This window comes from Rattus norvegicus, chromosome 17 (assembly GCF_021556685.1).
Source record: "Rattus norvegicus strain SHRSP/BbbUtx chromosome 17, alternate assembly SHRSP_T2T, whole genome shotgun sequence".
NCBI classification, from domain to species: Eukaryota; Metazoa; Chordata; class Mammalia; order Rodentia; family Muridae; genus Rattus; species Rattus norvegicus.
The window spans coordinates 9,490,855-9,600,000 of record NC_141550.1 but is presented as its reverse complement, the minus strand read 5'-3'; the positions used below and the strand labels follow the sequence as shown (position 1 = coordinate 9,600,000).

Here is a 109,146-nt window from a genome sequence, read left to right as displayed (position 1 = left end):
GGAATACTCTGAATTTGAGGATAACCTGGGCTGCATAGTGAGACCCTATCTCCAAAGGAGGCAGTAATTTGGTAAACCAAGACATTTTTTTTCTGACAAGTCTCCCCTAAATTATATATACAACACTTAGTTTCCAAATTAGTCAGAAGAGAGCATACATCCTAGTAATCATTCACGCACTTACCTGCTCATGAGCTCAACGTTTACTCCACACAAGCCAGATTAGCGAGGAACCCTAGGATTTAAACTCCAGTTTCGTGCATTCGGACCTTTCTCTTCCTCGAGTGAAAAACATATCTCTACTCCTCCATCACCAGAAACCAGTCTGTTTGAACTAAGGGCTTCTTGGATTCCCTTATCTGAATCACACATGGTTCAAAAGTGCTCCTTTTGAATGGTATTCTAGGGACCCTTCCTGAGGCTGGGTAGGGCCATCACCACTGAGGACCTCCTTTAGCCATAGGCTATGCCAAGGGTTTGAGATGAGGCCCGAGGGAATTAAAGGAAGTGCTCACCTGGGGGGATTCAGAAGTTATCACCTTCCTCAAGTCTCAGCTCCCAAATAAGACGACCACAGTGATCTTGGACTAAACTCAGAAGTGAAGCTCAGGGCCAAGCTCCACCCTCCTCTTCAGCCACTCAACAGAAATATGCTAATTCATGAACGTGTACTTCCCCACAAATCTACCCCAGAGGAGCCCAGAATGGGCAGGACCACAGTACAAACCAGCAAGATGACCACAGGAAGTTGAAGGCCCAAGTAGGTTAAAGACTCCAAAATATTCTCTCGGCAGTGCTAGGAGCTTAGTTTGTTTAATAAACATGAAGTTTTCAAGTTTTGGGAAAGAAGCAGAGACCAACCTGGAAATATGTGGTTGAAATAGGCAACTTGTCAAAATGTAGTAAGCAGAACTGTGTAAGAGGCAATGTAGGAAGCTTAGAGGAAGACTCTGCAGGAGAGTGGCCAGGGCAAGTCGGTGAAGTCTTTTCACAAAGAAGAGACCATGTATGCAGTGGTGTGTGTGCGTGTGTGTGTGTGTGTGCGTGTGTGTGTGTGTGTGCGTGTGTGTGTGTGTGTGTGTGTGCATGTGTGTGTGTGTGTATGTGTGCGTGTGTGTGTGTGTGCGTGTGTGTGTGTGCGTGTTCATAGATTTGGGTACAGCTCTCAGAACTTACTGAGGATGCCCATAGTTGGGATACATGGCAGAAGAAGTAACACCCAGACCAAGAAGTCTAGACTAAAGAGTGTAAGGCAAGGTGGGGCGAGTGGTTTGCCTGGAGGTCTTCCCTTCTGGAACATGGGGTTCTTTTTTCTTTTTAAGATTTATTTAATTTGGGGTTGGGGATTTAGCTCAGTGGTAGAGCGCTTGCCTAGCAAACGCAAGGCCCTGGGTTCGGTCCCCAGCTCCCAAAAAAAAAAAAAGAAAAAAAAGATTTATTTATTTATTATATGTAAGTACACTGTTACTATCTTCAGACACACCAGAAGAGGACATTGGATCTCATTACAGATGGTAGTGAGCCACCATGTGGCTGGGATTTGAACTCAGGACCTCTGGAAGAGCAGTCAGTGCTCTTAACCACTGAGCCATCTCTCCAGCCCAGAACACGGGGTTCTTAAGCTTCTGTGGAGCAACACTACTGGTCGCTACACTGTTTTTCCATTTAACTATTCTCCTGAAATACAATCTTGGGGAACTAATGTGTGTGTGTGTGTGTGTGTGTGTGTGTGTGTGTGTGTGTGTGTGTGTGTGCGCATGTGCAAGTGCTGTGATTGACCACCCCCAATATACCAACTAAAGAAATAAATTATAATGAAAAACAATGTGCATTGGAAAAGGGACAGAGAAAGGGGTCCAGTGACCTTCAAGATTCTCTGTTCTCTGCAAGGTACTTAGAAGAGTTTTATGTTCAGCAAAGGATTGGGGCAGAGTCACGAGATGCGAAGGTTAGCCATCTTGATCAAGGTGTATGAAATTCCACCCCTCCCTCTCAACTCTTATCCTGTACTGTAGTCTCTCAAGCTCTTCTGTCACCCAAAGGAGGCCAGTCTGCATACCACAGCTGTCATTTGAGAGGGAAGTGTGATCCTGAGAGACTTTGCTGGCCCTGGAATACAGTATGACTGAGGTTTTAGGACATGACTTAACTTTGTGCTTTCAGCCTTGAAGGAAGGGATGGGTCAGAGACAGGCACACTCCTTGAGTAATTAGCACGTCCATGCAGAGCAAGCAGTTGTCAGACACAATGCCTAACGAAGCTGCTTCTAAGTGCCTGTTAGAACTCAGGCAAATTGGTGGGCACATGACGGCTACTTAGCAGTCATGCTATTACCCAGTTAGTGAAGGCTTCCAGGGGACACGGGCGAGCAGAGGTGGCTCCTGTAGCAGCTTTGATGGGATCAGACCTATGAACGTGGCAAGTACAGCTCTACCTGAAGTTTCCTGGATACCAACCAGACCTACAGGTTATGGAAGTCAAGAATGATGTTGGGGAAGGCAAACTGACCATCATCCCAGGCAGCTCCCCAACACAGCACCGTGCTGAGTTTGAGGCCTTAACTTCACTCAGTTGAAGGGAGATGGTGGAACTGAAAGTAAAAGCCTAGTTATGATTCATGATCATGACCACGACAGCCTCTGGTCAGCATGAGGGGGATGTTCCTGGAAGTTATTTTCGAGACTCCTTGTCTGTGATTCTGAAAGTGCTGTTTTCATCTCACCAGGAAGTAGGTTGTCCTGGTTGCAGTCACAGTGTCAGGGACCTTCTAAGGCCAGGGTTTGAGGTCTGTGAACCTTTGGTCCAGCCCTGTCTGTCAAGCAGACATGGGATGGCTACAACCAACAAGGGAAGAGTCAAACCCTGACAAGGCTCCCTCAACATTTCCCAGTGCAGCCTGCAGCCATCCAGAAGGAACTGTGGAATGGGGAGAGCCAAACAGCAAAATTGGGGTATTACTGCTGGCCCAGAAGGCCCTTTGCTCCTCTCAGCCGATAGTGCCCATAGCCAGCTCTCCGATCATCGTCCATACCCTTCCTCACAGCTCTCTCACAGGCACTGCACTGCCTCAGCTGCGTCTCTGTTCCTACTGATTTGTCTACAGTGACCGACTCATACCCCTGGCCTCTCTAACCCTTTCTTTCGTCCATTCCCCTTTCATCAAAGTTCGGTTAGCAACAGTGGGACTCCCCCATCCCCACCCTGACCTCCATAACAAGTGGGCCCAGCTCTGACCCCAGCTGGGAACTAGTCTGCTGTGTTTATTAAAATCATCTATGCTGGGGTTGGGGATTTAGCTCAGTGGTAGAGCGCTTGCCTAGCAAGCACAAGGCCCTGGGTTCGGTCCCCAGCTCCGAAAAAAAGAAAAAAGAAAAAAAAATCATCTATGCTTACCTTACCTGCCCAACTTTGGGCACACCTTATGAGCCTTGGTGCCAGATCCTGGATTCTGATATGGAGGAAGTATCATTTAACTTCTGCTAAACGGAAGTGCCCTCCCTCAACCCCAACAGTCCAGGGCTTTTGAAACAGCAAGAAAGCAATCTGCTTCTGGTGCACATGCTCTCAGCACTCTTCCGGAGTGTCGACCATGTCCCATCTTCCCAAGGGTAATCACCAACCTCCCATCAATTTACAATCTCCCTTTTCCTCTCCCCAACTCCCATTGGCTAAAATCAACCAAGGTCAAAGCTGCCTTGCCTCACAGGCAAGTAGCTTGATCCAAACTCCAATTTCCAGAGTCATCAGCATAGTATCAGACAGGCCTAGGTTCAGACGCAACCCATTTCCCCGACTGATTTATGGAAGGTTTCCATTTGTCTAAGTCTAAGGTTTGGGTGGGTTTTGTTGTTATTACTGTGTATATGGTGTGTGTGTGTGTGTGTGTGTGTGTGTGTGTGGTGGGCTATGTGCCTCAGTGAACATGTGGGGGTCAGAGGACTTTGGGGATTGAACCTAGGTCATCAGGCTTAGGCAGTGAGCACTTGACCTGCTCAACTGTCTTGCTGGCCCTGACTCTGAATTTCCATGTATAAAACATAATTTCTCTGTAGGATCTACTTTAGACCTGTAAACATGACAGACATCAGCCTTGCTGCGTGTTTATTGGATCCCAACCAGCCCTATAGGCAGTAAGACGTGATGCTGGGGAGGGCACAATAGACATCGCCCCCACATGCTCCAGTCAGTTGTTAAGTCTCTCAGCTGTTTCTCTAAATATGGAAAGGATGTGAAAGGTCCAGCTCGTGTCACGCTTGTGATAAGTGCTGCCAGACTCCCTGGGTGACCCGATGTTTATCTTTGTCTTGTTTGAGACTGAGTCTTGCTACAAAGCCCTGGCTGTCCTGGAACTCACCGTGGAGGTCAGACTGACCTTGAACTTATGATACCCACCTACCTCTGCCTCACCACGGCTGGGATTAAAGGTGCGTGCCAACGTGCTCAGATTTTTATCTTTTTAAGTAAACTCCAGATGTCTATTTCCAGGTTGGGCTCCCCAGAATTAGACCCAATCATATACTATATTTCAGAAGGTTCCAAATAGGGCTGGGATGAGGGTGACGAAAGTGAGATAGAATGCTGACTTCGAGTCTCTCACGCATGCCAGTGCTAACCCTGCACTTATATGGACCCAAGAGTTCAGACCTATATATGGTCATGAGGGGATCTGGATATGAGTTAGCAGGAGACAGCCAAGACAGCATACATATTTAAGCTGTTAGGAACTATGGAGACCCAACCCTACAAGAGAATCCCTGAGAACATGGCAGAATGTGTCTCAGTTGTCCTACCCGACATGAAGAAAATGGGTTACTTCTATACTCCAACTCCTATTTTCATTGGCCAAAGGCTACAGCAGAGCACTAGTTCTTGGCCCTTCTAGCTTGTGCCAACGTAAGTCAAGAGACATCATCTTGCAAAGGTACAAGTGTCTGCGATAAAACCCTTTGAGTAGAGTCTATAAGATGGGTGAGAGCCCAGGGGAAGTGGGCCAGGCACAACTTCTGACAGAAGGCTCTTGTAAGGACAAAAGGAACACAACTATGATGATGTTAGACAAAAGTCCTCCTGGGGTTGGGGATTTAGCTCAGTGGTAGAGCGCTTGCCTAGTAAGCGCAAGGCCCTGGGTTCGGTCCCCAGCTCCAAAAAAAAGAAAAAGGAAAAAAAGTCCTCCTCCCAGTTTATAGCAATAGTTCAAGTTCATGGAGCTTTAAAATTCTCCATGATCTAGCAATCTTCAGAACTACCCAGCAGTCCCAGGAGAGCTAAGTGTGTAAGACCCAGGCTTCTTGTGGCTCACTGGTCTTAGGTAATGCCCAGTGTGCTCACGCCTTAGAAATGTCTTGTCTTGCGGCTGTCGGTCATCCCTCCAGCCCTTCCACCCTCACTGCTTCTGACACACAAAGGTCATGTTAGTAAGTCGCTGCCACTACACCTTTGCAGCAAATGTGTTGTCTATAAACATTTGTCAATCCTTAAAATACTAAGTATTTTTTTCTCATCTTACAGACAAGTAAACTAAGAGTGTTGAACCTGTATCAGAAGTAGGTGCAGACATAGCTTGATCTGACAGGATCTTCCCTTAGCTCTTTACTCTTTGTCTAATGCACCTCCTATCAGACTACAGCAAGGAGAGAGAAGACTGCTGTGGTGATTTCAATGTGCTTGGCCCAGGGAGTTGCACTGCTAGGAGGGGCGGCCTTGTTGGAATGGGTGTGGCCTTGTTGGAGGAAGTTTGTCACTGTTCGGATGGGCTTTGAGACCCTCCTCCTGGCCGCCTGGAAGACCGTCTGCTCCTGACTACTTTCAGACGTACAACTCTCAGCTCCTCCAGCGCCATGCCTGCCTGGACACTGCCATGTTCCTACCTTGATGATACTGGACTGAACCTCTGAACCTGTAAGCCAGCCCCAATTAAAGGTTGTCCTTTACAAGAGCTGCCACGGCCATGGTGTCTCTTCACAGCAATGGCAACTCTAACTGAGACAACTGTGTAAACAGGCAGCCCTGAAGGCAGCTGTGGGCATCTGGGGACTTTTCTTTCCGTGAGTCCCACGTAGGCTGAGAATTCCTAGTTTAGTTATTCCACATCTTTAGCCAACGGCCCACATTCTCTACAGCCTGCTCGATTTTAAGCTAATCCACTTTTAGAAGCAGTTCTTTCCCTTGACTACACCATATAGGAACACGAATTATACCATTTATAGAGATCTCCCTCCTAAATGAGCACCTAATGAGATATGAGTGAATTCTACGGATGAATGGATGGATGGATGGATATATACATATATATATGGCACACTTTCCCTTAGAAGGGAAAACAAAACAATGCTGATGTCAGAAAAGTACAACATCTTCCTTAGAAATGGAGAGTCCGTAACTGTGGTCTCACTGCCACGGACAGAGAGGGCTTTTACTTGTTCCTCTTGAGCCGTTTCCTCATCTGAAAGCTGGTTATGATGAGTTTCTATGAGGATCAAATGATAATACATCTATTGGCTGGACTACAGTGATTGATCAAAAATTAAGAAATATTATTTATACGTGTGATACTGGTGTCAACGTGAATCAAGAACAAAATATTACTGTGGTGGGAACAGAGATTTTCCGATTTAACTAGAATCAAGAGTTTGCGTGCTAAGTGCCTTAATGTCTGTACAGGGTCTCCAGTCCAGCGATCTGAACTTCCCAGTGTACACATCTCACTTTACTTTAAAATAAAAGACAGCTTTAGATCTGACAAATCAGAAGCCAGGCATCTGCGTTGTCTACTAATCTACCCTGGTCTAAGGTCCTGCGCTGGCCAACACCAGTCTCTTTCATTAATAATCTATCCTGGTCTAAGGTTCTGCGCTGGCCAACACCAGTCCCTTTCATTAAGCTGCCCAGGAACTGGAGCCAAAGCTGGTTCTTCTGCAGCCTTGCTTGACTGTGCTCTGGGTAATTCTTCTGCCATTTGAGTCTCTCACTTTGGAGTCACCGAGCACTAGGATAATGCACATCACTATACTGCCCAGGAACAGACAACACAGCAGAGAACGGGAACTGCTCTAGCATTACCATCAAAACAGAAATTGCTGCTGTCACATGACCTTTGGCAGCAAAAGAAACAATTCTGGTTTAAATAGATAACTGTGCCTCGGACTCCCACTGGTAACTCTATTTTGAAGGAGAAAAAAAGCACAGACATTAATACAACAGTGTTCACTTAAAAATTCCAGGGGAGGGGTTGGGGATTTAGCTCAGTGGTAGAGCGCTTGCCTAGCAAACACAAGGCCCTGGGTTCGGTCCCCAGCTCCGAAAAAAAAGAAAAAAAAAAATTCCAGGGGAAAAGTGGCAAGTCTCCCTTCTATAAGGTCATAGGCCCTAGCTGCGAATTCTTAGGTCACCGAATGAAAGGGATAACAGTTAGTAGTAGAATTAAATACATTTGGCACAGCCAAAATGATGTCAGGTTCAATGTTCAGAATCGTGCTGTGTAATTTAAATGAATGTGAGTAGTATGTCAAAGATTAGCAATGAAATTCATTCAGGAACACATAGCTTATGAGTGAAAAACTACTCTAAACTGAAATATCCCCACCCCAAAGCTTACAACAGAAATAAAAAGAAACACTTCCATCTATTGAAAAAAGATTTCATACAAAGATAAATATATTTAAATTTTAACTATAAGCAAATTCAAACAGACTGTTGTAAAACAGAATACTATTCACAGTTGTCTGAAGAGATCTTATAAAACATAAAAATCAGGGTGCTGAACAGACGCTGGTGGTGAAAACAACAGGGTCAGAACTCTCACAGCAAACTGGAGACCACAATAATTAATGAACATGACCAATCCAACAACAATCATTCTGGTCATCCTCCAGTCTCAAGAAATTCAAGATTTTCTCCTCCTTCCTCTGCCTGATTTGGTTTGTGACCGGAAAGCAAATTGGCCTTTAAAGTCCACTAAGCAATTTGTAGCTTCTGAAACAGGAACAAAAGACTTGATGGGAGACTCATTTAAGTTGAGCTTTGAGAGCGAACTCTGCCTCTCTCTGCTGCAGCCAGCCTCTTCCACATCTGGTGAGGGCATCCTGGACAGAAAGAAAAAATATATATTGATATATATTCACTATAGTGATACATAGTGAATTCAAGTGATACATATCTCGTTTGTGTGTGTGTGTGTGCGTGTGTGTGCACTCTCTCTATGGATGCTGGGAATTTTTCCTGGGTCCTCTAGAGTAACCAGTGCTCTTAACCACTGAGCCATCTCTCCAGCTTCCAGCCTTTATTTAAATAAACCAGCTCTCAATATGTGGACCCAGAGATCAGTCTCCCTCTGCCTCATGGGTACTAGGATTAAGTTGGCTATTAACCCACTAAGCATCAAGTGTGGGCTGTTACACACTGTAGTGGGCTGGTACACACTGTAGTGGGCTGGTACACACTGTAGTGGGCTGGTACACACTGTAGTGGGCTGTTATACACTGTAGTGGGCTGGTACACACTGTAGTGGGCTGTTATACACTGTAGTGGGCTGGTACACACTGTAGTGGGCTGTTATACACTGTAGTGGGCTGTTACACACTGTAGTGGGCTGTTATACACTGTAGTGGGCTGGTACACACTGTAGTGGGCTGTTACACACTGTAGTGGGCTGTTATACACTGTAGTGGGCTGGTACACACTGTAGTGGGCTGTTATACACTGTAGTGGGCTGGTACACACTGTAGTGGGCTGTTATACACTGTAGTGGGCTGTTACACACTGTAGTGGGCTGTTATACACTGTAGTGGGCTGGTACACACTGTAGTGGGCTGGTACACACTGTAGTGGGCTGTTATACACTGTAGTGGGCTGGTACACACTGTAGTGGGCTGTTATACACTGTAGTGGGCTGTTACACACTGTAGTGGGCTGGTACATACTGTAGTAGGACTTAAACCTAGTACAACTAACTTCTGAAAGGCTCTAGCCATTTAAGTACTACCATCCTGCTTTTACAGATGAGGATACTGAGTAAAGTCATGGACCCTAAAGCCATGGAGACATGGGGAGACGAGTCAAATCCAAATTCCAAACCGCCCCAAACCTGCTAGAATTTGGGTTTGGCTGCAGTGGAAAGGGAAAGAAGTAACACACAGCTCTGCTAATTTTAACATCAGTACAGCTGTCCAAGCGATCCGCAGTCCAGGGTCAGCAGGAGCATTAGGGTCAAGAGCTCCACTACTTCCACAGTGGTCCCTCTTTGTGCAGCTGACGGTCACTGTACGGAGTCCGTCAACAGGGTCCCCTGGCAGAGCTGTGAGGCCGTGCTTCAGTGCACACCTCAGCTTACCTGAAGGCTCCTGCTTCGGAACACTTGGGGGTTCTCTCTACACCTGGAGAGATAACAAAGGTACTAACGTTAGCAGTCAGGGCGTCTCCCGTCTGGCGCCTCCACTTTTCATCAGGTCTATTCAAGTTGCTCAGCCCTCCGATCCTCACCAATGGAATGGAGCATTAGCATCCAACAGCTCAGCTGCAGCTGACCACTCGGGAATGCATCCTCTCTGACTGAATCTACCTCAGCTCTAGACTCAGGCCATAGCGCTGCCAGGAGAGACCTGCTACCTGAGAGATTCACAACCTGGCCATCTAGAGAAGCTGGATGGAGGCTTTTTTTTAAGTCATCACAAGGCAAACAGACTGTTTGTGGAGATGAACTATTACAACCAGACAGTAAGCAAAGGTTCCTGCTCCACTGCATTTGTAAATCTTAACAACAGCAGTGCTAGGAACAACAGTAGCAGAAGCATCGCATCCATCAGAAGCCAGGGGTGCACTAGGTGTTTTCCAGACACAACTCGTAATCTCCAAAGTCACCACTGCCAGTGCTCGTTATGAATCTACGCTAAATTTCCCTACATACTCTAGGCACACAGCGAGGAGTTTTAGAATTCTAACATAGAATTACTTCCTACAATTGCTCGGGAGTGTGAATTAGGACACTGAGCTAAAGGTAACATACGACGACTTACAAACACTCACAGGCAGTAATGTCTGCATGTCTGCTTTCCCACGACTGCTTCTTTAGAAGTCCTGCTTTCTGGCATGTGTTAGTTTTTGCAGTTTGGAACCACTCCCCAGATTAACAGGCAGTCCTGACTCTAGACTTTGTAAAGCATTACATTAAACACAGTAAGACAGGGTATCTCTCCATCTGTCCTTGAAAAGAGACAACCTAGATTCAATCTCAAAGGCTGGCTGACTGGCTCCAAAAATTCTCTCATATATCCCCAACGATGAGCTGAAGGCCAGCAGCTGCTGTCCCACTGGATAGCCTAGACAGACACCCTGAGACCTGGCCTTGGATTCTTCACCTGTGGTCCTGTGCTCAGACTGCTCCAAGAGACTGAGAAGTCGGCCTTGACTATGACCTTTTTCCTGTGATAGAGAAAAACAGACAGAAGGATTACTTCATGGAAAGATTTAAAACACAACTGACTTAGCCCAGATCAAAAATTTCCCAGAAGAGTATGGTGGCACAGCTGGGACAAGCTTAGTCCTTTGCTTTATAATATTTGAGAGTAGATGAGACACACAGCAAGCTGTACTGAAGAGAATACAGCACCATACGAGGAACTCTGCAGGTGTAGTAGTGCACATCTTTAACCACAGAGGGAGGGAGGTGGATCTCGGAGTTCGAGACCAGCCTGGCCTACAGAGGAAGTTCTGGGCCAGTCAAGGCTACACAGGGAGACCCTATAAGAAAGGAAAGAAAGAAAGCAAGCAAGCAGAAAAAAAGAGAAATAGAAAGAAAGAAACTCAAGGATGGTTTCAGCATCAAATCAAATCAGTTCACAAATTACATTAAAGAGCCTCTGGGCTGGAGGGATGGCTCAGTGGTTAAGTGGTTCCAGAGGATTGGAGATCAATTTCCAACACCCACATGGTGGCTCACAACTGACTGTAATTCTGGTCCCAGGGGATCTCAGGTCTCGGCTCTGGCCTTCTAGGACACTCCATTCATGTGCACATATCCTCACACAGACACATTCATACATACACATAACTAAAATTAATAAAAGAAAATCTTAAAAAAAAGAATAGCTTTTGCTCTATGTTAAATTTGAAGAGATTTTTTAAAAGCAAAAACAGACATCAGTTTCCAGGCACCTGCTACAGGCAGCAATGCCGAGATAAACAAACTGGCGCTGCTCTTCCACAGGACCCAGGTTCAAACCCCAGCACCCACACTGTGACTCACTGTTAATTGTCTGTAACTCCTCTTTCAAACTCCGTGGACATTAAGTACACATGTGGTACACAGAGAGATGTACATGTGTGCAAAACAATCATACACATAAAATAAAATTAAAAACAATTTCTTAAAGAGATAAATTGGCTCTTTGACGTATTGGCACTCGCCTATGAAATTCAACTCTAAAATCACCTCATTCAGGGAGCTAAAGAGTCCCTGATTCTCAAATGATTAAGAGTACGTGCTTCTCCTCTCCCAGAGGACACAGGTTTGATTCCCTGCCCCCACACAGCAGCTCACAACCTTCTGAAACCTAATCTAGGGAACGCGACCCTCTCCTCTGACCTCGGTGGTACCAGGCACACACGTGGTCCACAGACACACACGCGAACAGACACTCATGTGCATAAAGTGAAACGTAAGGCATCTGGCTCAGGACGCAGCTCCCTCTGCCATGGTGGGCGTGGTGGAGAATGGTCGGTCTCTGCCCTCTGTGTGAGTGGTTAGAATGCTAAGAGCTCTTGCGCACACTGTAACTGCTTTATCTCAGTCAGGAAACCAAGGCTTGCTCTTCCTCATCTCATCACAAGGCCCAGAAAGCACTTAGATCCATTTTCCCACAGACCAGGAGTCATGCCTTGTAGTTTCTAAAACCCAGAAACAGAAGGGATTCACAAGTTATTTCACAAGGGTTCCCAGCAGTGGGGACATAGATTCCCTACACTTTCTGAAAAGCAATTAGATGTAATATTTCAAAAGATGTTGAAATGTTGGGTTCTACTGCAGGAAATAACTGGCAGCTCAGAATTAACGGTACCCACCCACCCTGGCTTTTAGATTATTGCCATTGTTTCATTTTTATTGTTTTATTGGGGTTATTGTTGTAGCTTCTGTGTTAAGATAGGGTACACTACATAGATCACTGTCTAAAACTCACTATGGACCCAGGACTGGCCTTTGAACTCTCATAGTACCTGAGTGCTGGGACATGGGAACTTGCTATGACAGGCTTTAGACTGTTTAAACAGTCTTTAAATATAGACAAACTGGGAAAAAACCCTAAATGTTTAATAAAAAGATAATGGTTAAGTGACCGTATATATGATAATTAATAATAATAGTTCTTTTTTTCAGGTTGAGGAGCAGGTAATAGATGTGGAGGTGGGACTTACAATTGCCTATGTAGACCAGGATGGCCTCAGGCTTGTGACCCTCATTAGTGGCAGGATTACAGACACACTCAATCACACCCAGCTAACAGTAATGCTTCAGAAGTCTACAATAAACCCAGAGATTTACCCTATCCAGCAGGGCTTCTCATTCCAAATGGGGCCCCTTTTCGCCTGAGAAACCTTTACATGACCTTGGGTATATAGGTGTGTGTGTGTGTGTGTGTGTGTGTGTGTGTGTGTGTGTGTGTATACATATATATGTATATATATATCCAATAAAACAGATCAAATATTTATTGATAAAAAATTATAAGGGGCTGGGGATTTAGCTCAGTGGTAGAGAGCTTACCTAGGAAGCGCAAGGCCCTGGGTTCGGTCCCCAGCTCCGAAAAAAAAAAAACCAAAGAAAAAAAATTATAATAAAAATTTTTGTTTTGTTTTGTTTTTTCGGAGCTGGGGACCGAACCCAGGACCTTGTGCTTGCTAGGCAAGCGCTCTACCACTGAGCCAAATCCCCAACCCCAATAAAAATTATTTTAAAACAATTCTTGGGCTGAAGAGATGGCTCAGTGGTTAAGAGTACTGACTGCTCTTCCAGAGGTCCTGAGTTCAATTCCCAGCAACCACATGGTGGCTCACAACCATCTGTAATGGGATCCGATGCCCTCTTCTGGTGTGTCTGAGGACAGTGACAGTGTACTCATATATAATAAATAAATCTTTTAAAAAAAACAATTCTTTGAAATATATAATTTTCTATTTACTAAAGATAAAAGTAAATGTGCATAATAATGAAATAGATGTGTTTATGGTGTGATTTACTTTTATTATTTTGGTTTTTGAGATAGGGTCTCTTATAACCCAAGTTGACCTTGAACTTGTTATATAGCTGGAAATGATTGAACTCCTGATCCTCCTGCCTCTACCTCCCAAGTGCTAGAACTGTAAGTGTGCAGCACCATGCTCAGTGTTATTTGGTGCAAGGTCTTCATTCATACTGGGCAATCATTCTACCTCTGAAGCCAACTTCCAGCCCATACTTGTTTATTTTTATATACGAATTAAATTCTGCCTGAATATTTGACAGTACAAAATGCAGAACATCTTTCTCAGAGTTGACTGATACTTTTATTTTATTATCAGCACTGCTGAGAACACTGCTTCACATAAATATATATTACAAATTGGCAGGTATATGTTTATGGACATTTCAGAAATTGCTGGAAATTTCTGTCTTAATCCCAAACCAAAATTCACTACTAATACTTTAGGCTACTCACATCAGCAACTCAAGTAGTAATTTTTAAAATCAAACATTCTCACAGAATACAACCAAAAAGATATAGTAATTTGGGGTGAGGATGTCACAAAAGTGACTGCTGTGCAAAACAAAAGACCTGAGTTTGGATCCCAAAACAAATGTGGAAAAGCTGGCCTGATTCCAAGCAGCCATAGCCCTGGCATGAGGGCTGACTGGCTACTGCATCTAGCTGCTCAGTGAGCCCCAGGTTCAGTGAGACTCTGTCTCCAATGTAAGTGGGAGCCTGACATGTGCATAGGGACTTGGATAGGAAGATAATATTAAAAGTTATGCTTTCCGGGGCTGGAGAGATGGCTCAGCGGTTAAGAGCGCCCGACTGCTCTTCCAGAGGTCATGAGTTCAATTCCCAGCAACCACATGGTGGCTCACAACCATCTGTAAAGAGATCTGATGCCCTCTTCTGGTGTATCTGAAGACAGCTACAGTGTACTTATATATAATAAATAAATAAATCTTTAAAAAAAAAAAGTTATGCTTTCCATAATTAAACCATTATGTTTTTATAAAAGGAGAAAACTTTGCATGTAGCGCAAAAAGCACAGCAATTAATAACTGGTGTCGTCTTGATCTGAGGGAGACATTCCAAGCAGTGTCCTTAATCTACAAAAGCCCAAAGTCCAGTGAGAGACCCCAAGGACTAACACCCAAGTCTAACCTTTGGCCTCCATATATAGTGCACAAACATATATGTGCGCGTACACACACACACACACACACACACACACACACACACACACACACACACACTTCACCTAACCTTTACAAGCAAAAAGAAGATAAACAGGAAAGAAGGAAGGAGAGGAGAAAGCCAGAACAGACCTGGAGCTTTTCCTCCAACACTGCATACCTTTGACTTCCTCAGTCGCTGCTTCGGTTTCCCCTCCACAGGTGCACACACTCTTGGTCTCCTCATCCCTTCAGTCCCATTTTCTCTGTCAACATTTGCAAGCTGGAGACAGGTCTCTACATGACACTGATACTCCCCAAGTGGAACCAGGGACTTACACAGATAACACTTCTCCTTCCTGGGTAATCAGAAGATGGGGAGGGGAGAGAGGCAATTTTAAAATTTGCTTTTGCCTCCAGGCTCTTAAAATATTTCAAAATAGCTTTTTTCATCTAAAAAATGTCTGCAGAGGAGACTTGTCAACCAATGCAGATTCACTCAGTGGGATCACCAAAAAGACGAACCCTATGCCAAGGACTGAGTGACGAGCAGTTCTCCCTGGCTTGTTTCCTTGGACCCTGCTGTTGCAGTGGTGAGAAGGTAATGAAGTCAGCTCTTCTCGCTGTCCCAAACAATGCCGATTGCTCCTCAGACATAAGACAGTCTGTCAAACTCTTCTGAAATTAAGTGTAATCATTTTTTCAAAGAGAAGTTAAAATTTTGACAGGAACGGGAGCACTGAATGCATGAGATCAATAACGACAGTTTGCCATAGTGGATGAATTGTTTGATTAGGAAGTCAAGTCTGTCTCTATGCTAACTCCTTAATGCTATAAAGTCACTAAAACATGTAGCTCTGCCAGATGCTTTTGCATATTATATAGTTATTTTCATCTTTTTATAACACAATCATTTGGAGGAAGAAAAGGTTATGTTCTTGATGTATCAATGAGACCAGAGCTGTGGGAGTTGGTGAAGAATGCTTATTAACTACTTTCTCTGCAGTCAGTACCTTTCAACATAATTTCTAAATTAATTCTTCAGCCCCATTAGGAAAGAATTATTCTCCCCAAGGTCCTTACAGCTAATTAATATCAGAACTCACAGCTGATAATTTCATCTTAAACTTTCTGAAACATGTTATCTTAAACTTCCTTTTCTATTACTACTCAGTAACTATGGCAAGAAATTAGCTCTATGGAAGATTTCTCTAAAGGACAGTAAAATAACAGAAGTAACATTTCAAACTACTCAACTGCCTGCAAGAATCCAAGTAAAACTCTACTTACGAGGAAAGGTAGATTAGTATATCTTCAAATTTATCAATTAATGCAAAAAGCGTTATTAATTCTTACTATTAGATTAGTACAGGAGTAGTTTTTTTCTGCACTGTTGGAATTTGTGATTCCATACTGGAATACATTCTTAAATAAACGAGGCCATGCTGTACATCATTTTAATGCACATTTCTCACATTATGTGGGTATTTACTAATGACATATTTGCTGTTAATATTTACTCTACAAAACAGAAATGATATGAAACAAAAGCCAATTTGAGGAGTGTTCTTCTTTGGCAAAATAGGCAGTGAAACAGGCGAGGCAATTGGCAACAGCCACAGAACTGACAATGAGCGTGTAGCACCACAGTGGATAAAGACACTGTGCAAAGGCACAGGAGCCCTGAGGTAAGGAGCCAGGAGCCCTGCCCATGGGAAGGAGCACTCACTGACGCTGATTCTCATTTGATTCAGAAGCTTCCAAAGAGCTCAGTGTGAGCCTTTGCAATCTGTTGGAGCATTTGAAGCCAAAGTGGAAAGGTGAAAAGGGTTGACAGGTAGGTTCATGATTGAACAAGAAAAAAATTTAAAGTTTGAGCTGTCATTCCTCTTACTCTAGAAGATAAACCATTTCTTAGTAAGACTGCGACATGCAAGGAACATCAGTTGTGCATGACTACCAGTGATGACCTGTCCCACGGCTAGACGACGTTCCAAAGACCTTCCCAAAGACAAACTTGTACCAAAACCAGGTCATGGTCACTGTTTGTTGGTCTGCTGTTGGTCTGATCCACTGCGGCTTCTGAATTCAGTGAGGCCATCATGTCTGAGATTTGGGCTCAGCAAATTAAGAAACGCAGCACTGAGAACTGTGATGCCTGTAGCCAGCACTGGTCAACGGGAATTGCCTGAATTCATCATTAGGACACCAGACCACACACTTCCAACTAAAACATCAAAAGTTAAACTAGACTATAAACTTCTGCTTTATTTATTTACTTCACCTCCCACTAATCAACCACCATTTCTTTAAGCATTGTGACAATCTTTTTGGAGGAAAATGTTCTATAAATCAGCAGAATACAGAAATACAGGAGTCAGTGAGCTGGCTCAATGGTAAAAGACGCATGTCACCGAGTCCGATGACCTATACAGTGGAAGAATCAACTCCTACCGTCCGCTGACCTCACACAATAAGGAGTGGGAGGGGAGAAAAGAGACTTTCTAAAAGTTCCTCAAATCCTGAAGCATGAAGTCTAATGCTACAGAAATAAACATTTTTCATCAGCAAAATAATGTACTGACTATAATATTTGCTATGTTGATTAATAAAGTATGTTTGAACCTAGTCATGATTTAGAATTCGTGCTCTAAAACCTTTGGACTAACCCAAAAATGAGTGGCAACAGCAATATAGGAAGACCTGAACATTTAAATTCTAGACAAATTTGCCTTTGTTACTGTTGGCTACATGACTTAGTTACGTATAATTTACATTTTGAAAAAAAAAATGAAAATGAAAAGGGGCTGAGGGCAGAGTTTGGGGTTAACTGCTGCCTAGCACAGACAAGGTCCCAGATTCCAGCCCCAGTACCTGAAGGGATGTGAGGGAGAAGAGAGAAGACAAGCTACGCCACACGGCGGGGCAATGATGAGTGGGGCCAGGCATCAGGGGTCACCACACAACTAATCCTGTCAGCGCCACTACACACATCTCACCAGATGCCGAGTGCAGACAATGAAAGCTAGTGTCTCCACCTGAACAGCTTGTCCAAGAGCACAGAGATGCTGACAAAAACTGCTACAGCAGACAGCATGGGATGGGGGGACAAACACTCTGAGACAGAGGAAGAAGTCTGCTGTGAGAATGTCTCCTAAAGCTCCAGCTATGACACTGATACAATGCAACACCAACAGACGTGCTTAGGAGGAAGGGGATCACAGGGCACCACACCCCTAGACAGAGAACGTCAACCAAGTAATGAGTACTGAGAATTAGCCTCTCCCAGGGATAAGTCCCCTAACTAGTTATCCAACTAGTTATCCTAACCAGTCACCCCAGAAATCACACATACAAGTAACACTGAACATACCTGGCAGGTTGTATTTGTATACATACGTGTGTATGTGTGTTTGTGTGTGTATATGTATGTGTGTGCATACATACATACATAACTATAAAAATCAAAGAAAGGACATAATTTGGAGGAGTAGAAGGGGACATGGGAGGGATTGGAAGGAGGAAGGAGAGGAAGAAAGTATGTAATTATATCTTAATGAAAATAAAGTTTTAATAAAGAATAAAAACTGAAAACAAACATCTCTGCCTAACAACTCACTATTCTGATGTGCTGTTGGGAATGGCTCTGCCTTCAAGAGGCAGCATCCACACCTGAGCTCCTCCTCAGAGTGTGCTCTCTTAGTTAAGCTGCACCACATCCCAGGGAAGTCCTCTAGGTTGCTTAACCTCCTGAAACTCAACTTCTATATTATGACATTGCAAAATGCTCACTGCTTCCCCAAAGCACCAAACACTAATTTATAAATTCAAAGTAAACCTAAGAACAATGCAGAAGCAGGCTTGTCTTTTAATGTACTGAGAAGGAAAGGATGAGTGGTGTACATTGAAATTATCAGTAAGAAAAAGAAGTCTGGGCTTTCAAACAACGGTGGTAGGATGGACAACCAGAGAAATACAGGGGCAGGCACTAGTGGTCTCACTCGGCCCAAGCACTGGTGTGTCACACAGGTGAGTGGAGTGCGCCCACTTACCTGCTGATGTCCAGGGCAGGCTGCGCAGCTGTCCTACCATCACTTTTTTTCTTGGCCTCTCTTCGTCTCCGAGTCAATACTTGCCATTAAAAAAAAAAAAAAAAAAAAAAAAAAAAAAAAGTTAGCTGGCAGTAGACTCGAGATACTCAAGATATAAAAGACCAAATTCATCAAGAAGCAGTTCAAATCTGTTCTGTGGGGAAGAAGTCCCCACAGCCTTTCTAATATTGTAAATAACACGAGTGACCAAAACTGCCAGCCACAGGACATTACCTCTTTGTCGCCAATCCATGAGATGTAGGAGTCTAGTTCACTCCAAGGAAGGTGTTTGTGTTCTACCTATACATCAGCCAATCAAGGAATATACACACCCCTCCCAAAATTCTGTCTAGTATAGCACATATTTCAACGAAGTGCTGTATGAAATGCAGTAATGATAGGTACAGGTGAGTTCCTACACAAGCCCCAATCCTGACGGAGTTTTTCAGTGTTCCATTCTCTAAGTGAGGAAGATCAGAACACTAAGCCCAGCTGGTCTCCTCCTCCACACTAGGACCCACCTCCAACTTCTACTGGGTTCAGTACAGGTGACGTAAATACTTGTCTCACATCAAAAGATATCTGCTTATAAAATCGTAATCCCTCTTAATGATCTTGTTAAGTTATTTAATTAAGTGTTTTCTAGTCTTTGGCAAACCAAAAGTAAACATTTTTCTTCAAAGTATGCCTTCCTTACACTTAACACACCACAGAGAATCTTTAAAAAGTTACTGGTTCATAAAATGACCTATCCTGTGAATTACTTGAATCTTTAGTGTGTACAATCTAGGTTACACCAGGTATTAATAGATAAATAAATATCTACTAGGTTGCAGTTAAGTACTTGCCACACAAGCCTAAGGACCTGAGATTGATCCCTGTGTGGAAAGCAGGATATGGTGGCAGGCTTTTGCTGTCCCAGTGATGGAGACAAGAGGAGCTCTCTGAGGTCTGCTGGCCAGCCAATCAGTTCTATCCGGAAGCTCTGGGTCCCCTCCAAAGATTCTACCTCAAAATACAAAAACGAAACCACCCCACCCCAAAAAAGAGGTGGGAGAGAAATAGCTCTCTCAATGGATAAAAGGACCTGCCTTTAATCTGAGTTGGACCCCCAGAATCTACCACAAGACCCACACTGTGGAAGAACTGATGTCCACCAGCTCCATTCATCTCCATGTGTGTCGTGTGCCCATGCCTCCTCTGCCCCTATTCAAACATGCACACATACTGCTCACATACAACATTAAGTAGATTAAACCCAAGAAACACATATCACCTGGTAAAACGTATCAAGGTCTTCTACATCATCCAGAGGGGTCTCTAAGACGACTGTCCTGCAACCAACTCAGCCAGAGATTTGTGTCAAGGCTGCCTTCCCTCACTGTGAGATTCAATCACAAGTGATTTTTCTCACCAGAAGGTTCTCATTTAATAAGTAAACTCCTTTATTTCATTGATAACTTCTAACTCAAAACACTCACTCATATAATTATGTTGATAGTTCCTAAATATAAATCCTTACAACAGCAAAAAAGAAAAACCAGACATCATTGGGTCCATTTTAACAATGAGCACATTTTAAAAGCTTGGCAGTCTTAGGCTTGTCAATGACTCCTCTGGAACGTGATTACAGACAGACAGACTCCAAAGCCAGTGCTGTAGAACCCCATGCCTACTGCCTTCCACACTGTCCACCGTGCCATCATGCTTCACTGTTGCTCTATCTGTGCACACCTTACATGTTTGCATTTAAGTGATTTGTGTTATCTTACATTAGTGCCCCTTTCTTTTAAATTTCCAATGTTTTGCTCAGAAACAACACAACCCTCTCTCTTTGTTAGCTCCCTGAGTAGTTTTAGCATGGTATCACAGCCATATATGCACACTTCTCATCTACCCAGCTAAACCATGATTTCCACGAGACCAGAGCCTATTTCTAATCTGTGTGTCTCCCCACACCATCCTGTCTCCTAAATCCACGTTTTCTATTAACCTTCCCATTTTACAATCGTTAACACTCTAAGATAGATACTGATAGCAATATAGCTAGTCTAAGAATACCGAGCCTACAAACTCCACACTAGTAAAAGAAAGATCACAGGGGAGCTTTACAAATTAACATTCAGATCAGTCACTAAGAGGTACAGAAGACAGAAAAGACCCAACTTTGTCTAACTTGAGAAATACATAATGCATGACTCTCTGCTATACCCATCCACCTAAGCAACAGTAAACACAGCTAATGCATAGCCTCCTAAACCCCACCCACTGCTATGTACCTCTCACTAACTTATTTTTGTTTGTTTTGTTTTTGAAACGGGTTTATGCACAGTCCTGGTTACCCTGGAACTCTCTATGTGGACCAGACTGGCCTTGAACTTATAATGATTCACCTGCCTCTGCCTCCCAAGTACTGGGATTAAAGGTGTGGGCCACGACTTCTGGCTTAACTTAGTTTAACCACTTTGACTCTTAGGCCTTGATGTCCATCTTCTCTTACATGTACCAAACTGACAGCTTATCTACTTACTAAAGACACAGACCCTAGAAATACTACACAGACAGGAAGTAGTTCATAATTTATTAAATACTTCGGCATAGTGCTTTATATATCTACCCACACATATTACAAAGTGCCTCAGATTCTCATGACCCTACTGTTGGACTGATTTTATGGATGAGGAGCGTGATTCTGAAAGAGGTAAGTATTACTCAACTAGCAAAGATTACTGATAAAATTCAAATCCTGACATGCCTAGCTTCAAAGCCTACATTTCTTCCACTCTATCATACTGCCCAAAACAAAATGTTAACTCCATTACCCCAACCCCACCCTGGCCCCGCTCTAATGATTTATAATCCAACAGCAACCTGAGGGGCCGTGTCTTGCCAACCTCTGCCTAAACAGTCATTCTTTGCTTACGTCTTTCTAATGATTCCTCTCAGGAGGAAAAGTCAAGTCCTTCGAGCCTCGATCTCTGTGATCTACCTGCCCCTTCCCAACTGCTCTCTAGTCTCTGTCTCTCCCTCATTTGCTCTACTCCAGCTACTCTTAACCCTACTCACATGTGAGGGTTCTGTAGCTACTTTTTCCCTCTTTATCTCTGTCTTAGTTAGGGCTTCAGTTGCTGTGATAAGACACCATGACCTAAAGCAACCTGGGGAGGAAAGGGTTTGTTTCAGCTTATAGTTCCCTATCACTGAAGGAGAGTCAGGGCAGGAACCTGGTGGCAGGAGCTGGTACAGAGGTCATGGAGGAGTGTTGCTCACTGGACTACTCTTTATGGCTTGCTCAGCCTGCTTTCTTTCTTTCTTTTTTTTTTTTTTTTTCCTTTTCTTTTTTTTGGAGCTGGGGACCGAACCCAGGGCCTTGCGGTTGCTAGGCAAGCGCTCTGAGCTAAATCCCCAACCCCTCAGCCTGCTTTTTTATAGCATCACCAGCCATGGAGTGGCCCTGCCCACAGTAAGCTGGGCCCTCCCACATCAATCATCAATCAAGAAAAGGTGTCACCAACTTGCTCAAAGGCCAATCTGGTGGGGACATTTTCTCATCTAAGGTTTCCTCTTCCCAAATTACTCTAGCTTTTGTCAAGCTGATATAAAACCAGCTAGCATGGTAATTATTCTCTTCCTGTGCTGGCTGCTCTTAGTTGTCAACTATAACTATATATGGATATATAACTATATCTGGAATGGACTACAATCTAGTCCGGGATCTTTGAAATCCAGATCTTAAGTCAGGAAGACACCTTTAATCTGGGTCATACCTTCTCCTGCACTCTATTTAAGGACATAGAAGAAAGTGTATGCTCTTTGCCTGCTTGCCTTTGCCTTGCCAGCACATCTATTCCTTCACTGGCGTCAGAGCCTACTTCTTCAGGATTCCAGCACAGACTGAAGACCAGCTGGGACATCCGCCTGTGGACTGATGGACTACTGGATTCTTAGACTTTCCATTCACAGCTTGTGTGCACAGTTTATTCAGAGAGAGAGAGAGAGAGAGAGAGAGAGAGAGAGAGAGAGAGAGAGAGACAGACAGACAGACAGACAGAGAGACAGAGACAGAGTCAGAGTCAGAGTCAGAGTCAGAGTCAGAGTCAGAGACACAGACACCATGAGGGTGCTGGGAATCAAACGCAGGCCCTCTGTAAGCACAGCAAGTGCTCTTAACTGGTGAGCTCCCTCTCCAGTCCCAAATGTCACTATCTTTTTTTTTCTTTTTTTTTTTTTCTTTTTTGGAGCTGAGGACCGAACCCAGGGCCTTGCACGTGCTAGGCAAGCGCTCTACCGCTGAGATAAATCCCCAACCCCCAAATGTCACTATCTTAAATGGGGTCTTGTGACAACTATTTCAAACTGTTATATTGTTATTCTCTATTCCCTTCTGCTTTGTACTTTTTTTCCCTAAAATATTTATCATCAGGCTGGAGAAACCCTTTAGGCAGTTCCATGCCTGTCCATACAAGCACGATGGTGTGTGCTTGTAGCCCTAGCACTGGGAAGAGGAGACTGGAAGACTCGATGCCTGGGGCTCACCTGCCAGCCAGACTAGCCTTAATGCTCAAGCCCCAGGTCCTAGTGAGAGACTGTTTCAAAAAACAAAGTGGATGGCTCCCAAGGAGCATCCAGCAACAGCTGCAGCTGACCTATGGCCTCCATACGCATGCACACATGTGCACACGTGCACCCACACAAAATAAATTTTAAAAATTTATCACCACTTGACATGCTGCTTCTTTACTTTTCCCATGGCTTACCTTCTGCCAGCAGAATGTACACTCCGCAAGAGAGTGGCTTCTTAGTCCAGTCTACCTGATATACAGTAGGCATAAATGCATACTTACTGAGTGAGTAGGGAGCTTTATTTTGCCTAAGTATTTATGTAAAATCATCTCCAATATATTTTCCAGAAAATAAATACAAAAGCAGTTCAGTCTTCTCCTAGTCTAGAACACTGCAGCGAATCTTATCCCCCACAAACAATCCTTTTAAAGAACATTCTATTTTTTTATAGTTCTGATCAGATAGCCATGTTACTGAATAAACTGAGCACATAGCTAGCTTAACCACAATGTATTATTGTAATCAAATAAAACTTACAGCAGAGTTAATCAGACACATCTTTAATGACATGCATAACTGTTATTGTGCTGCACGGTAACTAGGCATAAATGGCAGACATTCCATGTAAATGATGCTAATTACGATTCCTGCTACACAGTCAAACCAAGCATGCCTAGATCAGCTTCAGGGAGACACAGAGGGAGGGAGGGAGGAACCTGGGTACTTAACTCTGAGAGGTAAGAACTCTCTTACTCTACTCCTTGGGAATTAGACAAATGGTCTCTGGGCTCCATTTTGTGGCTGATTCCCATTCTCAAGATGGGAAGCATTCCCTCTTTGGGGATGTTTGAGAAGCCCGCTATCCAAGATTTAGAAATTATATTGAGAGGAACAAGAACCATCGCTAATTTCTGCCTCTAACAAGGACGCTGTGGGTACAAACAAGCTGGCAGAAACTAAGAGATGAGATTTGCTGAGAACCAGGTAAAGGCCACACACACTAAAGCGTTTCCCCTACTTCCCAACTTGCCCAGTCCACCTAGACCCTAACGGTTCTGCAAGACAACAGAAGTAAGCCGACTATGGGATGGTGTCAGTGAGAACTCTGTTCTACAAGGCCTAAAATGGCAGCTTTCATAGTCTAGGCTATGACCCAGGGTCTCTAGGACATGATCCCAGCTCACTGCCCTCCTTTCTCCACTGTACTCATTTTTGCAGGGACATTTACTCTAAACAACTGTAATTACTTTGCTGAGGAAAAATTTACTTTCCCAGTAAGAGCACAATCCCCTTGGTAGCAAAAACCTTGTTTTAAAACTTCTCCAGTAACCCACATAAAAGGCTTACCAACAATTTCTTTAAGTGCTCCAGAGGCTGGAGATGGCTTTGTGATTGACAGTGTTCACTGTGACGCCCAGTACACAGTGTGCATGGAACAGGCTGGTCGTCCCGCACAAGCCTGTAAGCCCGTCTCTGGTCAGAGTGAGACCGGAGGATCAGTGGCTGAAATTGAGTCGAGCTGAGAAAACGTGAGCCTCATGTTCATACAGGAGCGGGCACTCAATGCCCTCTTGTAGCCCCTACATATGTGGGGCTCGGGGGTCAGAAGTAGGCTATCATGTAAGAGTACTGTTTCCTGTGCCTGCCCTTGCTCCAAATAGTGGCATGGAGACTAATTACAAGCTTAGGTGCAATCGCTGGGCAGACTCTGAGCAGCTGAGGTTATGCTGACACAGCCGACTATGCTGGCTTGGCCTCCTCCCACCATGTGGCCTGTTACCGGCATCTGAGCTTCACCCTGGCTGCTCCTCCTCTCTCTGTGTCCATGTCTCTCTCTCTCCTCCCCTCCCCTCCCTCTTTGAGCCCAGAAGTCCTGCCTTTTCCTCTGCTGCCCAGCTATTGGCTATCCAGCTCTTTATTTAGCCAATCAGAGGGTGATGGAGAGCAGTGTGTACCAAGTTGGAACTGCTCCTTACTAGAGAATGGCAACCCTGACGCCTGGCCTGCAGCAGACCTGTGTCCAGAAGTCCACATTTGAACCCACAGCGCACTAAACGTCCCCAACACCGTCAGGCCTGGTAGCAGTTCCCCTTACCCACTGGCCACTTTACCTGCCCTGGGATCACTGACAATTATGACATGGGTGGTAAGCAAAGAAATCCAACACAATACTAACCTACCCCAGTTACTTTGAAAAGGGCACTCCTGAGGCTTCAGGGCCATAGATGGCTGGATGTCAGCTCATGCATCACCGCTGCGACTGAGCCAAGGGTCCTTTCTGATCATTTTAACGTAAAACATTCCACAAATACAGTTTCTAAGTTAAATATTCTAAGTTATAAAAGCCAAGTAGCATGAAGAAGCTTACAGCACTCCAGTTTCCTAAGGCTTACATGTCACTTACATGTAGGCTCTGGGAGAACTAGCCTGCGGACATGATCTTACTGGATAGAGGTTAAAATGCTAGGCAGAAAGGCAGAATCCAGGTGTTATACATCAAGGGGTACAATTAACAAAAATATTTTCTTGGCCAACATCTCACACTGGATAATCTTTTTTTTTTTTTTTCTTTTCTTTTCTTTTCTTTTTTTCGGAGCTGGGGACCGAACCCAGGCCTTGCGCTTGCTAGGCAAGCGCTCTACCACTGAGCTAAATCCCCAACCCCTACACTGGATAATCTTATAAAGTTAACACATTAATTTCAGTATAATTCAGCAGATGCATATAGGACAGAAATATAAATTAGGAATATTTTTAATAGCTGTCTCTAGGTAGAATGTCCATTGAAATAAGTCACCAAGAGATTTATTTTAAATTAAAAAAAGGGCCACTCTAGAACTTAAGCTTCAAGTTCCTTAGGAATCTCAATATTTAAAGACGTTAAGGCCTACTGCATTGTATTGGCTTTTCAGCTATTCACAGGAACGAGCAAAGGCTTTTTCCCTTTACCTTCTCCCGAGAACTTGGTACTGGGTAACATGCCTACCTATTAAGGACAAGGATCACGAATGTACTAGAAAACTAACTAAATATAAACAACAGCAACTTTGAACAAAGAGCTCTTGTACTGTATTGTATAGGATTATAAAAGTACCGTGCAAAGAAGTTAGCCATGATACTGTCGGCTGGGTAGCTGATTCATGCCTTTAACCCCAGCATCTGGATGCAAAGGCAGGAGGATCTCTGAATACAAGGCCAGCCTGGTCTACAGAGTAAGTTCCAGGCCAGCCAAGGCTACACAGTAAAACCCTATCTCATAGCAAAACAAACAAAAGCAGGCAGGCTGTCGGGCTGGGTTCTCACCTGTTTCCGGCTCCATCAGGCCAGTGCAGTACATGGCATGCTGCTCAATCTTTGTGGGAGGGAAGTCTTGGTTACACAGTGGGCAGGACACCCTGGCACTAGCCGAGACTGCAGGAGGACGACTGTCCTTACCAGCTTCCCTATTATCAACCTAAGGAGCATGGCAAACAGCGGTTGTAAGTAACAGCTTTAGTTTATGTCTTTTCCTGCAAAGAACAAGACACATTCATTTACTTTCCAAGCAACAATACCCATCAGTTTTTACAGATTAAAAACTAAGGATTGGAAGCAAAGACTTAAGTATCTAAAGACCTAAAGAAGTCAGTTAGTTAAGACCGTCAGTTAAGTGAAAGCCACTTAAGTTCTCTCTCTTGCTCCTACAGTTGCTAGTGCCTTGCATAGATAGTTTTCAACTTTTGTTTATTTAGAATGTAAGTGAGTTTATTTGCTGTGTGTGTCCATGTCTTAGTGTACACATGTGAAAGTTTGGGAATTGGTTCTCTCCTTTCCCCATGTGGAGGTTAAGGTTTCTCTCACACTTTGTATTCCAGGGTGGCTGGCTGGCCACTGCTGTGATGAAACACCATGACCAAAAGCAACTCGGAAAGGAAAGGGTTAATTTCACGTATAATTACCTATCAGAGTTCATCATCAAAGACAGTCAAGGCAGGAACTCACACAGGGCAGGAACCTAGAGGCAGGAGCTGCCGCACAGGCCATGGGAGGGGTGCTGCTTACTGGCTTGTTCTCATGACTTGCTCAGCCTGCTTTCTTACAGAATCCAGGACCCGCCCAGGGTTGGAACCATGCAAAATGACCTTGGCCCTCCCTCATCAATTGTTAATTAAGAAAATGCCTTATAGGCTTGAGTACAGCTCAGTCTTCTGGAGGTATTTTCTTAATTGAGGTTTCCTCCTCTCAGATGACTGTAGCTTGTGTCAGGTGACATGGAGCTAGCCAGCTCTCAGGCTTCAGTTCTCCTGTCTCCACCCCCGTACTGGGATGGTGCATGTATATCATCCAGCCTTTATATGGGTTCAGGGGTCACACACAGGTCATCAAGCTTGTGCAGCAAGCACTTTTACCTGCTGAACCAGGATCTGAAAGTTCTACATGATATTCCAAAGTCAGTCACTAAGTTTCTTACAAATCTAGGTTCTACTGTTCAAAGATCTCACAAGGAAATACTATAATGTACACGCAAAGCTATTGAGCAAAGAGAGGAAGCACACGCACCCTAATTCATGAGCAGACTTAAGTTACTGAAGGTCACTGGTTACCGAGAAACTACTTGGCTTCCTAAAGCTCACTAAGCACAAAATATGGTATAAACGGAAAGTCACGAGTGTCCACAGAAACACTAGAGTGGTTTGTACTCATCTGCCATTCCATAAAATACAGTGAATGTACCCATAACTATAAATGTATTTAAGAAAGAGGAGTCTTCCTATTATTGTCTCCCTGTGATTGAAATGACTTCTAACAATGTTATACAAAACTCAGAACGTTTCTGAAAATTCTTATCTTAAAAATAAGACATTTTCCCCCACACCACTGAAAAGGTCTATTTAAATATTAACTACCAGAAAGGAATTACAAGGCAGAAAGCGTGAGCAGAGCACTTTTATTAGGACTGTGCAACTGATCAGATTTGGTCTCTGAGAGTTGCTTCTTTTGTTTTAAAACACCATCCAGGCAAGATGGCTCGGAGGGTAAGGATATTTAACACCAATTCTGCTGACTTCAGTTCAATCCGCAGAATCTACATGGGTGGAAAAAAAAGACTTACACACACACACACACACTCTCTCTCTCTCTCTCTCTCTCTCTCTCTCTCTCACACACACACACACACACACACACACACCGTATGTATAAAATAATTAAGTGAAATACTACACAATGAAATATCAAAAGTGGTACTCAAGACACAGAATTATAATCCCTTGTCGGTTTGTCCAGTATGCAACTCTCAGGCCACATCCCAGGAGAGCTGTGAATTCCACCTACTATATTTATAGATAGCATTATGTCAGAAAACTGAAAATCTTTGGGGGGGGAAGGGGTAGGTTTTGTCTGTTTGTTTTTCAAGACAGGGTTTCTTTGTTAAGGCTTGGCTGTCCTAAAACTCATTCTGTAGACCAGGCTGGCCTCAAACTCAGAGATCCACCTGCCTATACCTCCCCAATGCTTCTATATGACTCTTAATTCACATAAAAACTCACTAAACTAACAGTTTGGCTTGGAACAACTTCTCCTAACTCAACCTGGAAACACCTAAAGAAAATCCTCAGACATTAGAGAAAATATTATTCCATTACTTACAAAGAAAATTGACAGAAGTCAAGTCAGGAGAGACTGTAGTTATAACAAGGCTGCTCTCCATAAGTCAGTACTGCCAAGTGGCTACCCCATTAACAAGCTAATATCACTGAACAGACAGAAAACTTTCACAGCAGAAAAACTATTTCTATATGCATTCTTCTACTTGTGCTAAGTCAGTTAGATGTTTTACACTCTGTCTACTTTAATATTTTAAGAAACCCAGTTTTTAAAATGTATTTGGGGAGCCAGGCAGTGGTGGCAGCACACACCTTTAATTGGAGGCAGAGCAGCAGATCTCTAAGTTCGAGGCTAGCCTGGTCTTCAGAGTAGCTCCGGGACAGCCAGGGCTACACAGAAGAAACCTGTCTCATGCAGTGAGAGCAAACAAACAAAAAGAACCTGGGTACAAAGCAGCCTTGACAGCTAAAGGCTTGTAGGGCTTTGTCTGTATGCGAGGGTAACTGTATTACTCTGTTCTGCATGTATCCTCAGCAGATTTGCTCCAGAGACCCATTATTCCTACACTACCATTAGGAAAGCCCAGTCTATTACATATCAGGTGCCAAGAAGTTTATAGATGATTCATGGAAGCAGGGGTTCTAACCAATTACCTGCAGTGCGAAGACTGAGAAAGGGATCTAACATCTACTGTGAACGTTGTTTCTAAATATCCAGTATAAAAAGGAATGAGAAACTTAAGTCTCTTTTAAAGTGTTCAGGACTATAAACATAAATATAAGCAAACTTTTTATTTTATAGACAAATTTATTCAATCTTCCCTCAAACTGCTTTTTACAGCAACAGAATTACTGGAAAATTCCTTAGTCAAATCCAACATGAAAAATACACAGTAAAGGACCTAGAGAGTGGCTACCTGGGTAAAGTACTTTCTACTCAAGTATGAGGACCTGAGTTCGAATCCTCAGCAATCACAGAAAAGCTAAGACGTGCATACCTGCAACTTCCTGCACTAGGGGACAGGGAGGGGTGGCAGAGATGGGAAGGACCCAGAGGTTTGTTGGCCCCAGTTTAGCCAAAAGAGTCAGCTCCAGACTCACTGAGAGACAGGTCCTGTCTCAGAGTAAGGAGGAGACTGACAGAGGAGGGAAACATGGATACAAACAGGTGAATGCACACACACACACACACACACACACACACACACACACACACACACACACACTCTAAGATTCTTTGTCTCAAAAAAAAAAAAAAGGTTTTCAGTGTCTATGCAGCCCTGGCTGGGCTGTCCTGGAACTCACATTGTAAAGTAGACTAACCTGGAACTCAGAGATCCATCTCTCTGGTGCTAAGATTAATGGGTCCTGAGCACTCGAACAGTCTTTTTTTTTTTTTTTTAAATATTTATTTATTATATATAAGTATGCTGTAGCTGTCTTCAGACACACCAGAAGAGGGCATCAGGTCTCATTATAGATGGTTGTGAGCCACCATGTGGGTGCTGGGATTTGAACTCAGGACCTCTGGAAGAGCAGTCAGTGCTCTTAATCACTGAGCCATCTCTCCAGCCCTTTTTTTTTTTTTTTTTTAGAATCTTTTTTTTCTTTTTTTTTTTTTTTTCTGGAGCTGGGGACCGAACCCAGGGCCTTGTGCTTGCTAGGCAAGCGCTCTACCGCTGAGCTAAATCCCCAACCCCACTCGAACAGTCTTAACTTTATGGCGTGGTCAGGCCTGTGTGGTGAGGGATGGTTAATGACCCAAATAGAGATTAATTTATTTGTCTTCCCTTTGTATTTCTGATAACATTTATAAATTAATGTTGAAAAATATGTTTATGTTAGATAGTGATTCCCCCATTGTTCTTTTCTGCTATGTATCTGTATGTAATGGGAAATGTCTCTATAGATTTAGACACAAATTTATGTTCAGGTTTTAGTTCTATCATCAATAGTAATACATAATAGTAAATCACATCAACAGTCTAAGCCTGTCTTTTCCCATCTCTAACAGAGATAATAAAGTACTCGGGGAGTGGGAAACGCCTGGCCTTAGTGGTGCACACACTTAACCCCAGCACTCAGGAACCAGAGGCAGGAGTTTGAGGCCAGCCTAGTCTACATAGTAAGTTCCAGGACAACCTGGGCTATGTAGAGAAACTCTGTCTCAAAAAAACAAAAATAAAACAAACAAAAGAAATGATGATATTTTAATAAACAGTGCTGAACTGATAATTTATAAAAATTTCTGAGGTAAGTGGCCCTAAAGTTAAAACCCTTTAGCACCAAAATCTTTTTTTTTTTTATTAACTTGAGTATTTCTACCAAAATCTTTTAAGACAAGGCAAATGCTGCATCATACAGAAGACCAAAAGCATAAACAAATGAAGGAGAAAATTACAGAGAGAGAACTCACCTGCCTATTACTCACTGTCATTCCTAGTTCAGTGGGGATCTCTCTGCCATCTACAGAGTCTTCTCCATTCAGGTCAAGGGGCTCAAAGGAACTTAACTGTGTCTCTGTAATTAAAGAAGAAACGGAAACACCAACAATTTTCATTTTGCTTCTTTCCCTCTAAAATTTAGAGTATAATATCTCATTGACAATATAAACCTAGTTTGTTTCCTCTTGAAGCTTTACTGTGACATAATTTACATATAACAGAATTCACCATTTTTTCAGTTTGTAATTTGATAGGTTTTGACTAATTTATAGTATGGAACTACCATCCAATACAGAAATTATGTTTCCAGCATCCCACTGAAATCCTCCTGTGCCTTTTGAAGTCAACTGTACAAACCTACTGTGTGCTCCTGCCATTCTGTCTTCCCTGGAATATCATCTAAATGGAATCAGCAAGATATGGCAGCACGCACTGTGATCCTAGCTATTCAGGAGGCTGAGACAGAATTCAAGTTCAAACCTGGGACAGAGAGTGAGACTTGTCTTTTAAAAATGCAAAAGTCGGGGTTGGGGATTTAGCTCAGTGGTAGAGCACTTGCCTAGCAAGCACAAGGCCCTGGGTTCGGTCCCCAGCTCCAAAAAAAGAATAAAAAAAAAATGCAAAAGTCACACGTCGTACAGTCTCTGGTGTCATCCATTACTTAGTACCATGTAACTAAGAGGCAGCCATGCTGTCAGATGTATAAGGGTCCGTCCCTTTTTTTCACTACTTGGCTAGTTTCAAAATCTACTGATTTTGATAAAAATCAAAAACTGCCTATATTAGCACTAAGGTTAAAGAGGTAAATAGGAAAAACATAAATTAGGGTAAAAACTAATATGCATTCATTACAAATATGTGCCATGGGGCTGGAGAGATGGCTCAGTGGTTAAGAGAACTGCCTGCTCTTCCAGAGGTCCTGAGTTCAATCCCCAGCAACCACATGGTGGATCACAATCAGCTGTAATGGGATCCGATGCCCTCTTCTGAGGTGTCTGAGGACAGCAACTGTGTACTCATATACAGTAAATAAATCTAAAACAGCAAAACAATAAACAAACAAAAATTTTTAAAAAGATATGCCATTCTTTAATATGTTCTTTAAGCACTACCTACTAGTTCAACAAATATTAATGGAATAACAAGCTCCAGGCATTGTCCTACCTCCTACTAACTCAAAGACAGAGTGTAGATCAGGAGCAGCAAACCACTCATGCCTTCTGGGCCCAATCTGGCTGGCCGCCCAGTTTTGTAAATAAGGCCTTATTGGCACAGAGCCATACTCATTCATCTATGCATTGTCCATGGCTGCTTTTGCAGGAAAACAGAGATGAGTAGCTCTTACAAAATATCTAGCCTAAAGAGCCGAAAATATTTACTAATCTTGGAGAAATAAGCTGGGGAGATTTGGTGATTTAAGTTAGATTACAATCTTTTTTTTTGGGGGGGGGGGGTGGAGCTGAGGACTGAACCCTGAGCCTTGCGCTTGCTAGGAAAGCACTCTACCACTGAGCTAAATCCCCAACCCAATTTGGTGATTTAATAGAAAAATGTTTTAAGTTTTCAAACTACAAGTTCTAGACACCTATCAGTATAAGAAGCTAATGATAATTATAGTTTAAATGACAACAAATCTGGTGAAGAAACGTTACAAACTCAGCGCCTTTGTCCATCTGAATGAATGATGACATCATACTACCAGTGATGTAATGGGAAGTGGGAAGACACTGGGAAGTAATCAGGTCATAGGAATGAAGAAATAAAAACACTCTCATGCTTCACCCACACAACGAATAGCCAACACCGGGCAAATACTCTATAATATTCTAAACTATCTTCAGAATGATTAGAGGAACAAATACATTCTAGTATTGACTATATTTGAAAACTGGACACACACATACTTTATCCACTTTGGTGGTAAAAGGCTCAAAAACTGCAAAAACTCATCTGTGATAAATTTCTGTGAAAGAGCTTATCACCAAATCTATTGTTCCAAGACAGAACTCGCTCACCGCAGACTACGACAGCAACAACAAGTAGGAGAGATGAACAGTCTAACTGTGAGAACACTTAGGAGCCTCGGTGTCTCAGAAACAATACTGGTGGCACGCTGTGACAGCTAACCCTGAGTGTCAACTTGACTGAATATCCTCAGATAACTGGATCAGGAAGGCTCGGACCCAAGGAATGGGTCGGGTAGCCTATTGGATTAATGAGATGATAAAGGGAAGAAAAAAGTGAAGCTTGACTGAAAGCCATCGGCCACTGAGCCCACGTGCCCAACAGGACTGTGTTCTGCTCAGCGCAGGAAAATAAGCAGCCACTGATTAAGGCCCCTGAAACTGTGAGTCAAAACAAATCTTGAGGCTAGCGAGATGGCTTAGTAGTTAAGAGCATCAGTTGCTCTTCCTGAGGACCTGGATTGAATTCCCGGCATCCACAGCCTATTTGTAACAACAGTTCCAGGGGAGCCAGTGCCCTCCTCTGGCCTCCCTGGGAACTGCATGCACATGGTGCAGCTCTGCATGCATGCAGAACACTGCATGTGAACAGACAGCGCTAGCTAATGAGAGAGAAGAAAGTAAACCTTCCTAACTGGGGTTGGGTAACTTTTGTGACTATACTTCCTATCATTAGCTTACAGACTAAATTCAACCATCTGCTGACCTAAACGCCTTCCGTGTGGGTGTTGTGCTTCAAAGCTGGGTTCTGTGTCCCACAATCCAGGTCCCCAGCCCTTAGGACTTTCTTTTACTTTCTAATTAGCTTACAAAGCAATGGCTTTCCTGGTCACATTTCATGCATACTTGTTTTTAATGACGCTCCTCCCTCACTCTGTTCCCACCCCCTCCTCCCCTACTCACTCCTTCCTTCCCCAGGTCATCCTCTTTGCCTTTTAGGCCATGTGTATTCCATTACCTTATTTTTCTTAGAAAATCTTTTTACCCTCCTATGATCCCCTTTTTAGTTTTATCTCCTAGCCCACACCCCCTTAAACGCATGTAAAAATTAAAATCTATTCACTAAGTTTCATGATCACTATTGAACAATCAGGTTATTCCTGAAAGATGCCCCAATGACATCATACACCATCATGGCAAACAGGTAGGCTGACTTCCCAGAAGGAGGGCGAAATTCACCACTTGTACACAAAGAAGGGGACAAAGTTTCCTTTTCACAAAGACAGCACCATATTCCTAAGTGCCCTTGCCAAAACCAGAGTGCTTAGGTAATGGAGTCTTTAGAAGGTGTCATTAGGCAGTAATCCAAATACATCTCAAATGTATTAAGAAACCGCTCTGATTAAAAACTAACATTACTCACATTCTGAAAACAATAAAAACCTTTTTGATAGGCTGCCAAGTGTTTTAAAGTATTTATAGGATTTTTTCCTAGAGTGCATGTTAACTAAGTTTTATCCTTTGTGGAAAAATATGGAAAGAAATTAAAATAAGAAAACTACGAATACTCTGACAGGCTACATACGCTCTAAAGGAAACAAATGTGTCTTGAAGCAGCGTTTGTACTTATTTTTCAGTGAGTTTAAATATTGGTAGGTATTTCCTTTAGCCTCACATGAAGATATTCCTGATGAATACAATGGGATCTTCTTTTAAAAACAAAAGAAAGATAAACTAAAACAAATAGAGAATGAAAGCAGTTCATTTAGTAAGATGATTGGTCAGAGAGTTCCCTGAGACAGCGATATCTTAGTTCATTTTTACATTGTTCTACAGACAGAGGCCCATCCACACAAAACTCTCAATTAGTGATGTCTTAGGCCTAATCAAGGTATATACTTCCTTTTTTGTAATTACAAACTACAGCATTTAACCAGGTCTTGTCTATGATTAAAACTATCCCAGTCATGAAACTGCACAAAAATTCAGTCCCCAAACTCACTATAACTCACACCAAAACTAACTAGTAAAGGGCAGTGCTTAATAATGAAGGTGACCTGAGAACAGCCCAACTTTCTGAAAACACACAGATTAAGCATTTAAGTCCCCTTGGCTCTGAATTGACTGTTAAGTAAGGATTATTCTGGAGTTTTTGTTGCTTCTTCAGATCACATAGTAGACAAGCAAGCAAAGAGCCATATTAATTTCAAAAGCAAATTACCCCTAAGCAGAAAACAAGACTGATAATCAAAACCTGTGTGCACCAGAACTAGTATGTGAGCGTGTAGGTGGTGACAAGCACATGCACACATAAATCAGATATGGTACTCACCAGGACAAACAGTGACTTCTTCTGTAGAAGCTTCCGGCATAAGAACTAAATCTCTCTTACTGGTCAAAACTGCAATGCTGAAAACAGAATCAAATGACAAGTGAACTCTTCATAGAATAAAGCAGAACACAGGTCTACAGCAATGGTGGGTCTTCTAAACATCTGCAAACAAACAGATATATTCTGTACAGTGTCACAACCAGAAAGCAAGGCACCCATAGTGCGAGTGCCCAGTAACTACCCGAGAAGATGACAATTATACCACAGTCTGCCCATGTCAAAGGTGTCCTGCAGTCTGGCCACCAGGTATAAGCCTTGCAAAGAGAAGAGGCATAAATGCAGAAAACACGGGGATTCTCCTGACAGCACAGTGCTTTCTCCTCCCCTTACAGCTAAAGTTTCTCTTTATCTTGAGATACAGCTTTCCAAGCAACAAAAATACAATTAAATTCCAAACTATCCTACAGCAAAAATCTGCCCACACAAGTTGAATATCTCTTTTGGGAAAAACTTAATTATGAATGGCTTCCCTTATCCAACCTTCTGGTTTTTCCTGCCTGTTTGTTCACAGAGTGTGATCTCTTCCTGACACCAGAACACATGGCTGAGAGATCTAAGCATCCGCAATAGTCCCCTCATGCTTCACAGAGTTTTAGGATAGTTTGATCAAGTATGCAAGAAGACACTTAAAAACACAAACCCTCATGTCAGCCAAGAGCCACAGAGAAGAGACACCACTGAGACTCATGACAAATAACTAAACTATGACAGGAAACCACGAGTGAGTTCTCTCTCTAAATAAAAGATTTCAGAACATTTGTTATAAACCCAAGCTAGACACAGTTTACGCTGCATGTAACATTAGGGCTCTATTCAAAAAGTCTATCACAAGACAATTTGCTGACATTTATAAAATGGGCTAATCAATTTGAAGTCAAACCACATTGTATGTGATTTCAACTCTCTCCTGGTGACAAAGTGTGTAATCATTTATTAAAACCTGCATCTGCTCTGCACAGGCTAACCACAACAAAACAGAGAGGCCTACAGAGAGCAGAAGACGAACTCCAGTTTAGAACATTTCCAAAAGTGTCTTAACAGCAAAAGAATCAAACTGTCATCAGAGAGACAAATACTTAATACCACCAAAAGCTTAATAAAGACCACTACCTAAATTACAGTAATGATAACTGGGCCTTAAGCTTCATAGGAAAGATGAGAGCCACCCAATACAAAGATCGGCCCTTAAGAAATTCCCCAAACCCAAGTGGCTAGAAACCTGACCTAATTAATAACCAATTAGCCATTATCTATTAAAGAAAAAAGATTTGGAAGATAAAACTTGATCAACTAATCAAGAATGGAAGAAGTATGCACATACAGTGTCAGGGAAGACACCAAGCAGACACAATGGCAGAGAACTGAGTAAAGGGGGTACAGAATTGTGTGGCCTGAATAATACACAGGCTAAGAAATAAGATTTATGGGGCTGGACAGCTGGCCCAGCGGTTAAGAGCACTGGTTGCTCTTCAAAAGGACCTGAGTTCAATTTCCAGCAACCACATGGCAGCTCACAACTATCTGTAGTAGTAGCTTGTGGGGATCTGGTGTCCTCACACAGACATATATGCAAGCAAACACCAATGCACAAAAAAATAAAGATAAATATATCATTCAAAAGAGAAATAAGATTTGGGAGTGCACATCGTAAGTGCGTAGGTAAGTACATAAGCAGACCGGTAATATGGCTGTCTCTGTGGAAGCCAGTAGAGGAGACCATCAGAAAAGAAAAATCAGACTGTACCAAAAAAGATAGAGGGAAAAGCTCTGACAGTCTACCAAGTGAGTGAAAGCAGATTGGAGAGGAGCAGACAAAGGCACACGTGCACGTCAAGCTGAGCACACTAGCTGCACGGGTCCTTAGCCCACAGAAGAAACTCAGCAGCCATTTCCAAACTCAAGCCAGATAAAAGCAAGGTAGGTCTGCCCCAGTCCTTATAAACCTCAAATCCAGTTTCTGATTTCCATGAGCAGTGATTACTTCAGTAGACAGATCTGTGGTGGAGACAAATCCCATTTGTGTTATACCAGATGGCTTAGAATGCAGTGGCCAGGCACCATTTTGAGGGGGGAAAAATCTATTGTTAAAAACTGGACTGAGGCTCAATGGTTAAGAACACTGGCTGTTCCTCCTAAGAACCTGGGTTCAATCCTCAGCACCCACACGGAAGCTCACAAATGTCTGGGAATCTGATGCACTCTTCTGGCATCCAAGGGTACCAGACACAAATTTAATGCAGGTACAACACCCATACACATAAAAGTAAAAATTTAGAAAACAAACAACTCAACCACCTAGGGCAACCTGTGAGATCAAAGAACATCCACAAGCTAGGAAACCTCAATTCGGTCTGCCACGAACCTTTAGTCAGGGAAGCCTCTTAAAAGCAGTTGTGGACAGCAGCAGGGCTGCCTACATGAGACTGGCTTAGACTGGATCATGTATAAGGAGAAACAACCCCATCCATGCTCAGTGGCTGGGAACAGATCTCATCAACTAGAACTATGCTGGAGTTTTAGCAGCTCTGAGCCTCAGGCCAGTAAGCAGATCAAACTTTACAATCACCTACGTAAATTCATTACTGTTAAGCCCAAGAACTCTGAAGTTCCTGGGGTGTAATAATACGTGAAAGGACATCTCTCTAGCAGGGTGACCTTGAAAACATGAAAGCAGGTCTTTTGCTTGTACCAATCTCAATGCTATGATATGATTTCCACATTCCCACTCCACTTGGGAGACACTCCTTAGATAAACAGCCACTCAAGAAGAAACAATATAGGCAGGCTAAAGAGGGTGAGGGACTCTGCCCAGCCCACAGAATGCAAAGCTAAGTGTAACTTTTCTATTTAGTGATGCTTTCTTACTCTCCTGCCCTTGTCTCTCCCCTCCTCCCAAATTTTTCTCTATTTCATGTCTTTTTATAAATAAAAATATATATGTACACTCTAGCGGTCTTCAGACACACCAGAAGAGGGCATCAGATCCCATCACAGATGGTTGTGAGCCACCATGTGGTTCCTGGGAATAGAACTTAGGTCATATGAAGGGCAGTCAGTGCTCTTAACCACTGAGTCATCTCTCCAGCCCCATCGTTCTTCATTTCTTTTTCTTCTTTTCATCTATTTAACTGTTCCCCACGTCTTTCTTGTGTTCCTTCTCCTTTTATCTCACTCACTTGCTACTTCCACACTTCCTTTACAGAGTGCTGACCTTCACGCCACATTCTACAGCAGAATGGCACTTCCAGTTATATGGTTATTGCTGACTCTGTACTAAGGAGTGTAGTTGATTTTGTACATTTCTATATCTAATACAGTCTGATATTATTGCTGCTATAGCAGTGTTTCCTCCCGAGTGTATACCTTCAAAGGTAGCCTGCTAACTAAGAAGATCCACCTCCGAAATCCTGAAGAGCTAGCCAAACCAACAGACACATAAATCACAACAATGAAATGCAAGAAATATGAAGTCAGGACAACACAACTCCTCTAAAGACCATAATTCTCAACTACGGAACTGAGAAGCACCAAAATAAGTAAAATGCACATAAAGCTTTCAAATATTTTCTGATAAAAATGACTTGTGATCTAACATGGCACACAAACCTAGAAAAAAAAAATTCAGAAAGGAAATTGAGATTTTTTTTGAAAGGGAGAGAGGAAGTAAAGGAAGAGAAGTGAGAGAAGGAAGAGAGAGAAAGGAAAGGAAGAGAAGTGAGAGAAGGAAGAGAGAGAAAGGAAAGGAAGAGAAGTGAGAGAAGGAAGAAGGGAACAAGAGAGGAAGAAGGCAGGAACTAAGAAGTTTAATGGACAAAAATCAAAGTAGAGGTGCTGGAGAGACGGCTCAGTGAGAGCACTCACTGCTCCTTCAGTGTACTGGGGTGGGGCCCCAGCATCCACACAGCCTGAGACCATCACGGTCTCAGAGGACAGAGGACAAAGTGAAGCGAGCACTGCATCCCGTTACCAGTGAGGAAGAAGTAAATGAGCATTCCCATAACATCTAAGAATTCTGGGATAATCAGACAGACTGGGCTAAACCTTTAGTCCCAGCACTCGGGAGGCAGAGGCAGGTGGATCTCTGTGAGTCTGAAGCCAGCCTGATCCACAGTGAGTTTCAGGAGGGCAAGAGATACCTGACGATATAAGACCCTGTCTCAAAAAACAAGCAAAAGACAATCCATAGGACAAAAGACTCGGCTGCTGTGGACACCAAAAGCATAAACTATTCAATGAAATGACAGCAAAGTTTCCCAAACCTTTTCAAAGAAATGGGCATTCTGTTTGAAGCAAGAGGCACTTATAACATAGACATGTACAGAGAAAAACCTCTATACAACATATTATAATCATGAAGTCAAACATACAATGTAGGGGCTGAGGAAATAGCTCAGACATTAAAGTACTTGACACACAAGTCTAAGAACTAGAGTTCAGATCCCCAGAAACCCAGATCCCCAGAAACCCACAGAAATGCTCCCGGGCGGGGCATGGCAGTGACCTGGACTTCCAGTCTCAGAAGAGAGAAAGAGGAGATCCCCAGAGCTAGCTGACTGGCAAGACAGACCACGCTGGCAGACTCTGGGTTGAACTGAGACTCTCTGCCTCAGTGAGTAAGGTGGAAAAGTAATCAAGAAAGATGTTATACATCTGTCCTGGGCTTCCACATACACACACTCACACACATGCAAAACACGAATATATACACATATGAAAACATTCAAAGCAAAGAAACAATATTCAAAACAGTAAAGGAAAGATACTAACTCACCCACAAAAGTAAAAACATCAGAACAGTATCAGTGTCTCATTAGCACTGCTCAAAGCCAAGGGACCATGGAAAGATATATTTTAAGCACTGAAAGTAACTGACACCCAAGGATGTTATATCCAGCAAAGGCATCTTCTAAAACTGAATATAAATAAATAAAGTTGAAGAAAAATAATAGCATTAGAAGGAAAGTACGAATGAAGGCAGTTTGTGACCACCAGGCTCAACTGCAGAAGATCTCTGAACGCACAAAGGGAGAAGAAAAGCAGGCTCGGTTACAAGGACACAGGAAAGAATAGGTTCTAGTAGAGAAAGGACTAAACAAAGGCGTTCTAGGAAAAACCCACCATGTCCAACACTGTAAACCAGCTAGTCGATGATGCCAATAAGGAAGCAAGAACAAACAGCAATCCAACCAACCATAAAACAACCATAAAAGTTATAGGAATTAATAAATATGTAACTATAATAACTTTAAATATAAAATGACCTCAATTCACCAAAGAAGAAACAGAGACTGTCTGACTCATTCCAAACTTCTACTGTTGTCTCCAGGAAAAGCCAAGAGATGGAAAACTCAAATCAGTCAGAAGCCAATAAAAGGCTTGTAGAGCTATCCTGATATCTGATAAAGTAGACTTCAAAACAAAATTAGTCAGAAGACAGAAAAGGTCACTACATTTTAAAAGGGAACAGTTGGGGTGGGGATTTAGCTCAGTGGTAGGGCGCTTGCCTAGCAAGTGCAAGGCCCTGGGTTCGGTCCCCAGCTCCGAAAAATAGAAAATAAAATAAAATAAAATAAAAGGGAACAATTTACTGGGCATGGCAGTGTATGCCTTTCATCCCAGCACTTGGGAGGCAGAGGCAGGTGGATCTCTGTGAGTTCAAGGCCAGGCTGGTCTATACAGTAAGTACCAGGACAGCCAGAGGTAAGTAGGGAGATCCTGTCTCTAAGAAAAAGAAAGGACAGGACAGACAGGTCAGGACAAACACCTTTCAAGTCTATCTCACTCCAATCAGAATGGCTACCAAGAAAGCAAATAACAAATGCTGGTGGGGACGCCGGGGTTAAATCTTAGAGCCATTATTAGTATGGAGGTTTATGACAGACAGACAGATGAAAAGGAAGGAAGGAATAAGGGGGGGAAAGGAGAGGAGGGGAGAGAAGAGAGCAGAGGAGAAAGAGAGAGAGAGAGAGAGAGAGAGAGAGAGAGAGAGAGAAGTATGGACTGGACAGGAGAGGGACACAGTGAGGACTGAGCCATGAGGGAGGCAAGTGAAGGAGAGCAGTGGAACAAACACATGAAGATGACTACAAACCCTATTATCTGTATGCTAGTCTGAGAGAAAAAAGTAACAGAACCAGAAAAACAAAGAAAGGAAGAAAAAGCCATAAAGAAACAGTCTAGGAAGCTAGGATAGATTAGAGAACACCAAGTAATAAACTGTGAGATTTATGTTAAAATGACTAGAGTGGGTAAGAAAACCTTTATGGTCTCTTCCAGGCTTAATATTTTAGACTCTGAGAGACACACATTTGCAAACTTACAGCTAAAAATGATTTCCAGTCTCGATGGGCACATAAAGCAGATAAAAGTTGCTGGCAAGTTTCCATGTATACAGTCTCTCTTAAGAGGTTCCTCTTTCTGACCCTTATAGCGTCTTGAGGAAGAGACCCCCAGACCCACAGCAGAATACACCCTCACCTTTGTGAGGCAGGCACAGCGTCGTCTCCTTCAGAACTCTTCAGAACTTCTTCAGAAGTTTCTTCAACAAACAGACCTTGGGAAGACTGTAAAGACACGGGAAACCTGAATACACAGGTGAGCTTCCTTCTTCCTTTGTTATTTACTTAGTACATGTTTATATGTACATGTGGAAGCCAGAGGCCAATCTCGGATGCCAGTCCTCAGAAGCTCTATCTGCCTTAGGTTTTTAGTGTTTATAACAGTCTCACTATATGAAGACCAGGCTGACCTCCAGTTCACAGAGATCTTCTTCTGGGATTCAAGGTACACATGACCACACTGAGCCATATCCACCTTGGGTTTTGCTGTTTTTGTTTTGTTTCACATTTATCTTTGGGGAAAGGGGTGCACATGTCACTGATGCACATGTGGGAGTCAAAGGACAAGTTACAAGAGTCAGTTCTCACTTTCCACCTTGGGGGTTCTAAGCATCAAATTCAAGTCCTCCTTCTTGGTGGTGACAAGCATCTCTCTTTCTTTCTTTCTTTCTCCCTTCCTTTCTTTCTTTCTTTCTTTCTTTCTTTCTTTCTTTCTCTCTTTTTTTAAAGATTTATTTATTTGTGAGTACACTGTAGCTGTCTTCAGACACACCAGAAGAGGGCATCAGATCCATTACAGATGGTTGTGAGCCACCATGTGGTTGCTGGGAATTGAACTCAGGACCTCTGGAAGTGCAGTCAATGCTCTTAACCACTGAGCCATCTCTCCAGCCCAAGCACCTTTTTTCATTAAGACAGCCTCCCTCACTGACCCCACTGACTAAGTTGGATGGTTAGTCCCACAGTATCCATCTATTTGTCTCCAACTCTCCAGTCACGACATTTCACATGGGTTTTGGGGATGGAATTTAGATCCTCATGCTTGCAATGGCAAACAGTTCCAACTGAATGGTCTTCTCAACCCAAACTTCTTCCTCTTGAAAAACAAACAATCTTCCAAAGTATTACTTAACGGTTGATAAGAATAAAATCAGGCCGGCCATAGTAGCCCATGCCTTTATCCTGGAAACAGAGGAAGACAGACAGTGGGGAGCTCAAGGCCAGCCTAGTCTACACATCAAGCTCCTGGACAGACAAAGCTATGAAGGGACCCTGCCTCAAAACAAAACACTAACCCAGGCATAATGGTACATCAATGCCAGCACTTGGGAGGCAGAGGCAAGCAAACTTCTGTGAGTTCAAGGCTAGCCTGGGGGGTTGGGGATTTAGCTCAGTGGTAGAGTGCTTGCCTAGGAAGCGCAAGGCCCTGGGTTCGGTCCCCAGCTCCGAAAAAAAGAACAACAACAACAAGGCTAGCCTGGGTCTATATAATGAGTTCCTGAAGAAAGCAAGCAATGCTACCTTAAATGGGTTTTCTGGGAAAATGCTTTGGCTATGACACTTCATCCAGGAAAAGCCTCTCTAACTGCTCGATAAAGCTTTCAGGGTTTTTTAACATGTTAACAATACATGTTAAACATGTATCCCTCTATGACTCCAATAAAGGATAACATATAAAAAAAGGGGGGGGGGAAGGAGTAGGTAAAAGGGAGGAAAACTGAATCTACAGTCAAAAGGAGAGCTGTATGTACAACTGGAAATGTAGTCATGACAAATCAAAGTTGAACAATACTATCAATGAGAATCCAGCAGCAATGGGCCAGCAAGATGGCTCAGGGTAAAAGCACTTGTACCAAGCCTGACAATCTGAGCTCCATCCCTGGGACTCATATAGCCAAAGGAAGAGAAATGATTCCCCAGAAATTACCCTCTGACCTACACACACACACACACACACACACACACACACACACACACACACACACAAATGAAATATAACTTTCTAAAAACCCTTGCATTAAAATACATCAACAATAAATAATGCACCCAACTCTTTAAATTAAGTAATTAATTTTTTTCTTTGAAAAAAAAAAACAGGAAACACTGACACCTAGTGTCCACCTAACAGAATTTTGTTGATTTAAGGAACTGGAGATATGGCTCAGAAGTAACCAGCCCCAAGTCAAGCAACTGACAGAGGAAGTGATTCCCACAAGCTGTCTTTCAACCTTCACTCATGTTCCGATCCACCCCACATACATACAGACATAAATAAATGTCTTTAAAAGCATGCTGCTTTCTTTTTTAAGTAAAATGGAAAGTAACAATGTCAACCTCTGGCCTCCAACCTCTAACATACGTGCATATGTGTATCATACATACATGCATTCCAAAAGACCAAAAGCACAGTTACCTGGACATTTTATACAAACTCACTTTTATTCTTACAACTACATCAGACGGAGCTGGCTCAGCAGTTCAAACACTTGCTGCTCTTGCAGAGGACCCGGACTGAGTGACAGCTCACAGCCGGCCCAACTCCCTTCTGAAGATTATGAAGTCATGTAACTACAAACCCACTCTTCGGTATAATTTAGAATATCCTGATTTATTACTAAAGTTTTTATTACTATTTCTGTCATCAGACTTTGAATTTTTTAGTTTCTCTTGTTAACTGTATTTGTTTGGTTTTTCTTACAATAAAGATTTATGAAATGATAACTGTTAAAAGTATTCCTAACAGTATAGGTTTGACTTTTGTATTTTAGCAATTTTGTGTCTTTATCAAGCCATTTAGTATCAATTTTTACAGCTATAAAATGGGAAATAACAATTCCTATCTTTAAATTGTTTAAAGGAAGGTAGAGAAACAAGATATACAATGTCCATACATAACACTATCTAGCCATATTAGAAGTAGATTAAGACAGCAATCTAAATGTCCCCAAAAGGAGACTGGGTTCATTAGAGAAAGTCACCAGAAGCAAAATTAGAAACATACCATGGTAAGAAAGAATAAACTGTGAAACTGAACTTAAGTCACAGGTTATCCCCCCTAAGACTGATGTGGTGGAGGAAGGAAACTGACCCCGCAAGTTGTCTTCTGACCTTGCACACACTACGGCGTTTGTGCACACAGGACACACACAGAAAGGAAGGAAGGGAGGGAGGGAGGGAGGGAGGGAGGGAGGGAGGGAGGGAGGGAGGGAAAGGGAAGGGAAGGGAAGGGAAGGGAAGGGAAGGGAAGGGAAGGGAAGGGAAGGGAAGGGAAGGGAAGGGAAGGGAAGGAAGACAGATTAAAACACTATGTAGAGGGGCTAGAGAGATGGCTCAGCGGTTAAGAGCACTGACTGCTCTTCCAGAGGTCCTGAGTTCAATTCCCAGCAACCACATGGTGGTTCATAACCATCTGTAATGGGATCTGATGCCCTCTCCTGGTGAGTCCGAAGACAGCAACACTGTACTCATACATAAAATAAATAAATCTTAAAAAAAAAAAACAAAACAAAACAACCAGTATGCAGAGATCTCTTCATCTCTAGATCAGGAAATACCAGTCAGTCTGAATGCCATGCTGGTGCAGGTCTGAGGAGCTACCATTCATATACCTCTGATGGGAATGTGAATATATGTATTTTCTATAGATGACAATAGAATAGTTAACAAGACTGTCAATGTACATATCAGCCTCTGATATATCACTGTATCTGTAAGAAATTATCCTACACTTCTTCTGAAATGTCTTCTCTTCAAGGTATTACTTGGGATAGAAAAGTATTAGAGACAACTTACATCTTACCAGTCAGCTACTGAATAAGCTATGGTTTATCCAATACAGTATCTCCCTAAGGGGGTGGGAGGTAAACTGAGTATTGTTATAGAATGATCTCAGAATTACTAAATTAAAAAGTTTAATATATATAGTAAACTATCATTTGTATAAATGGAAGGCAGGGACTGGAGAGGTCTCCCAGCTGGCAGTGCTTATCCAGCATGCATGAAGTCTTGGATGCCATCCTCTGTACTATAGAAAGCACGGGGGTTGGAGAGATGGCTCAGTGGTTGAGAGCACTAACTGCTCTTCCAGAGGTCCTGAGTTCAAATCCCAGCAACCACATGGTGGCTCACAACCATCTGTAATGGGATTCAATGCCCTCTTCTGGTGTGTCTGAAGACAGCTACAGTATACTCATACACAATAAATAAAAACACTTGCCTGCAACCCCAGTACTCTGGACATGGAAGCAGGAGGATCACAAGTTCAAGGTCATCCTTGCTACTTAACAAGTTTGAGGCAAGCCTGGGCTACATGAGAACCTACAGGAACTGAAGTTCCTAGAAAAAAAGCCACATCTACACAGAAACACGCCACAAGGCTGTTTAACTGATTAGACCCTGATTAGACTGTGGAAAGACTGCAATGCTGTATGCCCGGAACCCAATGTTCTTAGCCCCAAAGTAGCCATTTATTGATCACCTCTATGTGTGTGTGTGTGTGTGTGTGTGTGTGTGTGTGTGTGTGTGTGTGTGTGAACATTCTTGTGACTACTGGGTAATGGACTGTATGAGCAGACCCCTAGCTTCCACCAACCTAAAAGCTAAGAATGTCATCAGGTATTATCTGAGGCCTAGTCAGAGATTTTCTCATTTTTACTGAAATCTACCTGATGTTCCCACCAATGTTATTTAAAACATGTTTTCTCTTTAAATGTTTTTTTTTATTATTTTTAATTGTGTGAAGGTGTCTGTCTACATGCAGGCATATGCTCATTGCGTGTTGGTATCCTCAGAAGACAGAGACATTCAATCACCTGGACGAGGCTGGAGTTACAGACAGTTGTGACATGGGAATCACCCTGGTCCTCTGGAAGAGTGAGTAGTACGTGGTCTTAACTGTTAAGCTGTCTCTCCAGACCCCTTGGAAAGTCTTTTGATCTGTAACTTTCCTTGTAACCTTTCTGTAACCTTCATAAAACTGATACATTGTTGGAACATGTAATTTGGGGGAACCTAAATCTGTGTTCCCAGCTTACAGCAATTCATATTTGGCTGCAGAATAAATTAATTCTTATGCCTTCTGAGATGACACATTCGCATTGACACTTGTCAAAAAAAGTGGAGAAAAGAATATATATATTTTATATTACATAAAGTATCATGGAAGGATACACTAAAAATTAGAAGCATGGATTGAATCCAGAGAGGGGAAATGTCTGGCTAGAAGGTATAGCTGAAAGACAAATATATATTTTTAATTTGCATTTCCTTGAATATTTTAAAACATCATCTGTAGAAAAATGTTTTAAAAATAAAAAGTTTGGAAATGAATATGGTATACACTAACAAGATGAAATAATGTGTTTATGTATATTGGATAAGTGGAGAAAGAGTTCTGGTAAATTATAAAGTAAAAGAAATGAACAAAGTTTGTGCAGAAGAGTCTCTATTTTGCTTAAAATTTAAAATAAAAATGTATTTTATATGTATAGAAATGATGATGATTGCCTCTTGGTGGTTTGATAGCAGGTAACTATTTTAATTTTTCTTTTCTTTCTTTTTTTTTTGAGACAAGGTCTCACAATGATGTAGCCTAGGCTAGCCAGACTGCTTCACCCTCCGGAGTGCTAGGATTATAGGCATACCAGACACCCAGGTTCTTTTCTTTTTTTTTAAACTTTTCCTATTTTATATAGTAAGCATATATTATTTTAATAAGCAGATAAAGAACAAAGACCACAAAAAATAGTTGAAATAATTCTTATTCTATCTGTAAATAAATTATCCTTCATTACACCACCACCACGGCCCTTACCTGACCACGACCGGTTGTTGGTTCTTCCTCCAACAAAAGTCTCTGCTTCAAGCTTGTAATGGGACTTTTTTGAGAATCCTTGGTTTCTGAGTGCCAGACAGATGCCCCAGAGCCCTGCCTTTCCTCCCTGGCTCCAGCTCTCACATCTTCTGAGAGGCCTTCATGCTTTTCACTAGTCTGCTCTTCTTGGCCACATTCATTCTGGATCAGAAAAGGAGGTCTAGGTAACACTGGTTCCCCAAACCCTCTTTTTTTAACAAGCTGTCTCTGAGCCATTTTCAAGCTCTTCTGATACACCTCCAACTGGCACAGAATGACACTGGTGTATTGATCAGGGTCTACTCCAGCAGGGCAGAATGGAACACCCCAGTAGTAGTGCACTGTGCCCCCAATGTCCTGGAGGCCTTTGGTGTCTGCTGGGGTAGGAAGGCATTGCCTAGACGTGTCCCCCCTACCCTGAACAGCTTTGGGAAAAGCACAACCACTCCCAGTACTTTCCTGTGGCTTCCCACACTGTGTGTGCTCAGCCAAGTGGCCAGTACATCTGTCAAAACATTTAACCTTCTCATTCTCAAACACTGGCCGGCTTGACTGGTCCTGGCTTCCTGAGCTGCCAGAGAGCGGCTCCTCTTCAGGGTTTTCACTGTGGTCCCAGGGCTCCTTTCCTTCCTCAGCCTCGTTTCCCTGACTGATCTGTGAGCCTTTGCACAGTGATGGAGGTGCCAGCTGCCATATGCCTGTAGGTATGTGAGAAAAAGTAGGGCTGAGGACAGTGTTTGTTAAAGGAAGACAGCCTGGTGAGCTGTCATCTATCAAGAATTACAAATGTGGCTATGAAAGCTGCTCTTTGGCTTTGGACAAAGGGTGTTGTTTTCCCTGGAGATAAAAGTAGGTTTGTTGGATATTAATGAAATTTCAACTATTTCTGTTTGAACCTCTTTAATACCATAACAGGGATTTGGGGCATCTCTGTCTCTACTCGCAGCAGAAGTGATAGGGTTATACTTGATGTGTAGGAGTCAGAACGGAAGACATGCCTTCAGTGGTTCCAGAATCTTTGGTGCTGTCTTGATGGGGATGTGAGGACGGCCCAGTAGACAGAGGTCGGGGTCTGGCAGCAGAAGCGTCAGAAGACCAGCGACTCTGAAACAAGCGACCCCGTACCAGACCAGGTTGTTATTAAAATAGCTGTCTATGAAGAGTCACAGGAAGGACAAAATGGGAGGCCACTGATCCCTAGGACTTTCTTCTCTTCAGATATAGCTGCTCGATTCAAATGGACTCTCCAGTGTAAAGTGAATACATATATATATACATACATACATACATATACATATACATATAGTATATATATATATTATACCATCCCAATATGGAGGGTATATAGTGTATAGAATGGTTCAGATTATACTCGCATGGTGATATATGCCTCTAGTCCTAACCTTTTCAGAAGGCTCAAGTAGGAAACTGCTTGAACTTCCAAATTGAAAGCCAGCCCTTTCAATTCTAGGAGGCTCCAACCCAAACAAACAAGCTAACAAGCAAAGAGAATCAAGGCTTGCCACTGGCAAGTATCCTTATTGTTTACATTAATTTCTTTTGCATATATTCACATCATAATTTAATATTGAGTTTTTCTGTTTGTTTGGTTTTGGTTGTTGTTGTTTTAGTTTGGTTGTAGTTTTTGGTTTTTGAGACAGGGCTTCTCTGTGTACTCTGTCTGCTATGGATCTTGTTCTTAGCCCAGTCTGGCCTCAACCTCACAGAGATCTGCCTGCCTCTGCCTCTGCCTCTGCCTTTGCCTTTGCCTCCTGAATGCTGGGATCAAAGATGTGCGTAACCACCACCCAGCTATTCGATTATTTTTTTTTCTTTTTTTCTTTTTTTCAGAGCTGGGGACCGAACCCAGGGCCTTGCGCTTGCCAGGCAAGCGCTCTACCACTGAGCCTAATCCCCAACCCCTATTCGATTATTTTTAAAGTGACCATTCTTTCTCTTGCTTTCTTTGCTGTCCCCACAAACAAGGTGAACATCTGACCTGAAGCTTTTGAATTCCTGGTATTCTACACTCCTTCAGAAGCTTCCCATCACTATGATTCTTTTAAACCACTGACTGAAAAATTTGTGGAGCGAAATCAAACTCTTAGGGTAACAAAAACACTTCAATCAGATTAATCAGCAACGAGGACTTAAAAAAAAAGTAGAGACATTTTTATTAACTGAAAAACCTATAAACTACCAAGGCTCATTTCTCATACAACTCTACCAACCACTAAGTAACTGAGAACATTGTTAGTAAATCCCACAAGCTTCCAACACAGCATATTTACATTCAGGCTTTCAGCAATGGCTTTCCTCAAGAGCTCTTCTTCTTTCTCCTCCTGGTTGTTCACCTCCTTAGCTTCCTGCTCACTCATTTTGAGAGCCAAAGCAAATTGTTCTTCTTCTGACATCTCTGTAAGAGTGTAAGGAAGGGAAGAATACCACAAACAGAAAATTAGCATAAGGCAAAAAACCAAAATCATTAAACTGTCAGCTGACAATCCTGTGAGCCATATGGTATGATTTATACTCTAATGAGGAACGTCTATAAGGTAAGGTGTGGTCAAGATCACTAGTCGCATGCCAAGCACTGGAGGCACACATCTTTATAGTCCCAGCACTCAGGAGGCAGAGGCAGGCAGATCGCTGAGAGTTTGAAGCCAGCCTGGTCTACAGATACAGTTCCAGGACAGCCAAGGTTACACATAGAAGGCCCATCGGGAAAGCCCAAAACAAAGAAAGAAACAAAGAAAAAAACCATTTGTAAAAGCATTAGTAGCAGTTACAAGAACCATGAGTTAACTAAAGCTAGCACAGTGCTAGCCAACAGTGTTCATGTTTGCATCTCTAGCACGTGAGAGGGCCTGTCAATCGGTATCTGATGAATAAACAAACAAAAACACTACAGAGCTCTCCTTGCTAGACACCTCACTGCTTTAAGCTGATCATTTAGCCAGAGCGACTTGACTCTCCAGAATCTGTGCTTTTATGATGGTCTCATGTAGTCCAGGCTGGCCTTGAGGATGAACCTGAATTTCTGCCTCCAGTTACACCAGGATCATAGACGTGCATCACCTTCTTTATATGGTGCCAGAGATTCGACAAGGGTTTCATACATGCTAAGCAAACATCCTATCAACTAAACCACATATATCCCCAGATCTCAAAAATCTTCTAACTTCTTCAACTTAACAAATCCTTAGTTTTCAACTAACAGCAACTGCAGTACACTGGAGAAATGGCTGATTCCAAGTCTAGGCTATGAAATGTCCAAGCTGAGCTAGAATATGTCTTATGACAGTTAGCAAGGGATCTATGACCCATGCCTAGCACTGAACCCAAAGAACTTAAGAGCAAACTTGGAAAACAAAAACTACTGGCTTAAAATTGAACTGGAATCCACTGCATTATCCTTTTTAATTAAAATGTAGCAAACATTTGCAGACCCTCATTCAATGCCTTCAACATGAGGAAACGTGACAGAGCTGGGTGAGTTACGTCTTCAGCAACGTAGTCAGCTCAAGCTCCTGGGGACAGTCTACACCCATCTCACAAGGACAGCCCTAGTTAAACTCAGCACATCTCTGCGATGGTTACTCTTGGTTGTCAACTTGCTCTCAGTTCTGTTCCCCTAGAGAGCCCTGACTAATACAGTCACAAAACAAGACAAAAAACAAAAGACACGAAAGCAGGAGGAGAATTTATAGAGGAAGCAGAATCGATGAGTCAGGGATAAGAGAAGTAGGAATGAACATGATTAGAATGCATTATTTACTGGTGTGAAATTGTCAAAAAAATCAATTTAATTGTAAAATGCTGCAAAAAAATTTATCTCCAAAGATAATCTTAACATGTTAAGTTGATGCTCTATTCACCCCCATAGGTGCCAAAGGGCAGACAGTCAAAGTGCTGTCTCTTGCCAACTCCCCCCAAAATAAAAAACAAACAGCAAGCATAGAAACCATCTGGTCATGGAAGCTGCAGTGTGTCAGTGTGCCCCACAGTACGTCCCTCTGTCTACACATCTCCACTTGCAAATGTTCATGGCAAGTGAGTCATTGGTTTGTTTTGAGGCCTCTGGCTTCCGTGACATCATCAACATTGGGTCCTCACCGGGACTCTTCCCAGTTATTCTGTTGGTGCCCTATGTCATGGAGATCCTGCAGCTCTGGATCAGCTGGCCCTTTCGCGAGTCACACCCATTCACATATGATATAGACTGTGGGGTGGGTCTGTGTGATGGCTGTGCTGGTCATCTGCCAGGCTCTCCCTTCTCCACACCAACAGGGCGAGCTCTCTAGCACTGCTCCCATTAAGCCACCCAATCACAGCACTGGCAGGAGGCAGAGGCAGCTCTCTTCCTCTCCTGCTCTCAGGCCCCCAGGGTTGCTCACATACACGCCTCCAGAGCCAGCGCCACGGTTCTGTCCAGTCAAGGCACAGGGCCCACTCTTCCAAGGGCTGCAGCCTATGAGGGGCTGAAGCAGTTCTCACACTCTTGGGGCTGGCTCACCTGTGCCTTCACCTTCATCTACATTCTTTGGTTTTTTTAAGATTTATTTATTTATTCATTATATATGTATGTATGTATGTATGTATGTATGTATGTATGTATGTATGTGTGTGTGTGTGCTCTATCCGCATGTATACCTGCATGCCAGAAGAGGGCATCAGACCCCATTACAGATGGTTGTGAGCCACCATGTGGTTGCTGGGACTTGAACTCAGGACCTCTGGAAGAGCAGCTAGTGCTCTTAACCACTGAGCCATCTCTCCAGCCCTTCATCTACATTCTTAAGAAATATCACCCTTTATTTTTCTTGTGCTATCTCCCATGGACTCGGTATCAGACTTAAGAAATAAGCTGGGCAGTATTCTCTCATTACCTCATCTCTGTAGGAGCTTATGAACAACTACTACTATTTCTTTCACAAAGATGACCCCTGAAGCTATGAAACCCACATCTTTTTGTTATAGCTACTTTTGTTATAGCTGCTTTTTGTTAATTCAATTTTTTATTATATTAGTTGTATTTTAATATTCCACTTCTTGAGTCAGTCTTGGTTTGTGTCTTCCTAAGAATTTATCCATGAAGTTCAAGTTATCTATTTTTTTGGCATATGCTTTTTCATACTCTTTATATACAACTGAGTTCTCTCTTCTTTATTTTGAAATATAATGTTGAATATGGTTGTGCTTGTTCTTTGTCAATTTGACACACCCAAGAGTTATCTGGAAGACAGACCTTCAACTGAGTAAATCCCTCCATCAGGTTAGCTTATCAGTAAGATTATGGGTATCTTCTTGACTAATAACTGATGTGAGAGGGCCTGGCCCACTGTAGGTGGTGCCCGTCTTAGACAGGCAGGCCAGGGCAAAGCAACAAGATGAGCAAGCCGTGGGGAGAAAGACAGCAAGCAGCATCCTCCACAGTCTGCTTCAGGGCTGCCTTCCAGGCTCCTGCTTGAGTTTCTGATCCCACTTCCCTCGAAGATGGAGTATGAAAGTGCGAGCCAAATAAGCCTTTTCTCAGAGACGCTTTTGGTCATGCGTTCACCACAACAGCAGAAACCTAAGTAGGACGATGGTATAAGGTACGACAGGCATAAACAATGGCAGAGATTGTGCTCCAGTGTCAGAAGTCATTTCGCCTACTTCTGTGAAAGCCTGCCTGTCAGGCAGTCAAGGTAGGTCAGGTCTGCCGGTAGATCTCCTGGCCTGCTGATCCATAGAACAATAAGAGGGGACACACTTGAGGCTCAAGGCAGGGGATGAAGGTTCTACTAATCGTGGTGGAAGGAACTGGGAAGCCTCCGAATAGGAACAGATGTCCTGTGTGTGTGTCAGCCACTGTCTCGCTAGCTCGTGATTTTGTTTCCCACAGCACTGTAAGGCATAGAAAGGCTAAGAAAAGTAAACTCAAGGCTGGTGTGGTATTGACCTGCAGCCCTCCTGATTTCTAACTTTGTCTCTGAGTCTTTGAAGTGGAAACTTGAGGATTCTTTGAGAGTCAGTTGTGTTGGATGGTGTTTTGCTGGGGCAAACATATGAGTGTTTTCCTGAAGTGGACACAGGTCAAAGACTATGGCAGACTCATGAAAGAATGTTTCACTGAAGCAGACACAAGAGAGAGAATGTTCTGCTACAGCAAACGTGTGAGAGGGCATGTGATGAAGGATTCTTTGTTAACAACATTGTATAGTTGAACTCTATTTGTGCTGAGGCAAAGTACATGGAGAACGTGTGACGTTTGGAGGGTTATAAATAGGACCCATGGAGTAACAGAGACAGAGCTGGGTTTGCTGGTACAGCTAGCTGTACAATGCTTGTAGGTCTTGCTGTCTTTGCTTCCCTGAGAAAGGCATAGCCAAGAACTTCTCCTGGAGTTCCTGCTGGTCCCTCCTGCTGACCTGAGCTGAGGCAGAGGCCTGGCTGTCTCTGCTAGGTCACACTGCCGCTGCTGATTCGTGTTTGCTAATCGTACTCTACAGAACTGAACTGCTGGTGTATCCATAAAGTGTTTGCAAATGGACTGAGCTTCCACTGCCCGCTAGCCTGTACAGTGAACTGCTGATTTCCAAAGAATACAGGCAGGAATTGCTCCAAAGAACCTTTCTAAACAGGTCCACTTTCCCTGTATCCTTTCTTTTCCACTACCTGTGGTGGGTGGTGGCTATAAGGAAGGTTAAAGCATTTATTAAGAAACATCACTAAAAATTGTTTTTGAAAAAATTAAAGTTACAAGTCTCCTTCCTGTCTTTCCTATAATAATACCCACTCCCCACTCAGAGGACTGTTCAACTTCATACCAGCAAGCAGTGCACTCCAAATACAGTAATGAAAAGTTATAACTAAAAAGAGAAATGGCTTGGTTTTCATCATTTATCACTCCTTAGAGTTGAAACTGACACCTCTTTCTTATGTCCCGAGGTATAAGAGATTTTAGGTTGTGATTCTTGTATAGCAATACACAGCAAAGAACTCCCCTTTAAGTCCTTTAATCAGGACTTTAATTAGTGAAACTAATACTTGGTTTCATAACAAAATAGTTGCTCACACATGTAAGTACTTCCAAACATGGACAGAATCACACACAGCAGTTTTTATATTTCAGATGATCATTCCAAGACATTTGTAGAGCACACAAGACGCTAGGACAGAAAGATGGTTAGTCCAAGCCCAGCCTGTACCATAATAGGTGAGAATCTGCTAGATCCTGGGTTTCCAGCACTGTCTTACTTGACTCTCAGTACAGTATCCCCTTGTAGTTCTATGACTTATGATTGCAATTCTTCACTCACATACTATTAGCTCCTTTTCATCCAGTCTGAATCAGAGAACTCCTCATGGAAGACAGTCCTCTACTCTTTAATTTGGGGAACACAGCTTTTATCATCACGTTTATTTTTAGAAACAAATTTCAGCACTGAAAAATGGCTCAGACTTTTCCTTTTCAAATGAGTTTCCCAAAGATATAATTTTACTAGGAATTAGTAATCTGAATTATGTATCTGTGCAACTATTTAAGGATGCCCTTGTCAAGAACTATTCAGTACATTCAGACAGGTCAACCAAAAGCCCAAACTTCTGGCCCCATTTCTGTTTATGAGCTGAAACATAGAGTTCCCTATATAAGGCAAAAAGTTCAGAAAAAGTCCTAAATGTTCAGAAAATTATTTTAGCATCAATACTACATCTCAGCCATCCTGCTGCACATATAACTCTCTAATCAATGCACAGAACTTACCTAGAGAACATATCTAGACATGTAGTGGAGCCAACCTGGGACGCTCATTATGTGGCTGGAGATAGAATTTAAACCCTGATCTCCTGTCTCCACTCCTATGGCAGAGTTCATTCACATTGAACCAACACAGTCATTCCTGGACAGTGACCCCCAGGCACAGACATAAATGGAGTCTTGACAAAGCCCTGCCACTGTGGAGTCCAGCTTTGCAATAATACCACCCATGGCACAATTACTCACCTAAGCTAACATTAATTTTGACTGGTCCACATTAAACTTAAATTTTTTCTCAACATAAAGAGAAAATCATCTCCCATCGTGCCTTTTACTGAAGAAGAGGTCAGCTGAAAGCTGCAATTTGTCTAAGACCTACATAGTAAGGAAAAAGAAAAGGGGGGCTAAACAAATGGGTCAATGGTTACTAGCGCTTGGTGCTCTAACAGAGCACCTGGGTTCAGTCCCCAACACTTACACAGCAGCTCAAAATCATTTGTACCTTAAGTTCTAGGAGACCTAGCTCCTTTGGTACCAGGCACATACAAGCAAGCACTCACACACACAGAATAAAATGTTTAAGAGGTGGGTAGAGAATCAAAGGCTCTGTAAGTACCCACCCCCGGAAGCTCACATTTATAATTTCAATAGTCTTCCTCTAGGACAGCTTAAAGTAACTCTCTAAGAAATTTGCAAAAGTTTAAAGATGGGCTGGAGAGATGGCTCAGAGGTTAAGAGCACTGACTGTTCTTCCAGAGGTCCTGAGTTCAAATCCCAGCAACCGCATGGTGGCTCACAACCATCTGTAAAGAGATCCGATGCCCTCTTCTGGTGGGTCTGAAGACAGCTACAATGTACTCACATACATAAAAAGTTTAGATTCAGAACAAACATATATATATATCCCTAGAGAAGTCTCTTCTCCTAATGAAAACACTGTATCAACTCAATTAAAAAATGAAAACTTGGGCTGGAGAGATGGCTCAGCGGTTAAGAGCACCCGACTGCTCTTCCAGAGGTCATGAGATCAATTCCCAGCAACCACATGGTGGCTCACAACCATCTGTAAAGAGATCCGATGCCCTCTTCTGGTGTGTCTGAAGACAGCTACAGTGTACTTATATATAATAAATAAATAAATAAATCTTTAAAAAAAAAAAATGAAAACTTACGTGCAATTTTTCTTTTAGCCAAACACTTTGATCTGTTTGACTGTTTTGTCTTCATTTTCTGTAATCCATTTTCCTCTTTTGTTTCCTGTTATAAACAAGAAATACAATCAGAGTAGATGACATCAAAAGTAATAATTTTTCTATTTCTTCTATATTTCCTTTTGGTTAGTAGAAGCCTGTGAATTATCAGTGATTATTAAGAATGGTATACATAAGACATCTCAATTAAAAAAAAAGTATGCAAGATCTAGAACCAATTAAGCCATAAAAATAAAAATGTATACTATACTGACATGATTAACGATCACGTTCACAGAAACACATAAAAACTGGCCAATATCCAAAATACTAGTAGACATCCACCCAAGATCAGAAACACTTGACTCAGTAAGTGTTTAAATCCAATATATTCATTTATTGTAGAGCATTCTTTGGCCACTGGTTGGTTAATGAAAGAAAAAGTAAAAGAATTCTATAAAATCAATTTTAAAAACCTAATAGACCAACCCCACTCCACCTCAAAACTTAATAAGTAGCACTTGCGAAGCAGAGCAAGTGAATGACTAGGAGTTTGAAGCCAGCCTGGTCCACACAATAAGTTACAGGAGAGCCAGGGCCCTGTGGAAAGGCCTTGTCTTAAAACAACAAAATGTAGCAAAAAAAATCAAGATAACCAAAAAGGAAACAGAAAAAGCAATAAGAAGAAGCTACAAAAGAGCAGGTGAGCAAGAACACAGGCAAAGATGATTTAATATATGTGTGACTGGGATCCTCAAGAACAAATGTTAAACTGTAGCCGAAGAAAATTTTCAGGTGGGGAGAGGGATGAGAAATCATAAAATGTCTACCATTTTCTACGAAAATGGTCTGTGGGCTGGAGAGATGGCTCAGTGGTTAAGAGCACTGACTGCTCTTCCAGAGGCCCTGGGTTCAATTCTCAGCAATCACATGGTGGCTCACGACCATCTGAAATGGGATCTGATGCCCTCTTCTGGTGTGTCTGAGGACAGTGACAGTGTACTCATTTAAATAAGATAAATAAAATAAATCTTAAAAAAAAAAAAAAGGAAGAAAGAAAATGGCCTGAATAATTTCAGACACATCCTATGGTAAACACTAAGCAAAGAAAATTTCCTAAAACATTCAGATTGACAGACATAATAACTGACCCTCAAAAATGAAAGTTAAGCTAAATGGTAGTGGCACATGTGTTTAATCCTGGCACTAGGGAGGCAGAGGCAGGTGGATCTTTTTGAGTTCAAAGCTAGCCTGATCTACAGAGTCAGTTCCAGGACAGCTAAGGCTACACACACACACACACACACACACACACACACAAGAAAGAAAAACATATCTATATAAACATACAGATAAATACATGTTCTTTTTGTTTTCAATGCATCCCGATCAGTTTCCACTCCTCCTAGTCCCACACACACACCTCCCCTCTCCCCCAGATTCACTTCTCCTCCATTTCTATCTCTCATAATGCAGAAGTTATGCTATTATAAATAAGAAATCACAAAGTAAAATATATTGATCAACTACTATATAGATTAAAAGCAAAAGTCAAATAATACCCAGATAGTAGCCAAAAATGAAAAGAAGAGAAACTAGAAAAGCATCCTGTGGGCATTTGAAGAAGAATGACCCCATAGACTTGTGTTTGGATATTTGACCCAGAACACTATTGGGAGGTGTGGCCTCGTGGTGGTGGGTGTGGCTTTGATGGAGGAAGTGTGTCACTAGGGGGTGGGCTTTAAGGTTTCATTCAAAAGCTCAAGCAGGGCTTAGTGATTCAGTTCATTTCCTGCTGCCTGTTGAACCAGCAGTAGAATTCTCGGCACCATGCCTGCATATATGCTGCCATGCTTCCTGCCATGACAATAATGGACTAAACATCTGAACTGTAAGCCTGCCCCAATTCAATATTTTCCTTTATAAGAGTTGCCTTGGTCAGGGTCTCTTTAAACCATAGAAACCCTAACGTAGACATGCGCATACTATTAGAACAACATATCAAAAAAAAAAAAAAAAAGTCTATCAGTATCCCACGGCTACTACAAGTCATGGAACAAAGAACAGTCAGAAAATGAGACCAGGAAAAATGATTTAAAGAGAGTGAAGACAGCAGTTGGAAGGCAGGGCCAGTCTGATCTACACAGTAAGTTCTAGACCAGCCAAGGCTACAAAGTGTGACCCTGTCTCAAACAAACAAACAACAGATTAAGGAACACAGACTAAATCACCCTCAGAAAGCATGAGTGCAGTATTAGGTCCTTCAAATCATCAGGTACAGTAAATTCCATGAATGTAAAAGAAACCCCAAGTAGAGGTGTGGTTTGAATGGGGACCGTGCTCTACTAGCCAGGGCAAGTGTCTGAATACTTTGTCTCCCCGCTGGTAGCCTTGTTTGGGAGGGCTGTAGAACCTTTGGTAGTTAGCATCTCACTGCAATTAGTGGGGCTTGGGGAAGGCCTAGAGGCTTTACAGCCTGCCCTACTTCCTATTCACATTTTGCTTCCTGAGAGTAGAAGTATCTAAACAACGCCCTCCTGCTCCTGCCACCACACCTTCCCTACCGGCTGGGATTTCTTCTAGGCCATGATGGACTATTTAACTTTGGAAACTCTTTCTCCCTCAGTTGCTCTTTTGTCTTATCACGACATAAGAGCATTAAGGCAGAGCCTGTGCCAAGAAGGGAGGCTACTGCTGTAAGCTCATCCGTGTGGTTCTTAGCCCTCTGAAACTGGTTTGGGGGAGAAGTGTGGAAGTGTCTGGAACTCTGAGTCAGAAAAGCCCTAGAGTGCTGTAAACAGAACCTAGTGGACTATTTTAATGGGAGCCTGTAAGACAGGGGTGCTCACTGAGGAAAGCATGAACAGTGGGGCTCAGACCATGAGCTTTCAGAGAACAATGACTATCAGGAACTGGGATACAGGTCATGTATGTCACATTTTGATCATGAATCTGGTCTCATTCTGCCTATGTCCTGAAAACCTGAGTAAAGTTGAATAAAGACAATAAACTAATTTATTTGACAGTAAGAATTTTAAGACAGAATTGTATCTAGCATTGAAAACTGTGAGACAATGGGACTAGGAAAGGTGTCCGCAGGGCAAAGTCCATTGGTGCCTGTCATGTAAAAATCAAAATTTATCTAAAGGAAGAAAATCTAAACTGAAGGGACTTCCTGCTCCTCAGAGCAACTACTTAGGGAAGTTTCTTGAGGGTCTGTACACGCAACTTAGTCAACATAGCTGTATCCCAAGGGGCCAGGCTACACCTTGAACTGGCAGCAGGACTTGGCATCATTAGTACCATTTTTGCAAGCATATAAGAAACCAAAGTAAAGAAGTCACAGAGTCCTGTGTTCCATGTTTTCTGAAAGCCGCTGAGGTGAGGCAATCTGTGGTAAGATCCCACTCCCTACAAGGACACCCTGAGGCATATGTGAAGCTCTAATGGTGAGGCCTGGGCTGCAACAGAAACCCCAGGACACTGGAGGGGCCAGAACCATAGCACGTGTGCTGAAGAGAGCTGAATGGGGGCCAAACCAGAGAGAATGTGTGCAGAAGGAAGCCCAAATTACGTCATGATTATGCTATCACCCTTACATTTTCTTGGTTTCTTGGGTACTTTGGTTTGAGTTTTGTGGGGGGGTTGGGGTTTTTTTATAATTTTGTTTTGCTTTGTTCTTAGAGACAGGATCTCTCTAACCCTGGCTGTTCTGGGACTCATTATGTAAACCAGACTGGCCTTGAACTCAAAGGCATCTAGTCCTGCCTCTGCCTCCTAGTACTAGGATTAACTGTGTGCACACAACTGTGTGTTTTACAATGCTGGCAATCAAACCTAGTAGGCCATTACTCATGACCAAATGTCTGACCACTGAGCTATGACCCAGGTAAGATATTTTCTTAAAGAAATATTTAACTAAAGCTAGAACTGCTGGCTCATACCTTCAATTTCAGTATTTGGGTGGCAAAGGCACGAAGATCTCTGTGAATTCAAGGCCAGGATGGTCTACGAAGCAAGTTCTAGGCTAATCAGGGGTACCCAGTAAGACTCTGTCTTAAAACTCTGAGAAAAAGGGGGATGGAGGGAACCAGTTTTAAAAAAAAAAAGAAAAGAAAAAGTAAAATCTGAGGTCTGAGCAGTTAAGTTATAAAGACCCAATGATTGCTTCCCAGATCAGGTAGCTCATAGGTAACTAAACCTCCACTCGTGGATCTGACCCTGGGTGGACTCCACAAACACCTGCATACATGTGATACACAAACTCATGCAAGAATACATACATACAAACATACATACATACGTACATACATACACACACATACACACACACGCACATGCATACACACATACATATACACGCACACACATATACACATACATACATACATACATACACATACACACACATACACACACATTACATACACACGCACATGCATACACACATACATATACACACATATACACATACATACATGCATGCATATATACATAGGTACATACATACATGCACTTACCTACATACATATATACATTCATACACACGTACATACATACATAGATACAGGCATACATACAATACATACATATATACATATATACACATGCGCACATACATACATACACACACATACATACATACAACCCAATGCAGGCTTCTCTAAGAATGCTAAAGGCTAAGCACTATTGACAGGTATTTAAATTAGAAAATCATTACCCTCCAGAAAAGCACAGTCCAAAGACAGGGGTTGCAAAATACCACAGCAGGGCCAGCAGGAGAGCTCAGAAGTGACTGAGATGCCATCCAGCCAGACCAGCTGAGCTCCATTCAGGAACCCGCATCATAGGAGAGCCAACTCCAAAAAGTTGTTCTCCAGCCTCCACAAGCATGCACCATACACAGTCCCACGAATTTGATCAAAATGTCATTTTTAAAAGAAGTTACTACGGTGGCAATTTCAAAGAATAATAACTAACAGCACAGGAATAAGCACAAGTTCTAGCCTTAGGGATCCACAATGGAAACCAAGAGGGCTGACACCCCAGCTGCAAAGCAACTGAAGAGCATTGGAGGCAACACGAGAGTCAGAAAACTTTGGAATAATTCAGAGATTTTCAACTAACAACGCCAAGAAGCTTGTTCCCCCTACTACCAACTGTTTAATATTCTGAAACAGGTTTTTTTTAAGTATTTTAAAAATGCAAAAGTGGGCTGGAGAGATGGCTCAGCGGTTAAGAGCACCGACTGCTCTTCCAGAGGTCCTGAGTTCAAATCCCAGCAACCACATGGTGGCTCACAACCATCTGTAATAGGATCTGAGGCCCTCTTCTGGTGTGTCTGAGGACAGCTACAGTGTACTTATATATAATAAATAAATAAATCTTTAAAAAATGCAAAAGTGCTAACTGGGGGAAATGGGGAGGACAGAGAAAGGCCTCCATGGTTGAAAGCACTTCCTGTTCTTATGCGGCTCAGCTCTCAGCACAACATCAGGTGGCTCAGAGCAGCCAGCTCCATGGGACTCTCTCTAGGCCGCCTCAGGACCTGCGCTGACATCGGATACACTCACAACATGCACACACGAACTAAGGAAAGCTAAGGGCTGCAGCAGCAAGATCAGAGTCCTGCTCAGCCATCGTCAGAGAAGCTCCCTGCTGCAGGAGATGGGAAAACACAGAGGCCCACCATGGAACACCGTCCAGAGAGCACGAGACCTAGAACACCCAATGCTAACGGGATTTTCTCAGAGCTCAGAGAATCCTCCTCAAGAAGACAGGGAAGATTGTAAGAGTCAGCGGGGAGAGAGGACACCAAGAAGCCTTCCAAATACAGCCGGACTGATGCACACATGAACTCACAGAGACTGGCAGTGTGCACAGGGCCTGCACAGGTCTAAGCCACATGGGGTCAAAGGGAAAGTGCTCAGAGGGAAAGTAGACATAGCCTCCATCCCTAACCTAGAAGCTGTCTTCAATTAACTGTTCACAAAGGAAAAATGAGGTCTCACTGGATATATAAACCCCTTTTAAGGACAGACCCCACGCCCAGCAATAGAAGACTAACACAAAACAACCCAACGTCCTTTTGGAGGTAATTTTTTTACACACCATTTTTCTTTTGTCCTTATAGGTCTTTGGGTTTATTATAGTTTCCAATGTTGTGTTTTTATGAATTTCTATGTGTGAAGTTGTTTGTGTGTCTCGGCATCTATGTGTGTTTCTTGGTCTTTTTCTTTGGTTCTTTTTCTTCTGTTTGTTTGTTATTATCTTATTTATTACTTTTTAGATGCCAGCTTGTACTCTACAGAGAGGGAGAAAAGGTGGGGATTAGGGTAGGTGGGGAGTTAGGGAATATCCGAGAAGAAGTGAGGGAAAAGAAACCAAAATCAGAATATATTTTGTAAAAAAAAAAAAAAAAAAAAATCTAAGGCTGGAGAAGATGGCTCAGTAATTAATAGCACTGACCGCTCTTCCAGAGGACCTGAGTTCAATTCCCAGCTAGAGTGTACTTATATATAATAAATAAATAAATCTTAAAAAATGTCAGGAGGAAAAACATGACAGAGAGACACTTCAGAGTCTATTGCAAAAGTCTACACAGCAGATAAAAAGGCAAAGAAATAGGAATGGAACAACCTGAGTGTCACCCGAGATAAACCTAAAGTATGTGGTGACCAATTGGGTACAAAGGATGAAAAACAAGAGGCAAGGGTGACGCTCAACTTTAGTCAGAGAAAAATGCTTCTTCCACACTGACCTGGTTCACTATGCACTGGACCTGATCTAACACACAGGTAAAAAGAAAGAAGAGGAAAGGTAAGTAACGGAGAAGGTGTACAATCTAGACAACCTGTCCCCTAGAAGCCTTTCCCAATGACATCAGCATGTGTCTTGGCCACGCAGGCAGCGTGGCTCCCTCGAATGTAGGGAGCCTGGGATGGATCCCAGGCAGCTGTTACATTTTCTTTTACTTTCAAACACATAAAAATTACATTTTCTATGTGATTTAATGTAACAGTTCCAAAATTACATTGGGTTAACATATTACAAAAATGTAAACTTATCATTTATCCCCAGCCAAATAGCACAGTCACTTTCTGTTGTGGTTTGCCCTGGAGTTATCTGTATTTTGATGCTAATTCCACTTCCCCAGGACAGTCACTTACACCGGAATCAGGGGAGTTCACCAGAACCTTCTCCCCATTGAATCTGTAAAATACAGGTGAAAGGCAGGTACAGGATAGGAGGCCTGTCATTGGGTGAGAGGAAGGATGGACAGGAGAGAAGTTTGAAAGAAGAGGGGGAGACTGGAATGGAAAAGAGAGACAGGAGGGAAAGAAAGAGAAGCTGTGGCAGGAGAATATGGCGGGTGACGTTAAGATTCCACACTGTACCTTTACAGGTTGTTACAAATGTTCTTAAGGGATGGATGTGTACAGGGCTTTGTATGTTTAGGTGAGCAATTATATCTTATCAATTGGACCTAAGGTTATTGTGTTGTGTGTTCATTTATGTGATGGTTTGAGTATAGGAAAGGGTGCAGCAGCTGGAGACACTGGGCCGCCACTGAGGAGTTAGGATGTGTTTCCTGCAAGATAACTAGCAGATATCTTGGGGCACTGAGGTGCCAGACCTAGTGAGGTAAAAGACAGCCATACTTTTTTTATTTTTTATATTTTACAACAACTTTCTTTTAAATAATCCATAATTCCCTTTAGAAATCAAAAGAAAATCAAGTAAGAAGCAAATGAATTCAGCAAACTATGATTAAGGTACAATCAAAACAAAGCCTTGTGGGTAAAGGGGCCTAGACTGAGACCCACAATTCCATGTCAAATACTGACCTCTCCATCACTATCAGATATCACTATGAATAAGTCCTCCAGTCGACGCTTCTTTTTTATACTGACAGAACTGGTGGTTTCCAGATCCTTCTTCTCGAGGTTCTGACCTTCGGAGGCTTCTTTAATTTTTTTCTTTCTTCGTGGCATCCTTTTACCTAAAATACAAGTTCAATATTTACTCAAAACATAAGTTTCTAATCTAGAGATTATTCAATGTGGTCACATAAGAGCAAATGACAGTCATTTAAGGGAATGAATCTAGACTTTAGAACTTTTCTTTCATTGAAAGTTTTACTTTTTTTCTGTAAAGGAATATACACATGTATGTATACACATTTCTATATAGGTGATAAACACAAGTAAGTCTGTACATATACACACATAGGAAATGCTAGTGAAATTTCAATAGCATTAAAGACAATTCATCTTGGTTCCTTATATACTAATTTACACAAGTAGTTTCCTCAAGTATGCAGTAACACTTAACCTAAAAGATCTTTTTTAAAAAAATACTAATACTCTTAGTCAGGTCAGTGGATCTCGCACATCAGGGAACAGGGGCAGGAAGAGCACAAGGTAAAAGCCAACCCCATCACTATAACCACTGTGTCCACACTTTAATAACAAAACCTAAATGCCTCAAGCTGGTAAGGAATGTTCCCAAAATCTCATAGTTAATGTTTATACATTTATGTAATACTTTAGATAGTACATTTCTGGTGGTTTGAATGAAAATGGCCCCCAAAGGCTCGCTATTAGGAGGTGTGGCCTTGTTGGAATAGATGTGACCATACTGGAGGACGTGTGTGACAGGGGCAAGATTTGAGGTTTCAGAGGCTCAAGCCAGGGCCAGTAGCATCCAGCACCATGTCTACCCGTGGCTGCCAAGCTTCTGGCCATGATGATAATGGACTAAACTTCTGAATCTGTAAGCCAGCCCCAGTGCAATGTTAATAAGAGTTGCCATGGTCATAGAGTCTCTTCACAGCAATAGAAACTCTAACTAGGACAGCATTGAAAGGTAAACAACTGAATTATTTCTCAAGACTATTAACAGGAAGAGCATGTCTGCTTTGGCTGTGTCGTGTGCCTATAATAGCCGCTTACTTGCAGGCTGAAACAGGAGGGTTGCAAAGTGGAAACAACACAAGCAAAATTGTGAAATCATGCCACAGAAAAAGAAAAGGATAAATGTTTGCTTTCACCACCAAAGATTAGACTATAGGTTCTAGGTAGGTTAATAACTAAGGAAGAGAAACAAAAAACAAAACAAAAAAACCCCATGCCATTTAAAAAATAACTGGGCTGTAGAGATGGCTCAGTGGTTAAGAGTATTGACTGGTCTTCCAGAGGTCCCGAGTTCAAATCCCAGCAACCACATGGTGGCTCACAACCATTTGTAATGGGATCTGATGCCCTCTTCTGGTGTGTCTGAGGACAGCGACAGTGTACTCATGTACATAAAATAAATAATTCTAAAAAAAAAATAATAACAACTAAGGAATCCACTAGAAAACTATTATAATAAGAAAGCTCATCAAGGTGGAAGGATACAGCGCCAATAAGAACCAAATCACTGCTATAAACTAGTAATAAAATAAATTTTAATAAAATTCCTTCTAGGAGCTGAAGAGATGACTCAGTGACTTGGAAGGAGTAATAGCTTCTCTTCTAGAGGATTTCAGTCCAAGTCTCAACAAACACATGGCTCGCAACCATCCATTACCCAGCCTCAGGGAACCTGATGCCCTCTTTTGGTTCCCTGGGTACCAGGCCCACACGTAGCACACAGATATACATTCAGACAGACAAACAGACAGACATTTACATACACACACACACACACACACACACACACACACACACACACACACTAAATTAATTAAACTTTTTTCTTTTAAGTTTTCCTTCTGCCCCTTCAAGGTAAAGCTACTTGCCACCAAGCCTGAGGATCAGAATTCAATTTCTGGAATATATATCGTGAAAGAAGAGGGTTGACTTCCACATTGTTTTTGGGCCTCTGTGACATATAACACACACAAATAAATGAATGAATGAATGTAAATTTATTTTCCTGTTTCAAAATTTTTATTTATTTACTTTATGTGTAGAAGTGGGTTTTGTTTTGTTTTGTTTTGTTTAATTGTTTGGTTGGTTTTTCAAGACAAGGTTTCTCTGTGTAGTCCTGGCTGTCCTGGAACTAGCTGTGTAGATCAGGCTGGCCTTGAACCCAGAGATCCACCTCCCTCTGTCTCCTAAGTGCTGGTATTAAAGGCATGTACCACCTTACCTGGTGTGTATGGGTGTGTGGCCTACATGTGTGTATATCACTTGTGTGTCTGGTACCTCAAAGGTCAGAAGATGGTCCCTGGAATTGGGAGTTACAGGCAGTTCGAAGTCACCAAGTAGGTGCTGGGAAGTTAGCCAGTGCCCTCTGGAAGAGCTGCCAATGCTCTTAAGCACAGACACATCTTTCCATCCCCCAACTCTACATTTTTAAAAGAGGTATTTATTTTAAGTGTCTGTCGTACAAGTGTTTTGCCTGTGTGTATTTTCATTTCACTTGTATATCCGGTGCCTTCAGAGGACAGAAGAGAGTGGCAGCTCTCCTAGAACTGGAGTCATGAACTAGTGCTGAGAACCAAACCTTAGTCTTATACAGGAGCAGTGAGTGCTCTTAACGGCTGAACCATTTCTCTATGCCAATCATTTCCTAACACTGCAACCCTTTAATACAGTTCCTCATGTTGTGGTGACCCCCAGCCATAAAGTTATTTTCATTGCTACTTTATAACTGTAATTTGATATTGGATAGGTAACCCCAGTGAGAGATCTGAAGTCCTAACCAGTAGTGGTAGCACAGGTAGAGCTGAGTTCCAGGCCAGCCTGGCCCAGCCTGGTCTACAGAACGAGTTCCAGGACAGCCAGGGCTACACAGAGAAACCCTGTCTTGGATGATTATTGATGATGATGATGCTCCTAGAAGAAGGAGGAAGAGGAAGAGGAGGAAGAAGAGGGGAAGAAGGATGACAACAATATCTTTATGAGTAAATTTAACAAAAAAGCATGCTAAATTTAGAACTAAAAATTTTATAGTATTCCTTAAAAGAGGAAAAGATTAAATTCAGTGGAAGATGTATGCATGCATGTGTGTGCACGCACATGAAAGAAATTAAAGGAAATCTAGATAAATGTAGAGACCTCCCAGGTTCATGAGTAGAGGAATTAAACATTGATAGTATGATAGTATGGCCCAGCTGCTATCTAGATATAATCTCCAATAGAATCCTATTTAGCCTTCTTTTTGTTTTTAATTTTATTTACACTGGTGCTGTGTTCTGCTTCCATGTATGTCTGTGTAAAAGTGTCAGGTGCTGGGATTTGAACCCAGGATCTATGGGTGAACAGCCAGTGCTTTTAACCACTGAGCCATCTCTCCAGCCCCTACTTAGCCTTCTTGAGGAAGTAAATAAGCTGAGCCTAAATGCAAGGGTCCAAAAATAGATAAAACAATATTGACCAATAAAAGAACACATTTGAAAAATTCAAACACTCTAATTCCAAAATACAGAAGAAAGCAACAGTTACCAAAACATTATGATGGCCCTGACACAGACCAATGAAACACAGCAGAGACTAAAAAAAAAAGTCTATCTTGTAAATTAATTATATAGGTCTTAATATAATAACTTCTTTATATAATGATAAAATAATTTTCAGTGAAAAAAGGCCTTTTCAAAAAAATGGTACTAAGACAACTAGAAATACACATTTCAAAAATTAAATTATACTAAGCCCTTGCCACACATATACCAAAAGATTTATGAAATGGATCAAAGGCCTAAACCTAAGAACTAAACATAAAGCCCTTTAAGGCATAAACATAGGCATAAGCATAAATTCTTCTCACCTCAGATAATGAACAAGGGTATGTTAAACATGAAATATCAAAGCACAAGCTATAAGGAAATAGAAAGATTATCTCTAAATTAAAACTTCTGTGCTCCAAACCATAAAATTAAGTAGAGCTTTGATGAATAAGGTACATGAACGTTGTAATCTGAAAACAAAACATTGGTTGAAAGAAATTAAGACAGGTGGTTGTGGCTGAAGAGATGGCTTGGCTCACAACTGGCTGTAACTCCAGTTTCAGGAGAACCAACACCCTCTTCTGGCCCCCACAGGCACCACGAACACACATGATGCAAAGACATCTGTGTAGACAAGACACTCATACACATGAAATAAAAATAATCTTCAAGGGGTTGGGGATTTAGCTCAGTGGTAGAGCGCTTGCCTAGCAAGCGCAAGGCCCTGGGTTCGGTCCCCAGCTCCGAAAAAAAGAAAAAAGAAATCATCTTCAAATAAACTACACAAATGCTGATAGAAGCATTATTTAACAGAACTCTAAAGTGTAAGCAATTCAAATAGCCACTAACTGATAAAATATGGTATGTATTTTATGACTAAACCATAAAAATAAAACATTTATGATCTAAAGCTTGAAAATACCACAATAAGTGAAAGAAGCTAGTTCTAAAGGACCACAAATACTTAAGTGCATGCTTCCACTAATATAAAATACCGACAGCAGAAATCAAGGGTCTGTAAATAAATATTTAGGGCTGAGTTGGGGGAATTGGCAAAGTAGACAGTGATATGACTGAACAGGTGGAATTTTTCCTTAAGATAATTTAACTGCTCTGAATTATGGTAGCAAAACAATCCTGTGATATACTAAAACTGTTGACTAAAGGTAGATACATTGTATATGAATTATAGCGCAATAAAGCTGAAATTAACTCCAAATGATCTAAATCAAAACACTGGTTACTACTGAAATTCACTGGGAAGGATGGAATGAAGCCTTCTGGGTAGTAAAAATGTATTATTGCCATTTGGGTGATAATTACATATGTACCTTAAGTCACAGTTAACATATGTATATGTAATTATATCTTAAAAAACAATTTTAAGTAGTAATACGTATTTGATGAGTGAATATTCCAACTCACTCTAGGAAAGCTGAAAAGTCTGTCATTATTATGAGGAAACAAGTTCAGGAAGGTAACTAACCCGAACAAGTAAAGCACTTCTATTTTTAACCTCCTAATCCCAAAGCCTAACTCCAACATTCTATTATCTTCTTTGTTGTTTTATTGGTTTTTTTTTCTTCAAGGATCTCTCTACATAGCTCTGGCTGGCCTTGAACTCACAGAGCCTGCCTCTGCCCTCCAAGGGCCGGGATTAAAGGTGTGCAAGACCATGTCTGGCTCCATTACCTTTATATCACCTCTAATTCTAAGAATCTCTACTTAACACATGGTTATGTGCTGAATGAATCAGTAGCATAAGGTTGATGTTTAAATTATTAAATGTTTTATTAAAAGCACTAGGGTATAGCTCAGTAGTAGAACATGTTGTTTTCATGTACAAGGCTTTGGTTTCCATCCTCGGCAGCTAATGAATTAATAAGTAAACAAGCTACAGAAGGACAAGACAGGAGGATATTAACTGAAGACAGATATGAGGTGGGAGGTACTAAAACACTAAGGGCAAGAGATGTAATGTAGCTCAATAGCGAGCCACCCAGCATGTACAAGGTTCTAGGTTTGATACACCATCACCACCACAGCAAAAACAAAGACATAACCCTTAAAGCTGGAAGAGCAAATCGTAAAAGAAGGAATTGGAATAGGAGAAGACAGGAGAAATAAATTAGGACCCTAGGAAAATACCCTATATGGAGTGGTTTCTAACTTATTAAACATTTCCTATTCTGTTGTAGTATTTAAAACAGTATGCCAAGAGCAAATGTATCTTCAAATACAAGTAATTTTTCTAAAATTTGTAACTTATGATATCTACAATTGACATTTTTTTAACTTTATTTTTTATTATTTTTATTTGTGTGTGTATGTGTGTGTGTGTGTGTGTGCTTGTATACATACACAGGAGTGCAGGTGCCTATGGAGGCCAGAAGAGGATGCTCGATAAATCTAATTTTAAAAAATAACAACTTTGGGGAGGTGGGAGGGTGAGAAGGTGCACACCCTCATGGAGGCAGGGGATAGGGGGATGGGATGAGTGTTTCCAGAGGGGAAACTGGGAAAGGGGATAACATTTGAAATGTAAATAAATAAAATATCCAATAAAAGAAAAGAAAAAGAAAAGCTTGTATCCACAGAGAAAGAATCAGAAAGCATGCACTTGGTCTCTGCCCCTCTCCTGTCTCTAGGCTGTGTTCTTTGCTGAAAGGAAGCCTGACATAGGAACTCTCTCACACGGACAAGTAGAGTTCTCTACTTAGCAAGAGGTTTTGTATAACTTTCTTTTAGCAATGTAAAATTTAAGAACCTAAGGATACTTTCAATAAAACAATATCTACTGGGATTTTAAAAAAGAAACGAAAAGAAAAGATTATTTTTTTCAAATGTAGTGGTTCTGGGTATATAAAGTAGCTACAATCCCAGGAGTAGATGGCCAACACAAAATGGGTGGGATGGTGGGGAACTGGAAGGGGGGGGAGGGGAAACCATGATCAGGGTAGATTCTATGAAAAAAAATTGTTAATAAAAAGGAGAAAAAGAAAAAATATATAACAACTTTAAAATTTTTTTTATTTTAAAATTTAAAATAAAAATTTATTTGTATTTTTATTTTTAAAACGTAAAAAGATAGTGCCTTTGATTCCACCACTTGAGAGGCAGAAGCAGGAGGGAATAAATCTCTGTGAGTTTAAGGCCAGCATGATCTACATAGCAATTTTCAAGCCAGGCAGAACTACGTGAGACTTTGTCTCAAAAACATAAAATAAAAACTCATAGATGCACAGGCTCTTAGGGTTGACTCCAGCACAAATAAAGGGGGGGGGGAGGGTGTGGATAGCTTAATAAGACTATTCTTCCTTTATCAATTAACTACAATTAAGATTGATTCGTTTCTGTAACTGAGGACGGTAAATGCATACTTAAAATCACACACACACTCACACACTCACACGTCGACAGACCATGTATCCAAGGATACTGTTTGCCAGGCAAAGAACTTGACTATTTCCATAAGGGAGAGGGGGAATGCACGTGCACAAACACAAATGAGACACTTCCTAGCTTATACTCAGCCTCCATTTAAGACAAGTGAGTAGCAACAGAATTCAGAGATGACTCAGTGAGTAAATTCCAGCAGGTGGATGAGTAGGGGGAAGCCCCAGGAAGCCGGCCAGACTTATCAACCAACTCCAAGAGACCCTGCCCCAATGAAGAAGGAGACACTTAAGAAGACTACCACAGACGTAGGTGGAGGGTGTGTGTGTGTGTGTGTGTGTGTGTGTGTGTGTGTGTGTGTGTGTGTGTGTGTGTTTCATACCCACGTGTACCCACATGTGCGCAAAAACAAAAGATTTCAAACACACCCCGAGCGATAAAGTTATCACTGTCGGAATCGATAGACAAACTTCTAGGTTTCTCATACTCAATACTAAGGTTATTCCTCTCAAGAACCCCAACATGTCCTAACAGGTCAGGAAATTTATTAAGAAAAAGTAGTTGGCAGGTGGCTATGCTGGGAAATGACCCTCGATGCGTCTGACTCCAAAAGTTGACTTTCTTTGACTCAACCACAAAGCACTGTCTCTCATAACAAACCGAATAAAACCCCAAACACTGGGCTCACTTTTCCCGCAGCGTTGCCCATATATGACACGATGACTAAGAAGACTGGAGTGGAGTGGTCCAGATTCACACCTAGCTCCATCTCGGAGGTGACCAACATTCTGGTCTCACCGGTTTCTGACACACAGCCTGTCATCAGCCACGAGAGAGAAATGCACCAGGCTCGACAGGAGACGTTAAGTGGTAAATGATACAGATTTCCTGGGGGAAATCTTTCTCCGGAGACCGAGGCAAGAGGATGGCGAGTTAGAAGCCATCTTGGGTGCCCAGTGAGTTCAAAGCCAGCCAGGGTCTCGGGCGGGCGATGAACTAGTGAAACCAACTACAAAACACGCCAAGTAACGTGGGGGAGGCGGCAGGCCTAGCTGCCATCCTCGGGAGTCCGTTAGCCGGGTGGAAGACGAGACTGCCTCCCTCCCAGGAAGCTCGGAGAGGAAGAGAGAACGCCCCGGAGGACCATGGCGGCCCTCGGCGGGAGGGGGAAGCCAGGGGCGCGAGAGCCAGGGCCGCCAGGCAGCAGCGAGACGACCGGGCAGCGGCTCCCGCGCGGCCGAGAGGCCTACTCGCTGCGAGGCGCGCCTCGGGCGGAGCGGCCGCCGCCTGGCAGACCGCGAGAAACAGGCGGCACCCGATGGCCGCGGAGTGCCGAGGCGACGCGTACTCACCGCCAAGCTGGCCGCTCCGCCCAGCGCCTCCCGAACACTGGGGGTCGCGAGCGGCCGCAACTCTTCGGAAAGTGGAGAACGCGCGCCGCGGCACCAGGCGGCGGGGGGCGGGGCGGAGCGGGGAGGGGGCGGGGCGCGCAGGCGCGGGGCGGCGTGGGCCGCTGAAACCTCACGGAGTCGCTGGGTCCTGCGGAGTTCTGCTCTAACTCAGCCACGGTTTGAGGGGAACCAAGGAAAGCCAGTAGAGTCCTCATATACCCTTCGAGATCAGCTCTGCTACCTCTAGCGCTTTATTTGCATGAATCCAAAATTACGTTCAAATTAAATGTTAACGTGACTACTTAGAAACTCTCTGGTGATAAGATGTTGATTAATGTCTGATCGGCTCAGTGGAATGCAACCATCCTAAAACACAGCTTAAAAATACTGAGTCTGAGGGCTGGGGATTTAGCTCAGTGGTAGAGCGCTTACCTAGGAAGCGCAAGGCCCTGGGTTCGGTCCCCAGCTCCGAAAAAAGAACCAAAAAAAAAAAAAAAAAAAATACTGAATCTTGCTCTCTGTGAGAGACGACAAGAGTGAAGGGCCGGTACAAGAGGAGGAGGAGATAAGTGAGATGGGGTGCATGATATGAATGAAATCCACAAAGAACCAATAAAAAGTAAAACAAAAAAAAAAACATTGAAACTTCTACACATTTCCTTGAAGCCCATTTCCTTGAGGAGAAAAAAAGGCAGCAGGAGAAATATCTAGTATGACAAAGGTGAATAAAATATGAAATATTCCTACAATAAGATTCAACAAATAAGGGGTTGGGGATTTAGCTCAGTGGTAGAGCTCTTGCCTAGCAAGTGCAAGGCACTGGGTTCGGTCCCCAGCTCCGAAAAAAAGAAAAAAAAATTCAACAAATAAAACTCAACGTTTGATAGCTCCTAAAAAAAAAAAAAAATCTTACTGAAGCCAAGCTTTTAATCCCAGAACTCAGAAGGCATTGGTAAGTGGGTTTCTCCCCTCCAAAAACGGGTGGTGGTAGTTGTGGTGGTGATGGTGGTGGTGGTGGTGGTGGTGGTGGTGGTGGTGGTGGTGGTGGGTAGTCTCACTGGAATAATAGCAAGCCAACAAATGTGAACACACTTAAATGACTTTCATAAACTTAGAAAAAGCAGTAAATATAACCATATAAGCAGTTCATGGGTTGTGGAAAATAGTGTTATTAAAAGCATAGGTTAGTGGACCAGATGATAGACAGGTAGACGTCATGGTAATGCTATGTTAATGGGAGGAGGATACAAATAGGAAGTGGTATAAACCAAACCTCGGCAGGACTAATGGCACATGCCTACAATCCAAGCACTCAGGAAGCTGAGACAGGAACACTGCCACAACTTTGACTCTGGCCTGAGCTATCCAGCAAGTAATAAACAAAGCAGGGCTGCATTCCCCTTGGCACCCCCTCTCCATTATCTGTATGTACTCTCTAATACACCCTGCAATCTCAAAACCTCAACCCCAGCCAGTACCAGGCTGCACACACTCCTATCTCGGAACAGTTTCTATTTAAGTGTGTGCCCAGTGTATTCAGATAAAAAGAACAGGGGGCCCGATCTGGTCTGAACTGGTTTTTGGATGATAGGAAGCAAAGTGAAGTATCTAGAAAACTTTCCGGGAGAATCCCCTATCGACCTATGCATTTAGATACCTTATGGGAAGAAATGTGTGCACCAGGAAAAGTCAATGTAGGGCCTAATCTAACAATCACAATAGACACCCACCAACTACAGCCCTTAGTAATTGGCCCCACCGTCCTCAAGACCCAATAAAGACAGATCCCAGAGTGCATCCTGGGTCCTTGACTGCCCTCACTCGTGTGACCTGCTGTCAATTGTAACTGTGTATCACTCTGTGAAATGCATTGTTCCTTTCCTCCAAATAAAGTTATCTGGTTTCTTTTGCAAATCAGGGTGAGCCCTTACTTACTGATGAGAAATGGCTCCCACGGGCTCCCACTTGGTCCCCAGCTGGTGGTGCTGTTGGGAAGGTAGTAGAAGTTTTAGTGGGTAGGGCCTCGCTGTAGGAAGTACAGCATTCTGGGGTAGGCTATGAGCCTTGCCCCACTCCAGTTCCCATACCGCTTCTGCAAGTGGTGTGACATCTAAGTGATGTCTGATCTAGGAGGCCACCTGCTGCCATGCCTCCTTCCCACTATGAACTCTCCCTCTGGAACTGTAAGCCAAAATCAATTCTTCTTTCTGTAACTCATTTTAGTCATGGCCTCTCATTATTCAGTTCTTTGAATAAGAGGCCTTGCCCCGGCCCATGCAATAGTGACACACCACGTGAGAGTCCCAGGGGTCAAACGCCAGATGACAGGCCTGGTGACAAGCATCTTTACAGGCTGAGGCATCAAGCCCTTTTCTGGTTTTATGAGTCAGGTTGGTCTTGAACTCCTGACCTTCCAACTCTATGTCCCAAGCTGGGGATGACGGGCCTGTCCCACCAGCTCAGTCTGTTGTTTCTAGTTTCTTCCTCTGGGGTGTCTTTAGGAAGACAGCACTTCTCTGTAGCAACTTCAGCTTCTTTGACTATTTTGAAATGACTCGACTCTCAGTCAGCAGGAAAAGCAAACTAGATCCCTGGGTCAGGGACTTCTGTCACTCCAATGTCACCCCAATTTTCTGCCTTTTTACAGTGCCTCAGAGTGATGCCTAAAGCCAGGCATGGTGGTACACACCTTTTTTTTTTTTTTTTTTTTTTTTTTTTTGGTTCTTTTTTTCGGAGCTGGGGACCGAACCCAGGGTCTTGCGCTTCCTAGGCAAGCGCTCTACCACTGAGCTAAATCCCCAGCCCCGGTGGTACACACCTTTAGTCTCAGTCTCAGTGCTTGCGAGGCAGAAGCAGGTGGATCTTTATGAGTTCAAGGCCAGTTTGGTCCCACATAATAAGTCCCAGGACAGCCAGGGCTACATAGATCCTGAGATCCTGTCTCAATAATAATAATAATAATAATAATAATAATAATAATAATAATAATACAGCAATATAAAACCAGTCTGTGACCTATCTGATTTCATTATGATGTAAAACAACGATTTGTTTTGTTTTCTACCATGTAAAATAGATGGAGATTCCGTTTTACAAGCAGCTTTTGACTCCATTTTGAGGGAGGCAGTTAAGTGCACTCCTCAGTGGACCCAAACTACGATCTGCTTGGCACCACTCACCAGCACAGATTGATAAACGACTTATTTCTGAGAACAGAAAAGATGCTATCTCATAAATTTATTGAGAGTGAATTGAGGCTGTAAGGGCAGATGAGTGTATTAAAGTCTTATCAGGGAAAACGAGCCCAAAAGCTTATCAGACACTGCAGACCAAGGAGAGGGTCTAACTCCCTCATCCATACCCCATAAAGTGGCTAACATGAAGATGAAGATGGCCTCCACACTGGCCTCAAATGCATCATGACAATCCTCCTGCCTCAGCCCTCAGAGTGACATAGTTACAGACATGCACTACATTCTACCTTTTTATTGTTTGGGGTTTTGTTTGTTTTGTGGGTTTGTTTTGTTTCGTTGAGAGATGATCTATTCTTGGAGCGGAGGTTTGTCTTGAACTCCTGGTCAGCTTGTGTCCTCCAGAGTATTTTGACCACAGCCTTAACTATCTTTTTTTTGAACAAAGTTTCTTTTTTCGAATGTGCATTTCTCTAACCTTAATCTCGCAAATTTTGGAACCGCAAGTATGAGCCATCTTGCTCGGTTCCTAATAAGCATTTTTGCTTATTAGCCCAGGCTGGCCTCAAGCTCCTAATCTTATGGCCTCCCCCTCCCATGTATTGAAATGAAGAGCCTGTACCATTATGTCTGCTTTAACAAACTCCTAAGTAAAACACTTCTAGAATGTGGGCCTTAGGTACTCTTCCAAAGAAACGGGAGAAATTTTTCCACACGGAACAAAAGGAAATGAGAAGTGTACCTCAGTGGCTCACCGTGAGCAAAGATGCGAGCCCTGAGCTAAGAACTGTTCGGAAGGAAGCGGCCTGGACGTAGTGAGCAACCTGCACCATTTCTCCAATTCACTGGACTCATCTTAAAGAGCCAGAGGTACCAAAACGAGCCTTGGGGCCCCGCCCCTTCGGGTTCCGCCCCCTCAGGGCTCCGCCCCAGCGGGATCTGCAGAGCCCAAACTTCGCGAGAGTTGCTGGCCGGGTCACATCCCCGCCCACCCACTGCTTGAGGTAGCGGGCCGCATGCGCAGCTCTTCAACGGCGCGGCTTGCAGAAAAGATGGAGTGTCCTGTGCCCGATTTTACGGAGGCTGCGGACCCTGGTGGAGCCGGACCTTACAAGAGCTCCGAGGAGCCGGAGGGTCGGGAACCGGACGGAGTGCGCTTCGACCGCGAGAGGGCGCGCCGCCTGTGGGAAGCTGTGTCCGGTGCACAGCCGGCGGGGAGGGAGGAAGGTGAGTCGGGGGCTCCGGGGTTCGCGGCTGGACAGAGGCGGGATGGCCTGCCTTCTGTCACTCCCCTTGGCGCCGGCCAGCCTCTCCCCGACGTTCCGGAGCTCCGAGCTCGCTCTCGTGAAGGGTGCAGGGCCTCGTAACTCGCTGCCCTGCGGAATTTTTCCGTCCTCCTTTCGAGGGCGTTCACTTGAGAACAGTTCCCCCAGATTCTAGGTCTTGTCCTCTTGGAGATCGAACCAGGACCGTCCCAGCCTGACTCGTAGCCGAGCTAGCTACCGTTCCCCTCTGTGCTTAATTCCACAACCCCACATTGCTTCTCTTCCCTTTCAAAGCCCTACGGTTCTGACCGATCCGAATAGCTTCATTTAGTTTACTTTTTATATTTTCATTTATTTTGTGACACCTCTCACTGCCCAACTCGTGGTGGATCAGCCTCGGAGTGACAGGACAAGTGTGAGCTTTGGAAGGTCTTCCTGAATCCCAGCTTCCTCCCGGGCTTGGTGACTGTGCCCTGACTTGCCATGGTTCTTCCTAGGTAGACCTGGCTGGCCTTGAACTTGCTTGCATGAGTCTCCTGCCTCAGTCTCCTTAGTGTGGGCATTCCTGGCTTGCACCACTATGTCCTTCGATACAGTATTTGTATGTCTGTTGCCAACATCTTATTCCACAGAGGAGGCCCAGGAGCGGGGAAAACTTGCCTCTGGCTGCTTCATCTCACGCGGTATGCAGAGCTGTAGAAGACAGTGTATTCACTTGGAGTGCACTTCTGGGCAGAAACTTGGCAGATTTCTTTGTTTGACCCAAAACTGGGTGGGTAACAAGGGAGCTAAAGGAGTGCAGAGCAAGCTGACCTCTTTCTCTGGCTCTCCAGAGACCTTTCCAGCTACTTACTACTAACCCAAATGTACAGGAACTGTATCTGGGGTTTTGTGCTAACCTATCAGATCTCTGCAGAGAAACAGGAATTCTGTACTGGTTATTTTGATTGCTGAGCAGGCTAATTTTGGGAAGTTTATTGTGTTTGTGAACTGCTTGCCCTGGATAAAATGGGATTTTTTTTTACCATATTCAAGGGAGATATGTTTAAATTTTTTTTAAAGAATGTTTTTATTTTATGTGACAATTGTTTCGCCTGCATGTATGTGTATATGAATGCCAGGTACCCAAGGGTATCAGAGAAGGTACCATAAACCCTGAAACTGGAGTTAACATTATATGCTTTGACTGGGTGTTGAGAACTGAACCCTGGTTCTCTGGAAAAGCAGTAAATGCTCTTAACCACTGAGCGCATCTCTCTGACACCAAGATACGTTGGATTTAAGTGTGTATATACATCTCCAATCTGTTCATTCTGGCTCCTAAATAAATGTATATGTCGTTTCTGAGTCTCTTCTTTAGTATTTTAAGCATTTTTTGAGCCAGGTGTGGTAGCACATGCATGTCATTTTCAGCACTCAGGTGGTGGAGACAGGATCAGGAGTTCAAGCCAGCTTCAGTTACATACCAAGTTTGAATCTGGCAGTGCTGGTACAGGCCTTTAATCCCAGCACTTAAGAGGCAGAGTCCAGTATATAAGAAATACTCAAGTTAATAAAAAAAAAAAAAAAAAAAGAGGCAGAGTCCAGTGAGTCTCTTAATTCGAGGGCAGCCTGGTGTGCAGAGCCAGACCCAGGACAGCCAGGGCTCCACAGAGAAACTCTGTTTCAGGGAGAAAAAACAAAAACAAAAAACAAATTTGAGGGTAGCCTGGGCTATACAAGACTCTTGCCTCAAAAAGATTGTAGTACACAGTTGCCTCCTTAACCCAGATTTCCTTTCATTAGTTTGACATTCCCTAATGACTGCCCTGTTCCCAGGGCCAGCTGGACTTCAGAGCCTGAGGGATGAAGATACTGTTCTTACTCTGGAGTAGCTTACAGTCAGTCCAGGAGACAAACACCAAACACTTATGTAACATTAATTTTTTTCAAATCTTATTTTTAATGCTTTAACCTCCCTTGTAGCCCACCACCCACCAGAGGTAGTGGAAAAGAAAGGATACAGGGAAGTGGACCTGTGTAGAAAAGGTTCTCTGGAACACCTCCTGTCTGTGTTGTCTGGAAACCGGCAGTTCATAGGCTAGCAGTGACATCTCGATCCACTCACAAACACTTCTAGTCGGTACAGTCTAGTTCGGTACAGTCAGGTTAGCAACAGCAATGACATGACCTAGCAGAGATAGCCAGACCTCAGGCTCAGCTCAAGTCAGCAGGAAGAACCAGCAGGAGAAGTTCTCAGCTGTTCCTCTCTCAGAGGAGCGAAGATCAGCAAAGACACACAAGCATTGCACAGCTAGCTATACTAGCAAGCCAAGCTCTGTCTCTGTCACTCCATGGAGTCCTATTTATACCCTCCAAACACCACACGTCTTCCACTGTGCCCTGCCTCAGCACGTGCATCCCGTCAGCCTGAGTCCCAGGGAGTCCTGACAAATGCAGCTCAACTACACAGACCAGTACATATTTGTTGTTAGCAAAGAATTTGTCATTACATGCCCTTTCAGGTGCTTGCCTTGGCAGAACAGCCTCTCTCCTGTGTCTGCTTCAGTGAAACGTTCCTTCAGGAGTCTGCCTTAGTCTTTGACCTGTGTCCACTTCAGGAAAACGCTCCTTCATGTGTTCAAAACAAACCAAAGAACCCTTAAGTTTCCACTTCACAGTTACCACGTAATGAAGAGGAGAAGGGAAGGGAGATGCCTCAGAATTGGGGATACAGCAAAGGGAAGTAAGTGGCCTTGGAGATGGGAAGTGTGCCCTGAACCTTGAAGCAGAGAGCACAGCAGCTGCTGACATACATATGAGCATAATGAGTACCCACTTTATGTCCCCAGTCACACTTCGACACCTCCAGCACTTCCACTCTAGTTGTGTGTGTGTGTGTCCATGTCAGTACATACAAGTCACACTTCGACACCTCCAGCACTTCCACTCTAGTTGTGTGTGTGTGTGTGTGTGTCCATGTCAGTACATACAAGTCACACTTCGACACCTCCAGCACTTCCACTCTAGTTGTGTGTGTGTGTGTGTGTGTCCATGTCAGTACATACAAGTCACACTTCGACACCTCCAGCACTTCCACTCTAGTTATGTGTGTGTGTGTGTGTGTCCATGTCAGTACATACAAGTCACACTTCGACACCTCCAGCACTTCCACTCTAGTTGTGTGTGTGTGTGTGTGTGTCCATGTCAGTACATACAAGTCACACTTCGACACCTCCAGCACTTCCACTCTAGTTGTGTGTGTGTGTGTGTGTCCATGTCAGTACATACAAGTCACACTTAGACACCTCCAGCACTTCCACTCTAGTTGTGTGTGTGTGTGTGTGTGTCCATGTCAGTACATACAAGTCACACTTCGACACCTCCAGCACTTCCACTCTAGTTGTGTGTGTGTGTGTGTGTGTCCATGTCAGTACATACAAGTCACACTTAGACACCTCCAGCACTTCCACTCTAGTTGTGTGTGTGTGTGTGTGTGTGTCCATGTCAGTACATACAAGTCACACTTAGACACCTCCAGCACTTCCACTCTAGTTGTGTGTGTGTGTGTGTGTGTGTGTCCATGTCAGTACATACAAGTCACACTTCGACACCTCCAGCACTTCCACTCTAGTTGTGTGTGTGTGTGTGTGTGTGTGTCCATGTCAGTACATACAAGTCACACTTAGACACCTCCAGCACTTCCACTCTAGTTATGTGTGTGTGTGTGTGTGTCCATGTCAGTACATACAAGTCACACTTAGACACCTCCAGCACTTCCACTCTAGTTATGTGTGTGTGTGTGTGTCCATGTCAGTACATACAGATGTGTTGGATCCCTTGGAACGGGTTATAGGCAGTTATGAACCAACATGGGAGCTGTGAACTGAACTCAGGTCCTCTAGAAGAGCAATAGTACATGTTCTTATCAGTGAGTCATCTCTGCAGCCCCAACTCAATGCCTTTTTTTTTGCGTGTATTTAGAGAGTGTGTGGTCCACATGCTCATGTGTGTACCATGATACGTGTGTGGAAATCAGAGAACAACTTGCAGGGGTTGGTTTTCTCCTTTCCCAATGTGGGTCCTGAGAACCAAACTTAGCCTTCAGGTTTATGGCTAGCACACTTACTCAGCAAACCATGTCACCAGACCCTAGTCAGGGATTCTCAGTAAGTATACAGTTGTGTACACATATCCACAATCCAGTTTCAGAACATCTTCATCACAGGTAGTCACATCTCTGGTCCTTCCCATTGAGCCTCCACTCACACCCGTCCTAGGTCATGTTTTCTGTCTCCACATCTTATACAAACAGAATCATGGAATATGTAGTCTTTTGTGTTTAGTTTCTATCTGTGTGGTTTTGGAGCTCAACCAAGTCAGTGTGTGTGCCTTTATTGCTAAATAGAACTCTGATGTATGAGAATGTTATATTTGCCTTTATATTTGCTGTTTGAAATATCTGAATTGTTTCTAGGTTGGTTCCCTTCTGAGAAATTCTTACAGAGAGGGCTCTTGTGTCTTGACTGGCCTGGAGCTCACTATGTAGACCAGGTTGGCCTCAAACCCACAGTAATCCACCTGTCTCAGCCTCCTAAATGCTAGGACTAAAGGTGTACACTATCGTGTCCAGTGAGGAAATCTTTAGTGTGTGTGTGTGTGTACAGGCTCATGCATGCCATGGTGTCATGGTGTATGGTAACAGGCACAGTTGTCAGTAATGTGTTCTCTCCTCCGTGATGGGATGGAGGATTGACTCCAGTGGGTTGTAAGGCATGTGGAACAAGTACCTACAACTATGAACCATCTCACTGTCCTCTGAGAAGTGATTCTGCTGTGGGATTATGCAGTTTTGTGAGGACGTTGTTATATTTCTCAGGGGTCTTGTCCTAGGAATGGACTCACTGGACTTCATGGCAGCTGTCTCTTTAGTTCACTTAGCAAGAATTTTTAGTTCACTGTGTCCTTGTTGTTTGTTTTCCTTTCTTTTTAAAGATTTATTTATTATACATAAGTACACTGTAGCTGTCTTCAGAAGAGGGCATCAGATCTCATTACAGATGGTTGTGAGCCACCATGTGGTTAGTTGCTGGAATTTGAACTTAGGACCTCTGGGAGAGCAGTCAGTGTCAGTACTCTTAATCACCGAGCCATCTCTCCAGCCCACCTTTTTTGTTTGTTTTTGCTTTTCTTTTTTTTTTTTTTCAAGAATTCAGAAATTTTGTTTTTAAGATTTATTTACTTTATTTATATGAGTACACTGTCACTGCCTTCCCCAGAAGAAGAGGCATCAGTTCCCATTACATATGGCTGTGAACCACCATGTGGTTGCTGGGAATTGAACTCAGGGCCACAGGAAGAGCAGTCAGTGCTCTTAACCACTGAGCCATCTCTCCAGCCCTTGCTTTTGTTTTGGTTTTAAAACAGTGTCTCTGGGGTTGGGGATTTAGCTCAGTGGTAGAGCACTTGCCTAGCAAGCGCAAGGCCCTGGGTTCAGTCCCCAGCTCCGGAAAAAAAAAAGAAAAAAAAAAAAAAAAAAAAGAAGTAAAACAGTGTCTCTGTATTATGTAACCCTGGCTGTCCTGGAACTCTGCAGTCCACACGGACTGCATTCACGGAGATCTGCCTGTCTCCGCCTCCCGAGTGCTGGGATTAAAGGTACGAGCCACCACCCAGTTGTTTTACAAGTGCGCAGTGATTTCTTGTTTCCTAAATACTGGCGACAGTAAGCACCATCTTACTGATTGCTCGTTTGCATAGTATATTTCAGTGAGTCTCTCATCACATTGTTCATGTGTCACTACTGAATTATAAGCCATTTTATATTGTGGTCCAAATTATATTATCACAGATATGATGTCCATATATGTACATATACATATAGATGGAGAGAGGGAGATGTCATTCCTTGATTTGTTTTGTTAAGATACCTTCTTTTGCACAGGGAGTGGTGGGAGTTGGGACGAGCGACAGTGCTTCAGCATTGGCTGACTTGGATCTCTCTGTAAAGACCAAGCTCTGGCTTCAAACGCACAGGAAGCTAGGATTAAAGTCGTGCGCTACCATGTCTGCTGTCTTCTTTAGTTTTTATTACGTTCATGTATGTGTGTGGGCATGAGGGTGTCAGAGCACTCATTTGGAGGTTAGAAGACAATTTGCATTATCAGCATCTTGCTCTACTCTGTGGGTCTCAAGGTTTGAACTTAGCAGTTCAAACCAGCCTTGGCAGCAAGCACGCGACCCACTGAGCCGACCCACCGGCTGTGTTTGTTTTATAAACAGTGCCTTTTGAAGCATAATTAGCTCCTATATATGAAAGAGCATGCAGTGCCTCTTTTCTTTGCCTGTCTGTTCTCACTTAAAGCAATACCCTGCAGTTCTCTTCATTTTGCTGCAAATGACATCCCACTGTCCTTTGTGGCTGTATACTATTCTATTGGGTGTCCATACTATATCTTGTATGTTGTTTTTATTTGGTTTTATCTGTGAGTGCATACTGAGGGTGGACCTAGCCTGGCTGATGGGGCAGTTAGACACAGTTGCAGGAGTTCTACAGAGGAGTTTTCCCTCTGTCAAGTGCGCTCCAGGAGTCAAACCCGGGAGACCTGTTTGGCAGCGAGTGCCTTTGTTTCCTGAGCCATTTCCTCATTTTCTGTACTCACCCATGTGGCTGACCTCATAGCTTTGCTATGGCCAGTTGAGCCCCTGTACACATTGTCATGCCAGTATCTCAATATGCTAGTTTAGTTCTTTTTTTTAAGGGACTAATTTGTTTCAAAAGACTTGTCGGCATTTTATATCAAGATAGTTGCACTTGGAGCTGGAGAGATGGCTCAGTAGGTAACAGTCTGTCTTGCTCTTCCAGAGGAACTTGAATGTGGTTACCCACAACTACACCATGTAGCTCTCAACCATTGGAGATATCTGCACTCGTGAACATTCTCACAAACAAACGTACACACAATTAAAAATAGTAAAAATAAATCTTAAAAACAAAACAACTGGCCCCAAAGAGACAAGAAGAGAGAAAAATAGAAGTCAGGATGTCCACCTCACAGGCTCAGAAACCTTCCTGACTGTGGGGAGTGAGAGAAGCTTTGGAAGGTCAGCATATGCCAGACCAGACGACAGACTAAACTCTCCTAGCCTGACGACGGTGGCAGATAAAATCCCCCAAAACAAAGTTTAATATAAATATTGTCTTCTATCAGCCATGCGAGATTCCTTAGCACTGATTGATGCAAAGCACAGGATGACACTGAGCTGCAGAGCGTGCTGAGGTGTTTCACGCTCTAAGTCAGGGGCAGAGACTCTCCCACTCCTCCCCCTTGGTCTGTCCGTATGTGCCTCTCTCTCCATCTGTCTCTCCCGTCCCTGACTGTCTCTCTCTCCACCTCCACCAGAGTTTGTGTGTGTCTGTCTGTCTGTCTGTCTGTCTGTCTGTCTGTCTGTCTGTCTCAGAAGAAGAAGAAGAGCACTAAGTGGTCTGTTTTGTGAGCAGAGAACAGGGTAGAGATGAGTAAAGTTTTGTCTCAGAGTTGGACAATGCTAGAAAGCTCACCTGCCATTCCCAAGGCCCTAGGTGTTGGGAGGTAGGGTCAGCTGGTCTAACCACCTTGATTAGTAACATCTGATGAAAAAAGAGAAAAGTAAAGATGAAGTTATTCGGGTCTGGAGAGATGGCTCAGCGGTTAAGAACATTAACTACTCTTCCAGAGGTCCTGAGTTCAAATCCCAGCAACCACATGGTGGCTGACAACCATCTGTAGTGGGATCTGATGCCCTCTTCTGGTGTGTCTGAAGACAGCTACAGTGTACTCACATACATAAAATAAATAATTCTAAAAAACAAAACACAATGATGTTATTCAAATACACCTAGGGGTTGGGGATTTAGCTCAGTGGTAGAGCGCTTGCCTAGTAAGCATGAGGCCCTGGGTTTGGTCCTCAGCTCCGAAAAAAAAGAAAAAAAAAAAAAACAAATACACCTAGAACTGAAAGCCTGGAAGCTGGGTACTAGTTCTTGGTTGGGTCAGCTTCCTACACCCTTCCTGTTCAGCGAGGATGCTACAGAGCAGAGAGGATTCCTATCACAGGAGCTTTGCCTGGGCTCTGCTGGCTCTCAGCCGTGCAGACCCGTGCTTGTGTTTTCCCAATGGAGGGCAGTATACACAGAGCTGAAAATTAGCATCCAAAAGCGAGGAGTTGGACTGCTGCTTTCACACATAAGCATGCACGTCTCTGTGAGTTCAAGACCAGCCTGATCCATATAGCAAGTTTCAGGGCTACATAATAGACAAGAAAGTTGGCCCAACAGTTAAAAGCACTGTTTGCTCTTGCAAAGTACCTAGGTTCTGTTTCCAAAGCTTACTTGGTAATTCCCAACTGCCTGTAAGTCCATTTCTCGGGAATCTAATACCCTCTTTTGACCTCCATGGTGCACAGACATGCATGCAAGCAGAATATTCATACACATATGTAGGCTTAGATTTTTTTTTTTTTTTAGATTTTTTAAAACTTGCTTAAATAAAGGTTTTTAATTACTTCAACCTCCCTTCTAACCCACTGACCAAAGGTAGGTGAGAAAGATGGCTAATAGGACAAGCGGGATGTGGACCTGTTTAGAAGTAGTTCTTTGGGGCAGTTCCAGTCTTCATTGTCATCAGCAGTCAGTCCAAAACATGAAGCATGACTCAGCAGCGGCAGTTCAGTCCAATAGCAGACACCAAACACAAGTCAGTAGCAGCAGCTCAGTCCATTGGAAACTACAGGAGTCCTCAGAAGTGACAGGAAGCAGTCAGAATACCACGAGAAGTTCTTTGGCACATTTCCCTCTACAAAGTCATGACAAGCTAAGATCATTGAAGACCAGCAAATGCAATTGCAATGTAAATCAATGCAGAGCATCATTCACTGCTGGGTTCTACTTATATCTTTGCAAACATCACGCATCCTCTCAAGTGTCTGCCTCAGCCAAACATCCTCTCATCAGACAGCGTCCAGGAAAACATCATGTGACACAACTGAGTCTCCAAAGAAACCCGAAATTTCTGCTTCACATGTGAAGTGAAGCAGAAAGTGACTTTTAATTCAAGTGTTCATATGAAATGCAAACCCATTTCTTAGGTGTGTACTGTCCTTTTCCTAAATACCCATCTCTCCTCTAATGCTTAAGTCTACATTAAAACTGTTATTGATGTCATTGTTATTTGAGACAGAAACTCACTATATAACCCAGTACAGCCTGAAACTTAAACTATGTAGACTAGGCTGGCCTTGAACTCAGATTCGCCTGCCTCTGCCACTTGAGTGTTGATTTTAAAGGTATACATCTTCATGAGCCCCCAGGTATACTTTCTTTCTAAAAGATTACAGTGCACGATGTTATGGGGCTATCGTCATATCTACCAAGGCAGAAGGATGACTTGAACCAGGAACTCATGGGCAGCATGGGATAGCCTCTTCTCACATAACAGTATGGCTAGGTAAAGACATTGACCTATATTAAATCAGTAATGACGCAGGAGGTTTGCAGCGTAGCCTGAGTCAACGGCACAGTGGGACTGGAGGGCAGATCTGCATATGTGTTAGTGTGGATTCCATTACTCGGTGCCTGTGCATGAGATTGATCAGAGAGTGCTATTGAGATCAATCCGTTAGCTCTGCACAGAGGCAGGATCTTAGCCAATGAGATTTATCCAAGGCGTGATTATTGCTGATTGAGATCACGTCTGTCAACTTGCTGATCTCTTTTCCCTCTCTAGTGGAGCACATGATCCAGAAGAACCAGTGTCTCTTCACTAGCACCCAGTGTAAAGTTTGCTGCGCCATGCTGATTTCTGAGTCTCAGAAGCTGGCACATTACCAGGTAGGCCATTTCTACTGTATTCATGCATTTACCTTCCAGGTCCCGTGCCACACCTTGCTTTTCCTGCCCTGTATGGTAAAAGCTTTCGTTCTTCCACAGCTACAAGATGCTTCCTTCATGCATGTCTGCTTGGGACTTGAAATTGACTTAATTTCCGTGACTCATAGCTCCCATCCAAATCAGGGTCATTATGTGTAGATCTCTCTGTACATCTTGATACAGGTGGAAGTGTGAGCTTTGGTTTTATGTAGACCTGGATTTGAAGCCAACTCTGTTCCTCATTTTAGGCAAGAAATTTCATCATGCTTGGCCTCAGTTTCTTCGTGGATAATAGTTCTTCCATAGATTGTGGGACGTTAGATGTACTAGCATGTAAAGGGCCTACCTAGCACATGGTAGAAATTCAGTAAATGAAGTTTTCTTCCCCCATTCTCTCTTCCTCACAAAAAGTCAGGTGAAACTCTGATATGGCCTGAGTGTCTTCTCTCTGAAATGACGTTTGACTATCTTTGATTTTTGGCTGGGTTCTTGCAGAGCAAAAAACATGCCAACAAAGTAAAGAGATACCTAGCAATCCATGGAATGGAGACACTGAAGGGGGACGTGAAGAGGCTGGACTCCGATCAGGTAACAGCTGCCTGCGTCCGGAGCAGCTTGGTGTGGTGCGAGCATGGGCTTTGATTCAGACTGACTTGCCTGCAGGCCTCAGTGTTGTTATCTAACCTGAGCAAGTCTTCTAATCCTTAAGCCTTGATTTCTTTCTCTGTTAAAAAAAGAAGCATAGGTCCCCACGTGGGGTGCACACATTCAACCAAAGCACGTGGAAGTGCAGGCATGAAGATCGGGCGTGTGAGGTTATCCTTGGCTGCATAGCAAGCTTAAAGCCAGCCTGGGCTACGTGAAAGACTGTCTCAAAACAAAACAAAAAAAGTATAGTTACCTTTCAAGATTTTTTCTAGTTGAGAAAAGACTTATAAAACAGCACCAGACCCAAAATCTGTTGTGTAAGCAACAGTTCAGTTAATGGAGCCATTATTAGACTCCGCCCTTAACTCCCAGAGGGTATTAAAGTAGACAGAGTAAAGGGACACTTATTTTCCTCAGCTGTAGAGAAAACAAATGTTCAGCATTTGCCTGGACAAATGAGGAAAGTGAGAGCCTCCTCTGACACAGTGCAGAAACACTCACTTTTACCTCAGAATTGTTATAAGAATTACAGAGAAACCAGTCACAGTCCCTGAGTGTGCTACGCCTTTCAGAGTGTGGGGGTTCTGCACAGTGCGGTGAGAAGTCGGTGGGCAAGGCTCCTTAACTTAATAGATAGGAGACCTTCCCTCTCAGAAATTCACTCATTAAAAAAAAGGGAGGGGGGAGACCTTGCTCGATAGTGTTGTGAGGTAAAACTTCAGTACCCAGTAAATGGTCGGTAACTAAGGGGTTACTCTCCAGGCTGCTGGCTCCTGTAATGGTGGCTAGTGGTTTAAAGGGGCCTTCTTGTCCCTTCCAGAAACCATCTCCTGGTTGCCCTTATGGCTTAGACCCACAGGGGCACGATCAGTTAACCTTTCCGCTTCAGTTCTTAGATGACTGCGTAGCTCAGGTGAGATCACAGCACCCACCACCAGCTAGGAATTGCCAAGGCCAAACCATCTGCAGTGGGAAGGCTGAGAAGTGTTGAAGAAACACCTTGTTCAAAGGACAGACTTTCTCGGAAAGATTGAAATACACTTTCTTTCTTTTTTTTTTTTTTTTTTTTTTTTTTTTTTGGTTCTTTTTTTCGGAGCTGGGGACCGAACCCAGGGCCTTGCGCTTCCTAGGTAAGCGCTCTACCACTGAGCTAAATCCCCAGCCCCTGAAATACACTTTCTATCATAACTCTAGTAGCAGGTGGGACCCACTGATGCATTTGCTCTAAGAGCCTTGGCTATCTCCTGTGTGCTGGACACAGCAGGTACAGGGGTAAGAGACAATGACAAGTCAAGCTGTGTACGTCCAGCACTGCACTAAAGCCCACAGGAAAGGCAGCTGCAATGCCGTCAGTTCAGGGTGACAAACGGTGCACTAAAGTCTGACATACTGGGAACACAGCTGAGGAGGAAGGCCAGCGCCTCCTGGACTGCTGCACGCAGGGGCCTTGCTGATGGTTTAGTCATGTGTCTTAAAGTCAGAGTCACTGAATAGCTGATAGCAGACCTAATAAAGCCAGGCGGGAATAAGGAGGAACATTCTAGACAGTAGGGATAAGCAAGCAAATGCGGAAGTAACAGAATAAAGTGGGAAACCATGCACGGAGCCTGACGTGAAATGGCTGGAGAGGGCTTTGTAAAGGTGTGTTGTACTTATGTTACGGTTAACATGTGAAGGGGGTCTTAAATGTCCACCTGCCAAAGGGCAGTGGGGAACCATTGGAGGTTTTCTGGATGGGCGCTGGCGTGATCAGACCTGTGTTCTCTCTCCCAACCAGAAGAGCAGCAGAAGCAAAGACAAGAACCACTGCTGCCCCGTCTGTAACATGACCTTTTCCTCCCCTGTTGTGGCCCAGTCGCACTACCTGGGGAAGACCCACGCAAGGAACTTAAAGCTGAAGCAGCAGCCCGCTAAGGGGGCAGGTACTGGTTTTCCTGAGTAGTGCTTTGGAGACCCTCAGTCCTCAGGGCACCATTGCAGGTGCTCCAGAATGCTCACTGGAGCCTCAGAATGTAGACTGGGGCTCAGGTATTTCAGGCTTTTGAAAGCCCTGAAAAATCCAAATATGAGCTGGGGGCCTGAGTCGGTTGGTAGAGTAGTTCTTCCCTAGTGTGCTGCAGCCCCAGCCTCGCATAAGCTAGATGAGGTGCATACCCTCATTCTCAGCACTCACGTGGTGAAGGCAGCTACCATCCACAGGGAGTCTGAGCCAACCAGGCCATGTGAGAGCCGGTGTAAAGTGCGTATGTCCATCATAGACCCTGCCCTGCTGAGACTCGGCCTCAGACTTGGTTCACTCTACTTCCCTGGGTGTGCTTCTGTCAGATTTTCTATAGCCGTGACTTGGTTCTTAGCCTATAATTACTTACTAACCTGGCCAGTAATTATAACTCAGGGAGGCCAAAGGCCAGCTGCACACTGAGCATTCTCCGCCTGCCTCGCTCGCCCTCTTAGTTCTTTCCTCCCACCCCACCTGCTCTTACTGCTGAGTGTTGCCGGCGACAGCTAAATCCTCATCTTCACGGACTCAGGTTATGCCTGCTCACTTTGACCTGCAAGGGCTGCCTGCTCTAAATGCCTTCAAAGCCAGACACCCTAGCAAGCCAGTCGCAGCTGCCGTGAGTCCCTCCCCAGCGTCCGACTTCACATGTAGCCTTCTTTATCTCTCAGCATTGGCACAGCCATCACTTTCATCCTGAGGTCTTTATCCTAGGGTAACTGCAATTAGTCACGAGTAGGAGGCCTTTGATTTCTGTTTCACTGGGTGTGTGTGTGTGTGTGTGTGTGTGTGTGTGTGTGTGTGTGTGTGCATATTATTCTCTGTTTTGGACTAAGACCACACTATCGATAGAACTTTTGATCCTTTTGTTTTATTTCATCATTGAAACAAGACAAGTGTTTAGAAGGTTTTGAGGATGTGATGGAGACCTACTCATCCTTGTCCCCTCTTCTCATACCCAGTGCAGTTGTTCATGATGTGAAGGGAGAGAGTGCAGACGTGGAGTCAGAGCAGCACAGGTTAAGTCTGGGCACTTTTATTTACCATTTGTCTGAACTTCCACCCTTGAAAAGTGTCAGTGCCGTCTGCTTTGGAGCTTGTGAAGATAATTATGACTGCCAGATATAGTGGCCCACACTGCCAATCCCAGCACTCGGAGCGTGGAGACAGGAAGATCAGGAGTTCAGTGTCACTTTGGCTGCCAGTTTGAGACCAGCCTGGCCTATATGCCACCCAAAAAGATAAGAGGCAAACACCCCCCCACCCTCAAAAAATGTCTAGGATACAGCAGGTCACCATTTAAAGGCCAGTGCATGGGGTCCTCTCATAAAATGCAGTCCTTAATCAAGAAGCCACCCTCGGAGAGCAATGGCTTTCAGTCTTCCTAATGCTGCAACCCTTCACCTCAGTTAATATATAAACAGGTCCTCAAGTTGTGCTGACCCAGCTGTAAAGATAGTTTTGTTGCTACTTCATAACTAATTTTGCTACTGTTGTGAATGATAATATAAATATCTGTGTTTTCCAATGGTCTTAGATGATCCTTGTGAAAGGGTCATTCAAGCCCAAAGGGGTCATGACCCACAGGTTGAGAACCACTGGTCTAGAGCATACCATTGACCTTGAATATGGTTGACTTGTTGACTATGATGAATATTGATGATTTTGTCTAAAGTGATAGCCAGTAAACAATAGCACCATGACATGTAAGCATTAGGCCAGGGAGCGTTATCTTAAGAATTGGTTTTGTAATGTCACAGACTTTCCTTCCCATACGTGGGAAAATTCTGTGGAACATGCCTCCTCCCAGTACTACTGTTCTAAATTGTAAGTTATCCTCCATATTCACTTCCAACCTTTGCCACGTGAAACCATGTGGCAGTGAGCGCAGCAACCGTGTGTATGGATGCTGGTGCTGTTCTTCATTAGCCTTACAGGTTAGATCTGACCGTGTACTGCACGGGCTCACTGTAGCTCGAGTCCTGAAAGTAAGCCTCTGTGTGCTGTAGAAGGGAAACGAGTGTGCATGGGAAGTCCAGAGAAAGTGAGGGGATTCCTAACCCTTCCAGTTCAGTGCTCAGCCTTCTAGAGTCCTGTGTTCTTGCAACCTGTGCACTGTGTACTCATGTACCTGCTTGTGTTAGATTTGTTTTCTGTTTATCCAGGTTGACTCCATATGTGTGTTTGTAAACATAGAATACATAATTTCTGTAAAATGCTGCACATGTGAATAATTCTAATTCAGTGTGCAAAGCATTCAAAGAAGCAGGTAGTACGTCTCCTAAGTCTTACTCCTAGGGAGAGCATTGTCAGCAGTGGCTCCTGCTCATAGTACATCCTAGCCACAAGCAAATGTGCTACATGACATGCTGACATGTGCGATATGTGCGTGCGTGTGTGTGTGTGTGTGCGCGTGTGTGTGTGTGTGTGTAGGTGATATTTTAAAATGCTAGTGTATTTATATAAAGATTACAGAAAACCTTTTTTTTGTTGTTCTTTTTTTTCGGAGCTGAGAACCGAACCCAAGGCCTTACGCTTACTAGGCAAGCGCTCTACCACTGAGCTAAATCCCCAACCCTACACAAAACCTTTTAACACTGACATGACCGTATTATTATAATATATTCAACCTTATACATTTCTTGGTTTAATATAACATTTCCTCATGTTGGGGGCTAGAGAGATGGCTCAGCAGTTAGGAGTGTGTTCTGCTCTTGCAGAGGTCCCAAGATCAGATTTCAGCACCCATGTGGAGCATCTCATAACTCCTGGTAATTCCAGCTCCAGAGCAATCCACTGCCTCAAGCTTCCGTGGGCACCGCTCTCATGTGCACGTATCCACACAGACACATAAGGTTCATAGAAAATCTTTGATATAAAAGGAAAACATGGCTCAGTGGTTAAGAGCACTGACTGCTCTTCCAGAGGTCCTGAGTTCAATTCCCAGCAACCACATGGTTGTCTTCTGGTGTGTCTGAGGATAGTGACAGTGTACCCACATACATGAAATAAATAAATGAGAGGATAAATAAATAATCTTTTAAAAAAAAACAACAGGAAAATACATTTCCCCAGATTACTGCAGACTTTGTAGGTATTGTTAGCATGGTTCATCGTGGTTCTTCTAATGTTGAATTTTTACATTCTCCTCCCCCTTTTCTGTGTGTTATAGAGAGCACACTGTGTGTATTTCAAGTGTCTCTTGAGAGCTCTAGCTCGTGCTGCCCTTGGGTATCTGTTAAACAGCTGCTCTGGCATTAGAGCTCACTGTGCTCCTCCCCTCCGGTGTGGTGTTTCTTTAAACAATATTCATTTTTATGTACATGGATGTTTTGTCTGCTCCCATTTCACCAGGCATGCAGTACCCACAGAGGGCATCAGATTTCTAGGACTGAGTGAAGTTGCAGATGGTTCTGAAGCCGCAATGTGGGTGCTGGGAATTGAACCTAAGCCCTTTGAAGAGCAGTCAGTGCTTTTAATCACTGAGCCATCTCTTCAGCCTCACCCTCTAGAATGTTTTAAAGAACAACTTTGGGCCCACAAGATGGCTCAGTAGGTCACAGTGTTTGCCACACAATCCTGGGGGCCTGAGTCTGATGCTCAGAACCCAATGGAGGTGAGAAGAGAGAACTGAGTCACAAAATTGTCCTCTAATTTCCTCACATGTACTCTGGCATGCACACTTATGTGCACACACACCTATGCTGGCACAAACACACGCACACACATTCAATAATAATAATAGGCTAAAAATGTTTTAAAGCGGGCACTGGAGAGATAGCTTGTTGGTTAAGAGCACTGACTCCTGGTTCAATTCCCAGCACCCACATGGTGGCTCATAACCATGTGTAACTCCAGCCCCAAGGGATCTGATGCTGCCTTCTGGCCTCCGGGCACTGACATACATTCAGGTAAACATACACATGATAAATAAACCGACAGTGGTAGCATGCACCTTTAATCCCAGCACTCATGGCCTCTGAGTTCAAGTCCAGCCCGGCCTATAGAATGAGTTCCATGACAGCCAGAGCTACACAGAGAAACCTTGTCTCGGATGGATGGATGGATGGATGGATGGATGGATGGATGGATGGATGGATGGATGGATGGATGGGTTAGTGAGTGGGTGGGTGGGTGGGTGGATGGATGGATGGATGGATGGATGGATGGATGGGTTAGTGAGTGGGTGGATGGATGGATGGATGGATGGATGGATGGATGGATGGGTTAGTGAGTGGGTGGGTGGGTGGATGGGGCAGGAAGCTGACAGAACGGCTCAGCAAGTAAAGAAAGGTGCCTGCTGACAACCTGAGTTACCCCTTGCCCCACATGGTAGAAATCACGTGACAAGACTGCCTGCAGGTTGTCCTTTGAAGTACACATGCACACCTAATAAATCAATAAAATGTAATAAAAATTTTAAAAGAATGGCGTTAACTTTTATAAGTCCTAGCATTGTTGAGGCTAAAGCAGAGGGTATTGCATTAGAGGCCAACCTGGGCCATCCATAGATACGCTGTCCCATAGCAGATCATCCTCACAGGCCAGACAGTGGTTCACTCCAGTAGTCACGTACTGGGGAGGGAAGCTAAGGCATGAGGATTACTCAAGTTTGAGACTGCCTGGACTACAAAACAAGACCCCGTCTCAAAAAAAAAAAAAAAAAAAAACTTTATGTCTAGATGACTTATGTCTAGATTTCTCTCAGAAGTCTAGATTCATTATGTAAGAATAGAAAATGCAGAGAACACTGTGACTTTGCATCAGTGAAGCTAGGCGTGGTAGCACACTCCTCTAATCCCAGCATTCAGAGGCAAAGGACTGAAGAGTGCGGAAGGTTCAGGGCCAGCCTGGTCCACAGAGCTAGTAGATAGCCAGAGCTATGCAAAGAAACAGTGTCTCGCAAAACTGAAAAAGGAAACAATGTTTTATAATCTATTTTCTTCAACTCAATACCACAAACTAAACATTCTCATAAACTATTGTATATGTACTTCAGTTTCTGAGTGACTTGCTGAAACTATGCCAGGGAAAATGTGACTGGTGAATGTTGTCCGACTTGCCACAAATCCTCAGTGTTATGTGGGAATGGTAAGAGATGGGAAAGCCTCCTTTGTAAGCTCTGCTGACCCACACCCCTCTCCCACTGCTGGGGACCGGGGGTCTGGGCCCTCCATGTCTGCAGTGGTGGCTGTTAGTTTAATACCATTCCAGGTGACCACAGGGACTTGTTAGTCATGGCATCTACTCTGGAAAGCAGCTGTCTGGCCTGCTTTCAACATTAGCAGCCGTATTGACTTTGGGAAGTTCATTCATACATACATATGCCCAGATCAGACTCTGATTAGCTGCTTTTATCTTTTAAAGAGGAGAGAGAGAGAGAGAGAGAGAGAGAGAGAGAGAGAGAGAGAGAGAGAGAGAGAGTGTGTGTGTGTGTGTGTGCACACATTCCACTGTGGAAGCCAGAACAGTTGGATGCCCTGCACTTACAAGCCATCTGACAGGGGTGCTGTGAATTGGAGTCAGATCCTCTGGAAGAATAGCCAGTGCTCTTAATAACTGAGCCATCTCTTTTCTACCCTTGACTGACTAAGTCCTCTGAGCAGAGTCTCAATGTTTTCTGAGGTGAGAGAATCAGTGGCAGCCTTCAGATCCCCTGCTTCTGTCTTGAGCCTGGCATATGATAGCTTTGGGGTCCTGCATCCTAGAGTTCTCTCGCTGACTTGGTCATCTTGAACAAATCTCTTTTTTTTAAGATTTATTTATTTTATGCATACGAGTACACTGTAGCTGTCTTCAGACACACCAGAAGAGGGCATCAGATCCCATTACAGATGGTTGCGAGCCACCATGTGGTTGCTGGGAATTGAACTCAGGACCTCTGGAAGAGCAGGCAGTGCTCTTAACCGCTGAGCCATCTCCCCAGCCCAAGCAAATCATTTTTCTGTCTAAGCTTTGGTCTTCTCTGTAATGTGGCAGAATGATACCTACTAAACTGGAGTGCGTCTGAGAACCTAAAGGGAAACTGAAGACAAAATGTGTAATTGTTGGTGCCGTCTCCCCGTCCCTCACGGTGGCCTAACAGGCGTCCCTGCCAGGTGTGCTGACATGCGCTTTAATCCCAGCCTGGTTTATAGCTTGCATTTTAGACCAGCCAGAGAGCTACGTAGTGAGACCCTTTCTCAGGAAAAACTACAAGTAAACAATAATAAGGTGTCCTAATCTGCTAGCCTGCCATTGTGTGGGCTCAGAGCTTGAATGTCGTCTTCTCTGTGGTACATTTTCTGAGGATGGAAACGAACTATTTACACTTCTTACCTACTCACTTTGAAATGCCAAGGAATTCTGAGGGCTGGAGAGACTGAGGCTGCAAATACGAAGTTAGGAAACTAAATAGCAGGAGTCCAGAGCTCCTCAGAGGGAAGACCTGGGCTCTTACCTAATGCTGAGGGACACCTCAGTTGTTCATTGAGCTCACTGAGATCTTGCCACCGTCCCAGTTAGAGCATTCATGGTGTGACTATTCAGTGTGACTTCTTTTGGGCTGTGCCACGTCTCTCAGTGTGCTGGTTGGCACTGCCTTTCTTTCACTTGAAAAGACTCAAAACCTGGGAACCTTCTGGTTTGTTTTTTCATTGTTTCTGTTTGAACTCTCTTACCACAGCTTTGTCGAAACACCTGACAAATCCTTTCCTCTGGCCTCCACCTTAGCCCTGCAGCAACATAGAGAGACGCTAGACCCAGACAAATTCTGCAGCCTCTGCCACTCTGCCTTCAACGACCCCGCCATGGCCCAGCAGCACTACACTGGCAAGAGGCACCGGAAGCAGGAGACCAAGCTCAAGCTCATGGCACACTACGGGCGGCTGGCGGGCCCCACTGCCTCGGACTCACCAGGTGAGGGGCTGCTCGCACAGAGTTGGACCAGGGACTAAGCACTAGAGTTCCGTTGACTACCCGTGTATGTCTCTCGAATCTCCTAAAGCAGGGTTTGCAAGCACAGAGCAGACAGGCAAGCCAGACTTGGTGGTGTGCACTGTAATCCCAACAAGCTGGGAGGTTGAAGCAGGAGGATCATGGGTCAAGGACAGTCTGATACATAATGGGAACCTGTCTTGAGAAGATGCAGGGGAACAAGCAGAAAGTGAATGATATGGTTCAGAGAAGGCATGGGCAGTGGGAGAGGGTTAGCCACTCCATGCTATATGCTGCTGCTACCTCTCAGTTTTCAAAGTACTGTGGAAGCCAGGCAGGTGGCACATGCCTTTAATCTTAGCATTGAGGTAGGTAGGTTTCTGCGAGTGTGAGGCTAGCCTAGTCTACATATAAACTCCAGGACAGCCAGTGCTACATACATACATCTCTAAAAATCAGAACAATGGAAACCAAAACCTGTGTGGGAGTTTGCTGTACTTTTATTACCATTGTCACCGTTAGCTCGGAGTCAGTGCTGGGCATGAGCTGCAGGACCTCGTCATGCTCAGCAGACAGTGCCACTGAGCTAGTCTCCGCTCAGATCCCCTTATTTTTAAATGTCTGACTAAATTTTAGAAATTTTAAACTCTGAGTAAAACCCTCTCTATGAATCAGATTTGGTCAAAAGCTACCAGTTTTTTATCTCTGGTTTGAAGGAATTTTTGTTTTGGTTAGATTTTTTTAAATTTTAGATTTTAACCAGGCTGTGGTGGTGGGCACCTTTAATCTCAGCCCTTGGGATATAGTGGCAGGTGGATCTTTCAGTTCAAGGACAGCCTGGTCTCCAGATCAAGTTCCAGACTTGTTAGGGCTATACAGAGAGAGGGAAAAAGGCCAGTGTTAATCCTGTGTCTGTGGGTTTGTAAGTCAGGTGCCCGAGGATGCTGGAAGAGGAGTTAACTCCCTGGAGCTGTCGTTAAAGGTGGTTGAGCCGCCTGACATAAGTGCTGGGAACTGAACTCAGGTCCTCTGGAAGAGCAGCAAGTGGTCTTACCTGCCTAACCATCTTCCCAGCCCCAGCCTCTGATCCAGACTCCCTAGGTAACATCCACATTGCTGGATTGAAGGCCTCAACCACATTACCAAAGTTTGAGCATGTTTAGGGTTCTTTCCACAGCATTTGAGACCTGCCTGTATCCCTGGGTCATGGTGAAGGAGGAGGATACTCACCTGGCATCACAAGAGTGGGCATTCACAGTTAGGGACCTTTCTAGTATGTTTGGGACTGGAAATGTCACTCAGTTGCACAGAGAGCAGTGCCCTCACTGACCTGTACCACATAAACGTGGCACAGTAGTGCACACCTGTAATCACAGCGCGTGGGAGTTGGAGGGGGGAAGACCAGGCATGTTACACAGATGCACATGTGTAAGCAATCCAATAAAAATCTGAAAGCCAGATAATCGTTCTTGTCATGAGTACAGCATGCCAGACTATGAGCTTGGAGCAGGTAGGGCAGTTTTAGTTCCTTTGGTTTGTGTTTGGGATTCAGGGTTTGTTTAGTTTTGTTTTCTGAGACAGAGTCTTATGTAGCTCATGCTGGCCCCCAATTTTTTGTGTAGCCAAGGATAACAAACTCTCGACCTTCCTGCATGCACTTTCAACTGCTTGGATCGCAGGGCTGTGCTGCCAGTGCTTGGCATAAACTCAGTCACAGCAGCATCGTAAGATGGGTGTGAGCCTGGCTCCCTTCTCCTACCAAAGAGTGTTTTCTGAGGCTAAATAGCCAGAATAGACCACTGGCTCATTCCCCCGGCATCCCTGAGAACACTGTACTTCTCCAGAAGGTACCCAGGAAGTGCACGGTCCATCAGAAGCCACAGCACGGGGCCCATCACACACCCAGTATTGCATACATGCATGCATCTAAAATACCCTCAGTGCATCTAACTAGAACATCCCCAGCCTTTTAAACGCACATGGAAAACAATCAGGGGGGAAACCAAACCAAAACCCAAACAGTCTGGACCCAAAGTGGCATCTCCATTCTGCCCTCTGCCTGTGAGCTCTGTAACAGGCTCAGCACGTGCCATTTCCTGCAGGGTCAGCTCACTTCCCCTGAATGTGAAGGTGGCCTTTTCTTCTTTTTCTCCAGCCCTCTGTCCTTGAACGTGGTAGTATCTGCCTGTATCCAGCAGTTAGGACATTGGGTCGGTGGTGGTGAGTTCCAGGCCAGCCTGTGCTGTAGACCCAGTCTCAGAACCCTGACAAACAAACTAAGTAGAATATCATGATACCCTAAACATTAAAGATCATTTTTTCATACACCAATAACAAAATTGCTAGGAAATACATCAAGAGAACAATCTCCTCATAGCTATAAAAATGAAAATAAAATTAAGGAAGTGAACGACCTCTTGAATTAAGATGGTGAGACTGGCCAAAGAAACTGAAAGGGGCCGGGAGGGCTCAGCTGGTACAGTGCCTGCCCTGCAAGCAGGAAGACTCCAGCCCTGCAGGAAAGCTGACTGGTGGTACACGGCTATACCATAGTGCTCTGGGGCAGAGACAAGTGCATCTTGGAGCTCACTGGCCAGCCATTCTATTTAGGTAATAATCTCTAGGTTCAGTGAGAGAATCCATCTTTTTTTTTTTTTTTTTTTTTTTGGCTTTTTTTTTTCGGAGCTGGGGACCAAACCCAGGGCTTTGCGCTTCCTAGGCAAGCGCTCTACCACTGAGCTAAATCCCCAACCCCGAGAGAATCCATCTTAAAGAAGAAAGAGAGCTATGGAGGAAGATACCCAACCTCTGGCCTCTGTGTGTGCACGTGTGTGCGCGCACACATTGTAGATGAACTAGACAGGATGACACACAGCTGAGACTGAGGCAGGAGAATTGCCTTAACTTCAAGTCTGGGCTATATTCTTGTTGAAGGTTAGCCTGGGCTACATGGCAAGACCCTCTCCCAAAAAGCAAATAACATGTACCACCATCCCCAAAATAGGAAGATATCCTGTGTAGGTAAAATCAGTACTAAAATATCCACACTGCTCTAAGTGGTTTGTGTGTTTAGAATAGTTCCTATCCAGATGCCAGTGACAGTCTTTATATGAGAGTAGCGAAATGTCCTGTACTGTGTGTGGCATCACATGTGACTTCCAGCAGTAAAAGTCAGGATTTGGAAGATCAGGGATCAAAGGTCACCCTTGGCTTCGTAGAGTATTCAAGGTCAGCTGAGTCACAGAAGACCCGAAGCTGTCCATCGTCTAAAATCCCAGTGCCTGGAGAGTGCAGACAGGAAGACTGGAGTTCAGGGCCAGTTTTAGCTATGTTGAGAGTGCAGCCAGCTTGGACTACCTAATACCCTATCTAAGCAAAGGGAGGACATTGCCTAGTAGATGTCATTGTGGCATTCTCATATACATCATTATAATGAATTAATCCTCCCTCCCCATACCAAAAATGTGTTGTTATTGTTTGTTGTGTTTTATGGGGCACAGTCTTACACAGCTCTGTCTTGGAACCCACTCTGTAGATGAGGCTGCCCTCGAACTCACGGAGATCCACTTTCCTCCGCCTCCCAAAGGCTGGGTTTAAAGGCATGTGCCACTTTACCCAGCTCAAATGACTTTTTTAAAAAATCGTTTCCCACTGTTTACATACCTGGAACTCAAATCTCCAAGAGGCTCCATCTTCACTCACACGGGGAAGTGAGCTGTGATCTCACCACAGAGCTGAGGGCTCCAGATGTGCGAGTGCTGCTCATCCTCCACAGCGAGCCCCAGGCAGGCGGGCATAAGTCCTCCTCCCTCCCTCCCTGCATATCATCATCCAGATTTGCCACTTTCTATCTCTGTCCTGAGATGTGCTGTGTCTTACTTTTACAGACAGACAGACAGATACAGAGAGAGACATAGATATGTAGCAACTATTCTCACAGGATGTGAAATAAGCTAATCACGATAGTGCATGCTTGAAATCTTGGCACTCGGGAGGCAGAGGCTGGAAGAACAGAAGCTGAAGCTGACCTGAGCTACGCGAAATGCTCTCTGTACTTTAATGTTTTCAAGTTGTATTTTTATGATGGTTCTTAAACACTTTAGCTTCCCTTGTAGCCCACCACCCACCAGAGGTAGTGGGAAAGAAAGGATGGGGAAGGGGGATGGACCTGTTTAGACAGGTTCTTTGGAGCAGTTCCCTCTGTGGATACACCAGTAGTCCAGTTAAGTCAGGATAGCAAACACGAATCAGTGGTGGCTCTATCCAGCAGAGACAGCCAGGCCTCAGCCTTGACTCAAGTCAGCAGGAGGGACAGCAGGAACACTAGGAGAGGTTCTTGGCTGTGCCTCTCTCAGGGAAGTGAAGAGCAATGAAGCAAGACCCACAAGCATTGCACAGCTAGCTCTGTGAGCAAGCCTCGGTCAGTCACCTTCCAGACATCATGTGTCTTGCCTTTGCACGTGAGTCTGTCTCAGCTGGCATCACTGCCTATCATCCTGAGTCCTCGGAAGCACAAGGACTCAGCACGCCACCAGGTTTTTGGTGCAGTTCACTCTGGAGTCCTGACAAATGCAGGTCTACTACTCAATGTTAAGGTGGACCAATACACAAGTGTCTTTAGGGAAGAGTCCATCACGTGTCCTTTCATGCACTTGCATTATTTAGCAGAACAGCCTCTCTCCTGTGTCTGCCTCAGGGAAACTTTCTTTCCCAAGTCTTCCTTAGCCTTTCACCTTTGTCCTTCATGTGTTTGCCCCAAGAAAACACCAGCCAAAGAACCCTTAAGTTCCCACCTCAACTGTTTCAAAAGAAATTTTAGGAAATACATGAGACATTGATTGCATCATAGTTGCTTTGGCCTGGCGTAGTGATGCTCATAATCCTAGCACTCAATCCAAGACAAAGTCACCACAGCCCTAAGGCCAGCCACAGCTACACAGTGTAGAGGCCTCATTTCACAAGTAAAGTAAAGTAATAGCCATAGAGAGAAGGCTCAGCAGTCAGCACCACTCGCTGGTCCCACAGAGAGCCTGAGTCCAGCACCCAGGTGGCTTACAATCACCTCTAACTCCAGTTCCAGAGAATATGGCACTCTTTGGGCATCTTGGGCACCTGCACATATGTGTACATACAAGCACATTCATGCACATGGATTAAAATGTTATATCCCAAGACATAGCTATTTTATCCTAAGTATTCTTTTTTTTTTTTTCTTCTTCTTTTTTTTCAGAGCTGGGGACCGAACCCAGGGCCTTGCGCTTGCTAGGCAAGCGCTCTACCACTGAGCTAAATCCCCAACCCCTATCCTAAGTATTCTGAGTGTAAAGAGTATAATAGGTGGGGGCTGGAGAGATGACTCACAGTTAAGAGCACTGACTGCTCTTCCAGAGGTCCTGAGTTCAATTCCCAGCAACCACATGGTGGCTCACAACCATCTGTAATGGGATCCGATGCCCTCTTCTGATATGTCTGAAGACAGCCACAGTGTACTTATATATTTAAAATAATCTTTTTTTAAAAGTACAATAGCTTTATGTTGTGAAACGCTAAGCATTGGGGGGAAAAGGATTTAGCCAAGTTACACAACATGGCCAGGGATCCAGTCTGACCTACTCCTGAGTCACTACTAGAGCCATATAGCAAAATGCCACCCGATCCCTGGAGATCACTGTCTGAACCACAGTGTAAAGAGGCAGATTGATTCTCATAACAACTTGTACCCTTCCATCGCCGTTACTGCAAGCCCACAGAGGGTGGACCTTCCAAGAGGTCTCAGTGACGGGGTTCCCTTAATGAGGCCTCTTAGCAGAGGGAGAATTGAAGCATCGGACATCTTTGTTCTGCGGTTAGCACTGATATATTAATTCATGTCGTTGAGGTGAGGCACAGGTGGTGCATGTGTAGAAGTCAAAGGACGCCGTCCTGTCCTTGTACGTTGTGGGACCAGGGACTAAACCCTGTTCATCAGGCTTGGATGTGCTTCTTCACCCACTAAGCTACCTCAGGGACTTATTCTCTGTCATTCTTTCGTTTGCTCAGTAACACCTCTTCTGGTTGTTTGCTGGGACCTCTAGCTGGGATAACTTAAGAATAGGGAGGTTGCAGCCCCAGGGTACAGTGTCACACCGTCTGGCCTCCAGAGCACCCCGGCCTCAGTGCCAAGCCACCGGTCTTCAGAAGGGCTTGTGCATGCTCACTGCAGGCAGTGTTCCTCTGGTCCCTTCCTGTTGGATGACTAACTCTTCATTTTCCTGTATGTTTCAGCTGGGAAGGGCTATCCCTGCAAGACGTGTAAAATAGTGCTGAACTCCATAGAACAGTACCAAGCTCACGTCAGTGGCTTCAAACACAAAAACCAGTGAGTAAAGTCCTTTGAAGTTCATGAGTCTCCAGCAGGAGTCTAGCGTTTCTGAGTCAGGTACTTCCCGGCACAGATGGACTGACTCCCGAGAGCCTTCTCAGTCACCGAGGTATCTCCTGGGTCTCCCCCATCAGCCCTTCGTTTAGCATTTGCACTGACTGAAGCTGCAGGAGAGATGCATAGATGATTTCCCTTGTGTTTTCAAATGGCGCCTGGATTTCCTGGCCTGGAGCAGCCTGAAGAGGGACGCATGATTTGATCACTGGTCTGAGGCCAGGCAGCGTCACATGTGACCCTGTCTGAAAACAAACACTAAAAAGCTTCCTTTCGTAGTCAGAATGATTATAAAGAAATAAGGTAGGGGTTGGGGATTTGGCTCAGTGGTAGAGCGCTTGCCTAGGAAGCGCAAGGTCCTGGGTTCGATCCCCAGCCCCGAAAAAAAAAATGTATTATAAAAATAAGGTGAGCCAAGTGGCACACGCTGTAATCCTGCCCTTGGCAAGTGAAAGCAGGAGAACCACAAGTTCAAGGTCAGCCTTAACGATGAAGAGAGTTAGAGGCCAGAATGTGGTTCACGAGAACTTGTCTCAGAAAACTGAATGAAGAGGAAAGCTGGGCAGTGCTGGGGCACACATTTAATCCCAGTACTCAGGAGACAGCATTGAGCTCTGAGTTCAAGGTCAGCCTGGTCTACTAATCAAGTTTCAGGACAGCCAGGACTATACAGAGAAACCCTATCTTAGAGGGGGGGGAGGGGGAGGGAGAAGGAGAGAGAGATGGGGGGGGGGGGGGGCTCGCAGCCAGGAGCCAAGCGGTCAGGCATGGTTGCACATCTATAATCTCTGCAGTTGCAGTTGGGAGTTGAGGCAGGAGGATCAGGAATTCAAGGTCAACCTGGAGTACTTGCAAACCTGAGTGAAAACCACAGACAAAAATAAAAGTCGCATGTGATGGGCTGTGCTTGCCATCCCTGCACTGGGAAGGCAGAGCTGAAGACCCCTTGGGTCTCTGGCCAGCTAGTGCAGCGTGTTCTAGACCAATGAGCTAGACCTTGTCTCAGGAAGATGTTTACCACCTAAGGAATGATTGCTTAAGGCCATCCCCAGGCCTACACAGGCATGCACACAGGCAAGAAATATTTGATGGAAAGTAATTCAAAATCATCATGTTAAGCAAAACAAGCCAGATTTAGGGAAACATAAATATCATGGCTTTATCCCCCTCTTTGCAGATCCTAAATTTCTAAAGAAATATTTTAAGCTAGTTGGCTAAGCTTTCGGAAGTTGAGCTTCATATGTAAAATGAGGGTGGTCTCACCATGCAGAACTGACTTGAAGTTGAAAAGAGATAGTACCCTAGTATTCAGTGATCCTCAGTAAAAGGGAGGCCATCATACCATTCTCCCAACATATGAGGGAGCCATACCACCGTTAGAACAAGTACCATCATGAGTGTACCATCATAGCTGTGCCACGTGCTGACCCCGTGTCTGTGATTTCAAATTACAGGTCACCCAAGACATTGGTGACACTTGGGAGCCAGATGCCAGTGCAAACACAACCCACTCCAAAGGACTCAAGCACAGTGGAAGACTAGCACTGTCTCTGCCTGATCACCCTCGGTGCGACAGCCACAAGCCAGTTCCTGGTGACTGTGGTCAGCCCACAGCTCCTTCTTCCTCTCATATCAGAAGAATGTGGAGGCATGAGGCCAGCGTGGGCTGCAGATCTGCAGATGCCTCTGACTGCACCCAGGTGCAGCTCCTCCGGCCCCTCTGTAGCATGGCAGGAGACGGCTCTGAGAAGACCTGAGATGATGGGCTAGAGGTTAGCCTTCCCTGTCCCTCTGGGTGTAGTCCCAATGTTTGTTTTTACTCTCAAGGTCAGGCGGGAGCAAGTTCCTGCAGATAAGGGAGAGCACTGTCTCTGGGCTCTGAGCAGATTCGTGGAGAAACTTGGAGCTGATGTGTCATTCCCTGCCCGTCCCGTGTGCAGGCTTGGTCTAGATCTGCCAACCATGAAGTCCCCTGCAGCACACAGTCTTGGCAGAGCACTGCCATCTCTGCTGCCTGTCTCTCCAGTTCCCGAGTGGTGCTAGGCATCTGCAGCAGCAAGGAGCTTGAGGAGACCTGAGTGCCCAGTGGGATCATGGGAAGCACCGAAAGGGGCCTTTGTCCAGAGGTGCTCCAACCCAGGGTCATGTGAGAAAGTCTCCTGCCTGCTGTGCTCCTTAATTCTGTGCCCTGATAGGTAACTGCCTCCTGCCAGTCTACTAAAAGGTCACTTGGTCTCAGCTCTGTGTCCTTGTATAGTAGGCTATCTCTTGTGTAGTAGGCTATCCCACCCTGTTTGCTGTGGTGCTATCCCTCCCTTGTCATCCTCAAGATTCTGGGGGAACTGAGGAGGAATGTAGAACTGGTGCAAGTTCTACAGTAAGGAAAAGGGTCCCCAGACCCTGAAGTGAGATTCCTCCTAGATTTGCATCCTGGGAACCCACTGCAGTGGGTGACTGGAGCAGGGCTTCCAGAAGTATCCCTAGAGCTTGTAGAAAGGCTTCCTTGTTAATGCAATTGGGTACCATGAAGGGATGGGCAGGGATTAAATTCTTGTTCTCTGGTCACTCAACCATCCAAAATAAAGAATTTCTTCTGTGAGTCAGGCCATAACCTCAGCCCTGGCTTTTCAGCCACGTTGATAATGCTGTGGCATTCCCACACAATCAGCCCCCAGCGTCCTCGGTAATGATTTCACCCCAGGAAAAGTCTCCCTGATGCCCTAAGCCCAACCCAGTTCATCCCCCCAGCTATCTGAGTTATTCTTGAGATAGTCCACTGTCTCTGGCTACTGCAGAGAGGCCTGTATGAAAGCTGTGCCCGTAAGGCTGTTTGTCTCCAGGGTAATTCCTTCAGGGTGGTGTCCACTAACCTCATGTCCAGGATGCTGGGTCTTAAGTTTTGGGTATGTGAGTGGTTGGGTGGCAGTGCTTAAAGACAGCTGTCCCTTTCCCACTCCACTTAAAGAGCTGTCTGAGTTTTCTCGAAGTTTTCCTAGGCCTTCTGGTCCTTGGGAGAGCCATTTCTTTGTCTCAAAAACAGTAGGGCAGAGAGCATTAGAATCTGGTGCCAGTAGGCCAGGCCAAGCACCATCGGCCACTGCCCTGGGCACTGCCCCTAACCAGCTCCTGACTTAGCTCCTGGCCTCATGGGTAGATTCTCTGCTTTCAGCTTCTTCCCAGCCGCAGGCCGCCTCAGCGGTCTTCCTCGGGTTCTCTGCAGCCTGGTGCGTTAGGATGAGGGAAGATCGTGAGGTCATGAAGGGCTGACTGGCCGCTGGCCCTTGTCTTGTGTGACCTCTGCCTAGATAGGCTCAGGAGTCCCTGCCAGCTGCATGCCCGGCGCTGTGGGGGGAAGACCCTAGAAGGAGCTCGCCATTGTCCCCCGGAAGCTCACACCCGTGAAAGTCATGATTTGGACCGTCATGGGGCAGGCGGGGATGTCCAGGACACAAGCACTGACAGCGAGGGGCAGAAGGCTGAGATGAATGCTGCTCTATGTGGCTCTGGGGCTTTTGTTTCCTAGTTTGTTTCATGTAGCCCAGGCTAGTCTCAAACTTGTCATTTAGGAGGCTAGCCTTGAACTGCCGGTCCCCCCACCTCTACCCCCCTGTTCAGGGATGACAGGCATGTGCCAGCACATCTCTTTTCTTACTGTGTGTTTGTTTGCTTGATTTGGCTTGGTTTTTCAAGACAAGGACCCAGTATGCAGCCCTGGCTGTCTCAGAACTCACTCTGTAGGCCTTGAACTCAGAAATCCACCTGCCTCTGCCTCCCCTCCCAAGTGCTGTGATTAAAGGTGTGTGCCACCATGCCTGGCTGAGCAGTTTTTTTTAAATAATGTCTAGTAGTTCTCTATTTGAGTCAGTCATAGCCTAGCTTCGTGCTGTTGAACAGTTGTGTTGTTTCTCCTTAAGGTCATCTCAAATAAAGCTGCTGTAAGACTCACTTGATATGTGCTCCTCCACTCACAATGCGTTGGGCACTTTTTACTTGTAGCCAAGGTGGTTCTGTGTTCCTTCAGTTCTTTCAGCCCTGTGATCGGGGTTAATTAGCTTTCACCCCCATGTGAAACAGAGCCCACCTCAGAGACTCTGCCTGTGCCAAGCCTAAACTACACAGAAAAACCATCCATCCTGCGCCCTGCCTTAGCAACTCTCCAGGTTTCAGTCGTTACACCCATGTGAAAGTGGGCCAACTTCACCATGCAGTGACCCATGATGGCCACTAGGTGGGAGGCACTCCTTTTTTTTCTTTTTTTTTTTTTTTTCTTTTTTTTTTAAATTGGGCAGGGTATACCACCCGCAGGGCAGTAGGCAGTAGTTTAATTTAATGGCAAAGAGAATGAGGCAGACTTCTCCTCTCCTAAGTCTCTGTATTTGATATTTCACTCAACCCTCAAGACAACTGGGAAAAGCCAGTTTCACCTGAAAAACAGGAGCAGTGTGTCAGACGACCTTACAGAACCGGCCACGCTGCCTTGGGAAGAGCCAACCCATGCCTCCAGCTACTTTCTTTTTGACATTAGTTTTATTTATTACCCTTATGGTTGTCTGCGCACATGTAGAGGCCAGAGGACAACTTGGAGTCCTTCTCCTCCCATGAGATTTCGAGATCAAGCTCAGGTCAGTGGGATTCTAAGCTTGAAGCCTCTCCAGCTGGCTTCCAGGCCTTTCTTTACGTAAGTTGCCATCCGTAGTTCCAAGGCTGCCTCGCCCTTCCACCACCCCACCTCTCTTGAAGGGCTGCGAAATTAGCCACCTGCCTAGGAGCAACCTGATGCTTGGCTATCTTGGAATCCTTTCTTACTTTACTCTAGGTTATGATAGGGTCTAGCAGTCTGGGCTGCCTCCCATTTGCTGGAGTATCGGGTATGTGCCACCACGCTCTGCATGCATGCATGCGTGCATGTGTGGATGTGTGTATAGCTTTTTTGTTTCTGTTGAGATAGGGTATCATATCACTATTGTAGCCCAGGCTGGCCTTGAAATCATTATGTAGCCTATGTTAGCTTCAACCTCACAGCAATCCTCCTGTCTCAGCCTCCCAAGTACTGAAATTTTTGCCCCACCACCAATCCTACCAGCCCAGCCCAGCCCAGCCCACCCCCGACACATTTCTGCTGTGGTCCAGGGACTTGTTCCCTCTCCATTCTGGAGAGTGGTCTGTCTTCCAGTCTAGACCACCAGAAGGTAAGTTCGGAGCTGTTGGCAGCTACCTCTCCTAGTGTGTAGGGAAACCTGCCTGAGAAACCAACACAAAGGAAACCAGCCAAGACGTGAGAAGAAGCAGGTTTCCAGCCAGGCCCAAAGCCAATACCCCCAGAACTTTCTGTTTTTAATTTATTTATTTATTATATATAAGCACACTGTAGCTGTCTTCAGACACACCAGAAGAGGGCATTGGATCCCATTACAGATGGCTGTGAGCCACCATGTGGTTGCTGGGATTTGAACTCAAGACTTCTGGAAGAACAGTCGGTGCTCTTAACCGCCCTAGAACTTTCTAATTGACTTTTCCCTGAACCTGTTTACCTTGAGTTCCGATCACTTTCATAGTAGAGTTCTGCCTGGGGGCCTGGAGACACACCTCAGAGATACAGCACTTAACTCTTGTGTAGGAGAAGCTCTGGCTTCAAGCCTCTCGGCTGGGGATAGGATTAAGGAGCAAGGTGTGTTTTGATGTTTTGTTTGTTGTGGTATTAAGGACTGAACCAGGGGACTAGAGAGATGGCTCAGTGGTTAAGAGCACTGTCTGCTCTTCCAGAGGTCCTGAGTTCAATTCCCAGCAACCACATGGTGGCTCACCACCATCTGTAATGAGATCTTTACCCTAAATTGTCTGTGCTGAAGGTCTGAACGTCCAAGATGACCTCTTCTGGTTAGGGTTATTAGTTCAGGGGTAAAGTATTTGCTTATTTTATGTATAGGAATACACTGAGCTGTTTTCAGACACACCAGAAGAGGGCATCAGACCCCACTACAGATGGTTGTGAGCCACCATGTGGTTGCTGGGAATTGAACTCAGGACCTCTGGAAGAGCAGTCGGTGCTCTTAACCACTGAGCCATCTCTCCAGCCCCCAGGAGGGAATTTCTTAATTGAGGTTCCCTA

The 109,146-nt window shown here is 43.9% G+C and overlaps 3 protein-coding genes across 16 annotated transcripts in view; 1 reads left to right on the top strand and 2 right to left on the bottom strand.

Annotated features, from left to right (window-relative positions):
- Positions 1-572, bottom strand: part of Hk3 (hexokinase 3) — a 14,976-nt gene extending 14,404 nt beyond the window's left edge. The window contains 1 exon segment of the mRNA NM_022179.2: positions 516-572. The gene's annotated coding sequence lies outside the window, so the exon portion shown is untranslated.
- Positions 573-7,635: 7,063 nt separating this feature from the next.
- Positions 7,636-76,762, bottom strand: Uimc1 (ubiquitin interaction motif containing 1). Of its 13 annotated transcripts, none has more exons than XM_087589997.1 (17): positions 76,652-76,762; positions 74,654-74,703; positions 64,342-64,496; positions 56,477-56,561; positions 49,852-49,976; positions 48,559-48,664; positions 48,016-48,258; positions 47,522-47,722; positions 41,849-41,934; positions 35,312-35,388; positions 31,048-31,151; positions 26,350-26,500; positions 18,445-18,523; positions 14,574-14,751; positions 10,353-10,416; positions 9,329-9,371; positions 7,636-8,081 (listed from the first exon to the last, which is right to left on the bottom strand). In XM_087589997.1, the coding sequence occupies exons 7-17, from the start codon at positions 48,088-48,090 to the stop codon at positions 7,883-7,885; spliced, it is 1,257 nt and encodes a 418-aa protein (XP_087446123.1). In that variant the 5' UTR covers positions 48,091-48,258; positions 48,559-48,664; positions 49,852-49,976; positions 56,477-56,561; positions 64,342-64,496; positions 74,654-74,703; positions 76,652-76,762; the 3' UTR covers positions 7,636-7,882. The 13 variants fall into 13 exon arrangements, with proteins under 13 accessions (XP_087446123.1, XP_087446118.1, XP_087446120.1 ...); XM_087589992.1 differs by having other exon boundaries at positions 48,083-48,258; XM_087589994.1 differs by having other exon boundaries at positions 48,083-48,258; positions 76,665-76,762.
- A 125-nt stretch (positions 76,763-76,887) lies between these two features.
- On the top strand, positions 76,888-106,989 carry Zfp346 (zinc finger protein 346). 2 transcript variants are annotated; one of them, NM_001399322.1, is given in 7 exon segments: positions 76,929-77,136; positions 86,918-87,021; positions 87,556-87,648; positions 89,486-89,630; positions 96,419-96,604; positions 102,887-102,980; positions 104,492-106,989. In NM_001399322.1, coding segments are annotated over 7 exon segments (885 nt in total). In that variant the 5' UTR covers positions 76,929-76,961; the 3' UTR covers positions 104,580-106,989.
- The last annotated feature ends 2,157 nt before the right edge of the window (positions 106,990-109,146 follow it).

Bases quoted from the DNA above. Each gene is read 5' to 3' on its own strand.
- Uimc1 (XM_087589986.1), bottom strand. From the start codon at position 64,488: ATGCCACGAAGAAAGAAAAAAATTAAAGAAGCCTCCGAAGGTCAGAAC. The intron at 48,665-49,851 runs GTAAATATGCTG...CGCTTGTTTCAG, and splicing joins CCATTGCTGAAAGCCTGAAT to AGTCGCTGGTCTTCTGACGC. The intron at 41,935-47,521 runs GTAAGGGCCGTG...GTGTCTTTACAG, and splicing joins CAACAACCGGTCGTGGTCAG to TCTTCCCAAGGTCTGTTTGT.
- Zfp346 (XM_087590378.1), top strand. From the start codon at position 76,926: ATGCGCAGCTCTTCAACGGCGCGGCTTGCAGAAAAGATGGAGTGTCCT. The intron at 77,137-86,917 runs GTGAGTCGGGGG...TTCCCTCTCTAG, and splicing joins GCCGGCGGGGAGGGAGGAAG to TGGAGCACATGATCCAGAAG. The intron at 87,022-87,555 runs GTAGGCCATTTC...GGGTTCTTGCAG, and splicing joins AGAAGCTGGCACATTACCAG to AGCAAAAAACATGCCAACAA.